Source organism: Bos grunniens, chromosome 16, assembly GCF_055505025.1.
Source record: "Bos grunniens cultivar Pamir isolate PY7600 chromosome 16, Bosgru_T2T1.0, whole genome shotgun sequence".
NCBI classification, from domain to species: Eukaryota; Metazoa; Chordata; class Mammalia; order Artiodactyla; family Bovidae; genus Bos; species Bos grunniens.
Genome location: NC_141180.1, coordinates 77,112,493 through 77,223,015, shown reverse-complemented (window position 1 = coordinate 77,223,015; position 110,523 = coordinate 77,112,493). Strand labels below are relative to the sequence as shown.

General features: G+C 38.5%; 1 protein-coding gene and 1 pseudogene across 1 annotated transcript; one reads left to right on the top strand and one right to left on the bottom strand.

Moving 5' to 3' along the window:
- The first annotated feature begins 919 nt into the window (after window positions 1-919).
- CR1L (complement C3b/C4b receptor 1 like) lies at window positions 920-68,251 on the top strand. The gene is given in 14 exon segments (XM_086342946.1): window positions 920-1,219; window positions 12,390-12,499; window positions 12,501-12,559; window positions 12,994-13,025; window positions 30,361-30,433; window positions 59,557-59,705; window positions 59,707-59,846; window positions 59,993-60,090; window positions 64,623-64,706; window positions 64,709-64,790; window positions 64,869-64,979; window positions 66,462-66,547; window positions 67,985-68,093; window positions 68,095-68,251. Coding segments are annotated over 14 exon segments (1,590 nt in total).
- An 8,505-nt stretch (window positions 68,252-76,756) lies between these two features.
- On the bottom strand, window positions 76,757-77,402 carry LOC147357051 (chromobox protein homolog 1 pseudogene; annotated as a pseudogene).
- Window positions 77,403-110,523: the final 33,121 nt, after the last annotated feature.

The window sequence follows — 110,523 nt, the reverse complement described above, 5'->3', positions numbered from 1 at the left end:
TTCTAAGTTCATTTGTATCATTTTTTTAGATACCATACATACATAAGGGGTATCATATCAGAATCATACTTTTAAAAATGCAAATTTGATTAAGTCACTCTCATTTTTTTTAAATTTTTATTTTATTTTTAAACTTTACAATATTGTATTAGTTTTGCCAAATATCAAAATGAATCCGCCACAGGTATACCTATGTTCCCCATCCTGAACCCTCCTCCCTCCTCCCTCCTCCCTCCCCATACCCTCCCTCTGGGTTGTCCCATGCACCAGCCCCAAGTATCCAGTATCATGCATCGAGCCTGGACTGGCGACTCGTTTCATACATGATATTATACATGTTTCAATGCTATTCTCCCAAATCTCCCCACCCTCTCCCTCTCCCACAGAGTCCCTCTCTTTCAAAAGAACTTTCAATGGCTTGGTGTATCTCAATTCAACATAAAGACATTGGATTTTCATTTTCCGTACACTGTTCACGTTGCCTGCAACAGTCTCTTAGGCAGAATGCAGGCATTTCTTTAGCTGACCTACTACCCACGTGGATTCTTGAGAAGGGAAAAATCGTTCAGGGGTGTATGAAAGCGAAGCTGTGAGAATCCACCGCTTTTGTCCCTAGCTGCCCATCCTCATACATAGAACACATCAAGGAGCTGAAAGCTCTGCCTAATTTTCTTTCTGTACCAAGATCTCTAAGGTGTTCCTTGGGAGCGAGACTTGTTAGAAACAAGGGAAACCCGGAGTAAACAAGACCTCGCTCACCAAAGGGAAGTTGTGGTCAACAGTTTTCTGGGAGGAACCTTCGCTGCACTTCCCAAACCTTGGGAGCTACATCCGGTGTGTGGTCCTTTTCTCCGCGGCACTTTCCCCGACTTCGATTTTCTCCGAGACCGTCTCTGGTTACTAGAGGCGCTTGGGACGGATGGGAACCTCTGTTCCGTGGAAACGGGACCCTCTCCGGCTGCCGAAGCCCCGCTCTCCGGCTCGGGAGGAGCCCTGCGGGCGGTTCTGGCGCTACTCGCGCGCCGGGCTGCCGGGGGTGAGGTGCGCGCGGGCGCGTTGTCCTCGCTGGCACCCGCGTCGAGAGTGTATCTTTCCAAGGGCTAAGCGCGCGAGAAGGCAGGTCGGCTCTGGGACTCCCCGCTGTGTTCCGGCCTCCTGGTGGCACTGCTCCACCTCTCTTCGTGGGGCTTATGCTGTGCCCAGTGCAGATGATGACTGGGTGCCGCACGGAATTCCTTGCGTTTACCTTATTTGTACAGAGACTGTCTATAGCAGAATGTGGCGAAGGTCATAGGGAAAGAAAAGGGTGTTGGGGGATTCAACTGAGGTGAGTTCTAACCCTTGAAACATGTTAACTGTGAGGAAAATTACTCCTTGTGTTTCTTCGTCACCCATCTCTGCACCTCATGGAATTGCTACCTGACTGGCGGAGAGCCTGTCAAAGTTTTAACACGGTGCCTGCCACTTAATATCTATCCTCATTACTTCAGCCCTTCCTACACGAGGGTGTTTGAACAAGCAGACCCGGGGTGCCAATTATCACCTGCAAAGTGCCTCGCATCTGGTTATATTCACTCCCCATTCAGCACCCTAAACAACTACTGTCATCATGAACATGCACTTACTGAGCACCTGTGCTAAGACAAATGCCAGGTGCTTGGGGTTAGAAGAGCTAGCTGAACTGCAGAACCCTCACTCAGTGTAATGACTGCAGGTAGGAGTGGAGAGTAATATTTACATATTGTCCCAGTTTAGTCAAGTCATTTACAACAAAACAAAGCCTATTATAAGTGTTATGAAAATTTTGAGGTGGTGTCCTCTCTTCTTTCCTTTCACTTCAAATAGGCAAACAGAGATTAGAACCCTTCTTATTTTTGGCTTCCCTAGAAGTCTTCTTAGTTGGGTCAACTCATTCAAGTGGACATCTTGGTTGAAGTGACAGTCTTTTTCTTTTTTGTCGAGCCTCTTCTTGACAACTCAGTTTGCTCTTTGTCATCGCTAGGCATTTTGCATTCAGTATTTGATCATGCCTTCCCTTCTAAGAGAGTAAACTAAGTTTCCACAGAAATTGTTATTAATATTTTATCTCTTTAGATGCCATAGGCTTCCCTGGTGACTCAGTAAAGAATCTGCTTGCAATGTGGGATACCCCAGTTCAATCCCTGGGCGGGGAAGACCCCCTAGAGAAGGGAATGGCAACCCACTCCAGTATTCTTGCCTGGAAAATTCCATGGATAGAGGAGCCTGGTGGGCTACAGTCCATGGGGTTCTAAGAGTCAGACTCGACTGAGCAACTAACGCTTACTTATTTAGATGTCATAAAGAAACTGTCAAGTGAAGAAATGGGGTAAAACCTAAAGCTTTATTTTCAGAAGAGTAGCATGCCAAGAAATTTAAGCAATCTGTATTTAGAATTTTTGTGGACTTTGTGGGTACCCGGTTCCCTTCTTATTGAAATGTTGTTATAGCTTGTCTGTGTTTATTAAGTTTACCATTGTAGTACACTCCCAGATACTATTAATTGCAAAAAAAATTTTACTAGGATTATTATAATAACTTCAAAGTGTGAAACAGCCTAAACTATCTAGCAATTTACTTGCTAAAAGTAATTTAGAAAATGCTGATGGAATGCTGACAGTGTACACAGCACTTTGGAGTTTGTAAGAAATGGAAGAAAGAGCTGTGCCTTCAAGATGTGTGCATAAAGTAGGGTGGTGGGATTTTAGGACATCTGAACTAAAAGGCCAGGGTTCTGGTTTGTCCAGCCTCCGCTATCTACTAGCTGGAAGCCTTGGACCAGCAAGTCAGTAACATCCCTGATCTCGAGAGTCCACATATATACAATAAACATAATTAATATTCTGCTATCTGAGAGGGTTAGTGTGAAAGTCAGATGACTTACTGTATGTGGCAGTGTTTTGTAACCTGAAAATCCCCACGGGGATCTACAAAACCATGACTAAAAAGTCATACAAGAGTCTGAGGGCCTCAGAGTGATTGAAAAGGGAGAGATCTCAGCTTCAGTGATCTTAGGCTTAGTGGAAGAAGCATGGCTTTAACAGCAATTGAAGAGTGAATCAAAAAAAAAAAAATGTAAAGGATGTTTCATGAATATATTTATTTTAGGTAAAAATTAGCATAGCACAAACCTTGCTAGGACTGTGTTGAAGATAGAGCCAACTCTGGTGCCCTCACTTGGCCCTCAGATCAGATCTCACTGTTACCGTGTTGTGTAAAGATGTGGGGTAGAAAGGAGTTGGCTTTCTATAATTCCTGACTTGTTTCAGTTTATATATGCTCAGATGAGAAGATTTATGCTTGTGTTACCTGGTTTTATCTAATATAACTTTCACAATTGGACAAGTAACTTCAAAATTTTCCTATATAGAGATAATGAATAAAATAATTCTAATAGGGCCAACTCAAACAAGCAATTGAATGACATGGCTGACTGTCCTCTCCACACAGACATTAAGAGGAAGAAATCCTGTTGGTTTAATCACGATTGACCAAAAGTTGACAAAAATGAAAAAAATCTAGAAAGAATTAAGGAGACAAGTTGAAATATAGCTTTACATTCAATATATATTATATAGCATATATAATTATTATATATAGCTTATATAATAATTGTAAATAACTTGCATAATAATTGTATATAATTATTGATATTAATATAATTAAGTTATATTTGTATAATTAAACATAGATGTAATAGCTTTATTATGTCATATAATATATTATAATTTAACATCTACTATTGACTTCTTATAGTTTGTATACATAGTTTATATATAACATGTTAATCTATATAATGTATATTATGCATACTAAATATTATATATTATTTAATACCAAACTATACCAAAGTAGATATTATATTATACCATCTAGAAAATACAATATATATTATGCATTATACCAAAGTATGTGCTGCATAATATTAAATGTTATATAGTACACCAAATGCATAGCATATAATATACATCATAAAATATATGAATATATTTAAATATAAAATAAATAAAAATGTTTAAGTGCATGCTCTTTTTTTTTTTAAATAATAGAATTACTTAAGTAAAACATTTTCAGGTCCCTTTATAAAGAGCAGAATATGAGGAATGAGGAAGAGAGTATACTCTAGGTTGACAGCTCATGTTTGAACAGACATGAAAGAAATAGTGGGTAGTTTGTGCTTATAGTACAGAATAAATCAACCTGGCTTAAGTAAGTTTGAATCAGGTGTATTTCAAAGTGGACAGTGACACCCAAGACAAAAATAACAATGAAATGACACTATATACCCACTTCTGCTACTGCTGCTAACTCACTTCAGTCATGTCCGACTCTGTGTGACCCCATAGACGGCAGCCCACCAGGCTCCCCCGTCCCTGGGATTCTCCAGGCAAGAACACTGGAGTGGGTTGCCATTTCCCTCTCCAATGCATGAAAGTGAAAGTGAAGTCACTCAGTCGAGGCCGACTCTTAGCGACCCCAGGGACTGCAGCCTACCAGGCTCCTCCCTCCATGGGATCTTCCAGGCAAGAGTACTGGAGTGGGTTGCCATTGCTTCCTCCATACACCCACTAGAATGACTTAAATTTCAAAAACTGACCATACCAAGTATTAGCTATAAGGTAAACTGTAGTTATCAAGCATTCTTCGTTGTTAAAAGGATACAACCACTTTGGAAACAAAATTTTGACAGTTTCTTAAAACGTTAAATACACATATATCTAAGTATTTTACACCTGGGTATCTACTCAAGAGAAATGAAAGCATATGTTCACATAAAGACTTGTTCAAGAATTTTTATAGTGGCTTTATCTGTAATAGCCAATAACTAGAAACAATACAAATGTCCTTCAACAGCTAAAAGGGTAAACTAAATTAAGGTGTATTTTTACAACTGAATGTTACTCAGTAAACAAACAAAACCACTTAAATTTTTATGTGTAACAATCCAGATGATTTGCAAGACATTTATGCTTTGTGAAAGCTAGATAAAAATAAAAAGTACAAACTGAGTAATTCAGTTTATCCAAAATTCTAGGAGTCAGATCAACTTGTGTAACAGGAAGCAAGTTGGAATTTGCCTAGAGAAGGAGATAAAGAGATGAACGGATTACAAATAAACATTAGGAAACTGTAGATAGATACTGTGATGGAAAAGTTTGTTGTCTTGACTGTGGTGACCATTTCATAGTGTATACATATGTCGAGTCAACAAATTGTATAGTTACTGTATGTAATATAGCTTAATGCATGTTTGCATGCATGCTAAGCTGCATCAGTCATGTCTGACTCTTTTTGACCCCATGGGCTGTAGCCCACCAGGCTTCTCTATCCATGGGATTCTCCAGGCCAGAATACTGAAGTGAGTTGATTGAACCGGCATCTCTTTTGTCTCCTGTATCAGCAGACAGGTTCTTTACCACTAGCGCCACCTGGGAAGCCCAATATATATTAATAAAGCTATAAATTTTTTTTTAAAACTATGGTAGATCTTGAGCTTATAGAGTTTATATTAATATGTTTGTTGTAGGAACAAGCCCTAATTTGAGGGATTGACAATGAAGAAGGGAAAAGAAACTAAATCAACCTTTCTCAGATTCATATATTCCTTTTTATTTGGGATATTATCCAAGTTTTCAGGCTTCCGTGATAGCTCAGTTGGTAAAGAATCCGCCTGAAATGCAGGAGACTCCAGTTAGATTCTTGGGTCATGAAGATCCAATGAAGGGATAGGCTACCCACTCCAGTGTTCTTGGGCTTCCCTGGTGTCTCAGCTGATAAAGAATCTGCCTACAGTGTGGGAGACCTGGGTTTGATCCCTGGGTTGGGAAGATCCCCTGGAGAAGGAAAAGGCTATTCACTCCAATATTCTGGCCTGGAGAACTCCATGGACCATGGAGTTGCAGAGAGTTGGACATGACTGAGTGACTTTCACTTTCACTTCATCCAAATTTTCATTTTTAGTTATTATATATACTGTGCCAGAACACAGGTGAATTTTAGGTAATTAAAGGAAGGGTCATAGCAAATACCCTCTTCCAACAACACAAGAAAAGACTCTACACATGGACATCACAAGATGGTCAACAACAAAATCAGAGTGATTATATCCTTTGCAGCCTAAGAGGGAGAAGCTCTATACAGTCAGCAAAAAAAAAAAAAAAAAAAGACCAGGAGCTGACTTTGGCTCAGATCATGAACTCCTTATTGCCAAATTCAGACTTAAATTGAAGAACATGGGGAAAACCACTAGACCATTAAGATATGACGTAAATCAAGTCCCTTATGACTATACAGTAGAATTGAGAAATGGATTTAAGGGACTAGATCTGATAGAGTGCCTGATGAACTATAGATGGAGGCTCATGATGTTGTACAGGAGACAGGGAGCAAGACCATCCCCAAGAAAAAGATATGCAAAACAGCAAAATGGCTGTCTGAGGAGGCCTTACAAATAGCTGTGAAAAGAAGAGAGGTGAAAGGGAAAGGAGAAAAGGAAAGATATACTCATTTGAATGCAGAGTGCCAAAGAATAGCAGGGAGACATAAGAAAGCCTTCCTCAGTAATCAATGCAAAGAAATAGTGGAAAACAACAGAATGGGAAAGACTAGAGATCTCTTGAAGAAAATAACAGATACCAAGGGAACATTTCATGCAAAGATGGGCTCAATAAAGGACAGAAATGGTTTGGACCTAACAGAAGCAGAAGATATTAAGAAGAGGTGGCAAGAATACATAGAACTGTACAAAAAAGATATTCACGACCCAGATAATCATGAAGGTGTGATCACTCACACTTACCTAGAGCCAGACATCCTGGAATGTGAAGTCAGGTGGGCCTTAGGAAGCATCACTATGAACAAAGCTAGTGGAGGTGATGGAATTCCAATTGAGCTATTTCAAATCCTACAAGATGATGCTGTGAAAGTGCTGCACACAATACACCAGCAAATTTGGAAAACTCAGCAGTGGCCACAGGACTGGAAAAGGGCAGTTTTCATTCCAATCCCAAAGAAAGGCAATACCAAAGAATGCTCAAACTACCGCACAATTGCACTCATCTCACACACTAGTAAAGTAATGCTCAAAATTCTCCAAGCCAGGCTTCAGCAATACGTGAACTGTGAACTTCCAGATGTTCAAGCTGGTTTTAGAAAATTCAGGGGAACCAGAGATCAAATTGCCAACATCCTCTGGATCATGGAAAAAGCATGAGAGTTCCAGAAAAACATTTCTTTCTGTTTTATTGACTATGCCAAAGCCTTTGACTGTGTGGACCACAATAAACGGTGGAAAATTCTGAAAGAGACGGGAATACCAGACCACCTCACCTGCCTCTTGAGAAACCTGTATGCACGTCAAAAGCAAAAGTTAGAACTGGACATGGAACAAGAGACTGGTTCCCAATAGGAAAAGGAGTACGTCAAGGCTGTATATTGTCACCCTGCTTATTTAACTTCTATGCAGAGTACATCATGAGAAATGCTGGGCTGGAAGAAGCACAAGCTGGAATCAAGATTGCCAGGAGAAATATAAATAACCTCAGATATGCAACTGACACCACCCTTATGGCAGAAAGTGGATAAGAACTAAAGAGCCTCTTGATGAAAGTTAAAGAGGAGAGTGAAAAATTGGCTTAAACTCAGCATTCAGAAAAGTAAGATCATGACATCACTTTATGGCCAATAGATGGGGAAACAGTGGAAACAGTGACTGATTTTATTTTTCTTGTCTCCAAAATCACTGTGGACAGTAATTGCAACCATGGAATTAAAAGATGCTTGCTCCTTGGAAGGAAAGTTATGACCAACCTCATTTCAGTTCAGGTCAGTCGCTCAGTCGTGTCCGACTCTTTGCGACCCCATGAATCGCAGCACACCAGGCCTCCCTGTCCATCACCAACTCCCGGAGTTCACTCAGACTCACGTCCATAGAGTCAGTGATGCCATCCAGCCATCTTATCCTCTGTCGTCCCCTTCTCCTCCTGCCCCCAATCCTTAGTTTAAAATGCATGTAGAATTTAAATACATGATAATGATAGAACCAAAGACAGGCGGGGAGTAAATGAAGTTAACATTTTCTGTGGTTCTTGCATTGTTGGGGAAATTATAACTGTTAATTACCTTTCCTATGTTAAGGATGCACATTACCTTTAAATAACAATAAAATAAAATTATTAGTATACTAACAATTTAATAATAAAGAGAAATGAGTAAAATAATAAATATAATTAATAACAAGAAGGCACCATAGAAGAAAATAAAGAACATAGAAAACATAGGACAAATTAAAAACACATAGTAAAATGATTGCTAGAATCCCAAATATATCAATAATTATATTAAATATGAACAGACAATTCTATTTTAAAGATGAAGATTGTCATAGTACTGCATTTCCAAAACTGTGGACTGAGGTGCCATGGGGGCTTTTATAAATTCACAAGGGGCCTATGGAATATTTTAAATGTTCAGTGGAAACACGGCAATATTTGATATCTCTCACGTATTTTGCAAACTGCTAGCTCAGAGTAGCTCCCAGTTATGTTAGATTGCAGGAAGTTCTATTGGATGATGTCAAATCTTTGCAAAGCTGGGTTTTCAGCAATGACTGTGATAAAGAAAAAGTACCAAGTGAAAGTTAATCTGGAATCAGAAATTAAATGATGGTTTGCAATCTGATTTCAAGGTTTGCAAAGCTGAGCAGCATTTGACATTCTGTTATTAAGAATTATGGGGGGCACAAGACTTACTGAGCTGTTTGGGCCTAGTTATTTAGTAAATAAACTGTTAAGTATTTTTCCTTTGGCTAGAAATGACATGAAAAAATTACTAAGACTCTAAGAGCGCTGTGAACTTATTAAGTTTGGGGACTCTATCATAATTAAAAATAAAAACTATAGAATAGCATTGACACATGTATATTACCATATGTAAAATAGATGACTAGTGCAAGTTTGATGTATGAAGCAGGGCACACAAAGTTCGATGTTTGGTGCTCTGGGACAACCCAGAGGAGAGGGTAGGGAGGGAGGTAGGAGGGGGTTCATGTTAGGGGGATTCATGTGCACCCGTGGGTGACTCATATCAATATATGGCAAAAACCAGCACAATATTGTAAATAAATTATCCTCCAATTAAAATAAGTAAGTTAATTAAAAAAACAAACAAAAAAAAACTATAGGGAATTCCCTGGTAGTCCAATGGTTAGGACTATGTGCTTTCGCTGCCTGGGCCCATGTTCAACTCCTGGTCGAGGAACTAAGATCCCACAAGGCATGCCAAGCAGCCTGCCTAAATAAATAAAAAATGAATAAAAGTAAAAATGAAAACTATTTGTTCCATATAAAACAAAAATAATACACATGTTCAGAGACAGAATGAAAGAGAAAGTTGCTCAATCGTATCCTACTCTTTGCAACCCTATGGACTATACAGTGCATGGAATTCTTCAGGTCAGAATAGTAGAATGGGTAGCTTTTCCCTTCTCCAGAGGATCTTCCCAATCCTGGAATCTAACCCAGGTCTTCCACATTGCAAGAGAATTCTTTACCAGCTGAGCCACAAGAGAAGCCCCAGAGACAGAATGAATGAATATAAAAAGATGGAAAAGTATGTTATGCAAAAATGAACCAAAAGAAAGCTGATTTGACAAATGTGGCATTATGACAATCTTCATCTTTGAATTATCATTCTGTGTTTATATTTAAAACAGTGATAGGAACTTCCCTGGAGGTCCAGTGGTTAAGACCTGACCTTCCAATGCATAGGTGTGAGTTTGATTCTTGGTTGGCAAGCTAATATTCCACAAGCCACATGGCCAAAAAACCGAAACATAAAACAGAAGCAGTTCAGTTCAATTCAATCGCTCAGTCGTGTCCAACTCTTTGTGACCCAATGGACTGTAGCATTCCAGGCTTCCCTGTCTATCAACAACTCCTGGAGGTTGCTTAAACTCATGTCCATAGAGCTGGTGATACCATCCAACCATCTCATCCTCTGTCGTACCCTTCTCCTCCTGCCTTCAATCTTTCCCAGCATCAGGGTCTTTTCCAAGGAGTCAGTTCTTCACATCAGATGGCCAAAGTATTAAAGCTTCAGCTTCAGCATCAGTCCTTCCAGTGAATATTCAGGACTGATTTCCTTTAGGATGGACTGGTTTAATCTCCTTGCAGTCCAAGGGACTCTCAAGACTCTTCTCCAACACCAGAGTTCAAAAGCATCAATTCTCTGGCGCTCAGCTTCCTTTATAATTCAACTCTCACATCCACATATGACTACTGGGAAAACTGTAGCTTTGAGTAGACAGACCTTTGTTGGCAAAGTGATGTTTCGGCTTTTTAATATGCTGTCTAGGTTGATCATAGCTTTCCTTCCAAGGAGCAAGCATCTTTTAATTTCATGGCTGCACTCACCATCTGCAGTGATTTTGGAGCCCCCCAAAATAAAGTCTGTCACTGCTTCCACTGTTTCCCCATCTATTACCCATTAAGTGATGGGACCAGATGCCATGGTCTTTATTCTGAATGTTGAGTTTTAAGCCAATTTTTTTACTCTCCTTTTTCAATTTCATCAAGAGGCTCTTCAGTTTTTCTTCACTTTCTGCCATAAGGGTGGTGTCATCTGTGTATCTTAGGTTATTGATATTTCTCCTGGAATCTTGATTCCAGCGTATGCTTCATCCAGCCCAGCATTTCGCATTATGTACTCTACATAGTAGTTATATAAGCAGGGTTACCAATATACAGCCTTAATGTACTCCTTTCCCAATTTGGAACAAATCTGTTGTTCCACATCCAGTTCTAACTGTTGCTTCTTGACCTGCATATAGGTTTCTCAAGAGGCAGGTAAGATGGTCTGGGATTCCCATCTCTTGAAGAATTTTCCACAGCTTTTTTTTTTTTTTTTTGTGATCTATGCAGTCAAAGGCTTTGGCATAATCAATAAAGCAGAAGTAGATGTTTTTTTCTGGTATTCTTATGGCCTTTTTTTTTTTTTGATGATTCAATGGATCCATTGAAAACAGAAGTGATGTTGTAAAAAATTCCATAAAGATTTTAATAATGGTCCACATTAGAAAAACAAAACAAAAAAAATATAGATATGTTGTTGTTCGGTCACCAAGTTGTATCTTACTCTTTGCAACCCCATAGACTGCAGCATGCCAGACCTCCCTGTCCCTCACCATCTCCCTCAGTTTACTGAGGGTTAAATCTGTAAACTTGTTTTTTGTTTGTTATTTGCCTTACAAGTAAAGTACAGAAAATATAATTTGAGGCAAGATTCATTACTAGAGATAAGGAGATATATATTGTAATAATAAAAGAGTCTATTTACTAGGAAATATAATTTTAAAATATATAAAGGTACATCACTATACATATATAAAAACATTAAAATATGTATCGTAAAAAAAAGAGCAGAGTTAGAAAAATAAGAAAAATGTACAATAGATGGAACATTATCTGGTACAATAAGCAGACACCCACAAATCAGTAAGTATCCAGATGATTTAAACAAATATGATTTTGCCTCACTGATACACCTATAGCACTGCACCCATTATTGCAGACACACAGTTTTTACAAATATATACACATACAATTGTCTCATTTGATCATATACTAAACCATAAAACAAACTCAATTAACCTCAAAGTTGGTAATAAATATATATCTAAAGACATTTCCTCAAATGTGTATAAATTCTGCAAAACTATTCTAAGTAAACCGTGGGTCAATGAAGAAACAATGGTCATTATCAAATGTTTAAATTGAAAAAAAAAACACATTATAACTCATGGAATACTGTCAAACTGTTAAAAACACTGCTTTCTTTGTTTAGAAACTATGAACAGCTGAAAATTTTAAAAAGTCTGAGTAATTATCTCAGAGTGTTAGTATCTCTAACACTCTGGCTCAGTGTTAAAGAATCTTCCTGCCAATGCAGGAGATGCTGAGTCCTTGGGTTGGGAAGATCCCCTGGCATAGGAAATGGCAACCTATTCTAGTATTCTTTGTGGAAGATTCCATGGACAAAGGAGCCTGAGGGACTACATTGCGTGGTGTCGCAAGAGTTGGATGTTACTGAGTGACAGAGCGCATGCACACAGACACACGCACACATGCCTGAGGTTTTAAGGTATAGTAACTGAGTCCAATATTTAAAATATGCATTAAAATATTGCTTCATATTTGTTGAGTTTTGTCTACAAACTAAGTGCTGAAATTTCTTGGTGCCGAATCATTGACTTGGCAACAGACTTTCAACAGTGGTTACTGCTACACCTATGAAACACACTGGAGAGAAAAAAAGATAAAGTATACTAGAAGTTTCTCCACTAACTTTGATGTCACTGTGGTCTTTCTCTCCAGGTCAATGCAAAGCCCCAGTGGAGCCCCATGCTTACAGAACTGATGGACAAAGATGAGTTTCCTGTTGGAACAACTTTGAAGTATAAATGCAGCCTTGGTGATTATGGAAGTGTTCTCTATCACCTGCCTACAAAACTCTATCTGGCCAAGCCCTGAAAACAACTGTACATGTAACAACTGAATACAGGGATTTCCTTTATCTCTATCTGGATTGAGAACTCCTCTGTATCAGTCAGTAATCCTTAAGATCTGATCAATTGTTCAAATTTTGAAACGAAGACACAAGTCTTGGTAACTTTGCCTAAAGTATAATAGATGTGAGATTTATTTTTGTAGATTGTATCTTCCTACTGCTTTGAGTCCCTATCATGCTCATTACAAATTCATTTCACAGGAAATGACCATCAGAAGGCATGACTGAGGGAAAATTTGCTAGGGGATGTCCCATTTATACAACTGAAACTAACTAATGAATGACTCAGGAAAGGAAGGAAAAGTGTAGGTGGGGAGAGAATCCCAAACTTCAAGTCTTTCGATTTATATTGGTTGAATTACAGAGTCAGCATTTTAGTAATAAAGTTTACATTTTTTTTTTTTTTGACAGGCGAACAATATGAGGATGAGACAGATCTGGAGGTGAGGTCTTTTTGAAAACGATGGGTGGAAGGTACCTGATTCTGAGGCAGTCTTGTGAGTTTCCTCAAGGTAGCAAATCTGTGGAACTACAAATGCCCTTCCGTAATCTATGGCCAGGTTGAGATCTTATGTATTAATAGAAGTTCAGAGTATTTTACACCCAAGTTCCCATGTTCTGCTTCTTTCCCATAGGTAAATCATGTGGATCTTTTCTAGAGCCCATAAAGGGCAAAATGAAGATCAACAAAGTCACTTGGTTTGGATCAACTTTTAATTATTTTTGTAATAAAGGGTGAGTTGGCAGTAGCATTGTTTTGGATAACAGTTCTAGAATTGTAACAGTAGCCTCTAAATAATAGTCTCAGAGTCAAACTACTTATTCACTCAAAATATAACTTTAAGGTTTCTAAGTAGAGGTGGTGACTTGAACCCAGGCATTTAACTACGCTTGGCAATGACTAAACAAATATTTGAAAAAAATAGGAAAAACCTGTATCCAAGATAGAAATTAGAGGGGTGAGGATAGTCTTTTCATACTGAATTAAGGTACCTAAAGCAAAGTGAAACATTCACTAGATGAGATTGACCAGCATTCTAAAAATATAAATGAAACAAACATACCTACATTCTTAAAACAATAAGGCTTAGAAATGTTGGAATCAGGAAAAAGTAGGAAAGACCTCTTTATTTGGGATGATGGAGCAGATGTGATGGATGGGCTAATCTTAATTGTTCTGGCACCCCTACAGAAGTGTACACTATGCAGGTATCATGCAGCGGACATACTCTTGGCTTATTGCTGCAGGAGACAACCAATTAAGGAAAAAGAAGGAGGACCTTATATCTTAAGTTCTGATCTGCTTTTATTACTTATTGCTTACTTACAATACATACAAAATAATATAACTGAAACATAAAAATAGTAATAAAATGAAATGAATTTCAGTGCATATGCCACCAGCCTTAAAAACATCACTAGTCCCTTTGATTACTAAGTACTTGAGTACTATGGAGAAAAGGAAAGATATACCCGATTGAATGCAGAGTTCCAAAGAATAGCAGGAAGAGATAAGAAAGTCGGCCTCAGTGATCAATGCAAACAGATGGAGGAAAATAATAAAATGGGAAAGACTAGAGATCTCTTCAAGAAAATTAGAGATACAAAGGGAACATTTCACACAAAAATGGGCTCAATAAAGGACAGAAATGGTATGGACCTAACAGAAGCAAAAGATATTAAGAAGAGGTGGCAAGAATACACAGAACTATACAAAAAAGATCTGAATGACCCAGATAAGCATGATGATGTGATCACTCACCTACACCCAGACATTCTGGAATGCAAAGTCAAGTGGACCTTATGAAGCATCACTACGAATAAAACAAGTGGAGGTGATGGAATTCCAGTTGAGCTATTTCAAATCCTAAAAGATGATGCTGTGAAAGTGCTGCATGAAATACACCAGCAAATTTGGAAAACTCAACAGAGGCCACAGGACTAGAAAAGGTCCGTTTTCATTCCAATCCCAAATAAAGGCAATGCCAAAGAATGCTCAAACTACCACACAATTGCACTCATCTCACATGCTAGTAAAGTAATGCTCAAAATTCTCCAAGCCAGGCTTCAACAATATGTGAACCATGAACTTCCAGATGCTCAAGCTTGATTTAGAAAAGACAGAAGAACCAGAGATCAAATTGCCAACATCCATTTGATCATGGAAAAAGGAAGAGAGTTCCAGAAAAACATCTACTTTGGCTTTATTGACTACATCAAAACCTTTGACTGTGTGGATCACAACAAACTGTGGAAAATTCTGAAAGAGATGGGAATACCAGAACACCTTACCTGCCTTCTGAGAAGTCTGTATGCAGGTCAAGAAGCAACATTTAGAACCGGACATGGAACAATGGACTGCTTCCAAATCAGGAAAGAAGTACATCAAGGCTGTATACTGTCACCCTGCTTCTTTAACTTCTATGCAGAGTACATTATGTGGAATCCTGCATTGGATGAAACACAAGATTGAAGCACAATCCCACAAGATTGCTGGGAGAAATATCAATAACCTCAGATATGCAGATGACACCACCCTTATGGCAGAAAATGAAGACAACTAAAGAACCTCTTGATGAAAGTGAAAGAAAAGATCTTTTTTTAAAATTTATTTTATTTTATTTTTTAACTTTACAATATTGTATTGGTTTTGCCATATATCAACATGAATCTGCCACAGGTATATACATGTTCCCCATCCTGAACCCTCCTCCCTCCTCCCTCCCCATACCATCCCTCTGGGTCTTCCCAGTGCACCAGCCCCAAGCATCCAGTACAGTTCAGTTCATTGTTTCAGTCGTGTCCGACTCTGCAACCCCATGGACTGAAGCACACTAGGCTTCCCTGTCTGTCACCAACTCCTGTAGTTTACTTAAACTCATGGCTATTGAGTTGGTGATGCCATCCAACCATCTCATCCTCTGTTGTCTTCTTCTCCTCCCGCCCTCAATCTTTCCCAGAATCAGGGTCTTTTCAGATGAGTCAGTTCTTCTCATCAGGTGGCCAAAGTATTGGAATTTCAGTTTCAGCATCAGTCCTTCCAATGAATATTCAGGACTAATTTCCTTTAGGATGGACTGACTGGATCTCCTTGCAGTCCAAGGGACTCTCAAGAGTCTTCTCCAACACACAGTTCAAAAGTATCAATTTCTTCAGTGCTCAGCTTTCTTTATAGTCCAACTCTCACATCCATATGTGACCACTGGAAAAACCAAAGCGTTGACTAGACAGACTTTTGTTGGCAAAGTAATGTCTCTGCTTTTTAGTAAGCTGTCTAGGTTGATCATAGCTTTTCTTCCAAGGGGCAAGTGTCTTAATTTCATGGCTGCAGTCACCATCTGCAGTGGTTTTGGAGCCCCCCAAAATAAAGTCTTTCACTGTTTCCATTGTTTTCCCATCTATCTGCCACAATGTGATGGGACCAGATGCCACGATCTTACTTCTCTGAATATTGAGTTTTAAGCCAAATTTTCACTCTCCTCTTTCACTTTCATCAGGAGGCACTTTAGTTCTTATTCGCTTTCTGCCATAAGGGTGTTGTCATCTGCGTAGCTAAGGTTATTGATATTTCTTCCAGCAGTCTTGGTTCCAGCTTGTGCTTCCTGCAGCCCAGTGTTTCTCATGATGTACTCTCCATATAAGTTAAATAAGCATTTTGACAATATACAGCCTTGATGTACTCCTTTCGCAACTGGAACCAGTCTATAGTTACATATTCAGTTCTGACTTTTGCCTCCTGACCTGTATACAGATTCCTCAAGAGGCAGGTCAGTTACTCTGATATTCCCATCTCTTTAAGAATTTTCCACAATTTGTTGTGATCCATACAGTCAAAGGCTTTGGTATAGTCAATAAAGCCAGAGTAGGAGTTTTTCTGGAACTCATTTGGTTTTTTAATGATCCACCGGATGTTGGCAATTTGATCTCTGGTTTCACTGCCTTTTTTAAATCTAGCTTAAACATCTGAAATTTAACAGTTCATGTAATGTTGAAGCCTGGCTTGGAGAATTTTGAGCATTACTTTACTATCGTGTGAGATGAGTGCAATTGTGTGATAGTCTGAGCATTCTTTGGCATTGCTTTTCTTTGGGGTTGGAATGAAAACTTACCTTTTCCAGTCCTGAGCCCACTGTTGAGTTTTCCAAATTTGCTGTATTGTGTGCAGCACTTTCACAGCATCATTTGAAATAGCTCAACTGGAATTCCATCACCTCCACTAGCTTTGTTCATACGGATGCTTCCTAAGGCCCACTTGACTTCCCATCCAGGATGTCTGGCTCTAGGTAAGGGATCACACCATCATGATCATCTGGGTTGTGAAGATCAAAGTTGGCTTAAAACTCAGCATTCCAAAAAGTAAAATGTTGGCATCTGGTCCCATCACTTCATGGCAAATAGATGGGAAAGCAATGGAAACAGTGACAGATATTTTATTTTCTTGGGCTCCAAAATCATTGCAGATGGTGACTGCAGCCATGAAATTAAAAGATGGTTGCTACTTGGAAGAAAAGCTATGAGCAACCTAGGCAGCATATTAAAAATCAGAGACATTACTTTTCCAACAAAACCCTATGGTTTTTCCAGTAGTCATGTGTGTATGTGAGAGTTGAAGTATAAAGAAAGCTGAGCACTGAAGAATTGGTGTTTTTGAACTGTGGTGTTGGAGAAGACTGTTGAGGTCCATTGGACTGCAAAGAGATCCAGTCAGTCCATTCTAAAGGAAATCTGTCCTGCATATTCATTGGAAGGACTGATGCTGAAGCTGAAACTCCAATACTAGGCCACCTGATGTGAAGAACTGACTCCTTGGAAAAGACCCTGATGCTGTTAAAGATTGAAGGTGGGAGGAGAAGGGGACAACAGAAAATGAAATGGTTGGATGGCATTACTGACTAGATGGATGTGAGTTTGAGTAAACTCTGGGAGTTGGTGATGGACAGGGAAGCCTAGCATGATGCAGCCCATGGGGATGGACAGTGTCAGACATGACTGAGCGACTGAACTGACCTGAACATATACCTTTAATGCTGTGTGCTCTTTTCTATTTTCTTTCCTTCACTCTTCAAAACTTCTCCAAAAGTAACCACCATCATGAATTTTGTCTATCCCTTACATTTGTTTTCTATTTCTCTCATATGTAGTCCTAACCATTATATTTTTTATTATACATATTTTGAACTTTATATAAATGACATGATTTTGTATGTACTTTTATGCATCTTGCTTTTGATTTAATGATTTTTTTCTGACATTCATTCAGGTGATTGTGGTTAACTCATTTTCATTTAGATTGGTACTCTCTTTTACACATACAATACAATTTATTTCTTTGTTCTTTTTATTAAATATTTAGATTATTTCTAGTTTGTTTTGCTTTGCTTTGTTTTGTTTTTATAAGCATCTTTGATATAAACTTTCTTATACAGGTTTCCTAGTGCAAATGGGCAAAAGCTTCTATAAAACAGTGGTTTTCAAACATTTTATCATGATCAACAACTAAAAATATATTTCTATGGTATACAAACACACATAGAGACACACGTATACCATATCACATACACATTTATATAAATTCAAAGTGTCACACAACTATTCAACATTAAACTAGAAATTTTAGCCAGGACAGTTAGTGGAGAGAAATAAATAAAAGGCATCTATATTGGAAAGGAGAACTAAAGCAATCTCTGAAATTAAGATAGTCTTTTGGCCTCTGTGGGAGAGGGAGGAGGGGGGGTGATTTGGGAGAATGGCATTAAAACATGTATAATATCATATAAGAAACAAATTGTCAGTCCATGTTCGATGCAGGATACAGGAAGCTTGGGGCTGGTGCACTGGGATGACCCAGAGGGATGGTATGGGGAGGGAGGTGGGAGGGGGGGTTCAGGATTGGGAACACGTGTACACCCGAGGCCGATGCATGTTGATGAATGGCAAAACCAGTACAATATTGTAAAGTAAAAAAAAAATAATAATAATAATAAAATAAAAAAAATAAAAAATAAATAAATAAAACTAAGGGGAAAAAAAAAAAAAAGACAGTCTGTGTTTGGAGGCCCGATCAAGATGGTGGAGTAGAAAATTTCTAAGCATACCTTTTCTTGCTGCTGCTGCTGCTGCTGCTAGGTCGCTTCAGTCGTGTCTGACTCTGTGCAACCCCATAGACGGCAGCCCACCAGGCTCCCCCGTCCCTGGGATTCTCCAGGCAAGAACACTGGAGTGGGTTGCCATTTCCTTCTCCAATGCATGAAAGTGAAAAGTGAAAGGGAAGTCGCTCAGTCATGTCCGACTTTTAGTGACCCATACCAAGGCTACAAATATATATAGAATAATTATCTCTGAAAACTAATGGAACAGATTGTCAACAACTAAGTGTGTGTGTATATATATATATATATATATATATATATATATATATATACATATACACATGGTCACATTGAGATGCAGAGGAGGAGAAGAGATGTGATCTCATCAGAACCCACATCCCCAGTACAGTGACCCACAGCCAGAAGAAAATCACAACCATAGGGTTCCCCTCTGAGGAGTGAGGTGCCCAAGCCTCATGTTGAGCTCTGCAGCCTATGGCATCTGCACCAGAAAGAAAATTACCATGGTGTCTGGCTTTGAAAGACAGCAGGCTTATGTTTGGGGAGATCCAGAGGGCAGTGGGAGACTCTTCTCTTAAAGGGTTCACTTGCTCTGAGTCCCACACAGACAGAGCAGCAGTTTAAAAATGCCTGGATTTTATAAGAAGGTGATTTACTGTCTAGTTTTAGGGCACTAGGGGATGTACCAGGGGTTCATGTACCAGGGGATGAAAGTGCTGGTAGGTGCCATTTTTCTCTCTCCTTCCATATAGCTGGCCCAGTGCTGGTAGGTGCCTTTCTGTCACTCTCCATAAACATAAGTAACACTGTGTGCCCTATCCCAACATTCCATTAAGAATCTGCTCTACCCAACCCTCCAGCTTCAATCAGTTTCTCTAAAGATGCTCCCACCCCATCCTACCCATTGCATGTCTCTGGTCAGGACAAGTGACCCTCCAAAGTGATTCACATTCTGGGGCCTAGCCCCTCCCATCAGCAAGCCTACAGTAATTGCAACTAGGCCTCCCAGACACCTGGACTGGGGATCAGTCCTTCCCACCAGTGTGTTTGTAGAAGTCATGACCTAAACACAACAGAAGGATGCGGGTAACCCATCCAGGGGATAGCAGCCTGGCTCTGCTGACCAGGAGGGATTATGTCACTGGGCTCTACAGGACACCATCTACATAAGGCCACTCTTTTAAGATTGGCACATGTAGCCAATGTCCCTAATATATAAAAACAAATGCAGAGAGGTAGGCAAAATAGGAAACAAGGGAATACCTTTCAAGTGAAAGAGTAAGACAAAAGCCCAGAAAAAGAACTATACAAAATGGAGATAAGCATTTAGCAGATAAAGAGTTCAAAATAATAGTCATAAAAATGCTCATCAAATTCAGGGGAAGAATGGATGAACATAGTGAGAATTTCAATAAAGAGACAGAAAATACAAACAAGAAATATCAGAACTGAATAATACAATAACTGAAATGAAAAATTAATGAGAGGGACTCAATTACAGAATAGAAAATTCAGAACAAATCAGTGATCTGAAAGACAAAATAGTGGAAATAGACCCAAATTTGTAAAAGGGAATCATGTGATATGAAGGTATCATGTAGCGTTTCAAAGCATAAGCAGACTAGTATTTTTTAATAATATTAAATACTTATTGCATTTTATGTACCACAATAAATTTCATATTGATAAAATAAATAAATGTTATTATATATGACTCCTAGATAAAATTAAATAAAAAGGAATAAATGTGTCAAATTTAAGAATATTCCAAGTCAGTGGGTTGATCTCAAGCAAAGGCAGAATCCAATGAGAGATTAATAGAATTGAGACATATATTACTACTAAAAACAAATGAAATGGAAATGAAAAAAAATATATGGAAAGACCTTATAAACAAAACATGAACATCTAAATACAGAAATGATCAAAAGATACAAAGTGGCAATTAACAAAAGAAAAAGGTATAAATTGTCAATAGGTGTGGAAGGGTCTAGCCTTGCTATTAATAGAATACAAATGAAAATAACAATAGTATCCTATTTGACATACTTGAGAAATTTGTATGCAGGTCAGGAAGCAACAGTTAGAACTGGACATGGAACAACAGACTGGTTCCAAATAGGAAAAGGAGTACGTCAAGGCTGTATATTGTCACCCTGTTTATTTAACTTATATGCAGAGTACATCATGAGAAACGCTGGACTGGAAGAAACACAAGCTGGAATCAAGATTGCCGGGAGAAATATCAGTCACCTCAGATATGCAGATGACACCACCCTTATGGCAGAAAGTGAAGAGGAACTAAAAAGCCTCTTGATGAAGGTGAAAGTGGAGACTGAAAAAGTTGGCTTAAAACTCAACATTCAGAAAATGAAGATCATGGCATCCGGTCCCACCACTTCATGGGAAATAGATGGGGAAACAGTGGAAACAGTGTCAGACTTTATTTTTCTGGGCTCCAAAATCACTGCAGATGGTGACTGCAGCCATGAAATTAAAAGACTCTTACTCCTTGGAAGGAAAGTTATGTCCAACCTAGATAGCATATTCAAAAGCAGAGACATTACTTTGCCAACAAAAGTTTGTCTAAGCAAGGCTATGGTTTTTCCTGTGGTCATGTATGGATGTGAGAGTTGGACTGTGAAGAAGGCTGAGCACCGAAGAATTGATGCTTTTGAACTGTGGTGTTGGAGAAGACTCTTGAGAGTCCCTTGGACTGCAAGGAGATCCAACCAGTCCATTCTGAAGGAGATCAGTCCTGGGATTTCTTTGGAAGGAATGATGCTAAAGCTGAAACTCCAGTACTTTGGCCACCTCATGCGAAGAGTTGAGTCATTGGAAAAGACTCTGATGCTGGAAGGGATTGGGGGCAGGAGGAGAAGGGGACGACAGAGGATGAGATGGCTGGATAGCATCACTGAGTTGATGGACATGACTCTGAGTGAACTCCAGGAGTTGGTGATGAACAGGGAGGCCTGGCGTGCTGTGATTCATGGGGTCACAAAGAGTCGGACACGACTGAATGACTGATGTGATGTGATCTGAATACAAAAGTATTTATTCAGAGCCCACAAATACTAAGAATAGCAATAAACAAAAGAGGAAAAATCCTTATGTACAGCTGCTATTGATGAAGTTCAGTGTAATGGGTATTGACATAACTTCTAATAACAGTACTGTTGTTATTGTTTAGTTGCCCAGTCATGTCCACCTCTTTGTGACCCCATAGACTGCAGCATGCGAGGCCTCCCTGTCCTTCACCGTCTTCGGGGTTTGCCTAAGTTCATGTTTATAGCATCAGTGATGCCATCCAGCCATCTAATCCTCTAATGCCCTCTTCTGCCCTTGATCTTTTCCATGATCAGGGACTTTTCCAATGAATCATCTGTTTGCATCAAATGACCAAAACCCTGGAACTTCAGCTTCAACATCAGTCCTTCCAATGAATATTCAGCGTTGATCTCCCTTAACATTGACTGGTTTGATCTCCTTAGTAAGAGTATAAATTGATACAAATTTATACCATTTAGCACAATTTAAGCAATATATTTTTGCCAAGAAGTTAAACTTATCAGAAGAGTCTGTGTGTGCTGTGCTTAGTCGCTTAGTCGTGTCTGACTCTTGCAATCCCATAGACTGTAGCCTGCCAGGCTCCTCTGTCCATGGGTTCTCCAGGCAGGAATACTGGAGTGAGTTGCCATTTCCTTCTCTAGGGCATCTTCCCAACCCAGGAATCAAACCTCGGTCTCCTGTATTGCAGGCTGATTCTTTACCAACTGAGCTACAAGGGAAGCCCTTTGAAGAGTCTAAAAGAATCTAAAGGTTTGGAAAGGTTGGGAAATAACCTAATATTCACAATAGGGGATTGTTTGAGTAAATTGTGGTCCATTTTAGGTGACAGAATGGGCTTCCCTGGTGGCTCAGAGATTAAAGCGTCTGCCTGCAATGTGAGAGACCTGGGTTCAATCCCTGGGTCGGGAAGATGCCCTGGAGAAGGAAAAGGCAACCCACTCCAGTATTCTTGCCTGGAGGATCCCATGGGTGGAGGAGCCTGGTAGGCTGCAGTCCATGGGGTCGCAAAGAGTTGGACATGACTGAGCGACTTCACTTTAAGTGATGGAATATTATTCTGCAATAAAATATTGGGGATTGATCATAGTATATTTGCTAGAGCTTGCAGGAAGGATTCCAATGAGCAATTCACATATTTTCACCACCAAATATCTGGACCAACTGAGGAATCAGACAGATGAAGCTCAAATTATATCTTTATTGCTGAAAGGGATTGGTAGAGAATATAACTTTAGGTCAGGGATCAATGAACTAATTTTTAAAATCCTGCAATTAAATGTACTTTCCTGTTCTTGGGCACAGATGAATAACAGTCAGCTTCCCCCACCCACCCCCACTCACCACAGGGGTAGGAGAAGCACTTTAGTATATGGCTGGGAATGAACCAGAATGCATCCTCTCTGCAGGCATGAAGAGTGAGAGTGTGGTGCAAGATGAAGAAGTTTGAAATTAATTGCCCTTATCCTTCTCCCAAACTCACCAGTCTGAGAATTCATGATGGGCAGGTAGAGATAAAGACAGAACCCAGGAGTATCAGTCTCAATGAGGCCCCAAAAGGAAATCTGAGGAGCAAATGTAGGTGTGCTACCCAGCAAAATTGTATATAATGAAAACAGTTTTAGGATAGAGGTTATATTTTAAAAAGGCGAGACTCCAAATTCAGGACTAAGGCAACTCCAAACCAAAGCAAGGAGAGAAAATTGCTTGTTATTTCAGAGAAGAAGGAGGAGAAAGACAAGTGAGGGATGGAATAAAATCACTGATGGCATTCACTTCCCAGGGTAACACTTTCTAAAACTCACCCAAAATGCAACAAAAATTCTTTGCACAAGTGGATTTGGGGGAGAAACCCACAAAGTCCTGGGTTTTGCTGCTAGATGAAATGTAGTACAGAACCCAAAGCCAGCAGGGATAGACACAGCAGAGTGGAAGCAGAAAGAAGTGTGGGAAAATAAGCCCTAAGACACACAGACATCATGCGGGTGAAGGAGGACTCTCATACGGCTGTGAAATATAGGTCCCAGTCCAGTTTAACCACAACCACCTGACAGCTAACATTCATGTTACATATGTATTTCTTCACATAAGAGACTGAAAGAACTTCCTCTAAGTTCTGGACCCAAAGCACAGTGCACAGACCAGCAAGGTCAGCATCCCCTGGAAGCTTGTTAGAAATGCAAAATCTGCATACCCACTGAATCAGAATCACATTTTCACAAGATCCCCTGGTGATTTCCATGCAAATGAGAATTTTGAGAAGCTCTTCTCTAAACCATTAACTATGCTGAAAGAGAGATTTTAGGTAATTTTTTGTCATTACTGGAATTTTCTGTGTCTTTCACTTTTTTCTACAATGACTGATTATTAACTTTTATAGACGGTTTTTAAAGACCTGTTACTGAACTTCTAGTTCCAGCTTCGCTTTTCCCTGCTTCTCTCTCTGCATATGAATAAATACCCTGGAAACTGTTCAACATACAACCATAAGATAACCACAAAAGGTAGAAAGAAAGTGGGCTGGTTAGGGGCCCCAGACCTTAAAGAATGATCCTGTGGTGAGTTCCCTGGATTTTCCTTTTATCTCAAAAGATAAGTGCTATAGAAGACTGTAAGCCAGAATAGTCAACAAGCAGAGAGAAACAGAAGGCTACTCTCCCATTAAAGGACTGGAGGAGGGGAAGCTCAGCAGGGATGTAGTGAAGAAACCCATCCTTAGAGATAGCATTGGCCCAGTCTGCCTAGCACAATAGGGAGCAATCAGGGAGGGGGGAAGCCTGTCCTTCCCACATCCCACCCATCAGAAACAGCACATCTCAGTCCACCAGCAGCCATGTCAATAACAGAACCTGGGTGACTGACATATCTCATGCCCTACAATGGCCAACAGCAGTGAGTTTATTCTCTGCTTCCAATAGCACCAGAAGAACTTGGTTGGTGAGACCTAGACTTCAAGATAGCAGCAGGAAGACTCCTCCACTCACATCAGACATTCCAGAAGGCCCAGGGTGCCAGCCTTCTACACTGTAGCAGAAAACAGACCAGAATCAGTATCTCTTGACCCTACACCCATGGTAGTGTACCACTAATCCAGCAGCAGCAGATGAACCAGTCTCAGGGTCTCTTGATCCTCCACACGGTGGGAAAAAGCGCCAGACTCAAGTCTCCTAGTCTTCCGCATACTAAGATGTTCCAGTCATGTCTGACTCTGTGCAACCCTATAGACTGTAAACTGCCAGGCTCCTCTGTCCATGGGATTCTCCAGACAAGAATACTGGAGTGGGTTGCCATGCCCTCCTCCAGGGAAACTTCCTGACCCAGGGATAGAGCCCGAGTCTCTTATGTGTCCTACATTGGTGAGTGTGTTCTTTATCACTAATGCCACCTGGGAAGCCCTAGTATTCTACCCAGCAGCAAAAAGCAGCCTCATTAGATGCTTCCCTCCCTTGGTGGCACCAACTCTGGTGAAGTGGGAAGCCCACCCTTAGAAAGTAGCCAGAGAGCAGGCCAGAGAATTTACTCTCTATCTCAAGGTTTGAATATCCCCCATTCCACACCTAGCAACAGCAGGCAGCCCAGGGAAGCAGTTTTATTCTTACAGGCAGCATCAACAGAGATACACTGAAGATTTAAGTGGGAGCCAGAAAAATAAAGCAGATCAGAATACCATTGAGAGACTTAGAAAACTAAAGCTAAACTGGAACTAAATCTCATAAAATTAGTCCAGAATCTACACACTAACCTAAAGAAGATGGTTGCCTGATAAAATAGGTTTAAATAAGATCGAGAATCTTATAATATTCAACATGTTTAGGATACAGTAGAAAACTGTCACATCAAGAACCAGGAAGCTCACAACTTGATAGATAAAAGATATCGACTGATGCCAATACCAAGATGAATTAGATGTTGGAACTATTATATATACTTTAAAGCAGCCATCACAAAATTATTTAAACTAGTTATTATAAACCCTCTTGAAAAGAAATCTTTGAAGCAACCAGAGAGAAAGGACACCTTATCTCTAGGGGAACTCCAGTTGGAATGAGAGTGATGGCATTTTCTTATCTGAAAATGTGAATATAAGAGGGATTTGGCACAACCTATTTCAGCTACTGAAATAAAAGAACTTATCAAATATGAATTCTATGTCTATAAAAAATGTCCATTGCATGCCTGAAAACTGCTATTTCTGCCTCTATCTCCCATGGCTTTGCCTCTCTCTATATATTAACCCCATCTTCCTTCTGTGCCCAGATTTACCTCTTCTTCCTGAGGACACCAGTCCTTGTGGATGGGGATCTACCTAACCAAAGCCTTAACATATTACATCTGTGAAGACCTTATTTCCAAGTAAAGTCACATTCTGAGGTTTCAGGTGGATACAAATTTGGAGGCACACTGTAAAACCCAGTACAGACACAAATATATATTTCACTGAACAGAATATACACTTGGAAAGCAAGCACATGAAAAGATATTTGACTTCATTAGCCATTAGGAAAGTGCAGATTAAAACAACAGTGGGACAGCATTGCACATCTATCTGCATGAGTACTATAAAAACAGTAAAAATACCAAATGCTAGCATGGATGTGGAGGAAACAGATGACTTATACATTGTTGATAGGAATTTAAATGGGAAATTCACTCTGGAAAACATAAATGAGCTATCATGAAAAGCTATCATGAAAAGAAAATGGAAGAAACTTACATGTATTTTCCTAAATGAAAGCAACTGATCTAGAAAGGCTAGCTACTGTATGGTTCTGTTTATATGACATTCTGGAAAAGGCAAAACTATGGAGTAATAATATGGTTTTCAGAGACTGAGAGTAGGGACGGATGAATCAGCTGAGCTCAGAAGTTTTTCGAGCAGTGAAACTAGTCCGTGTGATACTACACTGGTGAGCGCGTGTCACTCTACACTTATCCAAACCCATGGGATGCATAGCAACCTCTGAGTGAGAATGATGTATCAGTGTAGGAATGCACAGCTCTGGGGGAGTGAGTGAGAGTCGCTCAGTCGTGTCTGACTCTTTGTGATCCATGGACTATAGCAACCTCTGAGTGATAATGATGTATCAGTGTAGAAATGCATAGCTCTGAGGGAGTAAGTGAGAGTCGCTCAGTCGTGTCTGACTCTTTGTGACCCCATGGACTATTCAGTCCATGGAATTTTCCAGGCCAGAATACTGGAATGATAGCCATTCCCTTCTGCAGTGGATATTCCCAACCCAGAGATCAAACCCCGGTCTCTCACATTACAGGAAGTTTTTTGTTTTTTTGTTTTTACCAGCTGAGCCATCAAGGAAGCTTGCACAACTCTAGTGGAGATGCTGAAAATGTGGGAGGATATGCATATGTCAAGGCAGGGAGTCTATTGTAAATCCCTGTACCTTCTGGTCAGTCTTCCTTCAACTGCTCTTAAAAATAGTCTACTAAAAATTGCATAGATATAAATGCACATGCAAGCATGTGCATTCACGCACACAAATTAATACAAATAAAACAATAAATACAAATAAAATTAATGGATCATATCTATGTCAATATCCTGGTTTTAACATAATACCATAGTTTTGCAAGATGTTACCAATGGGAAAAAATGAGTAGAGGGTGCCTGGGCTCTCTCTGTATTATTTCCTACAACTACATATGAATCTATGATTATCTCAAAAAGTTTTTCTTTAAGTTACTATGAAGTTGCTAAAGAGAAGTTCTTCTTATCAAAGATTTCAATGTCCTAATCTAAATAATTCACAAATATTTTTTTTTCTTATTTTTTTGCTAACTCATCTATCTGGTTCATGTATGCATAGATTCAGGACATTCTTAAAAAATAAAAAATTATCATTCTGAAAAAAAAATAGAAAATAAAAAAGGAAGTGACACAAATATTGAAAGGTCTCTCTGTTCTACTCTTGGCTCTATGTAGAAGATTATCAAATATCTAGACACATTTACTAACAGACTGCTTGTGGCTTCTGGCATTGAATTTGTCATGACTTTTCCTGAACCGTGGCTTAGCTGATATGACCCTACAACTCCCTCTTCCCCAGGTGACCCAAGAAGGTAGGATGGATGTAAAGGCTACAGACTGTTGAAATGGATATAAAAATTCTGGATTCCTCTTTTAAAAAGAAGCGTGAGTTTTACCTCTCTTTCTTTCTCAACATCATGAAAGGGAAGAAATCTGGCTATTATTTACTCAATTGTTTAATGTATTTTTGGGAGACAAATTTAGTACATGAAAACATTCTCTAAGGGTCCCCATAACCAACGAAAACAAGGTTACATTTTGATTCATTCTGTGTTCATTATGCAACACTAAACAATAGTAGTAAAAGGAGAACTGTGGACTCAAGTTAGAACTTCACCATTTTTATCCCCAATGTCATGATTAGAAAATAAAAAGAGCACTTTGAGAAATAATCTCTGTGAAGTCAAAAGCCAGAAGTGTCTCCGTGGTTTCTGTCTCTATGGCAAACAGATAGAAGGAAGGGCACATGCCAGTCCAGGTTCAATGCACGATACTGGATGCTTGGGGCTAGTGCACTGGGACGACCCAGAGGGATGGTATGGGAAGGGAGGAGGGAGGAGGGTTCAGGATGGGGAGCACATGTATACCTGTGATGGATTCATTTTGATATTTGGCAAAACTAATACAATTATGTAAAGTTTAAAAATAAAATAAAATTAAAAAAAAAATAAAAAAGAAGGAAGGGCACACATAGTGGGAGGACTGCAGCCTTCCTTTCCTCCATTTGTTGTCTATTTGTGTTTCTGCGAATTTGCGGTGCAATTTAGAATATGTTCATTTCTGAAGATGTTCCGAAAGGCATTAAGAAACCGCAAAACAATCCTGAAGGCATTAATAAAGACAACACAATCACTACTTCAACGTAACAATGCTTCAGGTTTTTCCAAGAACTTCCACAGCTGTCACTCTTTTCATTTGATCTCTATTTGATCTATTTTGTTGTTTGAAAAAATTTTGTGCCATAGTCTCTTATATATTCATAAGACAATATTCTAAGCTACACCAAAGAAACACTTGACTGTTATTTGACACTATTTCTCTTAACCTTTAGTAATATCCAATCTTATTCTCCACCAATTTTCATGAACAATGCAGCCCAACAGTCCATGAGTACACAGAATTTCAGTTGAAACAGAAATAAATGTCATCAGTTTTTCTAAATTGTATGGCAAGCTTTGAACACCTTTTGGCATACTAATTGAGAATTTTTGCCTGTAACGTTTATGATATGAAATAAGTGCTCAACTAATTTTATCTTCTTTGGATTTCCTTTGATTCTAATTTGATGAATCATTTATCTTAGATGTATATAAAAATGTGCCTTAACCTAATAAAGAAGAGATATCTAATTTAGAAGATCTGAAGAAGAAAATTTGTTGTTCAGTCGCTCAGTCATGTCTGACTCTCTGTGACCCCATGGACTGCAGCATGCCAGGCTTCCCTGTCCTTCATCATCTCCTGGAGCTGACTCAAATTCATGTCCATCGAGTCAGTGATGCCATCCAACAATGTCGTTCTCTGTTGCCCCCCTTCTTCTCCTGTCATCAATCTTTCCCAGCGTCAGGGTCTTTTCTAATGAGTAGGCTCTTCGCATCAGGTGGCCAAAGTATGGAAAGAGTCATCTCCTAGCTAGGTTGATAAGAAGTCCAGGGTTCCTGAGGAGAAGAAAGGAGTCCAGAGCCCTCAAGAAGGAGAAAGAGGTCTGGGGCTCTCAAGGAGAAAAGGACAAATGTTCTTTTCTACACTGTTTTGTCTTAGTCAATATAACAATGTATCTTGCTTGAGGACATGTTTCTCCTTAACAAGAACTTTCTGACTAAACTTGTCATGTTAAAATGTATATTATGGAAGTGGGTCTGGTAAGATCTTTCTATTTTTCATTCTAATCTTGTTAATTTAAAATGTATGTTGTGGAAGTGGGTCTGAAAAAAGTATATAAGGCCTTGATAAGACTAGCTGGGGGCATTCTCGGTCCCCCTTCTGATATCCATGTCAGAAGCTTTCTCTTTCCCTTTTCTTACTTTAATAAAACTCTGCTACACAAAAGCTCTTGAGTGATCAAGGCTGGTCCCTGGTCCTGAAGCCACATCTTCTTTGGAGATCATGAATCCAACATTGTTCACCTATCAGTATTGGGGCTTCAGCTTCAGCATCAATTCTTCCAATGGATAATCAGGGTTGATTTCCTTTAGGTTTGACTGGTTGGATCTCCTTGCAGTCCAAAGGACTTGCAAGAGTCTTCTCCAACACCACAGTTCAAAATCATCAGTTCTTCAGTGTTCAGTATTCTTTATGGTCCAGCTCTCACATCTATGCATGACTACTGGAAAAACCATAGCTTTGACTATACGGACTTTTGTCAGCAAAGTAATGTCTCTGCTTTTTAATACACTTTCTATGTTAATGTCCAAATAAAGGCATAACATTTGGGAAAGTGATAGTACTTTGATAAATGGAAATTGTCTTTCTGAATTTTCCAAGATTGTAGTTTAAGCAGGATTAAGTGTTTATTTACAATACAGTATTCATTATTCTTTGTCTCTAGATACCGAGTAGAGTCAATCCTCTGCTGCACTCATCATCTCTGGCAACTCTGTCACCTGGGATAATGACCCACAGATTTGTGAGAGTGAGTTAAATATTCTTGTCCGTTACTTTACCAAGAGATTCTCAATTTTTCCCTGAAGTTATAAAAAATCTTAATTGATTTTTGCATCCTGTCAATCAGATAGCTGAATATAGTTATAATGGTCTCAGAAATACATGTGAGGTTCTGGCAACTGTTTTTCAAAGTACTTCTTTATTCTGGGTTGAGAGTTTCTGAACCTAGGGACTTAAATGCATAAAAGCCTTCAAATTTCATTTTCATGTCTATTAATTTGAAATTATGTTGGTTCTGCCAATCCCAGTATAATAACCATTCTGCATAGACAATTAGTAAAAAAAATTTTTTTGAGTCTTTCTAAAACACTCGATTTATTTATAAAATTAAAAATTTTTTTTTTTTGGTCACACCACACAGCCTGCAGGGTTATTGAACCAACCACGCCACCTGCAGTGGAAGCTTGGAGTCTTTTTTTTTTTTTTTTTTACACTTGTTCCCCATCCTGAACCCCTCTCCCGCCTCTCTCCCCATACCATCCCTCTGGGTCGTCTCAGTGCACCAGCCCCAAGCATCCAGTATAATGCAACGAACCTGGACTGGTGATTTGTTTCATATATGATATTATACATGTTTCAATGCCATTCTCCCAAATCATCCCACCCTCTCCCTCTCCCACAGAGTCCAAAAGACTGTTCTATACATCTGTGTCTCTTTTGCTGTCTCACATAAATTTTTAAACTGATACTCTCCAAGGCTGATGAAGCTATGGAGTAATTTGCTTTCATGTACCAAATGTTTAACACACTTTCTTGAAAGTCATAATGTAATATAAGCTTCAAAAATGAGCTTGTATTTTGATCTGCTACATAGAATTTATGTTGTTGTTCAGTCGCTAAGCTGTGTCTGACTCTTTGTGACCACATGGACTGCACACTAGGCTTCCCTCTCCTTCACTGTCTTCCAGAGTTTGTTAAAATTCATGTCCATTTAGTTGGTGATGCTATCTATATAACCATGTTCTTCTCTTATAGACTCTTTGCAACCCTTTTAGACTGTAGTCTGCCAAGCTACTCTGTCCATGGGATTTTTCAGGCAAGAATATTGGAGTGTGTTACCATTTCCTCCTTCAAGGGATCTTCCTGACTTAGGGATTGAACCCATGTCCCCTGTGTCTCCTGCATTGCGAATGGATTCTTTACCCTTTGAGCCATCAGGGGCCCTAGAATTTATACTTAAGAAATAAAGCGGATTGTAAATTTTTATTGCAGTATACATTATAATGGCAAGCACGTTAAACTAATCTAAATGCATTTCACGGTTCAAATTATGGTTTGGAAATAACTACTGGAAGGAAAAAGACTTATTAAAAATGACTACAGAGAGTTCCCTAAGAAACATAAAATATCCATGCATAATTAGAAGAAATACCTCCATACATTGGAATTATATTCAGTCATAACAGAATATCATGAAGAAACAGTAATATAACGATGACTATTAATAAAAGTAGTATATCTAGACCTATTTTTATATTTTCATCTCTATAATTCTGTAACTTTTTCTATATTCAACCCTGGCAAATGGCTTTAAGCCTCCTTGATGAAGGGTAGCAAGGAAACAACGGTATACGTTTTGGCTGTGTAGCATATGCTTCCTCAAGAAGAGCTAGTCAGTCTCCCATTTATTGAAGCTGCTCTAGGTCTCCACACTGGTCTCAAGTCTTAGAAATGGTTGACAAATAACTACCGCTTTCTTTTGTACTGATTCAATCAGACTTCTGTTCACTAGATCTAGATCTTCTCTAAAGCTCCAGTACTTTGGCCACCTGATGCAAAGAGCTGACACATTGGAAAAGACCCTGATGCTGGGAAAGATTGAGGCCAGGAGGAGAAAAGGTGGTTGGATGGCATCACTTCCTTAATGGACATAAGTTTGAGCAAACTTCAGGAAATAGTAAAGGACAGGGAAGCCTGGTGTCCATGGGGTACCAAAAGTCAGACAGGACTTATTGACTGAACAACACCATCTTCTCTGCTCATACAAATCAAATAATACTTTAGACCACTATACATCTGCTTCAGTTTTAGAGATTCCATGATCAACTAGCCAATGCAAAGATCTTTGCAGGAAAATCATTCTGATTTCTCTTTCAATTGTCTCTGGTAGCTAAGTGCTACTATGTGATCTCTGTGATCCTGAAGTCCTTTCATCTCCATTGGATTCAGAGAACCTCATTTAGTAGCTACCATTCCCACTGTCATTCCTGTCCTACAGAGAATAGCCAGCACAGAGTTCCTCAAGAATGCTGAAACTTCTACATAAATGTGTTTCCCAAAGCCTTGGATAAAAGGTCTCACTTTCAACCTATGCGCACCATGGAGACAGGGAGTAGATAAACAGGTCTCCATGGGGTTGCAAAGAGTCGGGCATGACTGAGCAACTAAGCACACACATGCAAATGATAAATTCACTCTTGTGTTCCTAAGTCCCCATGCCACAGGGTGTCTTCCTCTGTGGTACAATGATAGTGTCCTGGTATTTCCGTTTCATTCTGTTAAGCCACATTCAAGCTAACATATTGAATTCGGAATCTCAATTCTTTTGGTGTATTTTGTTCTGCTCACAAGTCATAAGTGTTATTTCCCTTACTCTCCCTGGTCCTACCAAGGCTCAAATCTGGTTAAAGGACTAGAAACAGTGCAAAGAGGTAGGGGTATGTTCTGAGGAGAATTAGCAGTCCTTGCAATTTGGGTTGCCAGAGTTAGCAAATAAAATTACAAGATGCCCAGTTAAATTTGAATTCAGAGAAGCAACAGATATTTCTATAGTATAAATATGTGCAATGCAATATTTGGCATATACTTCTATACTTAGAAAATTTTCATTATTTTTTCTGAAATTCAGATTTAACTGAGCATTCTGATTCCATAGCAATACTTCTTCAGGAAATAGAAAGCGTGTCTCCTCAGACCAAGGAGGAATGGCTGCTCCTTCTAGTAAAGGAGGCTCAGTAGAATTTCCAGGTTCAAGGTGTTCAGTTTAATTAGAACTTTTCCGTATATCTCCATCTCAATTTTCAGTCAATCCTTCTTCTAATCAATGGCCAAACTTTAGTGTAAGAAACTCTGTGAATTTGTGAATTCAATTTGTATTGCAATTCACTCCCAGTATTATGTAGTGTATTTGGTTTTCAAAAATCTTGGTCCTGTGGCTACAGGATACAAGTGTTTCTTTTAGGGTAGATATAGAAGCTTTCCTATCTAAACCTTGAGCAATAATTGAAAGCTTTATAACTCACCATTTTCTTTCTCTTAAGTTCTCTGATGCACTTAGAAGCAAGCAGCAATCCCATTATATGCCTTCCCTCAAATGTTATAGGACAGCAGCCACTTGGTCATCCCAAATCTTAATTCTGTTGATTGTAGGTGTCAGTGGGTGTTGACTGAGGTGATTTTCCCCTACATTCCATAAACTACATGTGTGCCTTTTTCTTGGGCAGCTTTAATTCCTTTAAATCTAATTGTATCAAAGAACCAATCCCAGACTCCACTGTTACTCTGGGATAAATTTTGGTTCAAATATGAAAGCAGAACTATTATTCTTATTATGCAACAAGAGATTTATTGTGGAATTAAACTTTATCCAGTTTCCTGAGGAGTTGGTCTAAAAAGATCAGAGGAGTCACTAACCAGCTGTCTTGGAGTTGAGGCTTTTAGCAAACTAAGCACATCTGACAGCTGGGATAGACCTGGGAAGAGGACTGGTGTAGAAATCTATGAAAGATTTTTGCTTTTCCTGATTACTGCTTCTGTAAGCTCACAATGAAGCATCTGAGAGTGGGATGGAATCACTGTAGGGAAGCAGGACAGCAGTTGAAGTGAGCTGGGTGTAGAAGGAGAGCAAGGACAAATGGGAACCTGACCATTTGTTCTGTGCATTTATCCCCTTGCCTCCACTGACCAAGGACGACCTTCAGAGTGGAATGACTGTTGCTTCATTTCTGCCTCAGAATTTCATGCTGACTTCTAAAGCTCTAACCCCAATCTAGAACCTTCCAAACAAAGTAAGTCTGGGAAAACCACCTCCAGTTTGACCTGAATAACATTTCAGAAAAACACGAGATAACTGTAAGTTTCCTATTTCCCTCCCTCCTTTTACTCCTACTTCTTTCTTCTCTTTCTCTGTCCCTTCCTTCCTTGCTCTTTCTTTCTGTTTTGCCGTTGCTTTACTTTCTTTCTTTCTTTTTTTTTTGTTGTTAAATTTTTTGGCTGTGCCACATGGCTTCCAGGATCTTAGTTCTTTAACCAGGGATTGGACCTGGTCTCATGTCAGTGAAAGCACTGAGTCCTAACCACTGGATGTCAGGGAATGTCCCTCCTTTCTTTCTTCTTACCTTTTCTCTCTCTCTTTCTTCCCTTCCCTTCCTTTTGTCCCTTCTCCACCTTTTGTTTTTTCTTTCTTTCTGTCTCCTTCCTACCTCTCTTCCTTTCTTTCTTTCTTTTGCTAGGTAGGACTGCTAGTATGTTTCACACTGGTGGAATCCTTGTCTTGTTCCTCATCTCAAAGGGAAAAATTCAACAAAATAATTCATTATTAATCTGATATTTGTTGTAGGCTTTTTGTAAATAGCCATTTTCAGATTAAGGAAGTTCCTTTATATTTTATATTTCTCATTGCTAAGAATTTTTGAAAAAAAAAACGGATTCATATTCCAATTTTACATTCTTGAAATAAATCAACTTGGTCATAACATGTTAAAATTTTTATTTGTTATTTAATATGCTTTTGTAACACATATTATATATTTTTGATGTATAATTCACATATTAAAAAGCCTTTTGAAGTATAGAGTTCAATGATTTTTAATAAAATCACATTTGTATAACCAATACCATTAATTTTAGAACACTTTTATTGCTCTATCCTTAATATCTTTTAGGGAGATTAGACTGTAATTTTCTTTCTCATAATTTAAAAAATCACATTTCAGTATTAAACTTATGATAATCTCATAAAACCATCTTGTAATGTCCCATGTATTTGTTTTCCTATAGAATTTAGGTGAGATTGGCATTACTTCTCTTTTATTTATTATTTTTTTTAGAATCATCGTATTTATTATAAAAAGCTGTATGTATACAAAAATCAAAAGGAGTTTACACTGAACATCTGTATATTTTTCGTTTAGATTCTACGTTTAAAAGTTTGCTAGATTTTTAAAAAAAAAATATTTATTTTATTTTATTTTTTTTACTTTACAATATTGTATTGGTTTTGCCATACATCAACATGAATCTGCCACGGGTGTACATGTGTTCCCAATCCTGAACCCCCTTCCCACCTCCCTCCCCATATCATCCCTCTGGGTCATCCCAGTGCACCAGCCCCAAGCTTCCTGTATCCTGCATCAAACCTGAACTGGTGATTCATTTCTTACATGATGCTATACATGTTTCAATGCCATTTTCCCAAATCATCCCCCTCCTCCCTCTCCCACAGAGTCCAAAAGACTGTTCTATACATCTATGTCTCTTTTGCTGTCTTGCGTACAGTGTTATCATTACCATCTTTCTAAATTCCATATATATGCGTTGCTGCTGCTGCTGCTGCCAAGTCCCTTTAGTCGTGTCTGACTCTGTGCGACCCCATAGACAGCAGCCCACCAGGCTCCCCCATCCCTTAGACTCTCCAGGCAAGAACACTGGAGTGGGTTGCCATTTCCTTCTCCAATGCATGAAAGTGAAAAGTGAAAGTGAAGTCGCTCAGTCGTGTCCAGCTCCTAGCTACCCCATGGACTGCAGCCTACCAGGCTCCTCTGTCCATGTGATTTGCCAGCCAAGAGTACTGGAGTGGGGTGCCATTTATACTGTACTGGTGTTTTTCTTTCTGGCTTACTTCACTCTGTATAATCGGCTCCAGTTTCATCCACCTCATTAGAACTGATTCAAATGTATTCTTTTTAATGGCTGAGTAATACTCCATTGTGTATATGTACCACAGCTTTCTTATCCATTCATCTGCTGATGGACATCTAGGTTGTTTCCATGTCCTGGCTATTATAAACAGTGCTGCAATGAACATTGGGGTACACATGTCTCTTTCAATTCTGATTTCCTCTGTGTGTGTGCCTAGCAGTGGGATTGTTGGGTCGTATGGCAGTTCTATTTACAGTTTTTTAAGGAATTTCCACACTGTTCTCCATAGTGGCTGTACTAGTTTGTATTCCCACCAACAGTGTAAGAGGGTTCCCTTTTCTCCACATCCACTCCAGCATTTATTGCTTGTGGACTTTTGCATCGCAGCCATTCTGACTGGCATGAAATGATACCTCATTGTGGTTTTGATTTGCATTTCTCTGATAATGAGTGATGTTAAGCATCTTTTCATGTGTTTGTTAGCCATCTATACATCTTCTTTGGAGAAATGTCTATTTAATTCTTTGGCCTATTTTTTGATTGGGTCATTTATTTTTATGGAATTGAATTGGAGGCTAATTACTTTAAAATATTGTATTGGTTTTGCCATACATTGACATGAATCTGCCTCGTGTGAACTCATGTTCCCCGTCCTGAACCCCCCTCCCACCTCCCTCCCCATACCGTCCCTCTGGCAATCTATAGATTCAATGCAATCCCTATCAAGCTACCAACAGTATTTTTTCACAGAGCTAGAACAAATAATTTCACAATTTGTATGGAAATACAAAAAACCTCAAATAGCCAAAGCAATCTTTAGAAAGAAGAATGAAACTGGAGGAATCAATCTGCCTGACTTCAGGCTCTACTACAAAGCCACAGTCATCAAGACAGTATGGTACTGGGACAAAGACAGAAATATAGATCAATGAAACAAAATAGAAAGCCCAGAGATAAATCCATGCACCTATGGACACCTTATCTTTGACAAAGGAGGCAAGAATATACAACAGAGAAAAGACAATCTCTTTAACAAGTGGTGCTGGGACAACTGGTCAACCAGTTGTAAAAGAGTGAAACTAGAACACTTTCTAACACCATACACAAAAATTAACTCAAAATGCATTAAAGATCTAAATGTATGACCAGAAACTATAAAACTCCTAGAGGAGAACATAGGCAAAACACTCTCCGACATACATCACAGCAGGATCCTGTATGACCCACCTCCCAGAATACTGGAAATAAAAGGAAAAATAAACAAATGGGACCTAATTAAAATCAAAAGCTTCTGCACAACAAAGGAAACTCTAAGCAAGGTGAAAAGACAGCCTTCAGAATGGTAGAAAATAATAGCAAATGAAGCAACTGACAAACAACTAATCTCAAAAATATACAAGCAACTCCTGCAGCTCAATTCCAGAAAAATAAATGACTCAATCAAAAAAATGGGCCAAAGAACTAAACAGACATTTCTCCAAAGAAGACATACAGATGACTAACAAATATATGAAAAGATGCTCAACATCACTCATTATCAGAGAAATGCAAATCAAAACCACAATGAGGTATCATTTCACGCCAGTCAGAATGGCTGTTATCCAAAAGTCTAGAAGCAATAAATGCTGGAGAGGGTGTGGAGAAAAGTGAACCCACTTACAGTGTTGGTGGGAATGCAAACTAGTACAGCCACTAGGGAGAACAGTGTGGGGATTCCTTAAAAAACTAGAAATAGAACTATACAGACTTTTTATTGAAGTTTAACACATATATAGTAAGGCATACAATCTTATTCATTCAGTTCAATGAATTTTTACACAGTGACTCACCCATGTAAATATAATTCAGATAATATATAGAACATTATCAACAGCTCAGGCTTCCCCTATTGCCTTTTCTAAGTTATTATCTTTTCAAGGTAACTATTATTCTGACTTCTATCACCAAAGTTTAGCTTTGCCTCCTCTTAAATTTTATATAAAAGGGATCAAAAAATGTTTATTCTTGTGTCCAGCTTCTAATCAGTGTTATACTTAGGAGACTCATTCATGTAAGATTAATTGGATCTTTTCTGTTGCTCTATATTTCATTGTAAGAATTTAATTAATTTCTAAATTTAACTGCGGGGAGCGAGCTCCGCCTCTGGCAAAGGTCATGAGGAAGGAGGCTTGGCATACGCAAAGGCGGGATCAAGCCTCAGGAGTCTCCCTGGAAATTCTCGAGCAATCTACCCCCAAAACCAGAGTCTGCCTACTTTCTGCTTTGTGCTTTCACCTACACCTCTGACTTTACGGGGGGCTGTCCCCCACTACCTCTCTGAAAAAAGAGTTAGCTTACAGCTCCAGTTAATAATTCCTGGGTGTGACAGTGTTTAACCTACAAACTCCTTTGGAAATCCTCTAGCCTGCCTGAATAGGTTTTTCCGGCCACATGTGATTGTTCAGAGCCTCCCAACTGTGAGAGGCAGGAGATGTTCTAAACTGTCTAAGCACAGATTCTTTTGAGTAGTTAAAAGATTGATTAGAAATTGTATTGGTGAAATGGTACCACCATTTCACCAATACAATTTCTAATCAATCTTTCAGGATGGGGAACACATGTATGCCTGTGGTGGATTCATTTTGATATTTGGCAAAACTAATACAATTATGTAAAGTTTAAAAATAAAATAAAATAAAAAAAAAAAAAAAAGAAATTGTATTGGTGAAAAAAAAAAAAAAAAAGAAATTGTATTGGTGAAGGGATTTTCACTTGTTGAGCCAATGTTTGCTGCTAAGTTTCCATATCCCTTACCTGCTGTGTCCCTGGCAGTGTATTGATTAATATAGTTGGTGTAAGTAGTAGCTTTAATGTTTGTAACCTGGGACCCTTGAGTTAATTCTTTTTCTTGTTATAGCCCACCACACCTTTGCTCTGTAGGAATGCAACTTTATCTAATGCTCTTTGGAGGCTGGCGCCTGACTTGAGAATAATCACCTTTAGAGAAAAAGGCCTCCGGGCCAGAAGATGATGCAAATCACCTAAACTTTTGCATATGATATGTTTGCAGGAAGAAAGCCTGGCTTACTGCATGACTCTACCCCTTCCCCCATTATCCTCTATGCATAACTTAAGGTATAAAAACTACTTTGGAAAATAAAGTGCGGGCCTTGTTCACCGAAACTTGGTCTCACCATGTCGTTCTTTCTCTTACCTTCTGGCTGAATTATTCAGCCTCTTTTCTCCACTGAATTTCCTCACTGAGCTATCCTTATTTCAGCCTCTTTTCTCCACTGAATTTCTTCACTGAGCTATCCTCATTCTATTACTCTTTATATCCTTAATTAACGTTTAATTAAGCAGTTGTTTCCTGATCCTCGCCGACGCCGTCCCCGCTTCGAATACCCTGGATCAGCCGGGGCTGGTCCCCGGCATTTAACTTTAAATATCAGCAGTTTTTTTGCAAGTACATATGGAAATCTATATAAACTTGCAAATCTTTTTATATGTCCAAATCTATGCATGCAAAATGTACAATTTTTTTATATTTCTATATGTGGAATTGCTGAGTATAAACCTATTCAGTTTTAGTAGATACCGCCAAAAGATTTTATAAAATTGTTGTACAAATTTACACTCCTATCAGAAGCATATGAATTGTCCAGCTGTTCCACATCCTTGGAAACTATGATGAATGTGCATTCTAATTTATCACTCTTCATCTATTGAGATAATCACACGTTTCTCGTTTATTGATATTTTCTATTGTACTGATTGATCATTAGAAAGCTAAAATAGAGTTACTAGAGTAAATCCATCTTTCTAATAATGTGTTATAAATGATTGTTGTGTATGATGTGTGTGTGGTTGCTAATATTTTTACTGCAAGATTATAGCATTGGATTAATATTTCAAATTTGTCAATAAAAATTCTATTTGACCATTATACTATCCTTTATAAATACTTCTACATTCAATTTCTTAATATTTTGTTTAGAAAACTTGCATTTATGTTCTCAAGAGATGTTGAACTCTAATTATTTTTTTTTTCTCTCTTTTAATGCCATTGTCAGTTTGGGGTATCAAGATTATGCTGGTCTTACAAAGTGTTTTGGAAAGTATTCATTCTTTTCTCTTCTCTGGAATTATTTATATAACAATATTATTTTTTTTTATGTCTTTGGAATAATTCAGTAGTAAAGTAATCTGGATGGGAGTTTTTGTTGTTAGGCTTTTAATTACTGATTTAACTTCTTCACTAGCTGTGATCTTTTAAGATTTTTAATATCTTATTTAATAAGTTATGATAGGTTGTATTTTTCAATGAATATATTTCATTTACATTTGCTAAGGTATTGGTATAATATTGTTTATTACAGCTTCTTATTATGCTTTAATAGCTATGAGATATGTAGTGATATTCCTACTTTATTTCTTGCTAATGACAATATTTAACGTTTACTTTTTCTTGATTATTTCTACTGAGTTTATCAAGATTTATTGAAAAACAACTTTTAATTTTCTATAGTGTATAATTATTTTCTATTTTATTGACTTATGATTTATTCGTTCCTTTCTGATACTTTTTTTGAGCTTAATTTGGTATTCTCTGTTCATCAATTCTTGATATACAAGCTTAGATACTTTTGTTTTTGACTCATTTTTTTTTATAAAAGATACATTTAAATATATAAATTTTTCTCAAAAATTTCTGTATTTGCATCTCACAATCTTTACATTTTCATTATTACTATATGAAAAAATTGCCTAATTTCCCTCTTGATCTCTTCTTCTATCAATAGTTTATTTAGAAGTCTGTTACATAATTTTCAAACACTTGGAGATTTTTTAGTTATTGATATTTTTGTTTAATTCTTTGAAATTTATTGAAAAGTGTTTTATAGCCCCAAATATTGACAGTTTTGGAAAAAAGTTATGTATGCCCTAGAAAAGAAGGTGTAGTTGTTTTATGACATTTTCTATAACTGTCTCTTAGGGAAATACGATTTACTATGCTTTTTTTAGTATAGTAAAAATACTGTAACCCATACCCGTGAGTAGGCTCCTTAGACGCGGGCCCAACAGTTCTGTGTGGTCAAGCATTGAGCTGACCTAATTAAAAGCTCATTACACCAGCACATCCCCATTAACAGGCAGACCCATGTGCAAATCCTTCAGAGCAGGAGCTCTTTTTTTCCCCAGACACAGGGCCTGGAAACTCTGGCCAGTTAAGGGATCTCCACTTCTGTGACCATCAGTTTATAATATAAACCCCACGTCCAAGGAGCCGTGGCTGCGTGGGCGCAGGAGGGCCTAGAGGAGCTATCTCACATTGAAGGTCACGAAGGGCGGCGGTGACGAGATACCCCTCGTCCAAGGTAAGGAGCAATGGCTGTGCTTTGCTGGAGCAGCTGTGAAGAGATACCCCACGCCCAAGGTAAGAGAAACCCAAGTAAGACGGTAGGTGTTGCAAGAGGGCATCAGAGGCCAAACACACTGAAACCATACTCACAGAAAACTAGTCAATCTAATCATACTAGGACCACAGCCTTGTCTAACTCAATGAAACTAAGCCATGCCTGTGGGGCAACCCAAGATGGGCGGGTCATGGTGGAGAGATCTGACAGAATGTGGTCCACTGGAGAAGGGAATGGCAAACCACTTCAGTATTCTTGCCTTGAGAACCCCATGAACAGTATGAAAAGGCAAAATGATAGGATACTGAAAGAGGAACTCCCCAGGTCAGTAGGTGCCCAGTATGCTACTGGAGATCAGTGGAGAAATAACTCCAGAAAGAATGAAGGGATGGAGCCAAAGCAAAAAGAATACCCAGCTGTGGATGTGACTGGTGATAGAAGCAAGGTCTGATGCTGTAAAGAGCAATATTGCATAGGAACATGGAATGTCAGGTCCATGAATCAAGGCAAATTGGAAGTGGTTAAACAAGTGATGGCAAGAGTGAATGTTGACATTCTAGGAATCAGCGAACTGAAATGGACTGGAATGGGTGAATTTAACTCAGATGACCATTATATCTATTACTGCGGGCAGGAATCTCTCAGAAGAAATGGAATAGCCATCATGGTCAACAAAAGAGTCCAAAATGCAGTACTTGGATGCAATCTCAAAAATGACAGAATGATCTCTGTTCGTTTCCAAGGCAAACCATTCAATATCACAGTAATCTAAATCTATGCCCCAACCAGGAATGCTGAAGAAGCTGAAGTTGAACGGTTTTATGAAGACCTACAAGATCTTTTAGAACTAACACCCAAAAAAGATGTCCTTTTCATTATAGGTGACTGGAATGCAAAAGTAGGAAGTCAAGAAACACTTGGAGTAACAGGCAAATTTGGCCTTGGAATATGGAATGAAGCAGGGCAAAGACTAATAGAGTTTTGCCAAGAATATGCACTGGTCATAACAAACACCCTCTTGCAACAACACAAGAGAAGACTCTATACATGGACATCACCAGATGGTCAACGCCAAAATCAGATTGATTATATTCTTTGCAGCCAAAGATGGAGAAGCTCTATACAGTCAGCAAAAACAAGACCAGGAGCTGACTGTGGCTCAGACCATGAACTCCTTATTGCCAAATTCAGACTGAAATTGAAGAAAGTAGGGCAAACCACTAGACCATTCAGGTATGACCTAAATCAAATCCCTTATGATTATACAGTGGAAGTGAGAAATAGATTTAAGGGCCTAGATCTGATAGATAGAGTGCCTGGTGAACTATGGAATGAGGTTCGTGACATTGTACAGGAGACAGGGATCAAGACCATCCCCATGGAAAAGAAATGCAAAAAAGCAAAATGGTTGTCTGGGAAGGCCTTACAAATAGCTGTGAAAAGAAGAGAAGTGGAAAGCAAAGGAGAAAAGGAAAGATATAAGCATCTGAATGCAGAGTTCCAAAGAATACCAAGAAGAGATAAGAAAGCCCTCTTCAGTGATCAATGCAAAGAAATAGAGGAAAACAACAGAATGGGAAAGACTAGGGATCTCTTCAAGAAAATCAGAGATACCAAAGGAACATTGCATGCAAAGATGGCTCGATAAAGGACAGAAAAGGTATGGACCTAACAGAAGCAGAAGATATTAAGAAGAGACAGCAAGAATACACAGAAGAACTGTACAAAAAAGATCTTCATGACCCAGATAATCACGATGGTGTGATCACTGACCTAGAGCCAGACATCCTGGAATGTGAAGTCAAGTGTGCCTTAGAAAGCATCACTACAAACAAAGTTAGTAGAGGTGATGGAATTCCAGTTGAGCTATTCCAAATCCTGAAAGATGATGCTGTGAAAGTGCTGCACTCAATATGCCAGCAAATTTGGAAAACTCAGCAGTGGCCACAGGACTGGAAAAGGTCAGTTTTCATTCCAATCCCAAAGAAAGGCAATGCCAAAGAATGCTCAAACTAGCGCACAGTTGCACTCATCTCACACGCTAGTAAAGTAATGCTCAAAATTCTCCAAGCCAGGCTTCAGCAATATGTGAACCGTGAAATTCCTGATGTTCAAGCTGGTTTTAGAAAAGGCAGAGGAACCAGAGATCAAATTGCCAACATCCGCTGGATCATGGAAAAAGCAAGAGAGTTCCAGAAAAACATCTATTTCTGCTTTATCGACTATGCCAAAGCGGTGGACTGTTGGATCACAATAAACTGTGGAAAATTCTGAAAGAGATGGGAATACCAGACCACGTGATCTGCCTCTTGAGAAGTTTGTATGCAGGTCAGGAAGCAACAGTTAGAACTGGACATGGAACAACATACTAGGTTTCAAATAGGAAAAGGAGTATGTCAAGGCTGTATATTGTCACCCTGCTTATTTAACTTCTATGCAGAGTACATCATGAGAAATGCTGGACTGGAAGAAACAGAAGCTGGAATCAAGATTGCCAGGAGAAATATCAGTAACCTCAGATATGCAGATGACACCACCCTCATGGCAGAAAGTGAAGAAGAACTAAAAAGCCTCTTGATGAAAGTGAAAGAGGAGAGTGAAAAAGTTGGCTTAAAGCTCAACATTCAGAAAACAAAGATCATGGCATCCAGTCCCATCACTTCATGGGAAATAGATGGGGAAACAGTGGAAACAGTGGCAGACTTTATTTTTCTGGGCTCCAAAATCACTGCAGATGGTGATTGCAGCCATGAAATTAAAAGACACTTACTCCTTGGAAGGAAAGTTATGACCAACCTAGATAGCATGTTCAAAAGCAGAGACATTACTTTGCCAACAAAGGTTCGTCTAGTCACGGCTATGGTTTTTCCTGTAGTCATGTATGGATGTGACAGTTGGACTGTGAAGAAGGCTGAGCACCGAAAAATTGATGCTTTTGAACTGTGGTGTTGGAGAAGACTCTTGAGAGTCTCTTGGACTGCAAGGAGATCCAACCAGTCCATTCTGAAGGAGATCAGCCCTGGGATGTCTTTGGAAGGAATGATACTAAAGCTGAAACTCCAGTACTTTGGCCACCTCATGCGAAGAGTTGAGTCATTGGAAAAGACTCTGATGCTGGGAGGGATTGGGGGCAGGAGGAGAAGCGGACGGCAGAGGATGAGATGGCTGGATGGCATCCCTGACTCGATGGACGTGAGTCTGTGTGAACTCCGGGAGTTGGTGATGGACAGGGAGACTGGGCGTGCTGCGATTCATGGGGTCGCAAAGAGTCGGACACGACTGAGCGACTGATCTGATCTGATCTGATCTGATGCTTTTTTTTCTTTCCACTTGCATTCTCTGTTATTGAGAGGAATGTGTAAAATATATGTTACCTTCCTAGGACTGCCAAAACAAATTACCACAAATTTTGTTGTTGTTGTTCAGTTGCTAAGTCACGTCTGACTTTTTCTGACCCCATGGACTGCAGCATGCCAGGCCTCCCTGTCTATCACTAACTGCCTGAATTTACTCAAACTCATGTCCATTGAGTCGGTGATGTCATTCAACCATCTCATCCTCTGTCATCCCCATCTCTTCCCGATTTCAATCTTTCCCAGCCTCAGGGTCTTTTCAAATGAGCCAGTTCTTTGCATCAGGTGGCCAAAGTATTGGAGCTTCAATTTCAGCTTCAGTCCTTTCAATGAATATTCAAGACTGATTTCCTTTAGGATGGCCTGCCTTGATCTCCTTACAGTCCAAGGGATTCTCAAAGTCTTCTCCAACACCCTAATTCAAAAGCATAAATTTTTCAGTGCTCAGCCTTCTTTATGGTCCAACTCTCACATCCACACATGTCTACATGAAAAACCATAGCTTTGATTTTACAGACTGTTGTCGGCAAAGTAATGTCACTGCTTTTTAATACTCTATCTAAGTTTGTCATGATTTTTCTTCCAAGGAGCATGCATCTTTTAATTTCATGGCTGCAGTCACTGTTGGAGTGATTTTGGAGCCCAAGAAAATAAAGTCTGTCACTATTTCCATTGTTTTCCCATCTATTTGCCATGATGTAATGGGACCAGATGCCATGATCTTCGTTTTTTTTTTTTTTTTTTTTAATGAATTTTAATTGGAAGTTAATTTCTTTAAATATTGTGATAGTTTTTGCCATACATCAGCATGAATCAGTCATGGGTGCACATGTATCCCCCATTCTGAACCTGCCTCCCACGTCTTCCCCACCCCATCCCTCTGGGTTGCCCTAGAGCACCAGCTTTGTGTGCCCTGCTTCGTGCATTGAACTTGCACTGGTCATCTATTTTACATATGGTAACATACACGTTTCAATGCTATCCTCTCAAATCATACCACCCTTACCTTCTCCCACATAGTCCAAAAGTCTGTTCTTTACATCTTTGTCTCTTTTGCTATCTTGCATATAGGCTCATTGCTACTGTTATTCTAAATTTCATTAATATGCTTTAATATACTGTATTGGTGTTTCTCTTTCTGACTTCACTCCGCATAACAGGCTCCAGTTTCATCCACCTTATTAGAACTGACTCAAATGCATGTTTTTTTTTTTTTTTTAATAACTGAGTGATATTCCATTATGTCTATGTACCACAACTTCCTTATCCATTCATCTGCCAATGAACATCTAGGTTGCTTCCATGTCCTAGCTATTGCAAACAATGCTGCAATGAATGTTGGGGTGCATGTGTCTCTTTCAATTCTGGTTTCCTCAGTGTTTACGCCAACAGTGGGATTGCTGGGTTGTACGGCAGTTCTACTTCCAGTTTGTTAAGGAATCTCCATATTGTTCTTCATAGTGGATGGATTAGTTTGCATTTCCACCAACAGTGTAAGAGGGTCCCCTTATTCCACAGCATCTCCAGGATTTATTGTTTATAGATTTTTTGATGGCAACCATTCTGAATTGTGTGAGATGGTACCTCATTGTGGTTTTGATTTGCATTTCTCTAATAATGAGTGATGCTGAGTATCTTTTCATGTGTTTATTATCCATATGTATCTCTTCTTTGGAGAAGTGTCTGTTTATTTCCTTGGCCCACTTTTTTTTAGGGTTATTTATTTTTCTGGTATTGAGCTGCTTGTATATTTTGGAGATTAATTCTTTGTCAGTTGTTTCATTTGCTATTATTTTCTCCCATTCTGAAGGCTGTCTTTTCACCTTTCTTAAAGTTTCCTTCATTGTTCAAAAGCTTTTTAGTTTAATTATGCCCCATTTGTTTATTTTGTTTTTTATTTCCATTATTCTGAATGGTGGCTCATAGAGGATCTTGCTGATATTTATATAAGGGAATGTTCTGCCTATGTTTTCCTCTAAGAATTTTATAGTTTCTGGTCTTACATTTAGATCTTTAATCCATTTTGAGTTTATTTTTTGTGTATGGTGTTAGAGAGTGTTCTAGTTTCATTCTTCTCAGGTGATTGACCACGTTTCCCAGCACCACTTGTTAAAGAGCTTGTCTTTTCTCCATTGTATATTTTTGCCTCCTTTTTCAAAGACAAGGTGCCCTTAGGTGCATGGATTTATCTCTGGGCTTTCTATTTTGTTCCATTGATCTAAATTTCTGGCTTTGTGCCAGTACCATACTGTCTTAATGACTGTAGCTTTGTAGTATAATCTGAAGTCAGAAAGGCTGATTCCTCCAGTTCCATTCTTCTTTTTCTAGATTGCTTTGGCTATTCCAGGTTTTTGTGCTTCCATACAAATTGTGAAATAATTTGTTCTAGTTCTTTGAAAAATATCCTTGTTAGCTTGGTAAGGATTGTGTTGAATCTATAGATTGTGTTGTACTCATTTTTCACTATATTGATACTTCCAATCCTTGAACATAGTATATTTCTAAATCTATCTGTGTCATCTATGATTTCTTTCATCACTGTTTTATACTTTTCTGTGTATTATTCTATATCCTGCAAAGTTACTATATTCATTGATTATCTCTAGTAGTTTTTACTTGGTATCTTTAGGGTTTTCTAAGTAGGGGATCATGTGAAATGGTGAGAGTTTTACTTCTTCTTTTCCAACTTGGATTCTTTTTATTTCTTTTTATTCTTTGATTGCTGCGGCTAGGAATTCCAAAACTGTGTTGAATAGTAGTGGTAAGAGTGGGCATCCACGTCTTGTTCTTGATTTTAGAGGAAATGCTTTCAATTTTTTGCCATTGAAGATAATGTTTGCTGTGAGTTTGTCACACATGGCTTTTATTATGTTGAGGTATGTTCCTTCAAATTGCCAACATCCGTTGGATCAATGAAAAAGAAAGAGAGTTCCAGAAAAAAATCTATTTCTGCTTTATTGACTATGCCAAAGCCTTTGTGTGGATCACAACAAACTGTGGAAAATTCTGAAAGAGGTGGGACCTGACCTGCCTCTTGAGAAATCTGCATGCAGGTCAGGAAGCGACAGTTAGAACTAGACATGGAGCAACAGATTAGTTCCAAATTGGGAAAGGAGTACATCAAGGCTGTATATTGTCACCCTGCTTATTTAACTTATATGCAGAGTACATCATGAGAAACACTGGGCTGCAGGAAGCACAAGCTGGAATCAAGATTGCTGGGAGAAATATAAATAACCTCAGATATGCAGATGACACCACCCTTATGGAAGAAAGAGAAGAATTAAAAAGCTTCTTGATGAAAGTGAAAGAGGAGAGTGAAAAAGTTGGCTTAAAATTCAATATTCAGAAAACTAAGGTCATGGCATCTGGTCCCATCACTTCATGGCAAATAGATGGGGAAACAGTGGAAACAGCGAGATACTTTATTTTGGGGGGCTCCAAAATCACTAGAGATGGTGACTGCAGCCATGAAATTAAAAGATGTTTACTCCTTTGAAGGAAAGTTATGACCAATCTAGACAGCATATTAAAAAGCAGAGATATTACTTTGCCAACAAAGTTCCATCTAGTCAAGGCTATGGTTTTTCCAGTAGTCATGTATGGATGTGAGAGTTAGACCATAAAGAAAGCTGAGCACCGAAGAATTGATGCTTTTGAACTGTGGTGCTGGAGAAGACTCTTGAGAGTCCCTTAGACAGCAAGAAGATCCAACCAGTCCATCCTAAAGGAAATCAGTCCTGAATATTCATTGGAAGGACTGATGCTGAAGCTATAACTCCAATACCTTGATGTGAAGAACTGACTTCTTGGAAAAGACTGCAATGCTGGGAAAGATTGAAGATGGGAGGAGAAGGGGACGAAAGAGAATGAAATGGTTGGATGGCACCACCGACTCAATGGAAAAGAATTTGAATAAACTCCAAAAGTTGGTGATGGACAGAGAGGCCTGGCGTGGACAGAGAGGCTTGGCATAGACAGAGAGACCTGGAGTGGTGCAGTCCATTGGGTCACAAAGAGTCAGACATTACTGAGCGACTGAATTGAATTGAATTGATGTTCCTTCTATGCCTGCTTTCTGGAGAGTTTTTGGTCATCAGTGGGTGTTGAATTTTGTCATAGGCTTTCTCTGCATCTATTGAGATAATCATATGGTTTTTATCTTTCAGTTTGTTAATATGGTGTATCACAGTGATTTGGGAATATCGAAGAATCTTTGCATCCATGCATAAAATCTCACTTGGTCATGATGTATGATCTTTTTAATATATTGTTGGATTCTGTTTGCTAGAATTGTTGAGAATTGTTGCATTTTTGTTCACCAGTGATATTGGCCTGTAGTTTTCTTTTTTGGTAGCAACTTTGTTTGGTTTTGGTATTAGGGTGATGGTGGCCTCATAGAATGAGTTTGGGAGTTCACCTTCCTCTGCAATTTTCTGGAAGAGTTTGATTAGGATAAGTGTTAGCTCTTCATTGAATTTTTGGTAGTATTCAATTGTGAAGCCCTCTTGTCCTGGGCTTTTGTTTGTTGGAAGATTTTTGGTTACAGTTTTGATTTCTGTGCTTGCAGTGGGTTTGTTAAGATTTTCTATTTCTTCCTGGTTCAATTTTGAAAGGTTATACTTTTCTAAGAATTTGTCTATTTCTTCCAAGTTGTCCATTTTATTGGCATATAATTGCTTATAGTAGTTTCTTATGGGGAGAAGGAAATGGCAACCCATTCCAGTATTATTGCCTAGAGAATCCCATGGATAGAGGAGCCTGGTGGGCTACCATCTATGGGGTTGCACAGAGTTTGACACGACTGAAGTGATTTAGCATCAGCAGCAGCAGCAGCAGCTGAGGTCTCTTATGGTCTTTTGTATTTCTGTGTTGTCTGTTGTAATTTCTCCATTTTCATTTCTAATTTTATTGATTTGGTTTTTCTCCCCTTTTTTCTTGAGTCTGGCTAATGGTTTGTCTATTTTATTTTATTTTTTTAAAATTTTATTTTATTTTTAAACTTTACATAATTGTATTAGTTTTGCCAAATATCAAAATGAATCCGCCACAGGCATACATGTGTTCCCCATCCTGAACCCTCCTCCCTCCTCCCTCCCCACACCATCCCTCTGGGTCGTCCCAGTGCACCAGCCCCAAGCATCCAGTATCGCGCATCGAACCTGGACTGGCAACTCGTTTCTTACATGATATTCAACATGTTTCGATGTCATGTAGACATTGAAATCTTCCCACCCTCTCCCTCTCCCACAGAGTCCATAAGACTGTTCTATACATCAGTGTCTCTTTTGCTGTCTCGTACACCAGGTTATTGTTACCATCTTTCTAAATTCCATATATATGCGTTAGTATACTGTATTTATGTTTTTCCTTCTGGCTTACTTCACTCTGTATAATAGGCTCCAGTTTCATCCACCTCATTAGAACTGATTCAAATGTATTCTTTTTAATGGCTGAATAATACTCCATTGTGTATATGTACCACAGCTTTCTTATCCATTCATCTGCTGATGGACATCTAGGTTGCTTCCATGTCCTGGCTATTATAAACAGTGCTGTGATGAACATTGGGGTACACGTGTCTCTTTCCCTTCTGGTTTCCTCAGTGTGCATGCCCAGCAGTGGGACTGCTGGAGAAAGCCCAGAGATAAATCCATGCACATATGGACACCTTATCTTTGACAAAGGAGGCAAGAATATACAATGGATTAAAGATAACCTCTTTAACAAGTGGTGCTGGGAAATCTGGTCAACCACTTGTAAAAGAATGAAACTAGACCACTTTCTAACACCATATACAAAAATAAACTCAAAATGGATTAAAGATCTCAACGTAAGACCAGAAACTATAAAACTCCTAGAGGAGAACATAGGCAAAACACTCTCTGACATACATCACAGCAGGATCCTCTATGACCCACCTCCCAGAATATTGGAAATAAAAGTAAAAATAAACAAATGGGACCTAATTAACCTTAAAAGCTTCTGCACATCAAAGGAAACTATTAGCAAGGTGAAAAGACAGCCTTCAGAATGGGAGAAAATAATAGCAAATGAAGCAACTGACAAACAACTAATCTCAAAAATATACAAGCAACTCCTACAGCTCAACTCCAGAAAAATAAATGACCCAATCAAAAAATGGGCCAAAGATCTAAATAGACATTTCTCCAAAGAAGACATACAGATGGCTAACAAACACATGAAAAGATGCTCAACATCACTCATTATCAGAGAAATGCAAATCAAAACCACTATGAGGTACCATTTCACACCAGTCAGAATGGCTGCGATCCAAAAGTCTACAACTAATAAGTGCTGGAGAGGGTGTGGAGAAAAGGGAACCCTCTTACTCTGTTGGTGGGAATGCAAACTAGTATAGCCACTATGGAGAACAGTGTGGAGATTCCTTAAAAAACTGGAAATAAAACTGTCTATTTTATTTATCTTCTCAAAGAACCAGCTTTCAGTTTTGTTGATTTTTATTATAGTCATCTTCATTTCTTTTTCATTTATTTCTGCTCTGATTTTTATGAGTTCTTTTCTTCTACTAACTTTGAACTTCCGTTCTTTTTCTTGTTGATTTATTTGTAAAGTTAGGTTGTTTATTTGATGTTTCTCTTGTTTCTTGAGGTAAGCATGTATTGCTATGACCATCCCTCTTGGCACTGTTTTTACTGAATCCGATAGGTTTTGGGTTGTTGTGTGTTCATTTTCATTCGTTTCTATGCATATTTTGATTTCCTTTTTGATTTATTCCATGATCTGCTTGTCATTCAGAAGCGTGTTGTTTAGCCTCTATATGTTTGTGTTTTTAATAGCCTTTTTTCCCCCCTGTAGTTGACATCTAATCTTACCACATTGTGATCAGAAAAGATGCTTGAAATGATTTCAATTTTTTAAAAAATTTACCAAGGCTAGATTTATGGCCCAGAATATGATCTATCCTGGAGAATGTTCCTTGTGCCCTTGAGAAAAAGGTGAAATCCATTTTTTTTAAGGGGGTGAAAAGCCCTGCAGATATCAATTAGGTCTAACTGGTCCATTGTATCATTTAAAAGCTCATGTTTCCTTGCTAATTTTCTGTTTGGTTGATCTATCTGTAGGTGTGAGTGGGATATTAAAGTCTCCCACTATTATTGTGTTACTGTAATTTTCCCTTTCATACTTGTTAGCATTTGCATTACATATTGTGGTGCTCCTATGTTGGGTGCATATATCTTTATAATTGTTACATCTTCTTCTTGAATTGATCCTTTGATCATCACGTAGTGTCTTTCTTTGTCTCTTAACATGATCTTTATTTCAAAGTCTATTTTATCTGATAGGAGTATTGCTACCCCTGCTTTCTTTTGGTCTCATTTGCATGAAATATCTTTTTCCAGCCCCACACTTTCAGTCTGTATATGTACCTAGGTTTGAGGTGGGTCTCCTGTAGATGGCATATATAGGGGTATTGTTTTTGTATGCATTCAGTCAGTCTTTTCATTTTGGTTGGAGCATTTAACCCATTTACATTTAAGGTAATTATTGATAAGTATGATCCCATTACCATTTACTTTGTTGCTTTGGGTTTGTTTTTATAAACCTTTAGTCTTTCCTGTCTAGAGAAGATCCTTTAGCATCTGTTGAAGAGCTGGTTTGGTGGTGCTGAATTCTCTCAACTTTTAGTTGTCTGTAAAGCTTCTGATTTCTCTTTCATATCTGAATGAGATCCTTGCTGGGTAGAGTAATCTTGGTTGTAAATTTTTCTCTTTCATCACTTTAAGTATGTCTTTCCATTCCTTTCTGGCCTGAACAGTTTCTATTGAAAGATAAGCTGTTATCCTTATGGGGATCCACTTGTGTGTTATTTGTTGCTTTTCAGTTTCTGCTTTTAATATTTGCTCTTTGTGCTTAATTTTTGTTAGTTTGATTAATATGTTTCTTGGGGTGTTTTGCCTTGGTTTATCTATTTGAGACTCTCTGGGTTTCTTGGGTTTGGTTGGCTATTTCCCTCTCCATTTTAGGGAGAGGGAAATAGCCTCATATATTTATCTCATGCCCTTTCTTTTTGTTTTCTTCTTCTGGGACACCTATGATTCGAATGTTGGGGCACTTAACATTGTCCCAGAGGTCTCTGAGGTTGTCCTCATTTCTTTTAATTCTTTTTTTTTCTTTTTTTTTTTCCCTCTCTGCTTCACTTATTTCCACCATTTTATCTTCCACATCACTTATCCTCTCTTCTGCTTCAGTTCTTCTACTATTGGCTCCCTCCAGAGTGCTTTTAATCTCAGCTATTGCAGTATTCATTATTGATTGAATCTTCATAATTTCTTCCAGGTTCTTGTTAAACATTTCTTGCATCTTCTCAGTGCTTGTCTCTGGTCTGTTTATCTGTAACTCCATTTTGTTTTCAAGATTTTGGATCATCTTTACTACCACTATTCTGAATTCTTTTCAGGTAGACTTCCTATCTCCTGTTCTTTGGTTTGGTTTGTTGGGTTTTTATCATGTTCCTTAACCTGCTGAATATTTCTCTGCCCTTTCACTTTGTTTAGATTGCTGTGTTTGTGGTACCCTTTCTGCAGTCTGGGAGTTCATGGTTAATCTTAATTGTGAAATCTGCTCCCTGTGGGTGGGGTTGGATCAGTGGTGTGTCAACACTTTCTGTTTGGAGGAGCTTGCATCTGTGTTCTAGTGGGTGGAGGTGGATCTCTTCTCTCTGGAGTGCAATGAAATGTCCAATGGTGACTTTTGGGGTGTCTATGTGTTTGGGATGGTTTTGGGCAGCCTTTCTCTTTTTTTTTTTTTTTTTTTCATTTTTAATCCTCCAATTAAAATAAATAAATTTATATATATATATTTTTTTTCAGTGTCTCTTTTGCTGTCTCGTATACAGGGTTATCGTTACCATCTTTCTAAATTCCATATATATGTGTTAGTATACTGTATTGGTGTTTTTCCTTCTGGCTTACTTCAGTCTGTATAATAGGCTCCAGTTTCATCCACCTCATTAGAACTGATTCAAATGTATTCTTTTTAATGGCTGAGTAATACTCCATTGTGTATATGTACCACTGCTTTCTTATCCATTCATCTGCTGATGGACATCTAGGTTGCTTCCATGTCCTGGCTATTATAAACAGTGCTGCGATGAACATTGGGGTACACGTGTCTCTTTCCCTTCTGGTTTCCTCAGTGTGTATGCCCAGCAGTGGGATTGCTGGATCATAAGGCAGTTCTATTTCCAGTTTTTTAAGGAATCTCCACACTGTTCTCCATAGTGGCTGTACTAGTTTGCATTCCCACCAACAGTGTAAGAGGGTTCCCTTTTCTCCACACCCTCTCCAGCATTTATTATTTGTAGACTTTTGGATCGCAGCCATTCTGACTGGTGTGAAATGGTACCTCATAGTGGTTTTGATTTGCATTTCTCTGATAATGAGTGATGTTGAGCATCTTTTCATGTGTTTGTTAGCCATCTGTATGTCTTCTTTGGAGAAATGTCTGTTGAGTTCTTTGGCCCATTTTTTGATTGGGTCATTTATTTTTCTGGAGTTGAGCTGTAGGAGTTGCTTGTATATTTTTGAGATTAGTTGTTTGTCTGTTGCTTCATTTGCTATTATTTTCTCCCTTTCTGAAGGCTGTCTTTTCACCTTGCTAATAGTTTCCTTTGATGTGCAGAAGCTTTTAAGTTTAATTAGGTCCCATTTGTTTATTTTTACTTTTATGTCCAATATTCTGGGAGGTGGGTCATAGAGGATCCTGCTGTGATGTATGTCAGAGAGTGTTTTGCCTATGTTCTCCTCTAGGAGTTTTATAGTTTCTGGTCTTACGTTGAGATCTTTAATCCATTTTGAGTTTATTTTTGTATATGGTGTTAGAAAGTGTTCTAGTTTCATTCTTTTACAAGTGGTTGACCAGATTTCCCAGCACCACTTGTTAAAGAGATTGTCTTTAATCCATTGTATATTCTTGCCTCCTTTGTCAAAGATAAGGTGTCCATATGTGCGTGGATTTATCTCTGGGCTTTCTCTTTAATGCTTGGGGTTGTGTTCCTCTTTTGCTGAAGAATTAACATGGTGTGTCTTGCACTGGAACTTGTTGGCTCTTGGGTGGAGCTTGGTTTCAGTGTAGGTATGGAGACTTTTGAGTGAGCTTTTGTCTATTAACATCCTCTGGAGTCAGGAGTTTTCTGATGTTCTAAAGTTCTGGAGTTAAGCCTTCTGTCTCTGGCTTTCTGGCTTTCAGTCTTTTTCTTATAGTAGCCTTAAGACCACTCCTTTTGAAAAGGTTGGGTTGCCTTTCTGGGTGCCTGGTGTCCTCCACCAGCGTTCAGAAGCTGTTTTGTGGAATTTGCTCAACATTCAAATGATCTTTTGATGAATTTTTGGGGAGAAAGTTGTCTCCCTGTCCTATTCCTCTGTCATCGTGGAACTGCTCCAGATCTTAGTTTTTTGAATGTTTAGTTTTATGCCAGCTTTCCCACTCTCCTCTTCACCTTTATCTCAAGGCTCTTCAGTTCCTCTTCACTTTCTGCTCTAAGGGTGGTTTCATATCTGAGGTTATTGATATTTTCTTCTGGCAATCTTGATTCCAGCTTGTGTTTCACCCAGCCTGGCATTTCACGTGATGTACTCTGCATATAAGTTAAATAAGCAGTGTGACAGTATATAGCCTTGATGTACTACTTTCCTAATTTGGAACCATCCCATTGTTCGATGTCCAGTTCTACCTGTTGCTTCTTGACCTGCATACAGGTTTCTCAAGAGACAGGTAAAGTGGTCTGGTATTCCCACTTCTTGAAGAATTTTCCAGTTTGTTGTGATCCACACAGTCAAAGCCTTTAGTGTAGTCAAATTTAATAGGTTAAAATGAAAATTTTGTCTCACAGTTCAAAATCCAGAAGTTTAAAATCAACATGTCAGCAAGATTGATTCCTTTTCCTGGGAGGAAAAAAAAAAAAAAAAAAAAATTGTCCTATCCCTCTTTCCTACCTGTGGTGGTTGATGCAATACTTGGCATTCCTTCACTTACAGATATATTTCTCCACTATTTGCCTCCATTGCACATGCTTTCCTCTGTGTATGTCTACCCTTCTCTTCTCTTACAAGCTCACTTTAGATTGAAGATCCACTCTGTTAATCCAAGTTGATCTCATTTCAAGATTCTTTACTTAATTATATCTTCAAAGACTCTTTTTCCAAACAAATTCTCATTTACAAGTTCCATGGATTTGGACATGAAATATCTTTTTAGGGAGTTGCCATTCAAACCACTATGATTACTGAATATGACTAGATTTGTCTATCTCTATTATTTTTCCTTCTTGCTGAATTGACTCTTTTATCATAATGAAATGTCCCTCTTTACCTTTCATAATATTTCTTTCATTAAAATCTATTTTTATAATATTAATATAGAAATATTGACCTTTCTTTCTGATTTTGTATTACATATGTTTCAAATCTTTTACTTTCATCCATTCTTTGTCTTACATTTAAAATTTATCAGGGTATACCCTGGAAGTTCAGTGGTTAGGACTGTTTATTCTCACTGCTGAGAGCCTGAGTTCAATCCCTGGTCAGGAAACTAAGTAAGAGCTTGCAAGCTGCCCAGCATGGCCAAAAAATAATTAAAAATAAAATAAAATTTATCTCTTGTAAACATCATATACTCAGATTTTGTTGTTTCATTCACTCTGAAAATCTTTGCCTTTAATTGAAATGCTTAGAATATTTCAAATTAATATAGTTACTTATATAGTAAAGTTTAAGTCTAGCATCTTGTTATTTATTTTTTGTTTAAGTTTTTCTTTTATTCTTCCTAACATTTTTAAATTAATCATTTTTATTACCCTATTTTTTCTCCTCAAGCAAATTTTGTTATTTTATTTATTTGTATATTTTATTTATTATCCTAGAGACTGCAATATAGATCCTTGATTTATTATAATTGAATTTATCTTAATTATAACCTATTATAATTCTATAATCTATTATAAATAATGATTTTACCACATCCCAAACAATGCAAGAACCCATAGCAATCTTAACTCCATTTATGTCCTCCTGCCATTTCCTACTATTTTTTACATACATTTTGTATCTCATGAGACATTATAGTTGCTGCTTTTACAAAAGTGGTATTTATTTATATTTATCCACATGTTAACTCTGTTATACTTCTTCCATATTGCATTTCTATCAGTTCTATGTGACACTATTTTCCTTCAGCCTAAAGAATAATTTTTAAGCATTTCTGTATTATAAGTCTTCTGGCAATAAAGGTTTTAAACATTATTCTAAGTATGATTCTTTGAAAGTTATCCTGTTTTCTGACTGCTTTTAAAATTGCTTCTGATATTTTACAATATTAATAATGCATCTAGGTAGGGATTTCTTTGTATTTGTTTTTTTGGGGTTTGTATTGTGTTTTGAATTTGTGGTTCGATGTCTTTCAACAGTTTTGGAAAAATCTCTATCATTATTTCTTCACATGTTGTTTATGCACTATTATCTCTCTCCCTTCATTGTGGGATGCCTTATTTTTCTATCTTAAACATGTGCTTATCCTTATTCCTCTATTCTACAAGACTGTTACTCTCCTGTCTGTATTTAGGTTTCTTTTGTTGCCCTGTGTTCTTGATGTTTTCTTCTATTCTAATTTCCAATGATTAAATTTTCAACTGTATCTAAACTGCCACTAATCTTATCCAAATTCAGAATTTCAGTTAACTTCATTTTATAATTGTAGAACTTTTATTAGGTTCTTTCAAAATTTGCCCTGTCACTTCAATTGTTTTTAATTTTTACCAAAAATTTCCATTTTGTGTATTTTATCCTTTATTAGTAATAATGATATAGTTTTATAAAATCTGATAACAAAAATTCCAATATCTGGAGTACTAATGGGTCACTTTCTATTGTCAGTGATTGTGCTAGGTTTTGTTCTTGTTATTTTACTTGTTCAAGTACCTGGATACCTTTAATTGTCTATCAGGAATGATATTTGCAAGCTTTTCTGTAGAAATAAATTCAAGGTTTTGGATGACTAATTTTCTTCCAGAGAGGGATTTTATTGTTGCTGTTGTTCCTGCCAGGCACCTGGGGACCCTAGCAATCTGACTTTAATTCAATTTCAAAAACTAATTTTTCTGGGCCACCAGCACCTGAAGAATAATTCCAATAATCTTGAGTCACAGAGCCTGGTTTTTTAAAGTCTCAGTACATATCAAGAGATATTAATAAAATTTCTAATTTGAAGGCCCTGAACTGCAATTTTTGTCCTTTGACTCAAAGAGAAGTGAAAGTCTCTCAGTTGTGTCTGACTCTTTGGGACCCCATGGACTATACAGTCCAGGAAATTCTCTAGGCCAGAATACTGGAGTGGGTAGTCTTTCCTTTCTCTAGGGGATCATCCCAACCCAGGGATTAAGCCCAGGTCTCCCACATTGCAGGCGGGTTCTTTACCAGCTAAGCCACAAGGGAAGCTCATGAATACTGGAGTGGGTAGCCTATCCCTTCTCCAGCAGATCTTTCCGACCCAGGAATGGAACTGAGGTCTCCCATATTGCAGGTGGATTCTTTACCAACTGAGCTTTCAGGGAAGCCCTGATATCAGGAAAGCCTTTGACTCAATAAGCCTATCAAATGCCCCTTCCTGAATCAACTAATTTTCCCAAGGGAAAAGCAGCTCAAATGCTAGATTCTTTCCTGGATTTTTATCTTCTATGAGACCATAGTCCCTCATTTGTTAGCACCCTGATACATATTTTATATTTTTACATCATTTCTAGTTTTTCTCCAGAGAGAGATAATTAATGTCAATTATTGAAAGTACCAGAAGCAAAGACTTCCTTAAGAATTTTCATTTTTAATTTTGTTTTAGAAATTTGGTTGATGTTATTTACTCCAGTTATATAGTGTTAGAAAAATACAACTTTTTCCATGTCCTGTCATGTGTTATGTCCTACTTTTACATTTAAAACTGTGTCTGACATTTCTTGTAGGCTACTCTGTGGTCACTTTTACAGGCGTACACTATTATGAAATCAAACTTAGCCTTGATAAAATGAATTGGTAAGTTTTATCATTTATATCTTGTGAAACATTCAAAATTACATTTAGAAGTATATACTACATGAAACTATGATATAACTTTTTTGTGAAATTTTTTTTTCTATTTTTACAATTTCTTGGTCTATACTATCTTTCTATATCTACTTTAGTGAATATTAGTAATTTATATTTCTATTTACATCATTTAGATTTTCAAAATATTCAGCATAGTCTACAGCTTCATAAATCTTCTCATGCTTACCCAAATATACTCAAATTGTATTTAGGCATGACCATGTAAATTAAAACTTTGTAAAAGCTTATCTAGGTTAGCAAAGATTCAAATCTAATAATAAAGGTAAAATAAAGATAGTTGCCATTTAGTGACTCATTTGATTTCTCTCAATAGTCATTTTAATTCACTGCTTTCCATTTCCCTAGGCATTCTTTGTGGGCCACTCCCAGGCATTACCAATGGAGATTTCAATAGCGCCAACAGGGAATATTTTAAGTATGAAACAGTGGTGACCTACCACTGCAATCTTGGAGAGAGAAGGCAAAAGCTGACTGACCTCATGGGTGAACGAACTGTCAATATATTGCAACAGCGAAGACAATCAAGTGGGCATCTGGAGCAGACCTCCCCTTCAGTGCATTATATCTAATAAATGCACACCTCTAATCATTGAAAATTTAATAAAGATGTCTGAGAACAATGGACATGAGTCTGAGTGAACTCTGGGAGTTGGTGATGGACAGGGAGGCCTGGTGTGCTGCGATTCATGAGGTTGCAGAGTCGGACACGACTGAGCGACTGAACTAAACTGAACTGAGAACAAAAGTTGTTTTTTTTTTTTTTTTAATATGAAATCATGAGTTTTATGTGTCAATCTGGCTTTACCATGAAAGGACTCTCCATTGTTCATTTCCAGGCCCAAAATATGTGGGATTTGGAGCTGCTCAGTTGCTCCAGGGGTGAGTCTGACTGAGGCCATGAAGGTGCCTACAAATGACACGAGTTGTAGGAGGCTAAGGAGATTTGTTTTTGTCCCGGGGGGGAAGATGTGTAATGAGCAGTGTGTAAGAGTACATTTTCTTGGGAGGAAACATGAAATAAAGCAGGTATGTGCATATGTGTACATGTTCAAACTCAGAAGCAAAGATAAATCAGGGCAAAGAATGCACAATCCCCTTGCGATTTTTATAAACAAATTTTCTGCACATATCACCACTGATACTGTCTATAATCTTTCAGTTACTTCTTCTTTTAAGTTAAAATAATATTTTTTAAAAAATGCATTAGTTACTCTTGAGTACTGTAAGTGCTAATACATAATGAGTCCTCTTGTTAAGCACCATTATGTAGTCTAAGTGAAGTGAAAGTGAAAGCTGCTCGGTTGTGTCCAACTCTTTGCGACCCCATGGACTATACAGTCCAGGGAATTCTCTAGGCCAGAATACTGAAGTGGGTAGCCTTTCCTTTCTCCAGGGGATCTTCCCAACCCAGGGATCAAACTCAGGTCTCCTGCATTGCAGGTGGATTCTTTACCAACTGAGTCACAAGTGAAGCCCAAGAATACTGGAGTGGGTAGTCTATCCTTTTCCAGCGGATCTTCCAGACCCCGGGACGGAACTGGAGTCTCCTGCATTGCAGGCAGATTCTTTACCAACTGAGCTATCAGGTCAGCCCTTGCACTTAATTCTTAAAATAAAGGCATGAGGTAATTAATATTCTTTTCATGTTTTACAGAGAAACTGAGTCTTAGACAGGTTAGATAACTGTTCAAGATTATTAAGATAGCAACTATGGGGCTGACTGTGGTTCAGATCATGAATTCCTTATTGTCAAATTCAGACTTAAATTGAACAAAGTGGGGAAAACCACTAGACCATTCAGGTATGACCTAAATCAAATCCCTTAGGACTATACAGTGGAAGTGAGAAATAGATTTAAGGGACTAGATCTGATAGACAGAGTACCTGATGAACTATGGACAGAGGTTCATGACATTGTACAGGAGACAGGTCTCAAGACCACCCCCAAGAAAAAGAAATGCAAAAAAGCAAAATCGCTGTCTGAGGAAGCCTTACAAATAGCTTTGAAAAGAAGAGAAGCCAAAAGCAAAGGAGAAAAGGAAAGATATACCCATTTGAATGCAGAGTTCCAAAGAATAGAAAGGAGAGATAAGAAAGCCTTCCTCAGTGATCAGTGAAAAGAAATAGAGGAAAATAATAGAATGGGAAAGACTAGAGATCTCTTCAAGAAAATTAGAGATATCAAGGGAACATTTCATGCAAAGATGGGCTCAATAAAGGACAGAAATGGCATGGGCCTAACAGAAGCAGAAGATATTAAGAAGAGGTGGCAAAAATACACGGAAGAACTGTACCAAAAAGATCTTCATGAGCCAGATAATCACGATGGTATGATCACTCACACTCACCTAGAGCCAGACATCCTGGAATGTGAAGTCATTCACATTAGGGCCTGAGGAAGAATCAGTACAAACAAAGCTCGTGGAGATCTTGGAATACCAGTTGAGCTATTTCAAATCCTAAAAGAACATGGTGTGAAAGCACTGCACTCAATATGCCAGCAAATTTGGAAAACTCAGAAGTGGCCGTAGGACTGGAGAAGGTCAGTTTTCATTACAATCTCAAAGAAAGGTAATGCCAAAGATTGGTCAAAGTACCACACAATTGCACTCATCTCACATGCTAGTAAAGTAATGCTCAAAATTCTCCAAGCCAGGCTTCAGCAATACGGGAACTGTGAACTTCCAGATGTTCAAGCTGGTTTTAGAAAAGGCAGAGGAACCAGAGATCAAATTGCCAACATCTGCTGGATCATCAAAAAAGCAAAAGAGTTTCAGAAAATCATCTATTTTTGCTTTATTGACTATGCCAAAGCCTTTGACCGTGTGGACCACAATAAACTGTGAAAAATTCTGAAAGAGATGGGAATACCAGAACACCTGGCCTGCCTCTTGAGAAACCTGTATGCAGGTCAGGAAGCAACAGTTAGAACTGGACATGGAACAACAGACTGGTTTCGAATAGGAAAAGGAGTATGTCAAGGCTGTATATTGTCATCCTGCTTATTTAACTTATATGTAGAGTACATCATTAGAAATGCTGGGCTGGATGAAGCACAAGCTAGAATCAAGATTGCCAGGAGAAATATCAATAACCTCAGGTATGCAGATGACACCACCCTTATGGCAAAAAGTGAAGAACTAAAGAGCCTCTTGATGAAAGTGAAAGTCGAGAGTGAAAAAGTTGGCTTAAAGCTCAACATTCAGAAAACTAAGGTCATGGCATCCGGTCCCATCAGTTTGTGGCAAATAGATGGGAAACAGTGGAAACAGTGTCAGACTTTACTTTTTTGGGCTCCAAAATCACTGCAGATAGTGATTGCAACCATGAAATTAAAAGACGCTTACTCCTTGAAAGGAAAGTTATGACCAACCTAGATAGCATATTAAAAAGCAGAGATATTACTTTGTTAACAAAGGTCCATCTAGTCAAGGCTATTGTTTTTCCAGTGGTCATGTATGGATGTGAGAGTTGGACTGTGATGGAAGCTGAGTGCCGAAGAATTGGTGCTTTTGAACTGTGGTTTTGGAGAAGATTCTTGAGAGTCCCTTGGACTGCAAGGAGATCCAACCAGTCTATCCTAAAGCAGATCAGTCTTGGGTGTTCATTGGAAAGACTGAAGTTGAAGCTGAAACTCCAATACTTTGGCCACCTGATGCGAAGAGCTGACTCATTTGAAAAGACCCTGGGAAAGACTGAAGGAAAGATTAAAGGCAGGAGAAGAAGGGGATGACAGAGGATGAGATGATTGGATGACATCAACAACTCAATTTAAATGGATTTTGGTAGACTCTGGGAGTTGGTGATGGACAAGGTGGCCTGGCATGTTACAGTTCATGGGGTCTCAAAGAGTTGGACACGACTGAGCGACTGAACTGAACTGAACTATGGGGAGGACCAGAACCTAAGTCTACCTGATTTTAGAGCCGTGAAAACAAACAAACAAACAAACAAAAAAACTAGTCTATATATTTGAAGGAGTGAGGGGTTTAGTGCAGGCAGTAAGTGTTAAAAGGGCAAGAAGAGCTAAAGGAGGCAGGAAATGTTACCAGAGCTCAGAAACCTGCCATTTCCTCTGGACTAGAGCACAGGTGCCTGAAACTGTCAGTGAACAGGTATTTCCTTCAGCTGCTCATGTTGCAGAAGCTGCCACTGCTGCCAGAAGGTAGCTGAGGTTGCTGGAGCATGCAGTCATTGCCATTGCTGGAATTAAAGTTGCTGCTACTAAGAAAGAGCCATCAATTGCCACTTCCTGAGCCCGTCTACAAGAATGACTTCTATCATCTTCCTGCCTTTTAATTCAGTATATATGCCTTCAACTGTCAGCTTAACCAGGACACAGCTGGCAAGAAAGACAATCAATTTTAGCTTTCAGGCTTGTAGCCTCAGCAGTCAAAGGAGAATGCAGAAGTGTGAGGCTTAGTCAACAGAGATTTAACAGCATGGTACTTAAATATCACACCACAGTGCACTTATTAATCAAGGGAAACAAGGGACTGATGAGCCCTGAAATTCGATATTACAACATCAGAGTATTTACAAAGTCCTTAAAGGGGTAATTTATTCTAGTGCAATGCCCCATTTTATTCTTGAGAAAGCTAAAGTCTAGGCTGAGAAACTGACCTGATTTAAGCCAAGCTGAAATGACTTTTCATGTTACTACAGTTTTACGTAATTTAAGAGATTCAAATGTATTCTGATTCTGGGTTCAAACCAACTGTATATAGAGACAGAGACTCAGATATGAATTATGGTATAGAATATGCAGCCTTATTGTGAGGACTGCAGGCTTTTCAGAAGATTTCACTCAATGGTTCTCTTTTCATTGGAATGAAATGAATGGTTGAGGAGGACTTGGCTCTATAGAGTGCAGAAAGGAGACTGATTTTCTCTGCCAAAACATGGCAGGTGGCCACTGCAGAGTTGGAAAGAGATGTCTGAATTTTGTTGGTCACAGCATAGTGTGATAGGTGATTGGGCAACACGTTGGATGAGATTTGAGCACAAGCAATTCTTATTGCCAAGAAGGTGGATGTAAATTGGTGATGCCTTTCTAGAAAGGAGGTATGAAGATATAAAAATCCATCAATCTAACAACTGTGTATTGAGTGAACAGCGATATCAATAGAACAAAATGTGGATGGGAACTGTCTGCTATGTCATTTCAGAAGTATACTTTAGGTGGAAAACCATGAACCGAGGATGTCTCAGTTCTAGTCACTGTGCTGCAATGTATCAGTTCTTTTAACAAGACTCTCTTTCTCTCTCTGTTTAAATTTGCCATCAATAAAATGTTAGTCTACCACAACTGTTAAAACTATAGACATATGGTTATGAGTCTCTTGGCTAGCTCATCAATGAGGAAAAGTTATTTTCACACAATTAAGAGGACTTTGTTTCTCTTTCTCCAGTATGTCAGCCACCTCCAGAAATTCTGCATGGTAAACACACTCCAAGCCACAAGGATGACTTTTCTCCTGGACAGGAAGTGTTCTATAGCCCAGCTATGATCTCAGAGGGACTGCTTCTCTGTGCTGCACATCCCAGGGAGATTGGGGCCCGGCAGCCCCCCAGTGTGCCTATACTCTCTGGTTTGCAGATCAGTCTCTTTGTCCCTCATGGGAAAATCTCATTCCTGGTGTTTTTTTTTTTCCCCTAGCGAAATTTTGTCCTGACTTTCTGTACTAATTTCCTAATGGAAGTGTACTCTTTGCACTTAATTTCCACCTTTGAGCAAAAGTATCCTTCATTTGTGATGAGGGATGAGTGTGAGCTGATTGGCCTGCTGAACACTGAAACTGAACTTCATTTAAAAAAGGGTTTAGTGTGATTTGGAAAAAAATAAAGGAAATATTCAGAGGTATTAAGTTTGGGAAGTGTATATGGAAAGTAAGAGTGAAGAACAGGTGGAACTAGTAACATGAGATATGAAGGAAAACCTGAAACATAAATTAAATGGCAAGTTCAAAAACACAAGTACAGCTACTAGTTATGAACATATATAGGTGACACATTAAGTGAAGAAATCATAGTCTCCAAGAATTAAAGAAAAAGAGCAATTTTCAGAGATCCAGAAAAAGATTGATATGTGGGAAAAGCTCATTAAAAATAACTGAGATCATTTAAGAATTATTTCAGAAATCTTTTAACCATCAAAAGTAAATTTTGTAGTAGGAGTGAAGGTATAATTATAGTTCTTCCAATCATATGTCACCTGGTTAGTAACAGGCTAAGGGCTCTGAAATGGGATTATGGCGGCTGATGTTAATGTTTTAACGAAAGTCATTCACTTGTTTATCGGCATCTTAGGCCCATCACAGCATGCACATCTCTACATGGGAAGTATAAAGCATGAGCCATAAAGCACCTGATCTCAAAATGTTCCAAAGAATCCTTGCCAGCAGCCAAATACCAGCACCTAATAAATTTAGGAATCATAATAAATTTAAGCCACCAGTCTTACCTGGTGGCTCAGTGCTAAAGAATCCACTTGCAATGCAGGAGATGCAAGAGACATAGGTTCCATCCCTGGGTCAGGAAGATCCCTTGGTAGAGGAAATAGCAACCCACTCCAGTATTTTTGCCAGGGAAAATCCCATGGACAGAGGAGCCTGATGGGCTACAGTCCATAGGGTTGCAAAGAGTTGGACATGACTGAGTGGCTGAGCACACACACACTCAAGGGTTCAACATACATTGAGAATTTTGGAGGATTTTCCAATCTCCTTTCATTTTTGCTCCCAGGATATTCACAGTTACTCTTTTGTAGCCCAACATGCTGTTGTGAACTTTCTACATCACCACCACAAATATAGAGATAAATGAATAGTCATTGTTCTCTTTCCAGATGTTCTTTGCTTTATTAATCCAAACTGGCAGCTGCTTTATTAGCTGTTCCAGTGCCTACACTTGGAGGATGTTTTATTCTAACAATGACTATGAGACGATTTATCAGCATGGGATGCTCAGAGAGAGACTGATTTCTCTGAGTCTGGATCCAGGATCAAGGAGACGGCAGCTATGCTACAAATGCCTTCTTCATCTTTGGCTGGGTCTGTATAATGTGACCATTCAACTGTGCTTTGCTGTTATCCCTCACCATTCCGGAAGCTGTGACTTTTCAAGACTGATGTGGTGTCCGCACCCCTGCCACCTGCTGGTTTCGGATCCTCAAAATGATGAGATTTTTGCAAATAAAATGGCATTTTGGTTGAAACTGTTCCCATATTCACAAATATTTACTTCCTTAGATTCCAATTAAAAGGCAGTTCTGCTAGTTACTGTGTCTTGGTTGGAATGGAAAGCCTTTGAAATAGCAGTGCTTCAGTGAATGTGCGTAGAAGGGATAACAGGGAAGGCCTATCTCTCCCTTTAATCTGTTTGTAACTTGACTCCTGGCCTCTCCAGCAGTTGTTTCTCTGTTTTCTAATTCTAATTATTGACAAGTATTTGCTTGTTTTATGAGTATTTTATTGTGATTCAATTTTTTGTAATTCACTTTCAAGTTCATCACATGTTTTGGGAACCATCTGACCAGGCTCTGCCATTTAGAATTCTTTGTTTAACATGATAAACCCTGCTGTAGTTTGCCTCTAAATCAAGAAAGATTAACTAATGTGAAGCTTTGACCAATTTATTATTTTCTTCATTTTTGGTTAATGTCATTGAAGTACTCTATGGTTTTTGCATTTGCTAATATACAAGTATAAAACATTCATTCATTTAATTCAATTTATTGAGTGTATACTCTGTGTTTGCTGTTCTTCCAGGCACTGGTGTTATAGCAGTGAACAAGAGGAGCAAACTCCCTGTCCTGTGTTATTTATACTTTAAGTGGAGAGGCGGCACAAGAAAGAGAAAAAAAAAATTAAAGTAATTTTTATGGAGATGGTAGATCAAAGCAGTGCAGGAATAAGGGGAAAATGGGGAACAACATTACACAGGCTGAGCTGTTTGCTGCTGCTGCTGCTAAGTCGCTTCAGTCGTGTCCGACTCTGTGCTACCCCATAGACTGCAGCCCACCAGGCTCCCGTGTCCCTGGGATTCTCCAGGCAAGAACACTGGAGTGGGTTGCCATTTCCTTCTCCAATGCATGAAAGTGAAAAGTGAAAGTGAAGTTGCTCAGTCGTGCCCGATTCGTAGCGACCCCATGGACCGCAGCCCACCAGGCTCCTCCATCCATGGGATTTTCCAGGCAAGAATATTGGAGTGGGTTGCCATTGCCTTCTCTGGGCTGAGCTGTTTAAGACTCCTTAAATTCTCAGAACTTGTATCTAGGTAATTATGCTGAAAGATTCAGCAACAATAAGCTGATTATGAGTCTCCAATATGCAATGATTAGATGATTAGTATATGTGGAATACATATGTAGAAATCTTTCCTGAGAATGTAAGCTCCTTGGAAGACAAGGAATTTATCTATGTTTTTCACCATTTTATCACCAGACCCTGATGAATGGCTTACACAGAATAAGTACTCAATTAATATACATTGAGTAAATGAATGACTTATCCTCCAAGAGATTCTTTTGCTTCTTTAAAAGTTTTGGTACTTAATTAAAGGTGTAAATTTCTCTATTCAGAATACTTAAAAGCCTGGACTATTCAGGACAAACAAATTCTTTTATATAGTTTTGATTAAAAATTGAGATTAAAATCTCAGTTGATCTAGTCCATTCTGTGTTTTTAGGTAGTACCAACCATAGCACCCTATGACTGCAGATTACCTCTGGTGAAAACTCTTCAATAAAACATACCTTTTACTTTCTTTCCAGAAATTTTATGTCCAAATCAACCTGATATCCTTAGTTGGAGACACAGAGGAAAACCTCTGGAAGCCTTTCCTTTCAGGAAAGAAGTAAGTTATATGTGTGACCTGCATCTAGAAAGGGATGAGCTTCAGCCTCACTGGGGCAAGCACCATCTGCTGCACCAGTGACAGTCAGGGGAAAGGAATCTGGAGAGATCCTGCCCCTCGCTGTGCACTTCCAGCTTACTGCACACTACCTCACATTCCAAAAGGCTTCAGAATATCTAAATAAGACTCTCCAAATTTTTGTAATTACAAGGTGGTGCTTATTTGTGCACTTGACAAAATTAAATGCCAAATCAATCATAAATAGTTTTAAGAGACATCAACATGTAAGATTCTGATGATCTTTGGTTCTAGTCACTCAGTCGTGTCCCTCTGTGACCCCATGGACTATAGCCCACCAGGGTCCTTTGTCCATGGCATTCTCCAGGCAAGAATACTGAAGGGGATTGCCATTTCCTTCTTCAGGAGATCTTCCTGACCCAGGGATTGAACTAGGCTTCCTGCATTGCAGATTGAGGAAGCAGGTGTTGTGCTATACAATACGTCCTTTTAGATTATTTTATTTATATATTTAACTTTATCAGGTGTTGGTTGCAGCATGAGGAATCTTTGTAGGGTCAGGTGGGGTCTTTTTCTGCTGTGCACAAGCTGTTTAGTTGTGAAGCCACGGCTCAATAGTTGCTATGCTTGGGCCCCAGAGCACAAGGTTTCAGTAGCTGTGGTATGCAGTCTTTCTAGTTGTGGCACGTGGGCTCCAGAGACACATGCTTAGCAATTTTGGTGTTCAACCTTGTTGTTTCATAGTATGTGGGATCACAATTCCCCAATCAGGGATGGAACCTGAATCCCCTGTATTGCAAGGACAATTCTTAACCACCAGACCACGAGGAAAGTCCATCTAATTATAATTAGAAGCAAAATGTTGTCAAAGAATAGGAACTGAAAGAAAATATCATTGAACCTAAATTGGGGTAAATTGACCATCTTCATAGATTTTGGAGAGAAACACAGACAAGCAGAAAACAAAGCATGCAAAAATGCTATATATAGCCTATTTGGCTGGAGAATGCTGTGCATTCCCTATAGAAATTGGGCTACATTGTAAACTAAACACAAAGATTGTTTTAGCCAATATGGGCTATGTGTGTGCATGCTCAGTCATGTCTGACAGACTGAGCCAGACATTCTTCTGTCCATGTAATGTTTCAGGCAAGAATACTGGAGTGGGTACCCATTTCCTTCTCCTGGGGATCTTCCTGACTCAGGACCAGAACCTGAGTCTTTTGCATCTTCTGAGTTGGCAGGCAGGTTCTTTACCATCTGAACCAAATTCTAAGTGAATATAAGGCTGGCTTGCCCCTTGCTGCTGCTGCTGCTGCTGCTAAGTCGCTTCAGTCGTGTCCGACTCTGTGCGACCCCATAGATGGCAGCCTACCAGGCTCCCCCTTTCCTGGGATTCTCCAGGCAAGAACACTGGAGTGGGTTGCCATTTCCTTCTCCAATGCATGAAAGTGAAAAGTGAAAGTGAAGTCGCTCTGTCCTATCCGACTCTTAGCAACTCCATGGACTGCAGCCCACCAGGCTCCTCCATCCATGAGATTTTCCAGGCAAGAGTACTGGAGTGGGATGCCATTGCCTTCTCCAGACTTGCCCCTTAGCTTTACACTAATTTCAGATGTTGAAGTTTTCCTTCTCTGGTGAAAAGAAAAAACAAAAAACAAAGAAACATAAACTCAATGAGAATATGCAAAAGAGTGTATTTCTAAGGTCTGGAGAAGGTTTCCTAAGGTAATCAACACCACAAAGACATGAACGTTCAGAAAGTGAAGACAGAAGGAGAAAGGAAATTGTTGAAGTGACTCTTTCACATAACATATTCACTGCTGGAAATCTCTGAAAGAAAAGAGCGGTTCTCGAAAGAAACAGACCAAGAACAGACACTCAAGTCATTTTTGTCCTCACTCTTCTCCAGAAACACCATGGTTTCAACTTGGGGTTTCCTAATGTGCCTGTTTACAAATACAGAGACCTAGTTTAGATTCGCTGAATTAACAGAGAGAGGCAATCACCTAAATTCTGAGATTTTTTTTTTTTTTTTCACCAGACTGAGGGCAAAAGGAGGAGAGGGAGTTGGAGTATGAGATGGCTGGATGGCATCACTGATGCAATGGACATGAACTTGGGCAAACTTCGGGAGATGGTGAGGGACAGGGAGGCAAAGAGTCAGACATGACTGGATGGCAGAACAATAACAACCTGTACTGAGATGGCAGCCATAATTTTATCAGGGAGACTTTTTAGACTGGAGATCTGCCGTACCATCTTCATATTCATTTGGCCTTTGGTAGTGGTGGTTTAGTCGCTAAGTCATGTCCGATTCTTGTGACCCCATGGACTAGGAACCTACCAGCCTCCTCTGTCCAGTAGGTTTTATTTATAAGGGGAAACTCCTTGAGCTAGAATCTAGTTATATCTAATATTCAAGTTCTAAGTTAAAAAAGAAACTGGCAATACAGATCAAAATATATCCTGTAAAGGGTAAATAAATTGAAATATATTGAAAATGAATCAAATTTTCATATTGAGGATAAGTATTTAATTATGTTGAAGAGAGGATAAATTGGTTTGCAAATCAGACAGAATTGTCTGGGTGCAGAATTGTATCTAGCATAACTTCCACTATATGAAAAAAAAATTGAAAGGGAAGAAGAGGAGAGCTCAATAGAAACTAAAGGATAAATTATCAAAACAAAGTGGAAATGATTTCTATTTTTCAAAGTATATATATATTTTTTGATTTCCTGCTAATTGAATACAAAATGAGTCTTTACTTATTGAGCCTAGAGCTATAAGCACAGGGTTTTAAAGCTAAAGCTAGACTTTTATTCAACATACATGTCAAACCATGTTTTCTTATAATAACTGTAGATTTGTTGTTGTTGGTTTCATTTTGAGGAGATATTTATTACCTCATTGTTTTGCAATGCCCTTCCTAGGAATCAGACCTAGAAAGCTAGTGATTGCTTCTAAGTTTCAGAAAATATCTTGAGTTCTGCATTCATGCTTATAAGCCCTCTACTGTTTTTTTTTTTTTTTTTTTTTTAATTTAAATTTATTTTACTGGGGTTTTGATGCACTGAAGTACACAGACACCAAACCAAGTGGAAGCTGGGCAGAAACACTCTCTCTGTCTCCCTGAAAATGTGAAATATTGAATGGGAGCTGTCTTTTACAGTAAATGCTATAAATAGAAGGTCCAGATAGCAAAATAGACTTCCAGATAGTTTGCTTTGTAATGGATACATGCTAATGGAAATTTCCCTTCAAAGATTACAAGGACATTATCTTTCCAAAATAAAAGTTTATTTTGTGTGACCTCAAATCTAATACTAGAGAAAGAAGAATGACATTAGATACTTTTTTTAACTCTTATGTTCTTGAGTTTTTGGTCCCTAGGTCACTGTAATGCCCTAGATCATTTCCAATTTGCTAAATTGAATATCCAAACCAATGAAACTGAGTTTCCCATTGGGACATCATTAATATATGAATGCTATCCTGGGTACCACAGGAAATCATTCTCTATCACGTGTCTACAAAGTCTCACATAGTCAAGTGCCAAAGATGTCTGTAAATGTGAGTAAACCCATCACTGGAGTGTTCCCACGGTGTCAAAGTATCAATAAGATCATATATAATTTTTCCAAATTTTAGTGATAAGGCAATTTTGTCAAACATGTGCAATCAGGCAGATGTAAGAGTTGGTCTTACAGGTTATCTCTAATAATTGGTTGAAATGGTTGAAATAATTGGTTGAAATTTCATAAGAAAGTTTCAAGGAATATTTGCAGGAAAACTCCATTTGTTACAGGGAAGTAAATAATGAATTACTCAAGATAAGGAAAAAAAATATTTTAGGAGATGCAAACTGTTTGAATAACCAAGAAAGAAAAATTATACTGGTGGGACACAAGTCCACAAGTAACTTTATATTTTAATAAGAAATTAGAAGCAAATCTAGAGTGGAGATCTCTTTGAAAGTGATGCTTAGTGGGTGGCTAATTCTGAGGCAGTCTGGTGAAGTTCTGCAAAATGTAAAAAATCTACAGAACCATCAGAATTGCATGTGCTCTTCTGAAAATAATAGTCAGATGGGAATAACTTGTTATACACTATCAAAAGTTCAGATTAGTCTGCTGCTGCTGCGAAGAGTCAGACACGACTTTCACTTTCAGATTAGTCTACCTGACTCCAATTCTGTTTCTTTCCCAAGGAAAATCATATTAAACTCCCATGAATGGTGTGGCTCACATAGATATAGACAGCTACTTGGATCCAGAGTCAATTTTTCTTGTAATAGAGGGTGATTTGCAAGCAACAGCTCTTGGTTCAAGAGTTGCAGGACAGAAATTCTACTTTCTGGGCATATCCCAGAAAGGAGGACTAGGCTGTTTCCATTTGCTCTTAAAAAGGTTGAAGACAGATTTTCAACACCTAATTGAAATGAAGAAAGGTATGATAAGATCTGAGGAAAATTCTGTATCCTTGCCGGAAACCAGAGCAGTGCATACAACAAAAGTTAGGTATTCACTAGGTAGAAAGTAAGAAAATGAGAAAATGTGGAGAGGGCACAGGCAAACCATACATGGAGCCAGAACCCAGAGAAGACATTGCTGTAAGAAAGAGATCATGAAGCAGCTGTGTAGAAAGCAGATCTTAAAGGTGATGTCACTGCTTGTTTGCTAGGGCTGCCATAACAACGTGTGACAAACTGGGTAGCTCAGAACAACAGTAAATTTTATTCTTTTACAGTTTTGAAGTCTAGAAGTAAAAAATCAACATGTCAGCAGAACATGTTCCCTCCAAAGCCTCTGAGGCAGGATCCCTTCTTGATTTTTTTTCCAGATTATATTAATCTCAGGCCTTCCTTGGCCTTTTATACATCACTCAGGTTTTTGTCTCTGTCTTCCCATGGCCATCTTTTCTCTGTGTCTGTATCGTCACCTGGCACTCTCCTCTGTGTGGGTCTTGATGTCCAAGTTTCTTTTTTTTTAATAAGTACTCCAATCTTTTCAATTAGGGCCCGTCCTAATGACATCATATTAATGTGATTATGTCTACAACTACCTTATTTCCAAATAATGTCACATTCACGGGCATTGGGGATTAGATTTTCAACACACATTTTTAGGGAACACTATTCAACCCACAACAGAGATCCCGTGAAAATGTCAGACTTTATGTTTACTGGGCAGCAGCCCCACCTTTGGTGTTCACTGTTGCTCAGCATATGGTGCAATCTCAATCTCACTCCCAGTGGGAGCCACTGAACTAGTTAGAGAAAACTGGTGAATCTATACTGTCCTGGTGAACACCCCAAAATAGCTTATGGCCTTCAGCAACTTTGTTAACAAAGACTTTACCAATCATAGAATCTATAACCCAATAAAATAAAATTAGGATAAATGTAAACACTTCTTTCTCCGAGTGCAATGTATATATTCTCTGACAGTACTCTTTTTTTTGTGTGTTAGTGAATAAGAGTGACCTTCTCAATGGTATAAAATAAAAATCATTGATCTTATGATATATTACAGGTTTGCATATGAACAAAATGCACAAATATCAGACTAAAAAAATCTGAATAAACACACTGAATATGGTAGAAAATTGGAGACTAATAAAAAAATTAATCAAATTCTCCTAGAATTAAGCAAAAGGAGAAAGAAGAAAAAAGAAGTTATGTATAAAAGAGTAAGATGATTCAAAATATATGTAACAAAAGTTCCAGAAGGGAAAACAGTAAGTCCATACCTAGTCATTACTAGAGAATATTCTGTATCTCAGGGAAAAATGAGAAAAAAAATTGAGTGCAGATGGGAAATTAATAATAATATCTGCAAAAGAAATTAATATACATTGACATCACATCAATCCTTCACAGCACTAATTTGCAGAAGATAGATTTTCTAATGTTTTATTAACATCTAGAGACTACACATGTACATTAGAATATAAGCAAGGACCCAAAAATAACACCTGTATACTTTCCAGGAAGCATACTTCCTGGGAGAAAGAAAGATAAATTCATGCAATCATAAGTATTTTTAAAGGATAATGATGAGTACTGGTGAGGTAGAAAATTGGCAAAAACAAAACTGGCAGAAACAAATTTCAAAAAATGTTATATTTTCAACAAAGTTGCAGAAGTAAATACAGTAACAGAACTAGTTGTTAAATAGTGAAACTTTGCAATGTAATAATAATTTAAAAACAATTTCTAAAGTCATAAACTATATCCATAAAACTAGAAAATGAAAGAAAAAAAACCCCACAGGCTACACTTTTATTATATAAGACATGGATTGTTGCTGATGTTCAGTCACTAAGTCATGTCTGACTATCTGAGACTCCATGGAGTGTAGCACACCAGGCTTCCCTATCTCTCATTATCTCTCCAAGTCTGAACAAGCTTATGTCCATTAAGTTGGTGATGCTATCCAACTATCTCATCCTTGGTCACCCTCTACTCTTTTTGCCTTCAATCTTTCCCAGCATCAGGGTCTTTTCCAATGAGTCAGTTGTTCTGCTCAGGTGGCCAAAGTACTGGAGCTTCAGCTTTAGCTTAAGTCCTTCCAATGAGTATTCAGTGTTGCTTTCCTCTGGGGTTGACTGGTGTGATGTCCTTGTTCTGCAGGAAACTCTCAAGAGTCTTCTCCAGCACCACAATTCAAAATAACATCAATTCTTTGGTGTTCAGCCTTCCTTATGGTCCAACTCTCATGTCCATATATGACTACGGGCAAGACCATAGCTTTAACTAAAATGGACCTTTGTCAGCAAAATGATGTCTTTGCTTTTTAATATGCTGTCTATGTTTGCTCGTTTTCTTTTTCTTTGTTTTCCCTTTTTTAAAAAATTTAAATTTATTTATTTTAATTGGAGGCTAACTACTTTACAATATTGTATTGGTTTTGCCATACATGAACATGAATCATTGTCTATGTTTGTATAGCTTTCTTTCCAAGAAGCAAGTGATTTTTAAATTTCATGGCTGCAGTCACCATCCACAGTGACTTTGGAGCCCAAGAAGAGAAAATCTGTCATTGCTTGCACTTCCCCCCCTTTTATTTGCCATAAAATGAAGGGACCAGATGCCATGATCTTTTTTATTTGAATGTTGAGTTATAAGCCAGGTTTTCATGCTCCTCTTTCACTTTCATCAGGATGCTCTTTAGTTCCTCTTTGCTTTCTGATATTACAGTGGTGTCATCTATGTCTAAGGTTATTGATATTTCTCCAAGCATTTTTTTATAAATCTATATAGCTTTATTAAGACAAAAATCTGACAGTGTTGATATGAAGTTTACTTTTAAACAAAAGTTTTCACAGAAACCTAACACACATTGCTCAGATGGTAAAGCATCTACCTGCAAGATGGGTGACCTGGGTTTGATCCCTGGGTTGGGAAGATCTCCTGGAGAAGGAAATGGCAACCCACTCCAGTACTCTTGCCTGGAGAATCCCATGGACAGAGGAGCTTGGTAGATTACAGTCCATGGAGTTGCAAAGAGTCAGACATGACTGAGAGACTTCACTTTTCACTTTTTTTTTTTTTTCTTTCTAGGTGCAGCTCTAGACGATGTCAAGAACTGATGGATCTCATGATTCAAGACAGCTTTTTGAATTTTAGTTCATTCTTAGGATTAAAACATTTGTTTTGTTTTAAAGTCAACCACTGCCCCAGTATGAAAATTAAATCTTCTCCTGAGACCAGGGCTTTTGAAACTCTTGAACTTGTGCTGTCAGCGACTGAACCCTGCCACCAATAGTTTCAAAAAAACAGAGGCTCCAAGAGTTTTCCAACCTATGAGCAATGGCCCTTGTCTTTCCCTATTCACCTCCCTCCTATACCACTCTCTACCCTTCCCTAAATACGTCACCAGTGGCTTGGATGGAAAAGCTGATATTTATAACTTCAAAATAGGAAAAGAAAGGCTTGTCAATTTCATGAATTAGTACCTCTAAGACAGAATGATCTACCTGTGTATACACTCCAATAAGACTTTTTCTCCTCAACCAATTTCCATCCCCCAAATGGCAGCTTTGGTAGCTTCTTAGTCCTTTGCTGGGAGCAGCATTAAGCTCAGGCAGGGAATACCTTGGCTTCTAAGTTTCAGGCATTCACAGCTTTTAAACAGTCTCTCACAGTCCTCATTTAGGTTGCCAATGACATTTTTTGAAAGGATACAATATTATGGACACAGAACCCAATTATCATTAGTTGTTCTTGCCTTTGCTTCACCATTTCCCCAAATCTTAACAAGAATTATCCTAACCCATCTCCCTTCTTTCCCACCCCATCCCACCCATTCCAAATAATACACCAATAATAGACAAAAGATACACACATGCCACGCTGTAAAAATGTGGAGTTAACACTATCGGGAAGAAGGCTGTGTGGGTTGTGGAGACACTCTTTGAAGATCTACAGTGTCTCTTGCTCTCCCATATCCCATTCTGCATTTTGTCCTTCATAGGAGGCCCTCTGCTTTTTTCTTAAGCAAAGTTCAGAACAGGCTGCCTTGAAACACCGACACTCCTTCCCCTCCACCAGGATGGGTGTGCAAACTATACAGCACTGAATGGCTTTAAAGCACTTGGGCTGCTGTAGGGCACAGAAGCTATACTGGCTCTTCAAAGGACATCTTCTTAAGCCACCTTTATGGTGTCAAGACAAGTAGAACTCCTTCTTTCCCCGCTTGAAACCCACAGTTGGATGTGACAGGGGCTGGTATTCAAGAGAGTTAATTCTTGTCATTTTTTTGTCATCATCCTCTTAGGGGTAAGAATGCCATGTCAGCCTTTCCTCATAGAAGGGTATGACAACTTGTGCACACTTGACATTGGCTTCCTTGGCAGGGACCAGGTCATCCTCATTAGAGTTCATTTCATCAGGAACATGAGTTCTCCACTGGAGTCTGTATCTCCAGTAATCCACTCTGGTTTCAAACCCCAGCCAAAACCTTGTGGCTTTTCTGACTCTTTTTTTTTTTTTTCTTCTTTGGTTTGCTCTCCTCCCCCTTATCTTCCGAATCAGAATCAGCTTTGTGCTTGCCTCCCTCTGATTTATCTGTCTTGTGTTTTTTTGTGACTGCAGAAACTCAGCAATGAGGTCAGGGCAATCTGGGTTCTCTTCTGGCTCCCAATGTGTTATCCTCATCTGAGAACCCCTTCCACTTTAGGAGATACTCCTCTTTGCCCTTTACCACTTGACGGTCTAGAACTTTTTCCATCACATATTCTTCTTCTTCCTCTTCTTCTAGCACCTCCTCCACTTTCTTCTTGTTTTTTTTTTTTTTTTTTTTTTTTCCCATAGTTCCTGCCAGCTTTCTGGTATAAAGGATGCTGCTGCTCGGGTCTTGCAATCATCAACCCTCCCTACACTGGTTCAAGCATCCAGACTGTCCCATCCATCCTCTTCCCAATTTACTATGTCGCCTCTCCAGCCCAATCCCCCAGCTGTCCAGCCAACCCAAGTAGCATTCTCTTAGTCTATTCAGGCCAGAGAGCGGCCCTCCTTATCCCGGCAATCTTGATTCCAACTTCTAACTCTTCCAATCTGGCATTTTGCATGATGTACTCTGCATATAAGTTAAATAAACAGGGTGACAGCACACAGCCTTGTTATACTCCTTTTCCAATTTGTACCAGTCAGTGTTCTATGTAGGGTTCTAACTGTTGCTTTTTGATCTGCATACAGATTGCTCAGAAGACAGGTAAGATGGTCTAGTACTCCCATCTCTTTAAGAATTTTCCAGTTTGTTGTGACCCATAGTCAAAGGCTTTTACAAGTCAATGAAACAGAAGTAGATGATTTTCTGGAATTCCCTTGCTTTTTCTATGATCCCACGGATGCTGGCAATTTGATCTCTGCTTCCTCTGCTTTTTCTAAACCCAATTTTTACATCTGGAAGTTCTCGATGCAAGTACTGCTGAAGCCTGGCTTGAAGGATTTTGAGTATAACCTTACTAGCATGCGAAGAGAGCACAATTGTTCATTAGTTTGAAAAATCTTTAGCACTGCCTTCTTTGAAATTGGAATTAAAACTGACTTTTCCTGGTCCTGTGGTCACTGCTGGGTTTTTCAAATTTGCTGACATACTGAGTGCAACACTTTAACAGCATTAGTAGTATATAATACTTTTAGTATTATATCTCAGTGGGAATTCCATCAGTTCTACTAGCCTTATTCATAGTAATACTTCCTAAGGCGCCCTTAACTTCACACTGCAGGATGTCTGGCTCTAGGTGAGTGATCACATCATTGTGTGTGGTCTTTAACACTTTTCTGTATAGTTCTTCTGTGTATTCTTGCCACTTCTTCTTAATCTCTTCTGCCTCTTTTAGGTCCTTACCATTTCTGTGCTTTATTATGCCTGTCCTTGCATGAAATGTTCATTTGATATCTCCAATTTTCTTGAAGAGATCTCTACTCTTTCCCATTCTATTGTTTTCCTCTATTTCTTTGCATTGTTCATTGAAGAAAGCCTTTTTATCCCTCTTTGCTCTTCTCTGGAACTCTGCATTCAGTTGGGTATATCTTTCTCTTTCTCCTTTGCTTTTCACTTTTCTTCTTTCTTAATCTATTTGTAAAGCCTCCTCAGGCAACCATTTGCTTTCCTGCATTTCTTTTTCTTTGGGATGGTTTTGCACACTGTCTCCTGTACAATGTTATGAATCTCCACTCATAATTCTTCAGGCACTGTCTACCAGATCTAATCCCTTGAAACTATTTGTCTCCTATACTGTATAATCATAAAGGATTGATTTACATCAAACCTGAATGGCCTAGTGGTTTTTCTCCACTTTCTTTGGTTAAGTCTGATTTTGCCATAAGTAGCTGATAATCTGAACCACAGTCAGCTTCTGGTCTTATTTTTTTCTGACTGTATAGAGCTTCTCCATCTTCAGGTGCAAAGAATATAATCAATCTGATTTCAGTATTGACCATCTGGTGATGTCTGTCTGTAGAGTTGTCTCTTGTGTTGTTGGAAGAGGGTGTTTGCTATGATGCACGTGTTCTCTTGACAAAACTCTGTTAGCCTTTTCCCTGCTTCATTTTGTACCCTCAATCCAGATTTGCCTGTTACTCCAGGTATCTCTTGACTTCCTGCTTTTGCATTCTGATCCCTTATGAGGAAAAGGATATTTATATATTTTACTGTTAGTGGTTGGGGCGTAGACTTGGATTACTGTGGTGTTGAATAGTTTGCCTTGGAAATGAATCAAGATCATTCTGTCATTTTTGAAATTGCACCCAAAAGTGTATATTTTGTTGTCTTGTTCATTATGAGTGCTACTCCATTTCTTCTATGGGTTTCTTGTCCACAGTAGGAGATTTAATCATCATCTGAATTAAATTCGCCCATTAAATTCCCACCCATTCCCCATTCACCCATTAGTTCACTGATTCCTAAGATATTGATGTTTCCTTTTGCCATTTCCGGCTTGACCACATTCAATTTGCCTTGATTCATGGGCCTATCATTCCAGACATGAATAGAAAATAAATATTTGGACACCAAAATGGAGAAAATACGTCAATACCTGTGTCATTTGTGTATATAACATACATGAAATAAATTCCTAATGGAATAAAAAATTGGTTATTTATCTTTCAAATTATTAGAGCAACTAAAAGAGGTTCACCTATTTGCTTCAGGTAGGAAATAAGAAGAAAGAAAAGAAAATAGCATGGATAGTATCTGTCACTTTTGCCAGAAATAAGCCCCTTTATTATTTGGGGACAAATCTGCTTTTCATTGCTACAAGCTTACCATTGACTGTTATTCAGGAGCATAATGAAGTGATGACAAAATCAAGGTAAAACATATTTAGTTCAGTATATATGTATGGTTTAAAATCATTTTTGAAAAACAAAATTTTCAAATAGGATCAGAAAAGCATCACAAATCTTGTTGCATTTACAAGAAACTTGCCTAAAATCAAATGATATAGCAGTGTTAATATACAACATATCCAGAACATGCCAAAAAGAAAAAAAAAATAGTGGCAATTCTACTGTAAGAAAAAATAGATTTTAAGGAGAAAATTATCAGAGAGGTCTATCTACAAAAGGATTGTTTTATTTTGGAACTGGGTACAATTCAAATGAAACCAAGAAATTAAGAAACAGAGTGAGCCATAAGAAATTAAAGATGAAATATTTCTTTCAGTAATGAGAGAATAGAAAAAGAGAAATAAGAAAAGCCAGATAAAATACATGGAGTTCAGTCTCATCCTTGAACTTCTTTCAAACTGTAGCCTTTCACATTTGTCATGGAGGTATGCATGCTGAGGAAGTTAATGGAATGTGTACAACATAGTTATTTTTTATCTTTGCCTCTAGCAAACAACTCATTGGCCCATCAGCTGCTGAATGTATTCTCTCAGGCAATACTGTCTTTTGGGATTCGGAGACACCAATTGTGAACATGAGTTGAAACCCCTAGCCCCTTTTATTCCATGCTCTATTCTAGAGTTTCCCTCTTGGATTACAAAAAATAAATTTCATTCCTTTTGGTAATAGTATCTTTCTGATATTTGAAGAAAACACTCACATTCTTAAAGGTGCTCACAATGTCCCTAGCATCTAGTTCCTCCTGTTTTTTTTTTTTTTTTTCCTACATTTTGCGGTATCATTTATTTTAAACAAAGTCTTGAACTTATTTAGAACAGTCCCCAAATTCCTGTTTTGTTGGTTTAACACCTTCCAGTTTGAAACTTATTCTCTCTAGTGAAGGAAATGAATCCAAGATTAGTGAAACTGTCTTGCCTCCTCTCTGTCAACTCTTAACCCCAAGTCATCTGTTCAAGCCCTGGGCTCTCCCTGCTCTCTTATTCTTTGTCTAAACAGTGACATGATATCTCTCCTATGAGCTGTTTGAAGTATGAACTCTTTACACTTTAAGACATACAAAGGAAGAAGTACTTAGCAAATTTACAAAGGGTATAAAGAGGATATAAGCCTGGGCTTGGTGATAATGTAAAGAAATCAACATTATCTAACTCATCTGGCAGTAGAATGATTGGTGATGAATTTTCTAACAGACCAGGACACAGTATATATCAAAAACCTTAACTGTATGCCTGCTGTTAATCCAGAAATTCTACAATCTATAACTTTAAGAAATCGCTATGAGTTTTTACAAGGACTAATGTACAAATTTTACCTTCATTATTATTTTATGATAATGAAAAATAAACAGAATTGAAATATTGTGCACATTCCAAACAATGTCTGGAAATGATCTGCTAGAAGAAACAATGCACATGTTCTAATAAAAATTAAAATATATATGTATGTCTGTGTCCCTTCACTGTTCACCTGAAACTACCACAACATGGTTAATTGGCTATACCCCAATATAAAATAAAAAGTCTAAAGTTTGGAGAGAAAAATAAATAAATAAAAATGAGACTTTAGAAGCAGTCCTTAAAAAAATGAGAAAATTCGCTAGATGATAGAGAGAACTATTCCAAATGTAATCAGACAGTATGACTGTACTCTTAAATAGTACACCAGTTCAGTTCAGTTGCTCAGTCATGTCCAACTCTTTGCGACCCCATGGACTCCAGCACTGCCAAGTTTCCCTTTCCAACACCAACTCCTGGAGCTTACTCAAACTCATGTCCATTAAATTGCTGATGCCATCCAACCATCTCTGTCGTCCCTTTATCCTTTTGCCTTCAATATTTCCCAGCATCATGGTCCTTTCCAAGGAGTCAGTTCTTCGAAAAAGGTGGCCAAAGTATTGGAGTTTCAGCTTCAGTATCAGTTCTTCCAATGAATATTCAGGACTGATTTCCTTTAGGATTCACTGGTTGGATCTCCTTGCTGTCCACAGAACCCTCAAGAGTCTTCTCCAACAGCACAGTTGAAAAGCATCAATTCTTTGGTGCTCAGCTTTCTTTCTAGTCCAATTCTCACATCCATACATGACTACTGGAAAAACCATAGCTTTGACTAGACAAACTTTTGTTGGCAAAGTAATGTCTTTGCTTTTTAATAGTTCTTAGGTGAAAAATACATTTTAAAAAATATGTTATCTGTATATGTTTGTCTGTTTAAGATTACACATTTATATATACATGATATATAAATAAGACTGCACATTATGTAATATGATATAATAGTTAGCAATGGTTCTGTCTAGACAATGGACTTAACATTGATTTTTATTTAAATTAAAAAGAATTCAACAGTAATTATGAAATTTTTTCACAGTATAAAATATTTTCTTAACCAAAAATAAACGTCTACTTTAAGATATTCATACCAAATGTGATAGAAATATTTTATATGCTCTTGAATAATTTAAATTAACTAAGAATTGCCTCTTACTTAAATATTATGTGAAACCTGTTCATAGTCATATCTGTGTTTCATATCTTTTCAGCAGTAGTTTTTGATGTAATTTTTTCTGTCTTTTTATATGCTACCTTATCTTGAATCAATACTGGCAAAATATATTTTTATTTCTAACATTCTTATTTTGAAAATTAAGCAGAGTAGAAACATTCAATCAGTTTTATAATTCTGAATCTATGATTGTTGTGTTTGTCCTGTATAATGTTGTGTATTTGTGCTTTATCTATTTTTATTAGTTGTGCTAGAACTTTTGATTTTTATTTATTTGATAATCTATCCTGTATGTTATACATATTAAAAACCAATAGAATAAATCCAAATGCTCTCTAAAGAGAAATAATTGAATTTTAAAAAGTTAACATATAAATTCTCACTTAAAATAAGAAGTATATGGACTATAATAATATGTGGACCCATTTATTGAAACAGCAATACTTGAGAGGATCAAAGATCACAATATTGAGGTTACCTATGACTGCAGCCATGAAATTAAAAGACACTTACTCCTTGGAAGGAAAGTTATGACCAACTTTGATAGCATATTCAAAAGCAGAGACATTACTTTGCCAACAAAGGTCCATCTAGTCAAAGCTACGGTTTTTCCAGTGGTCACGTATGGATGTGAGAGTTGGACTGTGAAGAAAGCTGAGCGCCAAAGAATTGATGCTTTTGAACTGTGGTGTTGGAGAAGACTCTTGAGAGTCCCTTAGACTGCAAGGAGATCCAACCAGTCCATTCTGAAGGAGATCATCCCTGGGATTTCTTTGGAGGGAATGATGCTAAAGCTGAAACTCCAGTACTTTGGCCACCTCATGCGAAGAGTTGACTCATTGGAAAAGACTCTGATGCTGGGAGGGATTGGGGGCAGGAGGAGAAGGGGACGACAGAGGATGAGGTGGCTGGATGTCATCACTGACTCAATGGATGTGAGTCTGAGTGAACTCTGGGAGTTGGTGATGGACAGGGAGGCCTGGCGTGCTGTGATTCATGGGGTTGCAAAGAGTCAGACACGACTGAGCGACTGAACTGAACTGAATCTGCAATCTTGTAAAAACATGTCTATACATTAGCAAATATTATACAAGTGCAGAAAGGTTGTCAATATTGACATTTGATCATTTTTAAAACTAGTTACCCAAATTTGTAATTAAATATAGCAACAACAACAACAACAAAAAAAACCCATGAAGTTTTAACTTGCCTCTCCATTTCCTAGGCATTCCTTGAGGGCCACCCCCAGCCATCACCAATGGAGATTTCATTAGCCCCAAGAGAGAATATTTTCAATATAGAACAGTGGTAACCTACCACTGCAATCTTGGAGAGAGAAGGAAAAGACGGTCTGACCTGGTGGATAAGACATCAATGTATTACACCAGCGAAGACAATCAAGTGGACATCTGGAGTGGACCTTCCACTCAGTGCATTATACCTAATAAATGCATACATCCAGTCATTGAGTCTGGACATGGACATGAGTTTGAGCAACCTTCAGGAGTTGGTGGTGGACCAGGAAGAAGCCTGGTATGCTGCAGTCAACGGGGTCACAGAGAGTTAGACACGAATGAGCGACTGAACTGAACTACTCATTGAAAATGGAATAAAGATGTCTGAGAACAAAACCTTATTTTCCTTACATGAAACTGTGAGTTTTAGGTGTCAGTCTGGCTTTACTTGAATGGTCTAGTGGTTTTCCCTATTTTCTTCAATTTCAGTCTGAATTTGGCAATAAGGAGTTCATGGTCTGAGCCACAGTAAGCTCCTGGTCTTGTTTTTGCTGACTGTATAGAGCTTCTCCATCTTTGGCTGCAAAGAATATAATCAGTCTGATTTCGGTGTTGACCATCTGGTGATGGCCATGTGTAGAATCTTCTCTTGTATTGTTGGAAGAGGGTGTTTGCTATGACCAGTGCATTCTCTTGGCAAAACTGTTAGCCTTTGCCCTGCTTCATTCCATATACCAAGGCCAAATTTGCCTGTTACCCCAGGTGTTTCTTGACTTCCTACTTTTGCATTCCAGTCCCCTATAATGAAAAGGATATCTTTTTTGGGTGTTAGTTCTAAAAGGTCTTGTAGGTCTTCATAGAACCATTCCACTTCAGCTTCTTCAGTATTACTGGTTGGGGCATAGTCTTGGATTACTGTGATATTGAATGGTTTGCCTTGGAAATGAACAGAGATCATTCTGTCATTTTTGAGATTGCATCCAAGTACTGTATTTCGGACTCTTTTGTTGACCATGATGGCTACTCCATTTCTTCTGAGGGATTCCTGCCTGCAGTAGTAGATATAACGGTCATCTGAGCTAAATTCACCCATTCCAGTCCATTTTAGTTTGCTGGTTTTTAAAATGCCGATGTTCATTCTTGCCATCTCCTGTTTGACCACTTCCAATTTGCCTTGATTCATGGACCTGATATTCCAGGTTCCTATGCAATATTGCTATTTACAACATCAGACCTTGCTTCTATCACCAGTCACATCCACAACTAGGTATTGTTTTTGCTTTGGCTCTATCCCTTCATTCTTTCTGGAGTTATTTCTCCACTGATCTTCAGTAGCATATTGGGCACCTACTGACCTAGGGACTTCCTCTTTCAGTATCATATCATTTTGCCTTTTCATACTGTTCATGGGGTTCTCAAGGCAAGAATACTGAAGTGGTTTGCCATTCCCTTGTCCAGTGGGTCACATTCTGTCAGATCTTTCCACCATGACCTGCCATCTTGGGTGGCCCCACACGGCATGGCTTAGATTCATTGAGTTAGACATGGCTGTGGTCCGTGTGATTAGATTGACTAGTTTTCTGTGATTATGGTTTCAGTGTGTTTGCCCTCTGATGCCCTCTGGCAACACATACCATCTTACTTGGATTTCTCTTACCTTGACCGTGGGGTATCTCTTCACAGCTGCTCCAGCAAAGCGCAGCCACTGCTCCTTACCTTGGACGAGGGGTATCTCCTCACTGCCGCCCCTCCTGACCTTGAACGTGGAGTAGCTCCTCTCAGTCCTCCTCCACCCATGCAGCCACCGCTCCTTGGACGTGGGATTGCTTCTCTCAGGGAAACATCAAACATCTAGCCTATTTCCCCAGAGAAATTCACCAGCTCCTCCTGCAGTAGGAAGTAGAGAGCCTTTGGCTCTAAGTGAGTGGGCTGAAAGGTGGGAGTAACCTTAAAAAAAAGGTGTTTTTAACTGACAGTGAACTGAGGTATAGAAGAATTGCATTATTTCTTTGATTAAACAGGGATACAAATATATCTACCAAACAGTAGGTAAGGAGAAAATAAGGACCCTAAAAACCTCCTAATGGTTAATCAGATCAGATCAGATCAGTCGCTCAGTCGTGTCCAACTCTTTGCAAGCCCATGAATCGCAGCACGCCAGGCCTCCCTGTCCATCACCAACTCCTGGAGTTCACTGAGACTCAAGTCCATCGAGTCAGTGATGCCATCCAGCCATCTCATCTTCTGTCATCCCCTTCTCCTCTTGCCCCCAATTCCTCCCAGCATCAGAGTCTTTTCCAATGAGTCAACTCTTCGCATGAGGTGGCCAAAGTACTGGAGTTTCAGCTTTAGCATCATTCCCTCCAAAGAAATCCCAGGGATGATCTCCTTCAGAATGGACTGGTTGGATCTCCTTGCAGTCTAAGGGACTCTCAAGAGTCTTCTCCAACACCAATGGTTGATAGTGAAGGAAATTCCAAATGGAACCGTGACCACTGGAAAAGGACCTAAATCAAATCCCTTATGATTATACAGTGGAAGTGAGAAATAGATTTAAGTGACTAGATCTGATAGATAGAGTGCCTGATGAACTATGGATGGAGGTTCATGACATTGTACAGGAGACAGGGATCAAGACCATCCCCATGGAAAAGAAATGCAAAAAAGCAAAATGGCTGTCTGGGGAGGCCTTAAAAATAGCTATGAAAAGAAGAGAAGTGAAAAGCAAAGGAGAAAAGGAAAGATATAAGCATCTGAATGCAGAGTTCCAAAGAATAGCAAGAAGAGATAAGAAAGCCTTCCTCAGTGATCAATGCAAAGAAATAGAGGAAAGCAACAGAATGGGAAAGACTATAGATCTCTTTAAGAAAATTAGAGATACCAAGGGAACATTTCATTCAAAGATAGGACAGAAAAGGTATGGACCTAACAGAAGCAGAAGATATTAAGAAGAGATGGTAAGAATACACAGAAGAACTGTACAAAAAAGATCTTCACAACCAAGATAACCGCGATTGTGTGATCACTGACCTAGAGCAAGACATCCTGGAATGTGAAGTCAAGTGGGCCTTGGAAAGCATCACTACGAACAAAGCTAGTGAAGGTGATGGAATTCCAGTTGAACTATTTCAAATCCTGAAAATTGATGCTGTCAAAGTGCTGCACTCAATATGCCAGCCAATTTGGAAAACTCAGCAGTGGCCACAGAACTGGAAAAGGTCAGTTTTCATTCCAATCCCAAAGAAAGGCAATGCCAAAGAATGCTCAAACTACCACACAATGGCACTCATCTTACACGCTAGTAAAGTAACGCTCAAAATTCTCCAAGCTAGGCGTCAGCAAAATGTGAACCGTGAGCTTCCAGATTTTCAAGCGGTTTTAGAAAAGGCAGAGGAACCAGAGATCAAATTGCCAACATCCACTGGCTCATGGAAAAAGCAAGGGAGTTCCAGAAAACCATCTATTTCTGCTTTATATACTATGCCAAAGCCTTTGACTGTGAAGTGTAGTGAAGTGAAGTCACTCAGTCATGTCCGACTCTTTGCGACCACATGGACTGTAGCCTAACAGACTCCTCCGTCCATGGGATTTTCCAGGCAAGAATACTGGAGTGGGTTTCCATTTCTTTCTCCAGGGGAACTTCCTGATCCAGGGATTGAACCCAGGTCTCCCTCATTGTAAGCAGATGCTTTACCGTCTGAGCCACAAGGGAAGCTGTGTGGATCACAACAAACTGTGGAAAATTCTTAAAGAGAAGGGAATACCAGACCACCTGACCTGCCTCTTGGGAAACTTACATGCAGGTCTGGAAGCAACACTTATAACTGGACATGGAACAACAGACTGGTTCCAAATAGGAAAAGGAGTACGTCAAGGCTGTATATTGTCACCCTGCTTATTTAACTTATATGCAGAGTACATCATGAGAAATGCTGGGCTGAAGGAAGTGCAAGCTTAAATCAAGATTGCCAAGAGAAATATCAATAACCTCAGATATGCAGATGACACCACCCTTATGGCAGAAAGTGAAGAACTAAAGAGCCTCTTGATGAAAGTGAAAGAGGAGAGTGAAAAAGTTGGCTTAAAGCTCAACTTTCAGAAAACGAAGATCATGGCATCTTGTTCCAACACTTCATGGGAAATAGATGGGGAAACAGTGGAAACAGCTTCAGACTTTATTTTGAGGGGCTCCAAAATCACTGCAGATGGTGATGGCAGCCTTGAAATTAAAAGATGCTTACTCCTTGGAAGGAAAGTTATGACCAACTTTGATAGCATATTCAAAAGCACAGACATTACTTTGCCAACAAAGTTCCATTTAGTCAAGGCTATGGTTTTTCTAGTAGTCATGTATGGATGTGAGAGTTGGACTGTGAAGAAAGCTGAGTGCTGAAGAATTGATATTTCTGAACTGTGGTGTTGGAGAAGACTCATGAGAGTCCCTTGGACTGCAAAGAGATCCAACCAGTCCATTCTAAAACAGATCCGTCCTGGGTGATCTTTGGAAGGAATGATGCTAAAGCTGAAACTCCAGTACTTTGGCCACCTCATGCGAAGTGTTGACTCATTGGAAAAAACTCTGATGCTGGGAGGGATTGTGGGCAGGAGGAGTAGGGGACAACAGAGGATGAGATGGCTGGATGGTATCACCAACTCGATGGATGTGAGTTTGAGTGAACTCCAGGAATTGGTGATGGACAGGGAGGCCTGGCGTGCTGCGATTCATGGGGTCACAAAGAGCTGGACACGACTGAGGGACTGAACTGAATTGAACTGGCTTTACCATGAAAGGACCCTCCAAGGGAGCTAGAGTTGCCCAGTTGCTCCAGAGGTGAGTCTGACTGAAGCTGCTAAGGGCCTAGGAATGTAATAAGTTGTAGGAGCATTGGGAGATTCTTGTTTGCTCTGGGGTACAGATATATGGTAAGCAGTGAGAATAAGTGTGGGGAGAAGAAGAATGAAATTAAGAAAACTAGTGCACTTATGTGTAAATGCTTTCATTTTTTGAAGCAAAAGCTCAATTAATCAAAGAGGGGTTTATTTGGGGAGTATCATATTGGGGAATTCTCAGGGCAAAGTATCAACGCAAATATCTCTCAGTTGTGTTGAAGAACGATGTGGACATTCTGGTCAGCCTCGTAACAAATAATCTTGTCTACTCTTTACAGGGATTCCCTGGCGGGTCCATGGTAAAGAATCCCCCTGACAATGCAGGAGACTCAGGTTCAATCCCTGGGTTGGGAGGATCTCTAAAAGGAGGAAATGGCAATCCACCCCAATAATCTTGCCTCGGAAATCCAATGGGCAGAATAGCCCAGCCAGTTATGGTCCATAGGTTCACAGGAGAGTTGAACCAACTTAACGACTAAACAACAAAAGCAACTCTTTACAACACCTCTTTGAAATCAGTTCAGTTCAGTTCAGTCACTCAGTCGAGTCCAACACTTTGTGACCCCATGGACTGCAACACTCCAGGCCTCCCCATCCATCACCAACTCCCAGAGTTTATTCAAACTCATGTCCATTGAGTCGGTGATGTCATCCAACCCTCTCATCCTCTGTTGCCCCCTTCTCCTCCCACCTTCAGTCTTTTTCAGCATCATGATCTTTTCAAATGAGCCAGTTCCTCACATCAGGTGGCCAAAGTATTGGGATTTCAGCTTCAGCATCAGTCCTTCTAATGAATTCTCAGGACTGATTTCCATTAAGATGCACTGGTTGCATCTCCTTGCAGTCCAAAGGACTCTCAAGAGTCTTCTCCAACACCACAGTTCAAAAGCATCAATTCTTCAGCACTTAGCTTTCTTTATAGTCCAACTCTCACATCCATACATGATTACTGGAAAAACTATAGCTTTGACTAGATAGACCTTTGTTGACAAAGTAATGTCTCTGTTTTTTAATATTCTGTCTACGTTGGTGATAACTTTTCTTTCAAGGAGTAAGGTCTTTAATCTCATGGCTGCAATCACCATCTGCCGTGATTTTGGAGCCCACCCAAAAAAGTCTGTCAGTGTTTATACTGATTCCCTATTTGCCATGAAATGATGGGACCAGATGCCATGATCTTCGTTTTCTGAATGTTGAGCTTAAAGCCAACTTTTTCACTCTCCTCTTTCACTTTCAACAAGAAGTTCTTTGGTTCTTCTTCACTGTCTGCCATAAGGATGGTGTCATCTGCATATCTGAAGTTATTGATATTTCTCTTGGCAATCTTGATTCCAGCTTGTGCTTCCTCCAGCCCAGCATTTCTCATGATGTACTCTGACTATAATTTAAATAAGCAGGGTGACAATATACAGCCCTGACATACTCCTTTTCCTATTTAGAACCAGTCTGTTGTTCCATGTCCAGTTCTAACTGTTGCTTCCTGACCTGCATACAGATTTCTCAACAGGCAGATCAAGTGGTCTTTTAATCCCATCTCTTTAAGAGTTTTTCACAGTTTGTTGTGGTCCACATGGTCAAAGGCTTTGGTGTAGTCAATAAAGCAGAAGTAGATTTTTTTCTGGAACTCTCTTGCTTTTTTGATGATCCAGCAGATGTTGGCAATTTGATCTCTGGTTCCTCTGCCTTTTCTAAATCCAGCTTAAACATCTGGAAGTTCACAATTCACGTGCTGTTGAAGCCTGGCTTGGAGAATTTTGAGCATTACTTTACTAGCATGTGAGATGAATGCAATTGTGCCATAGTTGGAGCATTTTTTGGCATTACCTTTCTTTGGGATTGGAATGAAAACTGACCTTTTCCAGTCCTGTGGCCACTGCTGTTTTCCAAATTCACTGGCATATTGAGGGCAGCAGTTTCACAGCATCATCTTTCAAGATTTGAAATAGCTCATCGGAATTCCATTACCTCCACTGATGCTGCTGCTGCTGCTAAGTCGCTTCAGTCGTGTCTGACTCTGTGCGACCCCATAGATGGCAGCCCACCAGACTCTGAAATCCCTGGGATTCTCCAGGCAAGAACACTGGAGTGGGTTGCCATTTCCTTCTCCAAGGATGAGAGTGAAAAGTGAAAGTGAAGTCGCTCAGTCGTGTCCGACTCTTTGCAATCCCATGGACTGCAGCCCACCAGGCTCCTCCATCCATGAGATTTTCCAAGCAAGATTACTGGAGTGGGGTGCCATTGCCTTCTCCATCACCTCCATTAGCTTTGATGAAATAGTGCTATTCTTTTATCCACACAGCAAAATTAACTTCAACATTCAGAGATTAAATAAATTATCTCAATTATATGCCCTTGGATTGCAAGGAGATCCAACCAGTCCATTCTAAAGGAGATCAGCCCTGGGATTTCTTTGGAAGGAATGATGCTAAAGCCGAAACTCCAGTACTTTGGCCACCTCATGTGAAGAGCTGACTCATTGGAAAAGACTCTGATGCTGGGAGGGATTGGGGGCAGGAGGAGAAGGGGATGACAGAGGATGAGATGGCTGGATGGCATCACTGACTCGATGGACTTGAGTCTCAGTGAACTCCAGGAGTTGGTGATGGACAGGGAGGCCTGGCGTGCTGCGATTCATGGGCTTGCAAAGAGTCGGACATGACTGATCGACTGATCTGATCTGATCTGATCTGAAGGGGCATACCCAGGAATAGAATTCAGTGTGTTAGCCCCTGGAAGTTGAATCCTCTTGTTTTGGAAATGTTTTTATTGGAATCTGTCACAGAAAGAAACTGGCTTATGAAAAAAGATATCATATGCTCAGAAGAGTGACAAGGATTTAGAAATTCTCTGTTTTGGTCTATTTCCTACATTATATCATTAGGAGTCTGAAATAGAAAGTGCAAGTAACTTCCTCAAAGATAAACAGATTTTTCCATTCATCTTTAATGAGATACAGGTTAAATGAAATTCAAATATGTTCTAATGCCCTGAAAACACATTGAAAAGTCTGTGAATGGAGACTGCTACATTTTGACCTGACTGGTCTCTAAGAAATTTGTCCTCTCATTATAATGACTGGCTTAATTAGGGGCTTTTGTTCTTCATGCCTGGTTTTATCTTTATATGCCACAATAGCTGGCATAAGGAAAACTTGTAGAAATGGATTGGTAAATGTTGTGGTTGATACAAGGGCAGAGAGCGATCATACAGTTTTTCCACCAACCCATATTAGCCTTGCACAGCAAATGAGAGGGCACTGAGAACAAAAATCTAGATATAATATACATTATTACTACAGTTTTGTCATAGAAGTGCAAAAAAAAGAAAGTGTTAGGGGAAATCTATCAATAGACTGAGGCTCAGGAAATCTTCCCTATTTGTATGAAGAAGGTATAAATTGGGGTGACTTTCTAGCAAATATGTGAATGTGTTCAGATCGGATCAGATCAGATAAGCCACCCAGTCGTGTCCAACTCTCTGCGACCCCATGAATCACAGCACGCCAGGCCTCCTTGTCCATCACCAGCTCCCGGAGTTCACTGAGACTCACGTCCATCGAGTCAGCGATGCCATCCAGCCATCTCATCCTCTGTCGTCCCCCTCTCCTCCTGCCCCCAATCCCTCCCAGCATCAGAGTCTTTTCCAATGAGTCAACTCTTGGCATGAGGTGGCCAAAGTACTGGAGTTTCAGCTTTAGCATCATTCCTTCCAAAGAAATCCCATTCTTTTTTTTTTTTTAATTTTATTTTATTTTTAAACTTTACAATATTGTATTAGTTTTGCCTGGTCTCCTTCAGAATGGACTGGTTGGATCTCCTTGCAGTCCAAGGGACTCTCAAGAGACTTCTCCAACACCACAGTTCAAAAGCATCAATTCTTTGGCGCTCAGCCTTCTTCACAGTCCAACTCTCACATCCATACATGACCACAGAAAAAATCATAGCCTTGACTAGACGGACCTTTGTTGGCAAGTAATGTCTCTGTTTTGAATATGCTATCTAGGTTGGTCATAACTTTCCTTCCAAGGAGTAAGCGTCTTTTAATTTCATGGCTGCAGTCACCATCTGTAGTGATTTTGGAACCCAGAAAAATAAAGTCTGATACTGTTTCCACTGTTTCCCCATCTATTTCCCATGAAGTGGTGGGACTGGATGCCATGATCTTTGTTTTCTGAATGTTGAGCTTTAAGCCAACTTTTTCACTCTCCACTTTCACTTTCATCAAGAGGCTCTTTAGTTCCTCTTCACTTTCTGCCATAGGGGTGGTGTCATCTGCATATCTGAGGTGACTGATATTTCTCCCAGCAATCTTGATTCCAGTTTGTGTTTCTTCCAGTCCAGCGTTTCTCATGATGTACTCTGCATATAAGTTAAACAAACAGGGTGACAATATACAGCCTTGATGAACTCCTTTTCCTATTTGGAACCAGTCTGTTGTTCCATGTCCCGTTCTAACTGTTGCTTCCTGACCTGCATACAAATTTCTCAAGAGGCAGATCAGGTGGTCTGGTATTCCCATCTCTTTCAGAATTTTCCACAGTTTATTGTGATCCACACAGTCAAAGGCTTTGGCATGGTCAATAAAGCCGAAATAGATGTTTTTCTGGAACTCTCTTGATTTTTCTATGATCCAGCGGATGTTGGCAATTTGATCTCTGGTTCCTCTGCCTTTTCAAAAACCAGCTTGAACATCAGGAAGTTCACGGTTCACATATTGCTGAAGCCTGTCTCGGAGAATTTTGAGCGTTACTTTACTAGTGTGTGAGATGAGTGCAATTGTGCGGTAGTTTGAGCATTCTTTGGCATTGCCTTTCTTTGGGATTGGAGTGAAAACTGACCTTTTCCAGTCCCGTGGCCACTGCTGAGTTTCCAAATTTGCTGGCCTATTGAGTGCAGCACTTTCACAGCATCATCTTTCAGGATTTGGAATAGTTCAACTGGAATTCCATCACCTCCACTAGCTTTGTTTGTAGTGATGCTTTCTAAGTACTAATATTAATACTGATAATTCTATACTGGATAGCCAACAGTGAAAATAAGAGACCAACTAAAGGATTCCAATAAGGTCCTTAGTCTCCAGATATAATACCTCAAATGTCCAGAATACAGGTGAAAATCACTCATCATACCAAAAGCCATGAAAGCCCCAACAGAAAGAAAACAATCAACAGAAGACAACACTGAGATGACATAGACTGAAATTATTGGATAATGATTTTTAAAAATCTAATTCAATTGATAGACCTGGAAAATAGATTAATTTACTAAAAGACCATACGGGATGGCTCAATAATATATTGCAAATGGCAGAAGGATAAATAAATTTGAATATAAGCTAACTTTGAAAATAGTCTGAAAGGAAAATGTACAGAGCTTCAAGGACCCATGAGAAATACGATTCTGAAAGCAAATGTAAAGAAAATGAGATAAAAGAATAATGGCCGAGTCCCCTGTACCTGTGATGATCTAAATGGCAAAGAAAAGAGCGGATATATGTATATTTATAGCTGATTCACTATAATGTACAGTAGAAACAAACACAACATTGTAAAACAAATACTTTTTAGATTATTAAAAATAAGTAATGGCTGAAATTTCTCAAATAGGGCATAAGGTACAAATCTATATATTAAAACTGCTGAGTGAATTCCAAACAGGATAAATCCTAAAAATTAATGTCAAGATACATCATAATTAGCACCAAACTCTTTTGATGATTAGAGCTTTGTAGTATAGTCTCAAGTCAGGACGTGTCATTCCTCCAACTCCATTTTTGTTTCTGAAGATTGTTTTGGCTCTTTGGGGTCTTTTGTGTCTCCATACAAATTTTAAGCTTTTTGTTTGTTTGTTTGTTTGTTTTAGTTCTGTGAAAAATGCCATTGATAATTTGATAGGCATTGCATTAAATCTACATAGGTTGCCTTGGGTAGTATAGTCATTTTGACAATATTGATTCTTCCAATTGAAGAACATAGTATATCTTTCCATCTTTGTCTTCTTTAATGATTTCATCAGTGTCTTGTAGTTTTCAGATTACAGGTCATTTGTCTCCTTAGGTGGGTTTATTAGTAGATATTTTATTCTTCTCCAAAGAAGACATATAGATGGCCAAGAGGTACATGAAGATATTCAATATCACTAATTGGTAGAAAAATTCTAATAGAAACTACAATACAATATCACCTAACATCAGTCAGAATGATTATCATAAAAAAGCCACCAACAATATGCTGGAGAGGGTGTGGAGAGAAGGCAACCCTCCTACACTGTTGGTGGGAATATAAATTGGTACAGCCACTATGGAGAACAGTATGTAGGTTCCTTAAACAACTAAAAATAGAAGTACTATGTGACCCTGCAATCCCACACCTGGGCATTTATCTGGAGAAAAACATGGCCCCAAATGTCATATGTTCCCCAGTGCTCATTGCAGCATTGTTTACAATAGCCAAGACATGAAACATGGAATCAATGAAAATGCCCGTCAGCAGAGAAATGGATCAAGAGGATGTGAGATGTATACGTATATGTATATATGTATATGGGGATTCCCTGATAGCTCAGTTGGTAAAGAATCTGCCTGCAACGCAGGAGACCCCAGTTCAATTCCTGGGTTGGAAAGATCTGCTGGAGAAGGAAAAAACTACCCACTCCAGTGTTGTGGCCTAGAGAACTCCATGGACTGTATAGTTCATGGGGTCATATTGTCACCCTGCTTATTTAATTTCTATGCAGAATACATCCTGAGAAATGTGTATCTTAATAACTAAAAATGTGTATCTTAATAACTAATATATATATATATATAATGGAATATTAGTCAACCATTGAAAGAAATGAAATAATGTCATTTTCAACAATATGGATGGACCTAGAGAGTATTATACTAAGTGAAGTTAAGTCAGACAGAGAAAGAGAAAAATCATATGATATCTCTTATAAGTGGAATCTTAAAAGAAATTATACAAATGAACTTATTTACAGAACAGAAACAGATTCATAGGCTTAGAGAAGGAACTTACGGTTGCTGGGATAAATGATGGGGGAAGGAATAGTTAGGGAGTTTGGGACGGACATGCACACACTGCTATATTTGAAATGAATGACCAGTAAGCACCTACTGTATAGCCAGGGAACTCTGCTCAATGTAATGTGACAACCTGGGTGGGAGGGGAGTTTGAAGGAGAATGGATGCATATAGAGCCCCTTTGCTGTTCACCTGAAGCTAGCACGACATTGTTAATTGGCTATACACTAATACAAAATAAAAAGTTAACAAAGGTACATCATAATCAAATTGCCAGAAATTTAAGGGGAAAATCTCAGTAACTTTTGATGGATATTATGCCATACGTTTTTGGGAAAAGTGTTCAAACATCAGCATCAGTAGAGTTTTCATCCATGACCATAGAGCCAGGAAGAAGTGACAACAGTTTTCCAATGCTGAATGAAAAGAACTGGAAACTCCAAATTCTATAATGAATGAAATATCCTTTAGGAATAAAAGGAGAAATAAAGTCATTCTTGGGCAAAAGAAAACTGAGAGAATCTTCCTCCAGCAGATCTGTACTTGGAGAATTCTTCAAATAGCAAACAGAAAAAGGATTGAGACTTTAGGAAGGAAAAAACAATGGAATTGATTTCTTTTAAATATGGGCAAATATAATAAGACTATAATTTCCCTACTGATTTTATTAATTATGATTGTGCAAAATTATCATTTGATATGGTGCTCTATGGATATAGAGAGAGTACTACAGACATTTATGTTAAAAACTTGGGGAGAATAAATAAATGCAAATGGAAGTAAGCCACCCGAGGTGGTAAAATGTCAGCAACAGTAGGGAGTGATAAGCTACCTTTGTGTATCTTAATAACTAATGCAACTACTAACAAAACCATGCAAAGCAATGCAGATGTATCACAGTTAAATTATTTTATAATATTCAAAAATTCACAGGGAGGACAAGAAAACAAAGTGGGATTGAGAAACAGAGAAAACATATAAAGCAACAGTAAAATGGCAGACATTATCCCTAAAATAGTTTATAGTTACTTTAAATGTAAATGGTCTAAATAGATCAAATAAAAGACTGAAAATTGCAAGGTGAACACATAAACAAATCTTGGCTGTATGCTGTGGACAAGAAAGTCACTTCAAACATGAAAACATGTCAAGTGGAAGACTGCAAAAAATATACACCAGGCAAAAGTTAACTTGAAAAACTATAAGTGGGTAATGTATTTATTGGTTGGATTCCCTCCCTTCCTGAACTCTAAACACTGAAGTGTTCCAGGACCAAGATTCAGACTCTTTATGTTTATGTGTACACTAATTCTCTGAATGAGTTCAGCTAGTTAAATACTTTTAAATATCACCCATATGTGAAGAGCCCCAATTTATGTCACATTCTGTGACAAGGTCCTGGCTGCCTATTCCATGTCTCAAAGCAGAACTTCTTGGGCTATATATATATATTTTCTTTTAAAAATTATTATTATTATTGTACTTTACAATATTGTATTGGCTTTGTTGGGCTATATTTAAAATGGATGGGCTCCAATTTCCAGCACTGGAAAACTGTTGTCACTTCTTCCTGGCTCTATGGTCATGGATGAAAACTCTATTGATCCTGATATTTGAGCACTTTTTCCAAAAAAAGTATGGCATAATATCTATCAAAAGTCAAATGTACTTATACAAGTCAAATATATCTTTAACACTTTTATTCTTCAAGAAGTAACTGTCTTAATATTTATGATAGGAAATGTTCCACGATGCCAACTGTTCAAATCTTGCTAACTCTTTCAGGTGAAGTGAAGGGAAGTGAAGTGAAGTGAAAGTTTCTCAGCCATGTCTGACTCTTTGTAACCATACGGACTATACATATTTCATGGAATTCGTCAGGCCAGAATACTGGAGTGGGTAGCCTTTGTCTTCTCCAGGGGATCTTTCCAACCCAGGAATCAAACCCAGGTTTCTCGCATTGCAGGCAGATTCTATATCAGCTGAGCCACAGAGGAAGTTACAGAATACTGGACTGGGTAGCCTATCCCTTCTTTAGCAGATCTTCCCAACTCAGGAATGGAACCGGAATCTTCTGCATTGCAGGCTGATTCTTTACCAACTGAGCTATCAGGGAAGTCCAACTCTTTCATAAAATAAATGTCAAATACTTATTCAGTTCATAATAGAACTAGATTTGGGTTCAGGATGGGGAACACGTGTACACCCGTGGGGGATTCATGTTGATGTATGGCAAAACCAATACAATATTGTAAAGTAATTAGCCTCCAATTAAAATAAATAAATTTAAATTTAAAAAAAGGAAAAAATAAAAAAATAAGCACCATCTTTAAATAAATAAATTTAAAAAATAAAATTATTACAGAAAAGCTACTTCATCATATATTTATAATAACAGATTTTTGTCCCTAATATGTATTCTAAATTGATTATTGGGATGGATAAGATACTCTGCCTTTGCACTGAGGTGGTTTTACCCAAGTTCCATTTAAACATATCACATCTATTTCCCCCAAAATGTCATAATTCCCAATGTATTCATAATATACTCTCTCACCACTCTGATATCTAGACTCCTGATTTTGTATAATATATTTTTCCACTTGAGGTGGATTCACACAGGAAGCATCTGAATAGAAAGGAAAGAAAAGTATCTCTAATATAATGATCATCATGAACAGCAAGGAGGAAATGGGATGTCAAATATATTCCATGGTCGTTTAGATTCAATAGTTAATCTGTTATGAAAGACTGCTAGTTTTAATCAGTTTACATGTAAGATTAAGGGAAAGGAAATAAAACAATGTTTTTCAGTATGAATTAAGTTTCTGTACCTTAAATCTCTCCCTTATCCTTCACTAGAAATGTGATGCACATTTTCTAGGCCAGCAAAAATAAGAGCTTTTCTAGACATCTCTTTCTTAAGGATAATAACATAATAATTATAAAGTATATAAATTCAATATGAATTTATAAGCCATAAGAAAAACATAATGAAAATGTCATTTGACATTAGGGTTTGGTTTACATTCATCCTGTTTAAGAGCTGTAACTTAGTACAGTCACTATGGAGAACAGTTTGAAGATTTCTTAAAAAACTGGAAATAGAACTGCCATATGACCCAGCAATCCTACTGCTGGGCATACACACCGAGGAAACCAGAATTGAAAGAGACACGTGTACCACAAAGTTCATTGCAGCGCTGTTTACAATAGCCAGGACATGGAAGCAACCTGGATGTCCATCGGCAGACGAATGGATAAGAAAGCTGTGGTGCATATACAACAATAGTATATTACTCAGCAATTAAAAAGAATGCTTTTGAATCAGTTCTAATGAGGTGGATGAAACTGGAGCCTATTATACAGAGTGAAGTAAGCCAAAAAGAAAAACACCAATACAGTATACTAATGTATATATATTGAATTTAGAAAGATGGTAATGACAACCCTGTATGTGAGACAGCGAAAGAGACACAGAAGTATAGAATAGTGTTTTGGACTCTGTGGGAGAGGGAGAGGGGGGATGATTTGGGAGAATGGCATTAAAACATGCAGGATACAGGAAGCTTGGGGCTGGTACACTGGGATGACCCAGAGGGATGGTATGGGGAGGGAGGTGGGAGGGAGGTTCAGGATGGGGAACACGTGTACACCCATGGTGGATGCATGTTGATGTATGGCAAAACCAATACAATATTGTAAAATATAATAAAATAATAATAAAAAAGAAAAACACCAAAACAGTATCAGTTCAGTTCAGTCACTCAGTCGTGTCTGACTCTTTGCAACCCCATGAGCCGCAGCATGCCTGGCTTCCCTGTCCATCACCAACTCCCAAAGTCCACCCAAACCCACGTCCATTGATGGCATCGGTGATGCCATCCAATCATCTCATCCTCTGTCATCCCCTTCTCCTCCTGCCTTCAATCTTCCCCAGGATCAGCGTCTTTTCGAGTGAGTCAGCTCTTTGCATCACGTGGCCAAAGTATTGGAGTTTCAACTTCATCAGTCCTTCCTATGAACACCCAGGACTGATCTCCTTTAGGATGGACTGGTTGGATCTCCTTGCAGTCCAAGGGACTCTCAAGAGTCTTCTCCAACACCACAGTTCAAAAGCATCAATTCTTCGGTGCTCAGCTTTCTTTATAGTCCAACTCTCACATCCATACATGACCACTGGAAAAATCATAGCCTTGACTAGATGGACCTTTGTTGGCAAAGTAATATCTCTGCTTTTTAATATTCTGTCTAGGTTGGTTAAAACTTTCCTTCCAAGGAGTAAGCATCTTTACTTTCATGGCTGCAATCACCATCTGCAGTGATTTTGGAGCCCAGAAAAATAAAGTCAGTCACTGTTTCCACTGTTTCCCAATCTATTTCCCATGAAGTGATGGGAGCGGATGCCATGATCTTAGTTTTCTGAATGTTGAGCTTTAAGCCAACTTTTTCACTCTCCTCTTTCACTTTCATCAAGAGGCTCTTTAATTCTTCTTCACTTTTTGCCTTAAGAGTGGTGTTATCTGCATATCTGAGGTTATTGATATTTCTCCTGGCAATACTAATGCATATATATGGAATTTAGAAATATTCTTTCCTCCTATATGCGAGACAGCAAAAGAGACACAGATGTAAAGAACAGTCTTTTGGACTCTGTGGGAGAAGTCGAGGGTGGTGTGATTTGAGAGAATAGCACTGAAACATGTATATTATCATATGTGAAACAGATCGCCAGTTCAGGTTCAATGCATGAGACAGGGTGCTCAGGGCTGGTGCACTGGGATGACCCTGAGGGATGGGATGGGGAGGGAGGTGGGAGGGGGGTTCAGGATAGGGAACGCATGTATACCCATGGCTGATTTATGTCAATGTATGGCAAAAACCACCACAATATTGTAAAGTAGTTAGCCTCCAATTAAAATAAATTAATTAATTAAAATTAAAAAAAGAGCTGTAACTTTAGGCCCTTAGAAAAATAAACACAGTAAGTACTTCTTTAGAGACTTAAGAATTAACACACTGAATAATACCATATTTTAAGGAAGAAGATGATTAATTAAAAGTTCCAAACATAAGATATAGAAAAATAAGTGTAAATTTATAAAACTACTCTTTAATTATATTAATGAACTTAATGACAAATGCTTAAGGACACCCTAGTGAGTGATGTGTAACTCCTCAGTGAGATTCAGAGCATGTAAGGTACAAGAGGCTGTTGCCATGGCTTCTAGACTGAAATGTGCACAGAATCCCTTGAGAATCATTAAAATAGTGCCAGAATTGCAGTCCCAGTGGTTTTGATTCATCAGATCTCAGTGAACCTGTGAATCTGCTTGCATATCTAACAGTTTACAGAATATGCTGAGATTGCTGTGCATGGACCACGTACTGGGCTACAGAATTATTTGGCTATAGACTGACCACTGAGTACACAATTCCATCCTTTTTTATGTGTGTGAGCATGCTCAGATGCTCAGTGGTGTCTGACTCTTTGCGACCTCACGAACTCTAGCCCACCAGGCTTCTCTATTCATGGAATTCTCCAGGCAATAATACTGGAGTGGGTTGTCGTTTCCTCCTCCAGGGGATCTTCCCAACCCAGGGATCAAAACCATGTCTCATTCACTGTCAGGTGTATTCTTTACCACTAGTGCCACCTGGGAAACTCCCATCCCTTTTTATGCTCAGGCATAAACCTTCTTTGACCTGGCTTAAGAATAATCTATGTCTTTCTAATCATGGTGGAGGCAATTTTCCTCACTGTGTTTCTTAATATATTTTAATACATAAATTTAAAAATTTTACCTAAGTACCTCTGCATGCTGGCCTTCCTGTCCATTTTCTCTTAATACACTGTATAATATTGGATCCATCCAACTGATAATATGGTCAACATTTAAAAACCACTTGTTCTCCTGACCTACATAATTTTTTCTCTCAGCCTATGAGGACTGCATATTCAAAGCTGATCAAGTTAACACAATCTGTGTCTGAAAGAAAAAGAATGTATTTGTTTAATACATTTTTAAAAATACATACCACCCAATAATTACATTCCAAAAAAATAGGTACATATCAAACCAATAAATATTGTATAACATTTTTCTTATAACTTAAATGTCATAAGTCTTGAGTCAGTCACATTGACTGTCTCTATATTCATCAAAATTATGATATGGGAATGGTGATGTTCTAAGAGAGAGGAATGCATACTTCTCACATTTAAATTATTTTTCCCAATTTCAAGTCACCTACATTATGAATGTGTTTCTATTTCTTGTTTCTTTCAAAATCTGTTACCTTGAACTCTGTTAAATATCTTAGAAAACTGCATGTTATAAAGAAATGATTGATAAAATGATAGCAAATGGAGTAGTGATAAGACTGATGAGCAGAGGTCAGCCATGATAAAGGAACAGAGACAAGAAATCTGAGAATGTATATTAGAGGATGTCCAAACTACATCCAAGATGATGTGAAAGGGAGATAATTTAGCTCGTGTTACCAAACTTTTACTATTTAGCTTCTTAAGATGAGACAATTTGAGACAAACAAACTTTTACAATTACTAGAGTTATTAATTCAGTTCAGAACTTTCCATAGATACCTTGTTAGATTCTAGAATTACTGGTTAATTTCATATTTATACCATTTATGCTCTGAATTAAAGATATTTGTCAGCTTTAGAATAGAATGAAAACACTATACTTATGCATTCTGGTGAATGGGAGCATTTCCCTGCTAAATGTCCTATAGATACATGCGAGTCCCTCTATCCTAAACCCCTCATCGCTGTTGTTAAGTAACTTCTCTATATTGGTAACTGTCTCTCTAATGAGATATAGCACCATTCTATACATAAGGTGGAAGTCCACAAGTGAGTCCTGGGAATACATGAAAGAACGATTTCATGTTTCACTAACTCTGAAACTTACTTTGATGAACTGCTCATCATATTTGGTAGTTTTATTTGAACATAATGAATGATTATACTATAACTTCTAGAAAATCAGAGAGAAGTACAAGAATATGTCCTAAAATTACCATTCTGGTATTTGTCCAACTATCCCCTTGAGCACAAACTTGAAACTAACAACACTGATATATAAAAGAGACTATCAGTGCTTCTCTAATCAATCATGAGTAATAAAAATAAACACGTTAGGACTTCATCACCTTAGGAAAAGTACTATACATTGTAAAAAATTAAAAGGGACAATGTAGGAAGAACATAAGAAATTTTTCAGAAAAGAACTTGGTGGTAATGCAAATGCTGCAAATTCTATGAATAGGTAGGACTATGAATATGTTTACCTATATGAATAGTTAGGTTTAATTTTATTACACATGCAGTTGCTAATACTACAAAAAAAATTTGCCAGATTGAAAACTGATTCTATATGGAACCAATTAAATTAACACAAATGATTAATTGGAATATGTAAAAATCAATTAAGTGTATAAATATAGAAATTACATATTAAAACCTAAAAGTGTTAGTCACTCAGTCATTTTCAACTCTTTGCGACTCCATAGACTGTAGCCCACCAGGCTCCTCTGTCCATGGAATTTGCCAGGCAAGAATACTTGAGTGGGTTGCCATGCCCTCCTCCAGGGGATTTCTCGACCCAGGAATTGAACCTGGGTCTCCCACATTGCAGGCATATTCTTTACTGTTTGAGCTACCCTGGTACATTAATTCCTAAATAACTTATAAATAAATAAATGATTTGATATATTGAGAAATCTAAAGGAACCTGTCTCATGACTTTGATTGCAATTGATCAGTTTCAATGAATGATACTTAATATAGAAATTTGGTTTGCATACTGTCCTCACCTATACACTGAGGGGAAGAGATCCACTTTCCTATATAGCATGATATTCCATCTTCTCCAAATATCCTGAAGCCTTCTTCACAAATATAACTTAACTTGGTGCCATGTGCATACAGCCTTGGTCCATGTCATGTGTTTCTCTCCTTTCTTCTGCAGAGCTAGATGATTCAATGGTCTATTTGAGGTGGTTGAAAACATGGACTTTTTTTCTATATGAAGAACAGAGATCAAAAGGTGAAGTATAAATATAATGTTTAAATTAAAATAGAATAAGTTGAACAAGTTAAAGAGTTTTAAGACTGACAAATAATTGAAACTTGCAATCCAACTGTCTCCATAAATACTCTTGTACTATCCACTTGTTCAGTATGCCCCTGCATTCTTTTTTTTTTAATGAATTTTTATTGAAATGTTGGATGTATAACAGTATGTTAACCTCAGGTGTGCTACAAAATCATTTGGCTTTTGCATACATTATAAAATGACTACCAGGATCTAGTAAAAATCTGTCCCTATACAAAGTTATTACAATATTATTGACCATATTCTGTATGCTGTATATTATATCCCCATGGCTTCTTTAATGCATAACTGGAGTTTGTACCTCTAAATCCCCTGCATCTATTTTGCCAACCCTCACCTCCCTTCTTGCAACAACCCATTAGTTCTGCACCTGTGTGAGCCTGTGTTCTTTTAATTTTGTTTGCTTTATATTTATATTTCACATATAAGTGAGAACATGTGGTATCTGTCTTTTTCTATCTGACTTACTCCACTTAGCATAATACACACTAGACCCATTCATGTTGTTCCAAATGGAAATATATCCTATACTATGGCTCAGTAATAGTTCATTTTGTGTGTGTGTTTATCCACTCATCTACCAATGGACTGTTGGCTTGCTTCCTATCCTTGCCTACTGCATGTAATGCTGCAATGAACACTAGTGCTTATATCTTTTTGGATTAGTGTTTTTGATTCCTTTGAACAAATGCCCAGAAGTGGAATAGATAAATCATATGGGAGTTCTACTTTTAACATTTTAAGTAAACTCCATACTCTTTTCCACAGTGGCTCTATCAATTTATAATTCCACCAACAGTGCACCAAGACACCCTTTTGGCCACATTTAGCCAATACTTGTTATTGTCGTTTTTATAGTAGCCATTGTGACAAGTGTGAAGGGACATCTCACTATGGTTTTAATATACATTGGCCTGAAGATTAGATGGACCTTTGTTGGCAAAGTAATGTCTCTGCTTTTGAATATGCTATCTAGGTTGGTCATAACTTTCCTTCCAAGGAGTAAGTGTCTTTTACTTTCGTGGCTGCAGTCACCATCTGCAGTGACTTTGGAGCCCCCCAAAATAAAGTATCTCACTGTTTCCTCTATTTCCCCATCTATTTCCTGTGAAGTGATGGGACCAGATGCCATGATATTTGTTTTCTGAATGTTGAGCTTTAAGCCAACATTTTCACTTTCCTCTTTCACTTTCATCAAGAGGCTCTTTAGTTCTTCTTCACTTTCTGCCGTTAGGGTGGTGTCATCTGCATATCTGAGGTTATTGGTATTTCTCCCGGCAATCTTGATTCCAGCTTGTGCTTCTTCCAGCCCAGTGTTTCTCATGAGGTACTCTGCATATAAGTTAAATAAGCAGTGTGACAATATACAGCCTTGACAGACTCCTTTTCCTATTTGGAACCAGTCTGTTGTTTCATGTCCAGTTGTAACTGTTGCTTCCTGACCTGCATACAGATTTCTCAACAGGCAGATCAGGTGGTCTTTTAATCCCATCTCTTTCAGAAATTTCCACAGTTTATTGTGATCCACACAGTCAAAGGCTTTGGTATAGTCAATAAAGCAGAAGTAAATGTTTTTCTGAAACTCTCTTCCTTTTTCCATGATACAGTGGATGTTGGCAATTTGATCTCTGGTTCCTCTGCCTTTTGTAAAACCAGTTTGAACATCTGGGAGTTCACGGTTCACGTATTGTTGAAGCCTGTCTCGGAGAACTTTGAGCATTACTTTACTAGTGTGTGAAATGAGTGCAATTGTGTGGTAGTTTGAACATTCTTTGGCATTGTCTTTCTTTGTGATTGGAATGAAAACTGACCTTTTCCAGTCCTGTGGCCACTGTGAGTTTTTCAAATTCACTGGCATATTGAGTGCAGCACTTTCACAGTATCATCTTTCAGGATTTGAAATACCTCAACTGGAATTCCATCACCTCCACTAGCTTTGTTCATAGTTATGCTTTCTAAGTCCCACTTGACTTCACATTCCAGGATAGCATATTCCAAAGCAGAGATGTTACTTTGCCAACAAAGGTCCATCTAGTTAAGGCTATGGTTTTTCCAGTAGTCAAGTATGGATGTGAGAGTTGGACTGTGAAAAAAGCTGAGCATCGAAGAATTGATGCTTTTGAACTGTGGTGTTGGAGAGACTCTTGAGAGTCCCTTGGACTGCAAGGAGATCCAACCAGTCCATTCTAAAGGAGATCAGCCCTGGGATTTCTTTGGAAGGAATGATGCTAAAGCTGAAACTCCAGTACTTTGGCCACCTTGTGCAAAGAGTTGACTCATTGGAAAAGACTCTGATGCTGGGAGGGATTGGGGGCAGGAGGAGAAGGGGACGACAGAGGATGAGATGGCTGGATGGCATCACCAACTCGATGGACGTGAGTTTGAGTGAACTCTGGGAGTTGGTGATGGACAGGGAGGCCTGGTGTGCTGCAATTCATGGGGTCACAATGAGTCGGACACGACTGAGCAACTAAACTTGGAACTTGGCCTGAAGATTAATGATGTTGAGCATCTTTTTATGGGTCTTTTGGCCATCTCTATGTCTTCTTGGAAATATAATCTACTTAGGTCTTCTGGCCTTTTTTTTTTTTTTTTAGTTGAGTTGGATTTCTTTTCTTTTTTTCCTAATGTTGAATTGCATGAATTCTTTGTGTAGTTTGAATATTAATTGGATATATCCTTTGCAAAATATCTTCTCCCATTCAGTAGGCTGCCTTTTTTCATTTTATTGATAGTTTTCTGTGCTATGGGAAAGATTTTTAGTTTGATGTACTCTCATTTTCTAACTTTTACTTTTGCTTCCATTATCTGAGGAGACATATCCCCTCCAGTTCAATTCAATTCAGTTGCTCAGTCATGTCCAACTCTTTGCAACCCCATGGACTGCAGCATGCCAGGCTTCCCTGCCCATCACCAACTCCTGGAGCATGCTCAAACTCATGTCCACCAAATCAGTGATGCCATCCAACTATCTCATCGTCTGTTGACCCCTTCTCCTCCCTCCTTCAATATTTCCCAGCATCAGGGTCTTTTCAAATGAATCAGTTCTTCACATCAGGTTGCCAAAGTATTGACGTTTCAGGTTCAGCATCAATCCTTCAAATGAATAATCAGGACAGATTTCCTTTAGGATTTAGTGGTTGGATCTCCTGGCAGTCCAAGGTACTCTCAAGAGTCTTCTCCAACACTACACTTCAAAAGCATCAATTCTTCAGTGCTCAGCTTTCTGATAGTCCAACTCTCACATCCATACATGACTAGTGGAAAAACCATAGCCTTAACTAGATGGACCTTTGTTGGCAAAGTAATGTCTCTGCTTTTTAATATGCTGTCTAGCTTGGTCATAGCTTTTCTTTCAAGAAGCAAGCGTCTTTTAATTTCATGGTTGCAGTCACCATCTGCAGTGATTTCAGAGCCCCCCCCCCCCAATAAAATCTCTCACTGTTTGCATTGTTTCCCCATCTATTTCCCATGAAGTGATGGGACTGGATGCTGTGATCTTAGTTTTATGAATGTTGAGTTAAACCAACCTTTTCACTCTCCTCTTTCACTTTCATCAAGAGGCCCTTTAGTTCTTCTTTGCTTTAAAACTGATGTCAAAGAGCATATTGCCTATGATTTCTTGTGGGAGTTTTATGGATTCAAGAGTTACAATTAAGTCTTTAACTCATTTTTAGTTTATTTTTGTATATTGTGTGAGAAAGTTAGCCAAGATGGATTCTTTTGAATGTAACTCTCCAGTTTTCCCAACACCAGTTATTAAAGAGGCAATAATTTTCCCATTATATTCTTGCCTCCTTTGTCATAGATTAATTGGCCATATAATTGTGAGTATATTTCTGGGCTCTCTATTCTGTTCCATAGATATATGTGTCTGTTTTTGTGCCAGTGTTATACTATTTTAGTTATCACAACTTTGTAATGGAGTTTGAAATCAAGGAGTCTGATTCCTCCAATTCCATTTTTCTTTTTCAAGATTGCTCTGGCTATTCTGGTTCTTGTGTGCTTCTGTACAAATTGCAAACTTTTTTTTCTTCTAATTCTGTGAAAAATGCCATTAGTAATTTAAGAGGGATTGCATTGTCTGTCGATTGCCTTGGGTAGCAAGGTTATTTTAACTATACAAATTCTTCAAATTCATGAACATGATATCTTTCCATTTGTTTTGTCATCTTCAGTTTTTTTCATCAATATCTTATAGTTTTCAGAGTACAAGTCTTTTACCTCCTTGGTTAGATTTGTTACTAGCTATTTTATTCTTTTGATGCAGTTGTAAGTGGGGTTATTTTCTTGATTTTCTTTTCTAAAAATTTGATGTTCAAGCACAGAAATGTGACATATTTCTGTATATTAATTTTTATCCTTCAAATTTAATGAATTCATTTATTAGTTCTAATAGCTTTTGATGATGTTTTTCTATGTACAATTTTATGTTATCTATAAATAGTGACAGTTTTACTTTTTTTTTTTTTGCAATTTGAATTCCTTTAATTTATTTTCTTTTGTGATTGCTGTGTCTAGGACTTAGAATACCATGGGTTTTTAAAAAAATTTTATTTTATTTAACTTTACAATACTGTATTGGTTTTGCCATATATCAAAATGAATCTGCCACAGGTATACATGTGTTCCCCATCCTGAACCCTCCTCCCTCCTCCCTCCCCATACCATCCCCCTGGGTCGTCCCAGTGCACCAGCCCCAAGCATCCAGTAACGTGCATCGAACCTGGACTGGCGACTCGTTTCATATATGATATTATACATATTTCAATGCCATTCTCCCAAATCATCCCACCCTCTCCCTCTTCCACAGAGAAAAAAAAGACTGTTTTATATATCAGTGTCTCTTTTGCTGTCTCGTATACAGGGTTATTGTTACCATCTTTCTAAATTCCATATATATGTGTTAGTGTACTGTATTGGTGTTTTTCTTTCTGGCTTACTTCACTCTGTATAATAGGCTCCAGTTTCATCCACCTCATTAGAACTGATTCAAATGTATTCTTTTAATGGTTGAGTAATACTCCATTGTGTATATGTACCACAGCTTTCTTATTCATTCATTTGCTGATGGACATCTAGGTTGCTTCCATGTCCTGGCTATTATAAACAGTGCTGCTATGAACATTGGAGTACACGTGTCTCTTTCCCTTCTGGGTTCCTCAGTGTGTATGCCCAGCAGTGGGATTGCTGGATCATAAGGCAGTTCTATTTCCAGTGTTTTAAGGAATCTCCACACTGTTCTCCATAGTGGCTGTACTAGTTTGCATTCCTACCAACAGCGTAAGAGCGTTCCCTTTTCTCCACACCCTCTCCAGCATTTATTGCTTGTAGACTTTAGGATCACAGCCATTCTGACTGGCGTGAAATGATACCTCATTGTGGTTTTGATTTGCATTTCTCTAATAATGAGTGATGTTGAGCATCTTTTCATGTGTTTGTTAGCCATCTGTATGTCTTCTTTGGAGAATTGTCTATTTAGTGCTTTGGCACATTTTTTGATTGGGTCATTTATTTTTCTGGAATTGAGCCGTAGGAGTTGCTTGTATATTTTTGAGATTAGTTGTTTGTCTGTTGCTTCATTTACTATTATTTTCTCCCATTCTGAAGGCTGTCTTTTCACCTTGCTTAGAGTTTCCTTTGTTGTGCAGAAGCTTTTAAGTTTAATTAGGTCCCAATTGTTTATTTTTACTTTTATTTCCAGTATTCTGGGAGGTGGGTCATAGAGGATCCTGCTGTGATGTATGTCAGAGAGTGTTTTGCCTATGGTCTCCTCTAGGAGTTGTATAGTTTCTGGCCTTACATTTGTATCTTTAATCCATTTTGAGTTTATTTTTGTGTATGGTGTTAGAAAGTGCTCTAGTTTCATTCTTTTACAACTGGTTGACCAGTTTTCCCAGCACCACTTGTTAAAGAGATTGTCTTTTCTCCATTATATATTCTTGCCTCCTTTGTCAAAGATAAGGTGTCCATATGTGCATGGATTTATCTCTGGGCTTTCTGTTTTGTTCCATTGATCTATATTTCTGTCTTTGTGCCAGTACCATACTCTCTCGATGACTGTGGCTTTGTAGTAGAGCCTGAAGTCAGGCAGGTTGATTCCTCCAGTTCCATTCTTCTTCCTCAAGATTGCTTTGGCTATTCGAGGTTTTTTGTATTTCCATACAAATTGTGAAATTATTTGTTCTAGCTCTGTGAAGAATAACCTTGGTAGCTTGATAGGGATTGCATTGAATCTATAAATTGCTTTGGGTAGTATACTCATTTTCACTATATTGATTCTTCTGATCCATGAACATGGTATATTTCTCCATCTATTAGTGTCCTCTTTGATTTCTTTCACCAGTGTTTTATAGTTTTCTATATATAGATCTTTAGTTTCTTTAGGTAGATATATTCTTAAGTATTTTATTCTTTTTGTTCCAATGGTGAATGGAATTGTTTCCTTAATTTCTCTTTCTATTTTCTCATTATTAGTGTATAGGAATGCAAGGGATTTCTGTGTGTTGATTTTATATCCTGTAACTTTACTATATTCATTTATTAGTTCTAGTAATTTTCTGGTGGAGTCTTTAGGGTTTTCTATGTAGAGGATCATGTCATCTACAAACAGTGAGAGTTTTACTTCTTCTTTTCCAATTTGGATTCCTTTTATTTCTTTTTCTGCTCTGATTGCTGTGACCAAAACTTCCAAAACTATGTTGAATAGTAATGGTGAAAGTGGGCACCCTTGTCTTGTTCCTGACTTTAGAGGAAATGCTTTCAATTTTTCACCATTGAG